This window comes from Leptidea sinapis, chromosome 20 (assembly GCF_905404315.1).
Source record: "Leptidea sinapis chromosome 20, ilLepSina1.1, whole genome shotgun sequence".
Classification (NCBI taxonomy): domain Eukaryota; kingdom Metazoa; phylum Arthropoda; class Insecta; order Lepidoptera; family Pieridae; genus Leptidea; species Leptidea sinapis.
Window position 1 is genome coordinate 8,265,795 of NC_066284.1, and position 144,179 is coordinate 8,409,973.

Here is a 144,179-nt window from a genome sequence, read left to right on the forward strand (position 1 = left end):
TATCAGCTATCAGTAATATCTAATTATAGTCAAAATTGAATTTTTAATAAAAGATTGTCAATACGATTCAGTTAGCAGAAACTACATATCTTATAGTATAACTAAATTAACTTAATTATTTCATATTATTTAAAAAATATTGCAAAAAATTAAATCCTGAAATAACAGAATTCTACTATTTTCTTCAGATTAGTATCATTCCTAAGATAAACAGCTTTTATTCAAGTTCCTACATGATCCTGATTTTAGATTTTGGTCAACTATTTTATTTGACTATTTGACGTTTGAGTATGTTTGTTGCATCACTTTACATAATATTATATTGTAATTGAAATGATTTGTATCACGGTGAAAATGTAAATCTTAAAAAAGTTGCTATGAGTTTCTTGCTAGTTTTTCTCATTAGGGAAATCCTTTACGAAGTAGTAGTAGCAACTTTTTTGACATTCATAAGTGTCATTTCCGTGACCTACATGAATAAAGTGATTTTGATTTGATTTGAATACCTATACAGCGTCGCGATACAATGGCGACATTAGATAAACACACGGGTAGAACTTCTAACGTAATCATAAAAAAAATATTAAAATACATAATTCACTTAAATAAATCATTTTTCCATAGTATCATTTTGGAACATCCTGTAAGTAATATAGTAGCCGTGCGCTAGCGTAGGACACTGACATGTACTTCGTGCCGTCTTATGCGACATGTAAGGTTGATTAAAATTGTATTTACTAAATATTTTTAATTTGTTTGTTTGAAAATTAGAAAATTTCAATTATTTACTTAAAATTTTTGAATTATTTTTTTACGGTTTATGTTGGATACCTCTACCCGTCTGTTTTTTTGTAAGCCCTTCCGAAATCGGCAAGTGCCGTGTGATTTTTTAGATACAAGGAAATCGAAAGTGCCGTACGGCACACTATGCCCTGACCAAGTTTTGACCCTTATTTTGTGTGTCTGGTTTATTGCTGGTCTTATAGCTTTCTGATACATTCACTCAAATAATTCTTATTATAATCAATACACGTAAAATATAAGGCATATAAGGCATACCGCGGCGCGGGGCACTTGCCGATTTCGGAAGAGAATACGGAATGAGTAGAAATAATTTTGGTTAGTTGTCATTCTGTTTTCATAGTCTCGTATTAGTCAGTTATGTAAAAGTGAAAATTTACGTTGTTTTTAAGAGTAGTCAAGCATTTTTTTTATTTCAGTATACATTTTAAATCTAACAGTTTTCGTGGAGTTGCTCGAAATATCGGCTAAAAGCCCATTATAAGCTGATATCGTAAGTACCGTTGCAAACATATCTAATATTAGGTGGGATGTAAAAAGTTCTAAATCATATTATAGTTTACTACTACCCATACTAACACAACAATGCATTTAAATCTATTGAATATTATTTTATTATTGGCATAATTCATTACAGTTAAAATACATTATTTTGAATGATATTAATTTCACGCGCGTAATGTGAAGCTCAAATATTATAAATCACGATTAATGAGTACAATTAGTTTATTGTAATAATATGTAATATAAGTGTCACAGGACAATATAATATCACATACTTATGGAGACAATAACAACAATTATTTAGTTTTCGATGATTTCACGTTCACTAGAATATAATTTACTTATAATAATTCGTATTATAATGTCAATGACGTTCTATACATATAGACAATGCACCTAATACAAAATCAAAGCCGAAATATGGCACATGACACAAATGACACCATAATAACCTTCGACTGCAATGTCTATACATTGCAGATTGCGTCCTTTCATCTGTCCCATTCTGACAAGCGAGTCTTGTCTGGGGACGTCTGAATAATATTGTACCATATTTAATGAAAAAATATTCGTTTTATTAAATTACTTCCAATCAATCTTATATAATAAAATAATCTTACCGATGATAAGTCACTCCATCTTTTTTTTGAGTCGTTAATGTATTATTTAAGCACTTTTTATAGCACACTTAGGCTTGTTGATTGCCACACAGTTGACACACGACTAAGGAGAAAAGTGTGCTTACATGGTCTTTAAGCACACTTTTGCCGTTCCGTTATCAGACTGCGAATGATATGTCCATATGTATAGAACGTCATTGAATAATGTTATTAATATAGAATATGATATCGCCTGAAAGCGTTGGCTTGACATTTTAATGACAACTAACTGATACAGAGATTTTTGCCTGGTGTACTACTTATGCCCGTTCCCAATATACTATCTACAGATAGAGATAAATTACTACCTTCTACTGTCAGTAATTAGCTGTCAATAATCTGAAGCTGTCCCAATATACCCGATAAGTTATTCTTATCGCCTTATATTGGGACGCGTGAATTGCAATTTCCATACAAACTTCTATCGCTGGTAAGCTATACGACCTCCCATTGACAAGTTTATTAGGACAGAAAAGTCAACGATAGTTACGATTTTTATCTGAAGTGATAGACTGAATATTGGGAACGGCCGTTAGTGATAATTATATTCGTGATCATTATAAAGCCTACCGGCTATGGGAACTCTTATTGATTTTTATATTTTATTATTTTTTCGAATAGCAAACATGTTTTAGATTCCTACACTAGACTAAAGTCCAGTTAGTGAGATCTCTAGTGTTTCCCATACTACTATATGGTGCCGAAACATGGACAGTCAAAGAACGAGAGGGACAAAGGATTGACGCACTAGAAATGTGGTGTTGGAGACGAATGCTACGAGTATCTTGGACACAATGCCGCACAAACGTCTCGATACTTGAAGAGCTCAAGGTGAAAGAAAGGCTTTCATCTATATTCAGAGCGCGTATCCTCAGGCACTTCGGACATATCACGCGACGTGGAGAGTATGCCATAGAGAGACTTGTTGTTCCGGGAAGGGTCAACGACAGTAGGTAGGACACTCCCCTGCACTAGACAGACCAGATCCAAGCCCTAACCAATACTCCCCTCAACACATGTGCCAGAGAAGCAACAGCCCAGCACAGCAGAAGAAGCACTAGTTGACTTGATACATATCTAATAACCTAAACACATGATCGGATTTGCTACGCCCGTCTGATGGAGACAGTATTTTAATTGTATTTTATCGGTTTTTGATAATTTGATTTGACTATGTAGGTAATTATGTCTGGTACTGAGAAGTCACTGATAGTTGAAACACAGTTCATAATAGTTTAGCTGTCTTTGCTGCCTGTATTGTATGTAAATAATAAATAATATAATTTTGCAACATATTTTTAACTTTTAATACTATTATATATTGTAATATTTGGGAAATAAAGTTATTATTATTATTATCGGACGCGGTCTGGTAATTCCAGCTAGTTGTCCATCGGACAAAATTATTATTAATACTGTCTGGACCGTACCGAGTACTATGCCGGAACGATTGGTGCTAGACGCCCACCGGACCGTCCAATGGTGTGACCGTACCAAATCCGAACATGTGTTTAGGCCATTAGACAGACCTACGCTTTCTTTGTTAAATTTTATTTTACGGCTCTGATGTTAAGCTCTTTCTAACTTAATAAAACTGTCTTTAGTAAAAGTATTACCCGTTCATTTATACTGTTGCGTCAGTTTTTGACCAACTTGATAGAAATTCATTTTTTTACGCAAATTAAAAAAAAGTACCAAGTAGCTTCATTAAGAGGTAATGTACGTACGTTCAATATAGTTAGGTAGGTATTAAATTTTATATGATAACTGTGCTAGAGGGCGCTACATTTGTATGTTGATCCTCTTTTCTAGAGAATATTTTTAATAAATAGCCCACTATTATATTCTTTTATGCCTTTTTATTATAAAAATAAGGGACGAGACGATGAAGTCGTTCATTTGATGGTAATTGATACGAGTGCCGCTCAGGATTCTTGAAAATCTCATAAATTCTGAGCGGCACTACAATTGCCCTCGTCACCTTGAGACATAAGATGTTAAGTCTCATTTGCCCAGTAATTTAACACATTACCGCTTCACGGGAGAAATAGGCACTGTTGTGGTAATCATAATCTAGCCGGCATCCTGTGCAAAGGAGTCTCCCACTGGAAGAATATATCCAATGGCGGAAACATATTATCGTACGTCTAACAGTTGGGAATCCAAATTTGGATGGTAACAATGACGAGCCATTTTCATCTAACAATGAAATCCAGCGGACCAAATAATCACTCAAGATAAACCCATGCTAAGTCCCTGACTTACAACAGACAGTTTTCAAAATTTATTAAGCCTTTAGATACCACCTACAAGTGTCAATGGAGAGCAGAATTTTATTACCAGATTTAAGTCGTATACTATTTATTAAAGTGGAGGCCAAGAGGCTTGTGGCTAGTTCAAAATAAGCTTGGTAAATTTCAATCCATTGTTTGACAGTTAGAATTGAACTGTATTTTGTAGAAAATACGTTTTATTTTTGTGAGATATCCGAATGCTATTCTTTGATGCATGTAGTTTACTTAGATTATGTTGCCACACGAGATCGTATTTTTACCGAAGATTTTGCTATCTAGGTCTGTGTGAGAATAGTTTTCTTATTTCCTATATTATGGAATATAATAACTTATCTATAGTCATAATTAATATCTAAAGACTGATTATTTGATACTATAGTTATATTTTCTTACGTATATTGATCTAAACATTGATAAATAGAATCACACATATTTTTTTTGTAATTTTTTTATATATCTTACAACATCAGACTAAATGTTCGTAAAATAGATTTCAAACTAAATAAGGTCCCGTGCTCACTGGTTTACGCGTTTTTAGAAAACCGCACTGCATGTCGCATCACAGTTTATTGACTATATTATGGTAAAAATGGCAACGAAATATTCCACAATATCTGTGAGGGACACTATTTTATTATTTGATTATCAAATTATACGATATATTCTTTTATCTTCAATAGATTACAAATTGGTGATGTGCTTAATTAAATACTATTTATGTAATATTGAAATTGCAGCGATATAGAACGCGCGTTAGCCATACCAGTGAGCAAGGACCTTAAGCATTAAAAATAGACTTCTTAAAAGTAGTCAACAGGTAAATATGACTATGACGTGTTTACGTTCAAATAAGTCGCATACAAAACAATACCAGGTATTCTAATAACCGAAAATTACTACAAATTCGTATAAAATGTATAGTTATATAAAAAGGGGACTAAGTTTCAACAAATATAAAGCCATCTAAATATATTATCTGTACGTTCAGTTTACTAAAATTTGATTATTTATTGGAATGTTACTCGGTCATCATAAGGAATCTCGGTTCGTCTCTTGTGAATATCATTGTGTCAATATCAAAGTACGCTATTTAAGACAAGGTCCGCCATTATCTCAAGAGCGACTTGGGTAGCATGTTATACATGTACAAAGATATAATATATAATATGTTAGTGGATAGTAAAACAAATATTAAAAATGAAAGTTAAATTTCATTTTCATTTTTATTCATGCAATTTACAACAACGCCTTATGTTTTCGTTATCGACCAAGAAAACCGGAAACTTTTAATCAAATAGTAATTTATTAAATAAGTTGTTATATTAAAAAAAAATTGCTCAAATTAAAATTGTATTCATCTCTGAAATAAACACATAAATTATACAACAGACGGCAGCTATAAAACAAATTCTGGCAAAGAATCTTGAAAGTTTAATTTGAACGTATTTTCAATTTATCTAAACTATATTGTAAGGAAAGTAATCCTTAACTTTTAACATTTTATCAACCATATTGTCTTCGTCCCTGTACATTACATGCTCTATTCGACGGAAAACGATTTGAAGATTTAGCAGAACCATAGACCACCAACACTTCGTTCGCCACAGGACGGTTACATACATATAACTCAGCTACCCTTCTCTCTAACACTTATTTAGACACGAGAACAGCAGGACAAGATGATAAATAAAAAGTGTGTGTGTAAAAAAAGTTATACTTCTAAGGCCTAACGAAGCAAAAATCATTAAAATGATTTATGCCTCGTGCTATTCTACGTATTTAGAAAGAACAATGTAAAAATCTTGCAAAGATGGCTTTGGCAATGAACCTCCTGTATGCTGCTTGCAATATGGCTACGGCATGAGACCACCGTTTAGTACTCTGTTATTTGTTTAGCACACTAGACATTAATTAATTATTAAGTAATGTATACGGCTGTATGGAATTGAACCCTTTGCCTCCTGTCCTAATAATGAATGAAGAAACCAAAAAAAAAAACGAATGAAGCAAACGTCGGAAAATTTTAGGAACTAACTATACAGTGATCTTAAGAAAAACTCTCATCATTTTTTCATAAGGCGCCTAAAGAAGTATAACTTCAAATAGTTAAATATAAAACCATGCAACATTTTAAAAGTTTTAAATAAGAACTTTACCTTTGTGTTTAAAATTTAGTGTAAACCTAGTAACGATAAGCTATTTCTATAAGATATAATACTTTATTTGGAGATGAAAGTCAGAATAATAATAGATTCTATTCAATTACAACATCAAGCAACACCGTTATAAATATTATCGAAATAGATTATTAAAACACACATACAACAAGAGGCTCTAATTATTATTGTAGAAATATTTTAAAAAGTTTCGACAACCACAGTAGATAATATAATTAAGCACTTAACAGTAACGAAGTAACTTAACTATGAATAATACAATCTAGATCCGATTACAGTAATATTGTCTAAAATTCACTAAATTACATCAGTTAAAATTATAAGTAGTACTTCTAGCGATTATTATGTACAGACACAAATGCTTTCGCACAATGATTTCTATTTTCCGATATGTCAGGCAGTAATTTCTAGGCCACGAAGTTTTAATGACGAAGGTTATATGTGAATGATTGAAAATGTGTTTTAAATAAGAAAAACTTATAGATTTCGCGATAAAAATACGAAGGGCGAGGCGGCGAATATTACTATACTATATAAGTGTATTTATAAAAGCAATTCCTTTTAGCGATAATAGATTGGAAACGTATTGGCTTAAAGTTAGTTACAATAACTATTATAAGCAAATAGTGTTTTTTTTTAGATTTTATCTAGTTTTATTAGTGATTAGTATGTGTTTTAAATTAAGAGAATATAGAATCAAGCTAGATGTACAGCAACATTTAGAATATTTAAAAATAGTAGTAGTCTGAGATAGTAAATTGACAGCGTTTACACTTAGAATAATATTTCTAATAACATTTATAAAAGCTTCCCATACTAATGTGAAGATTTGATGAGTGAAAAAAGCATTAGAAAGGAGAATAAATGAACATGGATTGTTGATGCCACTCCATTTCATTGTTGACTAGTCATTACGAACAAGTTTAAAAAAAATAAACCTTAAGGCTTAGATTGAGGATTGGTCTCTACTACGCTCCAAGTCCAGTCCAGTCTCGAACAATGCGTGACGTTGACGTGCCTGTTTAACTTTGCTAATAATTGAAACTAAAATGCTGGGTTGAGTAGTAAAACTTTGTTGAAATAATACTATAAGAAAGACACTGGGATCTCATATCATCAGTATTTTGTATTTTTTTTAATTTCAACGTAAAATAATACAAAGCGTATGTTACAAAAATTTGAAAGATGCCATTGAGTGTCAGGATGCCACGCACACAAGCATCTAATAGTTGTCATAAGAAAAAAGCTATTGTTGAGACCAATCCTTAATCTAAGCCTTAACGTGATTTTGTTATCTTTAGATGTCCATAACATAACAGGTGAGTTTTAAGTCTGTTATATTTTATTATTCAAGCATCAATTCCGTATTACATATAACAAAATCTTAATTAAATAAAAGCAACACACATATTATTTAGTATACCTACATACCTTAAGAATAGTCAACATATTCTAATTAAGTTTTTATTACGATGAATTGCTTATACGTCAGCATTAATAAGTATCGTTTAAAATAATCTATACTTAAGAAATAATTTAAATCAATTTCTATTCGAACTATACTGATCCTATTTTAAGCAAACTTAAATCTAGCGTAACATTTATGTCTTTTATTTTATCTCCAACAGAATCAACATCACCACTAATTCTCAATTAATTTGAAAATATATTTTGCATGTAAGAAGAAAGTTTAAGTACACCTGGGGATGAACAGTTCCAACTTTTTAATAGTTAATCAAAATAAATCCCTGTGAAACAATAATTTATAATATCATAGAACATTTCTCAGAGTTTGATGTTGTATCATCTGGAAATTACATAATTCACATGTCTTATACACACCTTGGACCCCTGTGCTATATATTTCATTGTCATACTTTTCTAAAACTAAACTATTAAAATAGGTTATCTGTTAACTGTTAACTACATTAGGGCAACAAATATTATTGCTATTATTTTAATAAACGTAATTCCTTTAAAAGGATAACAAGCATTTCAACAATATCCCTTATGTAATGTGTTTACGTTATAACAACTAGCATATTGTGATAATTTTGTGCGGGTTTCGTTGTGCCAATTAAAGCACGTGATTATATTTTATTTATTATCATTCACTAAAAATATTATTAAAAAATATTCTCGATTAGACTAGTGGTACTACAATTGTACTTTGCAATGACATAAAGAGATTTTTGTGCTACGAAAACAGTTTTTTGTATCATTTGTTAAATTGGTATCACTTAAGATATAAGTAATGCCAAAATGTATTTTTTCTGCAATACGCTAGAAGTTCAAAAAATATCCATTACCAGTTTACAAAACAATAATTATATTGCAGTGATATTTTCGTACAATATAAACAGCACAATGTTAAATATTCCCTAAAAATGTTCTCTTTTCGCATTAATAATTAATATTCATTGTAAATAACTAATAACAAGATAGATAACCAGATAATATAGTACTCAAAAACACATACAACAGACACGAGATAACTACTTGAACACTTGTTGAATCACTATTCAGACCTCACCGTACTAAGATGCCACGAACGAGAAATGATACGCGTTTGGGTGAAATCTCATTAACTATGTAAATGCCCGCAACTCTAACCTTTAATAACAAGTATTAGAAACAAAAATTAAATTTGTGAACACAATTTATGAACGATGCGGAACTTAAACACGCAACAAACGAACTTGTTGAAGCCACAAGCCTGAGAGTTGAACAAAACATATCAAGATTTATGAATGATACCTCAGTACGGTTGGCTCAGTGGAAGAACGCTCGCACGAAACCCAAGAGGTAGCGGGTTCGAGTCCCACGTCGCTCATAAATTTTGTTTACAAATTTAATTTGTATAATTAATCCAGAATATGAGGGTTGTCACTTTCAAAAAATAACAAATTGATAAGTATTAGAAAATTAAAAATAATAAAGTTATCACATTTCAAAGGCAATAAATAAAAATCGAACAAGAAAGAAGAAGAAAATTCAAATTCAATGACGGTGCAGCGTCACCCAATCGCACATAACACAACAGTTGAGCATGAAATATTTGGAAGACTTGAGCAAAAAGGAATGATCATAAACCAAAAACGATTCCTTTAACACGTTTAAACTATCTACGAATAACTTAATTTATACTGATATATTAGAAGCTATAGGTATTTTAAATAATGTATAACGTAAATTATGTTCTAAACTCTAAAAATTATTATAATCATTTGGATAAATAGTGAAGAGTCTGTAACAGATATATTTCAAAATAATTTTGCAAAATGTAGCTGTAGAACTATTTATAGGTAGGAGGCAGATAACACCACATTTTGTGTTTTTTCGAATAGAAAAATGATCTGAACATTATATTATGGTTTGCAGCATAACGTTTGTCACTGTCATCGAGCAGATAGCCAATAGAGATGAAACATTTATACATTTTGCTTGAAAAATCTACTAAACCAAACTATAGCGAATATATCAAGTTTTAGATTATGCTGATGACCAGTCTAACTTTTTCCGTAATGTATTCGATGTGGATTGAAAACTTGCATTTTCATTTTTCGTTTCGCTACTTTCCTATTTAAATGTTTTACTATTAAAGTTTTACCATCCTCAATCAGTTGAAGGTTTCTTAGCAGAGGATCACAGCAAGAACTATATGTTATTCAGTAGGATATGCGCTGTATGTAATGATATCATCATATCCTCTTGCGAAATCATTCGAGAAAGTGTTAAGCAATATTAGATAGCTATTAGATTTTTGCCCGATTGTTGTAGTCCCAAAATGTCTCTCTCTTGAGCTGACGAACGCAATCACGCAAAATTTTAAGTATATATATTTTTCCTGAGCGGCTTTACTTTTTTGGAGAAGTATGGAATAATATTAGATTTTATTTGTCTCTTCGCATCTCATCAGAATACCTTGAATATATAGAAATATTTCTAAATGATGCGGATATATACACAATTACATTTAATTTTTTGACTTACTCGTGTAAGACATTGACTATTTGACGTTTGAGTGTGTTTGTTGCATCATTTTACATTTTATATTTAAATTGAAATGATTTGTAAATCTTGATATAAAAGAGTGGCAATGAGTTTCTTGCTAATTCTTCTCATTAGCTCAACCCTTTACGAAGTAGCGGTAGATTGTATAAGATTTTTTTTTGACATTCATAAGTGTCATTTCCGTGACCTACGTGAATAAACTGGTTTTGATTTGATTTGATTTGATTTGAATACTTTACTGGCCATCTACTTGATGATCGTTATATATTTTTGGCGATTTATGTCATTGGAGTTATTGCAAGGTCATTTTGATCTATATCTGTTACATTTGTTAAGTTATATGATATAATTCATGATCTAAGATGAGGATACAGATAATAATATATGTTAGTAGATGAAGGCTGGATGCATTGGAGGCGGGGGTATGCGGGGTTGTTTGTCGAGAGGGGCGCAACACGTTGGCTCGCAGCACGCGGTACTGTACGGTGCTGGCACCAATGTATACTGGGTAGGAGGAGCATAGAGCGCTGGAGCAGCTGTAACCATACACATAAGAATGTTATTTGTTCCGCTATCAAAGTAAACTAATATCTAAATAAAACTAATTATTGCCCCACCTATTGAAATTCTTTTACAAGCATGCCACATGCAGCATTTAATAGCTGTCTTATAACTGATTACCAAACATTAAGGCTGGGGACCAAGCCAACCACCTAGAGGAATCGAGCGGAGCCAGGTTACGTCTCTCGCCCAAGATCAACATAGTTTTAATTCAGGATTAGAAACATTTTTAATTGATTATAAACATAATACAATTTTCTTTACAAAACAATGTCATGTTAAATAGTATTGGTGTACCATTCATAAATTTTCGTACAACTTTTATCTAGATTGAAAGATTAGCATGGCACCAACTGTAAAAGTTAGGGTTATTTTGGGGGCTTTTTCACACTGTCTATAAAAAATTTAAATGTAATGAAACAATTAATTTTCGTGTCATATTGTGTAGACATATACCTAATTATTTTTTGTAAAAATATAAGCCTTTTATAAACCGTCAAGAAATGCGCTATTTGGTGATTTCTTACCGGCCTTAAAACAAACGCCTTTAAAAGTTGCGGTTTCTTATTAAATCTAAGATGAACTTTCAAAATGATTGTTAGGACTATGGTTACCATCCGTGTCTATTCTGGATCTCTAACTTGTCCAGATTTTATTATTAATTAGATGAAATATCATAATATAACTACCTACTTATAATATCAAATAGGTCTTCAATCTTTACAAGAAACGAAATCAAAACGAGATCAACTTAAAAGACCGGACTTCTAACGAAATGCAAGGCCACACAAAATACAAAATTGATGGCATTGACATCCATGACGTTTCATTTCACAATTGCGCGAAGCGAAGTTATATTTGCCATACAATATTCATACTTAATAAATACTATTAAAATAATTATGTGTGATTAATTATAATTAACAATATCAATAATAAATTTAAAGAAATAGCATTATTTTTATAACATATTCATAGGAATTTAAGTCGTTTTATTGATCGTTTATGCGTAGAATGTAACGCAAATGGCTGCCTGAGAAATAGGGAGTCGACGAGAAGGGTTCAGTTACAATTTTTTACATCTTTTGGACTTCCCAAGAATTTGTGCGTTAGACCACCAGCTTCCTCGCTGGGCTTCAAATAGATCATTGTTGATGGATATTACTCAAATCAAAATTAAAAACAAAAATTGGCTTCGAAGATACTGAAATAATAATTAATAGAGAGCTGATCCACATCCTAACGCTTTATGTTGATCAGGTCCGACCATATTTGGCGTATTCCTCTTATCTCTGGTCTTGTGCACCCCATCATCATCTCGAACCATTTAACCGTATGCAATGCAGACCTACTTGAATTGTCGTAGATTCAGTGCTCTATAAACGGCTAAATTAATTTTATTTACCACGGGAGTGTTTCAAAGAGATGTGTGAACCACAGTTTAAACTGATTCCTGCCACCGATTTCCAATTAATTTATAGCTGATGATGACTTTAGTTTATTTTAGCTTTTTTGACTTTTGTCATATCTGAAATAAAAAAAAAAATGGGAAGTTTCAATTAATTTTTGCTTACGCACGTCGGGAGCCCCTATATAATTGCTACTCGGCGGTTGATACGCCCCTGTCTTGTACACTTTCAAAAAAGGATGAATTAAATACATACTCTCATATGGCATCGGATAGATGGCATACGGCGGTGGCAGCTCGCACGGCGCGCAAGTTGTCAGCGGTGCCATCGGGGGACAGATGAGCTGGTAGCACAGAGGTGCTTGGAGAGGACTGGCTTCTGAACTGATCACTGGTAGTTGGCTCAGCTGAAATATTTATTTATTTATTTCATATAGGAAGACCAACAGCGTACAATAGTTTTATATAAAATCTAATAGTGACAAAAAGCCAATTAAAGGTCCTCACGGATAGCGACATATTAGTTTATAATAGTTACGAACACTTCAGTTAATACTGTCAACGATAGTGATAGACATACTTATATAATAAATTACATACTTATACTTATGTTCTTACAATTCAATAAAAGAATTCGTTACTCAACATGTCTCTAGCCGATGCTACGCTTGTGCAGAATAGGTCTAAGCCTACTCGCGTATCGATTTTATTAAAGTTACTGCTCACTCGCCACAAGTAGGAATTTTGCCTGTATTTGGTTTTAACTAATGGTGTATGTATAAGAGGATTGAAACGCAAAAGTCTATCAGGGGTATTAAATTTTATCAAAGTTAATAATTCGGAACAGTCAATTTAATTGGAAGTAATTTTCAAGAGGAAAGATATATCTGCTATTTCTCTACTCATGCAAACGATTTCATATACTCCCTATATGAAATCGTTTGCAAAGATTATAATAGTTTTCTGATTTAAAAGAAATTTTGAGTCGAAAACATAAATACTTAATAAATTTCAATTGTATTATTAATAATAATAAAATATTTTATTAGCAGCTAAAAACTTATAAAAATACAATAATACTTAATTAAAGTTAAATATAAACATAATAAACTAAAACACATTAGCATCAATCAAATCAGCAACATTAACATCGGCTGCAAATAGGCACAAGCTCGGCATATGCTGACACACATATTAAGTATGTCCAGCGCCGATCTTCCGCTTGAGCCACTGTGAGACCTCTTAGCTGTCCCAACACCTATGTGTATTAGTCTATAGCGTATAGACGCTATAGACTAATATACATTTTTATAAATATTATTGTAAAGACTTTTTGATTTGCGACTTTCTCGGTGTAACGTTGCTCGCTCTGTGGTACATCTGAAGCGTTAACTAACTGTCAACTATACAATAAACACTGTCAAACTAAATAGATTTAGGAGACTTCTAGAGCCACTTTAAAGTTTACAATTGTTATCAATTAAATAAGTTAATGAAATAGAAATATTAATTGTTATTTACTTAATTATTTCATACATTATTAAGAGGCAAAATATCTTTTTTTTTCTTTATGATATTAAGGGACGAGACGAGCAGGACGTTCAGCTGATGGTAATTGTTACGCCATGCCCATTACAATGCAGTACCGCTCAGGATTCTCAAAAAACCCAAAAATTCTGAGCGGCACTACAATTGCGCTCGTCACCTTGAGACATAAGATGTTAAGCCTCATTTGCCCAGTAATTTCACTAGCTACGGCGCCCTTCAGACCGAAACACAGTAATGCTAACACATTACTGCTTCACGGCAGAAATAGGCGCCGTTGTGGTACCCATAATCTAGCCGGCTTCCTGTGCAAAGGAGCCTCCCACTGGTAGCACAGATCTGTAAAATCATACAGACTAGTATGGCGAGAACAATTTTGCGTTGTCAATGTTTGCAGTAGCTGGTGGTTTAATATTCAAATACTTAAGGAGCTTATGCCGTGCATGGCTTACTGTTTAGAAATATTCTTCTCCCTCATATGCATTGTTCATCTATACCATGCAGCAGGTAGTATATTGAAGTCTGTGGTATAGTCAAAGCGTACATTCTTAAGTGGCGACTGGCGGTCATATTAACAACCACTACCAGTGGAATGCACCTTTGCACAGGATGCCGGCTAGATTGTGGGTACAACAACGGCGCCTATTTCTGCCGTAAAGCAGTAATGTATTTATTATTACTGGGCAAATGAGACTTAACATCTTATGTCTCAAAGGTGAGGAGCGCAATTGTAGTGCTGCTCAGACTTTTTGGATTTTTCAAGAATCCTGAGCGGCACTGCATTGCAATGTGCAGGGCGTATCAATTACCATCAGCTGAATGTCCTGCTCGTCTCGTCATAAAAAAAATTAATACTATATGAGCGTGCGATTGTTTAGATTTTGTTAACATTCAGAAGTTACTTTTTATAACCATGAGCAATTTGTAAGTGCAACTCCTATCTCACCTTTTAGATACATCTCACCTATAGACACACAGACATAGCAGCACTATGATTTTTTAAGGGATATATATATATATATATATATATACATATAGATATATTTTTTTTTCAGTGCCTACGACTCCCTAAGAGTAGCTAGTATTCCTAGGATTGATTATATCTTGTGCTTTCTTTTTATCTATATATATATTATATTATATACTAGCTACTCTTAGGGGGTCGTAGGCACTGAAAAAGTAAATTTCTCATTTGGTCTCATATTATATGTATTTCGTTTGATCCAATTTCGTGCAACTCAAAATAACTTAAGTTACCGAATATGTAAAGAGCTTTGTCCTGCCTTGGAATCATTCCAAATGTTGACTTTGATTGAACTAAATATATTGGAATACTTTCTACAAACTACATTGAAGAGTTCAAATGTCATCGATGTTCACATATTATACTTTAAATTTAACATTTAAATATAAATAGTGCGTTCTAAGCAGAAAAAAGATCACTGGTTTATTTTATTTAAAAATATCTTTGTGGACTTCATATCGCTATAGGACTGCCTCCATTAAAATATTTTCTACTTTGTGAATACGCCTTGGATTGTTCTCCTCTGCGCTCCAACTAGATACCGCAGACGTAGTCGCAAAGAGCAGCAACTAATACAATGCCCAAGTGGGCGTACTCGTGCCAGTCTCGAACAATGTGTGACGTTGAGCTGCCACATGTTCTGTTAAACTTTGCTAATATTAAAACAGACGGGTTTCGTAGTAAGACTTGGTCATAATAATACTACAAGAAATAAGAATGACGCTGTGATCACATATCATCAGTAAGTATTTTGTATTTTATTAATTTCAACCTAAAATAATACTAATTGTATATTACAAAATTTGAAAGTCTCCATTGAGTGTCCAGATGCCACGTACACAGGCATCTTAACCCTTAAATTTTTTAACCAAGGGTTGTTTCGTTTAAATTTTTTTGTTTATCCTTAGTTGGTTAGTAAGATTAATTTTTTGTTGTTAATAGGTACATATGCTGTTTTTCAATTACCTGTTTTCTTACAGCTTGAGCAACTCGTAGGCGTCCAAGCGGTGAAAACATAACACCACCGCTCTGTAACAGAATAAGATACATTCAGAAATACATCAATGATTTTTTTTTTATTTATTATATCATTTATACCTATAAAGCAAGGGCAGCTTTCTCGAAAAGGCCCAAAATTTCCATTTGGCCTGAAGCAGTAACGTAAGTAGTGGATAACAGGGAAACTTTAATGATTTCAAAAAGAAAGGAATATCAACTAACATTACGCCCAGACGCATGCATTATCATTATTGAAATCTAATATATAAAATTCTCGTGTCATGGTGCTAAACTTTGAACTCCTCCGAAACGGCTTGACCGATTCTCATGAAATTTTGAGTGCATATTGGGTAGGTCTGTGAATCGGACAACATCTATTTTTCATTCCCCTAAATGTTAAGGGTGGTCCACACGAATTTTTTTTTCATTTTTTTGACATTTTTTTTTTAAATTTGTTTGATTATAAGTCAGCATTAAAAAAAATATACAACTTCAAATTTTCACTCATCTACGATCAACAGTTACTTTTGTATCGCGATTTTAATATCGGCAATACAAAGTTTGCTGGGTCAGCTAGTTTTTATATAATTAATAAAAAAACATTAAAAAAGAAAAGAACAATTTTCAATTACATTTTTTTCATTATTTACTATGGATATTAAAATAAACAAGAAAAAGCTAATAATAATAAATTATCAACTTAATTAACAAATGTATAAGCTAGCTAGATCATATGGATTTCATGTGTTTTTGATATTTGTTTTTAAATATATATAATTTTAATAGTTATATGGGAGTCTCGGAGTAAAGTAAAGAAGAAAAACATAGTTGTTTGATAACTTACTTTGTAAGTAATTTAAAATAAAAATAGGTTAAAAAAACACGTTTTGGTTGAAAAGATAATGATTGGAATTTAAAATGAACATAATATTTATTTTCATTTTCCTGCCTTATCGACGATAGATGAGAAAAATATAAAATTTAACAAAAATCTTATTTTTCAAATTGAAAAATGGAATAATTTTATCAAATTAATGTAATGAGAAAATCGTGCCCAAATGAATCGGTTAAAAACAAGCATGCATACAGGTGATGCTATTAAAAAGCGTACAAAATGGGTCAAGTTCCTTTTGATCTTAAATTTAATTTGTGATCTAATTCTTCAAAATACCAAATCAATCGTTTTCATAATAATTTAAGTGAAGATTATTTTTTCATTACTGTAAAATTCGAATTTAGGCCAAGCTCCACATCTATTATAAAAGAGTAATCAAGTGTATAATAAAAAGAACTTTTAAACGAAGGTTGCTAACAATCTCCTCACATAACCTACACAAATAAAGTAATAACTACCTAAGTACCATCAAAGTTGTATTAAACAGTCGTAAAAGGCAGTAAAACGGGTGAAGCTCTCCATAAAGTAGGTATAATAGAATCAATATATCGATACTCTGCGCGCCGGACCTTCAGTCGAGGGTGGAAAGTGGAAACCACTTACGGTTATTGTGCAGGTAAAAGGGTCACTCTATAGCCTTTCCGTTTTGAAATATCCGCTTTTTCATACCTCAAGGTTTTGCTCTGTATTGTGGTCTGAAAATTCTCTAACGAAAGTCATTAAGTATATTAATGTTTTAGGAGATTTTAATGTTTTTCCATGAAATATCTTGGCATATATATAGTAGACCAAGATCTATCTTGGTACCTTCACTTAGAGTAGATTAGTACCAGAATTAGGAATCTAACCTGTATATTTGAAAAACTAAGGCGTGATTCTTGAAAATCTTTGCTTAGTCTAATCTGTACTTCTCTGGCACAGTCAATTTTTAACTGACTTCAAAAAAGGAGGAGGTTCTCAATTCAATCGGTATTTTAATATACCTACACTCGCCACGCGTGACTTTGAGTATGATAGCTGCGTCTAGAACGAAACAACCCAAGTGGACAGACACGCGCGGCCAGATATCTTTAATAACTACAGTAAGTAAGCTGTTTATAATATTAAGTTTTATTTGGCTTAGGGCTTTGCACCGACTTAATAATTTATTGCATTCCTGTCTGGGGCGGTGCCACAAAACCTAAATTCTTAGTTATAAAAAGATCACAGAGAGTCCTTTTAAGAGTTAATTTTTTTAAGCCAAGACTCTATCGTACTAACAAATTATATATCGGTCGGTATTTTTTTTATTTAATAGTTTTGCGTTTTCTATTAAGGCAACAATACCATTACAATCTAAGAAAAGGGTATATCTTATAAATACAATACGTATCTACGGCTAGAAAACACGGTTAATAATATCTTTATTATAAATCTGTTATAAAGAACCTTTACTTTCAAATCAATTCTTACGACGGAGATCACAAACATAAAAAAGAAAAAGTATAATTACAAATTAAAGACTTTTAAGCAACTGTCTCTCTCTCTGTTTGTATGTCATCTTTGTCAATAAAAGAATTAAAAATAGAACATAATATAATATAACACTTAACAAAGAAATGCAGGTAAATAATTGAGCATAGGATTCGAGGCTAACGAAGAGGCACTTTAGAACAATTGTCAGCAAAATGCCGCCAACAGAAGCGGAGTGGTGCCGGGTGCAGCTTGAATGAAGTGGTGCTTCGTGTAATGGAGTTTCCACACAGCGCGAGCGTAAAAAAATATGAGCTAACAATACAAACAAAACAAAACTTTATAGATGACTTGAGATTACAACCTATGCGTCCTAAAATGAAGCCTCCACAACTGGTGAGTTGAATAAACATGGAAGAATTATTTGACGTTATCAGACAGTTGACTAAGCTGCAAGAGCGCTGGGGACGTAACCTCCAGATTCGAATACCGCATCATTCTTAAATTGTGGAAGAAATTGAATCTGTATTCAAAGTAGAACAGAAAAGTACATGAAAATAACAACACATTAACACAATTTTTATACATTTGCTAACAAGTCATGTAATAATCACTAGATTTTTCAATGCATTGATGTGCAAAATATTTCCTTACACTTTTCATTCACTACTTTGAATTCATTTGGTTCTTTATTTTAAAAACTCTAAGTAAGCAATATCCTGCAAATCCCGCTGGTCCCGGATTATTGTTTTACAACAATAGTTATTCTTGCTATAAAAATATATTGCTGTAAGTTTATCTTGCTAAAAAGAAATATTAAATTGCTCTTATTAGTTTGTTTTCATTAGTGGTAAGTTTAGAATGGAAAATGTGATAAAAGTTTAAGAACTAGCTGAAAAATAAAAAAAAACTATGTTGATAGTTTTAAATGGGAGAAGGTTCGCATTTGATTTTGGGTATCCATAATATTGTCCAGGGACGGATAGTGCAATTTAATGATTCCAATTCATAAAATTGTAATGAACATATTTTAATTTGGACTCAACAAAGACTGACAGGTTGACTAATGTTTTTATGGCAGAGTAGGACAAATGGGAATACATGCGAGTGATCTGATGACCGTGGCCCATACTCAAACCAGAAGAAACGTACATATGAATTCGAAAATACAACACTGATACGTGGCGGGCGAGGATCCAGGATGTCAGGACCAGCGTGTCGTGGTGGGAGTAGACGGTTTGTAATTAAATGTAGTTCCTGAAAAACGTTCCAAGCCACAAACATCACATTTTATGGAATTTGTGTTTAAAGTTTAATAAATATTAGTGCATTCCATACATGGGGGTTGGGCCACTAAGTTATCATGTCATTTAAAGAGTGACAGTAGGGCTGCCATTTTTTGTCATGTGACCAGTTTTGTGTTCTTAGTTCAATTTCGACATTGTTGTGGTTTGGAACGTTTTTCTGGAATTACATACGGTTATAACTATATATATTTAACTAGCAATTAACTAAACTTTTGTTAAAATATTCATTAATATCCATTGTTTACTATCAAATGTTAAATAATATAATGTCAATTCCTGTGTGGGAGCACCTTAACCGTTTCACGTCTCAAATGCATTTCATTCGTTAACTGCAGTGCTTTTTGTGTTAACTACAGTTTATGTGTTGCTATTTTCGAAAACAACCAAACTTTCATCTCCTTTATTGGATTGAGTGTATTATTTGATTGCATATTTTAGGGAACATTGAGGTAAAACTTTACAGAAATAATTGCTTTAATCTAGACTTTAGTGATAATGAAAACTTGGGTATAGATAAAGCATAACAATAGATAAGGATAACAGATAAAAAGAGGATGTGAGTTTTGAGTCTATATATATTTAAGAGGTGTATCATTCATACTAGATAGATCTACGGCCGTTTTCAATAACCTATCTATCCTTAGTTTTACTTATTAGAGCTAGACAAATCTATCCCTTTACGCTTGGACATAACTATGGATAGCAATATATCCGTAACTAGAGATATTGAAGTAGAGAGCTATTGAAAACGGTCGCTAGTCCACATGATGTTATTACTAGCTTTACTCGCGTATACGTCATCGTTAAAAGCGTACCGCGGTCCTTTGGTCAATTATTGGTTGTGTGTGAACGATGTGAAATATCTTAACGAATACAAATTTATAATTAAAATAAACCAAAAACCAAAGAAAAAAAAAGAATACATCAAGTATTAAAAGCTCACTGGTACGATTGCCTTGAATAGGTGTACCTTGACACAAAGAGGAAGTAAATACTTCGTATTAAGGGGCGGGACTGCGTGAGTAAAAATTGAAATTTAGATTAGTATGATACGTGCTAGAATTTGACAAAGTTTGGAATAGTTCTAATTACAGTATGGCGATTGGTGAAGAAGTAAATGTAAATAAAGTAATTAATCCGGCTAAATTTGAAAGCGAGCAGTTGCTTTCGTAGTAGATTGCGGCTGTCTCCGTTTTTTATAAGATTATAGCCGTCATCTGTCAACTAATCAATGACTGCACGTTTCATACAATCGAGTGAATCGCTTTTTTTCTTTGACAGGCGGACTGACAGGACAAACACAGATGTCTTATTATAGTTCCGGTTTACTAGGACGCACGAACCCTAATAGGCATACATTTACTACCCGTTAACCTTACCGGTTATATTATCTCCAGACCTGACATCAATGACGTCACATCGTCGCTTTGTTACGGTGTGCAAAACAAGCATCACTAGGATATTATTATTAATAAATAAATTATTTTATCAGTATTTATAGATTGGTGTAAAGGTGTGTTGTAATGTTGATTATTAGTATTAAAATGATGAAAAATCTATAAAAGAATCTGGCTTAAGTAAAGAAGGTATTTATTTTTCTGGCAGTACTATTAAAGCGACACAGAACAATATAAACTACAGAACTATTAACAACAAAAGTCAAAACGTAACAGTTAAAACTTCAAAAACAAAGCAGTGAAAACAAGAAAATATCATCACATGTACCTAAGAGTAATGACACTGCTAACCATATCGCATACTACGAGCGCGAGGGGTGAAAAGGGAACGGGAGGGCTTCACGTTCTAGCGAGGTCCAGAGATTAAATGGCCGTGTTATATATGTATGTATATATATAATATTTTTTATGGAATAGCAGGACAAACGAGCGTACGGGTCATCTGGTGTAAAGTGATGACCGCCGCCCACATCCTCTTGGAACACCAGAGGAATCACAAGAGTGTTGCCGGCCTTTAAGGAAGGTGTACGCGCTTTTTTTGAAGGTACCCATGTCGTATCGTCCCGGAAACACCGCACAAGGAAGCTCATTCCTCAGCTTTGTAGTACGTGGAAGAAAACTCCTTGAAAACAGCACTGTGGAGGACCGCCACACATCCAGATGGTGGGGATGATATCCTAACTTGTGGCGTGTCGTGCGAAGGTGGAATATATGATGCATATAAGGTTAAAAATGTCAATAAAAAACTTTCCATTTTGTCCAAATCATTAGGAACCACGGCGGCCATTTTTGATTTTAAAAATGATTCCAAATTCGTAATCTACTTAATTGAGAATGTTGGAAACGATATTCCTGTTTATGAAATCAATGTTACGGGCGGCGGCCATCTTATATCACACACCATATAATCCCAATTTCGTTTTACGCCATTCCGAGAACCTTGGAAGTGATTCTCTTTCTTTTCATCTAACAATTCTATAAAATATATCATAATTGTTCAAATCGATCAATTAATAATAGGGAAATGGCTTGTAAACTGTCGCGTCTGTCGTCACATAGATTCTTCAAGGGAATCGCAATTATTGCGACCAATACTCCATCTTGTTAATTTTTATTAGTATACGGATATTCAATGAATTTCCCCCGTGTGAATGTTACATGAAAATAAATTATCTGCCTTTGGATAAATTAAGCCTCTAAGTTAAATAGTTGTTTTAAAATTCCTTTTCAATGTTATTTTCGCTACTCTGAAAATATCCATAAAGTATTTTTTTTTTATCCCTCACAACGGGACCCCAACGTCTAAGACTCAATTATGCGTTAATCGGTCTGACTGTCAGTGGGCTTGATTTCCACCAATTCTTATTTTTTAAAAAGGTATTTAAAGAGTTTATAATAGGTATTATCATATGTGGTGCGGAACCCTTCGTGTGCGACTTCCACTCGCAACTGACCAGTTACTACAAACGCTATGAATTTTTTTACAAAGTGTATTTAATATAGAGACACAGACCAAAAACAAAACGTCTCAACATATACGTCACTACTAATTTTTTAAGTACCTACTTTAATAAAACCAGAGTTAGCTATTAAAGAAAAACATATTAAGGTATGTAAAATATGTCAAGAGGAGATACATATAATATTATAATGTTGTGCTAAATTAATTCAATAAGAGCGTAATTATAACAAGATGGCCGCTCGAAACTTCGAGAACACTCCACCTGGCTCCATTTTGGCTCACTCCGCTGACACACTTTCCGGATACTTCACAACTCGACAACTTCACAAATAGATGGCTCTAGTTTTTTTATCGTGTATATATTTATTGTTCCTTGTCGACTAGAATCTTCAAAACATATTATTGTCATTAGTTTTCACCATAGACAAGTGTCTTTCTTAATTTTTATTAAACATGGCAAATGGAATAGAATTTTGCTCAGAATTTGATGAACAAAAATATTCAATAATAGATTCTCTAAAAAAAATGTACGCTATGTGCTAATGATAGGTAATCTTATTATAATAGGTAATTTTAAAGTTTCAAGTAAGCTGAAAAAAGAAAGTCTAATGCACAAAGAGACAAAAATTTTACAAAACATCTAGAATAATGCTGGGTTGACCTGACTTGTATACATAATCAAATGCTGTTATTTTGGTATTACTAAAAGACTGATGATTTTATATACGCTAAGTATGTTGGAAAGTTGGAAATACAAAAAGATGAATAAAAAAAATTAACCAAGCAGATGGATGAGTGAAGGAACATAATATCCATAGAAAAAACTGAAATGCCTTTTCTTAAATTATTTTAGACCCGTTAGCTTAATAATTTTATGTCAAAAGTTATTTTCTAACTAATTATTCAGTTATATGTATTTTTAAAAATAAAAAGGTTAAGATACGGCGCGACTTGTATACTTTAGTTACTTCCATAGTATTATGTCCTATGGTATATTGCTGTGGGGTAGCGCTGCCGATATTAATACAATATTGGTGCTGCAGAAGTGGGCTATTCGCGCTATTTATGACCTAGGCCCTAAGGAATCATTGAGAGCAAAATTCAAAGAAATTAACATCTTGACAGTTGCTTCTATCCTATCTCTTAAGTTGGACCATATTCTTGATAATGTAATCTATGTTCATAGGCACATAAGTGAATTTGCCAGAAACTGTCATAACCATAATGTTAACACCAGGAACAGACATAAGCTTATAATGCCTACTACTCGACTAAGTCGAGTTAACAAGTCTTTTGTGGGGCGATGTATATGCTTTTACAACAGGATCCCAGAAAATGTTCAAAACAAAAGTATTACGTTATTCAAAAGAATTGTTAAAAAACGTTTGTGTGGTAAAGGTTACTATAACATAAATGACTTTCTTAATGATACCACAGATTGGGAATGGAGCGACCGCTTATTAAATAATTAGTTTAATTGTACAATGTTACTTTGTAAATGTTACTTTAATTGTAAAACATATTTTTGATGAAAAAAAAACAGCCCGCTGTGTTTGTTGCGCCCATTCTTCTCAGGCCTGAGGCATTCATTTTGGAATGGGTGGTAGTTATTTGACTTTCAATAAGTGATTTCACATCCTATTTTAAATAAAAATATTTGAATTTGAATTTGAAAGAATGACTATAAACTTTATTTTAGCGATTAAACTGTCAGTATAGCGAAATACAATATGTATTTATAAGTTTAATATAAACATACGTTCGTAAAACAATAACCTCAATTTTTATACTTTTCAATAAGCAAAAAGGAACGGATCAATCATTTATACATTCCACAGAGCATTATAGCGATATATATAGATATGTCCTGTCATTGTATGTCTTGTATCGCATCTATCACGGGAGTGTTTCGAAGAGTTTAAGTGTCATTACTTTTGGTGGCTTCATTCCCTTCTCAAAGATCCCTTCACTAAAATATGAATCTATAAGCCGTAGTTGATCCATGCGTTAAGCTCGTGAACGGGCGCTGCTAGTGGTGGCTGTACGAGTTATATTTTGTTGGTCAGTTTAAATTATATACCTTCACATTTTAATTAAATGTTAAAACTTATACCTAACCTCTAGTAATCTTAATATATATAAATTACGTGACACGTTGTTTGTCCGCGATGGACTCCTAAACTAATCAACGGATTTTAATGGGGATTACTTCATAGAGTGCAGTTGAGTCCAACTTGAGAGATAGGATACTTTTTATTTCGATTTGGGACCTATAATTATTTTTATTTCCAATATTTGTTTTGTATAGACACATTTTCTGTGAGAGAATTTATTGACGCACGGTTTTACACTTCTGCTGTGGAAATCATCCCCTAAGGCGATGAAATGGGGGTGTGGAGGTTTGTATGGCGCTACAATATTTAAACGAGACCCACGCGGACGGAGTCGCAGACAGAAGCTAAATAGGGGTGCAAAGTGTGTATGGGGAAACTCTTTTTTTGAAAATAGGGGGTTCAATAGTTTTTTTTTGAAATTTGGTTACATGTATGGTATGGAGTGCCCACCTCAATTTTTTTAGGTTTCTGTACCCAAAAGGTAAAAACGGGACGGTATTACTAAGGCTCCGCTGTCCGTATAAAACTGTGAACGGTATCCTCCATCCAACATTTCAATTAGCGTGTAACACCCATGGACTGCTAGAAGACGATAAACATTGGAACACAACTTTATAATAAGCTGCATTGTGCGATTCTCCTTTCAAGCTGTGCGAAATGTTCACAATAATGATAGGTGTTTGTCAACTTATTGATCCCTTAAGCCTTTGGGAAAAATATAGGGACAGTTTTTCGGACGACATTAAACGGCAATTTGAAAGAGAATTGCAAAATGGTGCGGAGTTATTCATGAATGAGGTGTTTAACAGATGCTTGATATTGATCGAGGATGTAGTTTTAGCACAAGCTGGAAAACATTTGGATCAATTCGGTTTACCTAAACCAAAAAGATCCGCAGTAATCGCGAATATGACAAATTATGACCCTTGCGCCCTGGGAGAGGTAGTATCGCATCACGAGGAATTATTGACAGACGAACAGGCAAATGTTTATCAACAAATTCTAGCCAGCATTGAAAGAGAGATTGGGGACATTTTTTTCTTAGATGCTCCTGGTGCCACTGGAAAACCTTTTCTTATAAATTTAATATTAGCAAAAGTAAGAAATAACCGGGGTATCGCTTTGGCTGTCGCGTCATCAGGAATCGGAAGGAACTACTGGAAGGAAGGCAAAACTGCTCACACGGCTTTCAGGCTGCCTCTTGAATTATTTTCTTTACTTACAGACTTATTAAATATTAATCTTAAGTCGAAAGCACTATGTCGCACAAGGGGGCCTTTGAAGCGTTAAATAGAACCCTAAAAGACATCCGAGGGAACAACTTCACGATGGGAGGGGTCACAGTTTAATTAGCTGGAGACTTTCGTCAGACTCTGCCCGTTGTGCCGAGGGGAACTCGAGCTGACGTAGTCAAAGCATGCATTAAGGCGTCAAATATTTGGCCCTTTATTAAAAAACTAAACATTACAATAAACTTGCGAGTGCATCTTAAGGGCGACGTGTGTGCCGGGGAATTCTCCGATCTGAATTAAAATAGGGAATGGAGAATATCCGATAACTGAGGGCAAAATTGGAATTCCACCAGAACTTGCGTCAGTTGTGGACACCGTTCAAGACCTAATAGCCCGAATTTACCCAGATGTCCAAAACCTGCCCAATAAACCCATGGAGTGGTTGTGTGAACGTGGTATTCTGAGTCCTAAGAACGACAAAGCTTCTGTCATTAATGACATTTTATCGAAGGCATTCGAAGGCGTAGAACTTCAATACAACTCTGTGGACTCTGTAGTAAATACGGATGATGCTGTTCAGTATCCTGTGGAATTCTTGAATGCACTCAACCCACCTGGACTACCAACTCATAAATTGTACTTAAAGTGCTCCAGTAATGTTAGTGCGTAATCTGAACCCTCCCAAGTTGTACAACGGGACCAGGTTGCGTATAAAAGCGTTACATAAAAATGTGGTAGAGGCCACTGTCATTACTGGTTGTACTAGAGGTGAATCCATGTATATACCACGCATACTTCTAATACCATCTGACTATCCGTTTGAAATTAAAAGGTTGCAGTTCCCCCTTAAGGTCTGAATTGCATGACCATTATTAAATCACAGGGTCAGTCGTTAAAACGGCAGGGATTGACCTAAGAGGGGACTGCTTCTCACACGGGCAGCTTTACGTGGCTTGTTTATGTATTTAAAGATTGATTTAAAAGAGTGGCAATGAATTTCTTAGCATATTACAAAATGTATTTTGTGCTGTAGTATTCAAAACTTGTTGGGTGTTATATTATCAGTAGATGTCTCAGGCTTGCTTTTCTGATTCTTTAAACGGTTTTTAAAGGGAAAAAATCCTTTAAAATAACTGCATGCTTATCGAAAAATGTTGTGACAGCAAAGTTTTGTACTAGATTTCTTGCACAGGACGCCCGCTAGATAATGGGTACCACAACGGCGCTTATTTCTGCCGTGAAGCAGTAATGTGAAAACAGTATTGTGTTTCGTTCTGAAGGGCGCCGAAGCTAGTGAAATTACTGGGCAAATGAGATTTAACATCTTATGTCTCAAAGTGACAAGCGCAATTGTAGTGCCGCTCAGAACTTTTGGATTTTTCAAGAATCCTGAGTGCCACTGCATTGTAATGGGCAGGGCGTTTCAATTACCAACCGCTAAACGTCCTGCTCAGCTAGTCCCTTACTTTAAAAAAATAATAAAAATAAAAACTTGATGTACTCACAATATTTAATATTTATATTACTACCCCTGTTGTTATATTATATCTCTCTATGGAAATGCTAAAGTAGCAGTATTTTCCATTATTTCAAAGATTGCAGCGTTATTGCAGTCGTAAATAAAAGTTTACAACTCGTAAGAATAGGCTAAGTAAATGACAGAGACCCAATAATATACAATACGATGCAGAATCTAAGATAATACGGACTAGCTAAATACAGCCTCGTACTGACTTAGATCAATATTGTTTTAATATAGGAGTTACTTCTATGTATCAAATCCTCATCTTCCCTTTGCCTTATGAGGAAGCACATTGTCTCTCAGGGGCAATGGAAAGGGCTCGGAGTGTTCCCTGTGAGATTGAATCAGAAATCAGGAGATCCGTAGGAGCACCAAGCGAAACTGAAATGGCGGTGGGCAAGGCACATAGCTCGACAGACAGATGCCCCAATGTAGTAAAGTCCTCGAATGGCAATCATGTACCGGAAGACATGGTGGTAGTAGGCCCCCCACAATATGGACCAACGATCTGGTCAACATTGCCGGAGTAGGTTGGATGAGAGAAGCACAGGACCGATCGTTATGGTGATCTTTGGGGGAGGCCTTTGTTAAGTCTCATTTGCCCAGTAATTTAACTAGCTAAGCGCCCTTGAGACGGAAACGGTAATGCTTACATATTACTGCTTCATGGCAAAAAATAGGCGCCGTTGTGGTAACCAATTTACATCCACTTTGGATCACTGAGCGAGTGTACCTACCATGTGAGAGAATATGTGATTAATTAACTTAGGACTATTGGAGAGAATATTACGTAATTTCCACCACTTAAATTCTTAAAAATTTCGGGATTCAATATACCCTATGTATTTCTGTACCCAAAGTGTGTGCAAAAATATAACTTTGAACTCTTATTCATTTACTCATATAAGAACCAGCCTATGCTCAATAACAAAAAAGACAGCCTATAATAATTCCGAGATCTTTGAAAATAAGAAATTTTTAATTAATATGGCATTTAATTCGAAATGTGTACAATTCAAAAGGGACCAAATCTTTCCATTGTACGCATAGTAGATTTCAACGCTATTCACGCTCTTATACATTGCACAAATAACTTTTGTGGGCTTTCGACTTCTACATTAAAATACAGAGAAAAGTTGTTGAAGATTCAAGATGTAGATTGGTTGCGGTCGGTCATTATAACATGAAAATATAAGCGTTTTACCTTATTTCAATATGCTCTGTTTTAAAGTAAATACTTGATTTTGTGTGCAGTTAATCCACGCCTGTATAGTCTTAATCCATTTTAAAATAAACGGCCAAAATATAATAATTCCCAGTGGTTAGTGACCCTGCCTACTGAGCTAGAGGTGCCGGGTTCAAATCCCGGTAGGTGCAAACATTTGTATGACGAATATGAATGTTTGTTTCCGAGTCATGGATGTTTATAAGTATTTAAGGATGTTGAAGTAAGTATATTTTATACATCGTTGTCTTGTCAATCCTATTACTCCACAGTATCTAAGTGATATGGCAGCCAGGGCCTTGATTATTTTATAGCGATAGAAATGTCTGTACAATATTGTAATTTTTTATTGAAAAGGGCGCAAAAAAAAGAATGCTGGGAGAGTTTCTTGCGCCGCTTTTTCTCTCTCAGAGTGCCATTTGTTTCCGAAGCGGTAATAGTATCTAGTATATTAGAAATGACATCAAAAATAATTCTAAAGGAATAAATTTTGAGAAAATAAATGCCTTTTATGCCTTGTACCCATAGTACAGGCTATGCCTAGTTTGGCACAAAATAATTTGCGTAAAAGTGTATCAATATCGTTATAACATATAAAAACAAATGCTTAGATCCAATTTATAATTTGTAAATTCTGCAGATATTCCGAAATATACCACCAAAGCCCTTGAATGTTTTTCCACGATATAATTATGCTCACTCTCAGCGTAAAGATTTCTACTTGGGTAGCCAGCCTCAGGCACACGATAGACATCAACAAAGGGAAAATACATAACAAGACTGTGCCACAGTATACAAAATTACAGTTAAAAATTGAAATATCTGTTAGTAAAACATGTATATTTCTATTTATACATGTATTCATCTATACATATTATTTAAAACTTTATCCTGACTGACTGATTCATTATTATAATGTAAAAGTTTCTTTTGGAAGTATCGAAGGGTTTAGGTACACAAATAAAACTTGAAATCAATATTTTATGGACGATGCGGGACTCGAACCTACGACCTCTCGCGTTCCGTGCGAGTGCTTCTTCAACTGAGCTGAATAATTTTATTATGTTTTTAAAAACTTAACAAAATTGTTTATATTTGCAAAAGCGACATCTCAAGTCAATTTGCGAATATGCAAATACTGGGGTTGAGCAGGTTATCAACTGTAAAGTAGATCCTGTAGATGAAGCCACAACCTGACAGTTGAATAAAGCATACAAGATTTAATGACTCATACAAGATTTAATGAGTCACTCGAACGGTTGGTTCAGTTGGAACAGCACTCGCTCGGAACGCGAGTGGTCGTGAGTTCGAGTACCGCATCGTTCATAAAATTTTGTTTCCAAATTGTATTTGTGTATTAATCCTAGAAGTGAGGGTTATCACTTTAAAAAGATAACAAATTGTTTAGGGCTTAGCTACTTGTATACAGTGAGTACCTTTACCTAACTTATCAGGAAACATACAAATATGAAAATTTTAAAATTACAGACATAACAGCTTTTCACAAGCCCATGCAAATGTTATAATGAAGTAAACAATGAATATGTCCTTGACCTATTTAACACAACACCATCTGAATTTCGACGGCAATTATACAAAAAGTTTAACTTGTAATTGTATTCTATTTATTATTTGAACTTTACTCATTAGGTACCTAATATTATCTATTTTTGTCAAGTTTTCACAAATTCCGTTTTTATAGAAATTTTATATGTTTTCGTACATGACAGTAAGGGACAAGACGAGCAGGACGTTCAACTGATGGTAATTAATACGCACTGCCCATTATTAGCAGTTTTGCTCAGGACTCTTGAGAATCCCAAAAATTTCTGAGCGGCACTAAAATTGCGGTCGTCACCTTATGACATAAGATGTTAAGTCTCATTGGCCCAGTAATTACACTATCTACGGCATCCTTCAGACTTATGTATATAACAATATGTATTATCATCATCATCATCATCAGCCGGAAGACGTCCACTGCTGGACAAAGGCCTCTTCCAAAGATTTCCACGACGATCGGTCCTGCGCTGCCCTCATCCAACGTATTCCGGCGATCTTGACCAGATCGTCAGTCCATCTAGTGGGGGGCCTACCAACACTGTGTCTTCCGGCAGTACTAGTAGAATTCAAATATGTTGCTTATTAACCGCTACGTCGAAAGCAATCGAAGATCAAGACATTATTTGTGCAAACTCATATAAGTTCTATACATGTGTAATTAATATTGTATTTGTAAGAAAGTTATAATTATAAATTGGAACAAATAAATAATTAAAGACTGTTTATCTGCAATCTGTGGCGCTCTCACAAATAATCATTTCTATAGAGCGGTGGAGTACTGCTTTGTGCTGATTTCTAGATTTATAAAGCGACCGAAAACTTTTGTATCGCTTTGTATTTAAGTGAGTATTCACTATTTGCGATATTTGAGAAAAAATTCAGTAATGAAAAATTTTTATGACGTATATAATGCATATGTAGTCTGATGCCCGTATTTTACTTTATAGCATAAGCCCTCGTGGAGTTCATTTAATTTTAAGATGAAATATGATTATTATATTTGCAGATGAAAGATTAAATACACTCTCTTGATTTTGTGCTCTCTTTTATTATCCATTTCGTATCATTCTCAAATTTATTTTCTCAAAATTGATTCTTTTTGATTTCATTTCTAATATACTAGAAAATACTACCGATTCGTAAGGAAGTGGCGCTCTGAGAGAAAAGAAGTGGCGCGATGAAATATACAATATTGTTCTGTCATTGCTATTGCTATAAAATTATCATAATATAGTCCCAGGCAGTCGGATCACTTAGATATTCAGCTGTGGAGTAGTAGGATTTACGACAGAGTTATTTTTAATAAAACATTTAAATTTATTCATATATAATGCCTGAAAAGTGGCTGGGACTTTATTATAAAAGTGTATACATTTACCCTTAAAGCTATTATGTATCTAATGAAGCCTACTAAAATTAGTTACAAGCAATCCCTTATTTCAAATGTTGCAATAAAGAAAAAAACTGTTAAGAGCAAAAAGGTGACGATATTTGTGAACGTATATTAAATTTTCATAAATGTAGTGACAATGAACAGTCACAATAAAGGCCGGAAACCACACAAAGAAGTTCATGCTGTTGTTTGCTTGTACATATTACGTGGAAGAAAGGTTCTTGAAAATCGCAGTGGTGAAGATCATTACAGATAGAGATGATGATAATATAGTTTATGCCTTATAATGGTGGTATACAGCGGCAGGAACCAGGATGAACAGCACTTGGGGCCACTACCTCTGATAAATGTCATGAGTTTCCTGAATCAAAACAAGTTATGGATTTTTGTTGGCGTCATGTCGTCGTTGGTCGTCTCCTACCGTCAAATATGTGCGAAGGAAATGATGGCAGGTCCATGCGTCAACTCGTAAGCGGTAGCTGCGTTGTTGCCAGGTTATAGTAAATGAATCATTGTGTTTGTTGAATGCAATTACTAATTGTGACAGTAATCACGACCATCATGTTCACGAAGCATCCTTACACAAACAATGAAGTTAAGCTCTAATGTATCCAATATACGATAATTTATATTTATACATTTACTTCCTTATTACTTTTCATGAAATAATTTATTATACACGATACATATATTGGATGCAGCACCTCATAAACTTATTGTTATGTTATTTTTTATGTTGCTTAGGTTTATTTTACAGCCAATGTAAAATACTCTACTTCATTGAAAAGAGTAGCCGTTGAGTTTCTTATATGTTCTTCTCACGAACCCAACTTTTTATAAACATTTGGTGAATCCAGTAATTTAAAAGTTATATTCATAGTGATAATTTTAGTTTAAGCCTATTTGAATAAAGTTTATTTGAATTTGACTTTGAGCTTAAAGTTTTATTACACAGGACGACTCATCTCTTACACTTCTGATACTACACACCAATATTAAAAGTTTATTGGTTTTATTCATTAAATATTAAATACAAGCACTGACTGGCAAATGTAGTTTTGCCAAATAATTTAAGTGCCTCGTGCCTGCTTACTGTATGAATTGTTATATGTAATGAAAATATGTCATTGACTGAAATATTTGTATTGCGAATATAAAGATATTTCTATGTCAAACAGATATAAGCGTTGCGTAGATTCCGGATAAGTAATCAAAAACAAAAAATATATTTAAACCTTCTCCGAAACACGCTGCATCTTATGGTATAATACCGATCAGTTGAGAAGTTCTCGCAATGTAACCGAAGGAAAAGACTGGCTCACCAGTATGTTTGATTTAGTCAAATCTTGCAAGCTGAATTGGCTTTTTTTTTCCTTCTATAAAGTTGAATTTTGTGTGCTTAATAAGGCAAAACAGTACTGAACTTCAAACCACCGCTTGCAATAATTGCTAATGAATTCAATTATGTATAGCGCAAATTCGGCCACACATGGAGCACTGTACTCACCTCTGGTCGGGTTCTCCCCAGATTCAACTTCTTCCATTTCACCGTAATCAACGAAGAGTGGCTTGAATCATCGACAGTCAAGTTATCTTTTGTTTGTAAAACTCTCTGCTGTATTCCCGAACCGATACAAAATAGGGTTTTCAAGTTTGGAGCATACCTACTCCCATACTGCTTATGTCCATTAGCGCTTGTTTTAATCATCAAGTAAGCCACTTGCCCGTTTATCACTCTTACATAAATATCATACTGGTTCGACTTCCAGGCGTCGCTACAGAGAAACGTACTCTTGAATCATGATATTTTGTAAAGGTGCCCCATGCCATCACCATGATGTGGCTACTGCACTGATGGTTGGATTATAATGACTTCTAAAATATGGTAGAGCTTCAAAAGGTTCACATTATTAATAAATAAAGTTATTATGTGAACACGATAGTGGATTAAAAAGAAACGTTGAACAAATAGCTGAATAAGACGGAACTGGCAATGTTTCGTCCGATACCTAACAATAACTCTCCAACAAGCAAAAATCCATTGTAACAAATGGAGCGAGTCTAGACAATATATTTGGGATGTCTCCCTGCTCAGTCATTAGGTGAATATTTCATTCCGAGCCACGACCTCGATATCAAGTGATCCTCCAACCAACGTCCTATAATAAAATCACGCCTCATTTCAGATAGAGTCTGTATATATCTTATATGACTTCATTCAAACTGGGAATGTGCTTGTTTAAGGTATAACAGAGAAATAAAATTAAAAGACTATTGAGTAGGATTGAGTTACAATATAATATATATAACTTAGCCTATGGAATTTGTTATATATATACATAGACTACCATCTTTTGTACTGTGGGTTGGTCATAATGTGTTGTAACAAAAAAAAATCTTAGCTTAGTAGATAGTGACACTATACCGTAGCTGTAGAAATTATGGCACTTGTGATAAAAAAAACGCGACAGGTAGTTCTGGCAGTCTCTCTTCATGTTTTCGACACGACATTTGTACTTTTCAAGTTCCTACTCGTCGTACTAATTATGGCCAGAACAGTGTTCTCACTCGTTGCACAAATGTATATAATAAATCCATCAAAGATATAGATCCATTCTACGGTTCTAGGTTGACATTTAAAAACCACACCATAAAAAGTATTGTAGAGAAATCTCATTTGTTACAAATATCTTTATTTATTTATTAATATATGTACTATTAAATGTATGTATTGTACTATTCAATCTGTAAATCTGTGTATGTATCATGTTTTTCACTTATGTATATTCATTTTTCAAGCTTATACCATATTTATCCTTATGTTATGTTACCATAATATCCATTATGCAACCAACGTAGGCACTTTTAAATACTTTTTTTTTTAATTTCTCTGATCGTGTGTTATTCATTGTTAATTTTTTTCTTCCTTATTGTAAACACTGCTGTTGCTTCTATTAGGTAAACTGTGGTAGACTATAATTGGCTATGTTTTTGTATTTAACTATAAGTGATTATTTTGTATTAAGCTGTTGTCAACCCCAATAAATGTTAAGGAAGACGCATGGACAGGACTCAGGACTATATTATGGCGAATGCATTAATGGATGGATGGCGTCCAACTATCGAGCTTATTTGTGTGTCTAGCTTTTTTAAATTTGGGTCACAACTGCTTTGTGATCAATCGACATTTCTTCAGCTATATTGTAACTACTTATATGCCGATCATGCTAGGCTTTTTCAAAAGTGGTGTCCATATAAATAATAGCCACATAGGGCGACCAGAGCGAGTTTTGACATCTGAAATTTCAGGGAAGGAACCAACTTTGTGATACTCTTACTGACAGTGACTGTACTTAATACTTTTACTTAAATTACTATCTTAGCTCCATAAATGAAAAAAAATTTTTTTTTCGTTTTTTGCTATAAAATATTCAAATTTCTTCATTAGATTGACTTATTTTGGCACTAAGTCATACTACACCGATAATTATTTCCTTTTTTGAATTTTAAAATGTTCCAGCAACCAGGTACAAATAGCACAGTTTAAGAGATTTTATTACAAGCTTATACTATTTGTGGAAAGAATTTTACACAATTTGTAGTAGACAAATTTGGAATCCGAAAACACATTCGTACCTGTGTATCAACGGTTCTACTTATTGCACGACTAACGCTTTTTAAGCAATATGCAAAATATTTAATTTCAGAATACACAAATAAAATTTGAAAAACAAAACTTTATGAACGTTGCGGGTTTCGAACCCACGACCTTCGGCGTTCCGTGCCGGTGCTCTAACCAACTGAGCTAACCGTGACCGAGTACCGCCTCGTTATAAAATTCTGTTTGCTTTGCTTAACTCTCAGGTTGTGGCTTCATCTACAGGATCTACTTTACAGTTGATAACCTGCTCAACCCCAATATTTGCATATTAGGAAATTGACTTCAGATGTCGCTCTTGTAAATCTAAACATATGTATGTTTTTAAAGTGATAACCCTCACTTCTAGGATTAATACACAAATAAAATTTGAAAAACAAAACTTTAAGAACGATGCGGGATTCAAACCCACGACCTCCGGCGTTCCGTGCCGGTGCTCTAACCAACTGAGCTAACCGTTCGAGTACCGCCACGTTATAAAATTCTGTTTGCTTTGTTCAACTCTAATTTCAGAATATTTAACGTATAAAAACGTAGTAAAATTGTAAAGTAAAAGTAGTAAAATTTGGGCACATCTTATTTTAACTCATAATTTCCAAAGTAGGGGTTAGGTTATGTTCCCTTGTCTGTCAATCTCTACATGTTAATAAACAAAAAAATTAAATCATCTTCGAAAAACTTATTAAAAAAATTCTGCGGATAATTATAATACATTTTATATAATAAATAGCTGACCCTACAGACGTGGTTCTGTACGTAATAATAAACAAAATATTGTTTTTTATGAATTTGTCAATAATTTTTCACAACATCAAGAATTTTTTCGTAGCGTATGCTCCTTGTTGATATAATGAAATTGTTTCACAGCAGGACTGTCAAACCGTGCTACAATAAATAGTCTCACAGAAAATATGTCCATACAAAACAAATACTGGAAATAAAAATAATTTTGGGTCCCAAATCGAAATAAAAACTATCCTATCTCTCAAGTTGGACTAAACTGCACTCCATGAAGTAATCCCCATTGAAATCCGATCATTAGTTTAGGAGTCCATCGCGGACAAACAACGTGTCACGTAATTTATATATATTAAGATTATCTCTCGCGTTTGTACTTTAACTCCACAATACAACTGTGACATTTCATTCATTTGCAATGTCATCCAAAACTAGCTGCTAAGTAACCCAAATTTTTATTTGACGTAAGAAATACCAAGATTACTGCATTGAAAGCCTTCTTACATAATATATAAATGTATATAGTTTGCGCACAGATGTCAAGAGTTTACAAGAAGCTTGCTATTTAAATGTCAGTTTAATGTGTCGTTCATTTGAAAAGCTTTTGCATTTTGAATAGGAAATGCTAGAATAGATTCGCGACTTATTTAAGTTGATACTAAATTTGGATTTGAGATGGACAAAATTTTTGGTTTAATGCAGACTGTTTCGTACTGCACTGTCTTAATTTAATAGGGTTATTTACCCATTACGCTTTCACCAATTCTTCTAACTTGGTGTAATACTTGATCCCTGTACGTAGCTGAAAGATGTCACTTCATTGTGTCTACCAGTAGGAGGCTCCTTTGCCGGCTAGATTATGAGTACGTCAAGGGCGCCGTATTTCTGCCGTGAAGCAGTAATGTGTAAGTATTACTATGTTTCGGCCTGAAGGGCGCCGTTTCTAGTGAAATTACTGGGCAAATGAGACTTAACATCTTATGTCTCAAGATGACAAGCGCAGTTGTAGTGCCCAGAATTTTTGAGTTTTTCAAGAATCCTGAGCGGCACGGTAACAGGAGTGTATCAACTACCATCAGCTGAACGTCCTGCCCGTCTCGTCCGTTATTGTCATAAAAATGTACATATCATTATACGTATATGTACATATCAGTACATATATTATACGAGTCATGGTAAGAAAAAGATCAAAATGCAATATCAGCATAGAGTGACCTAGTTATCGATGCGTCGGGATCGACTTCAGGAAATGTCCAAAAACATTATTCCAGTTGAAAAACTTTCAATAAGCTCTCGTTTTGCTGAGAAAGTTGCAGGTTGCAATAAAGTTTCAAGACTCTCAAATATTCGAGTTATCTAATAAAAGCCATGTTTATTCGCATAACGTTTTAAATAGTATAGGTATTTTCTTTAATTAACGCGAGTGTTACACATTTAAATAAAACACTTCTAAAGGGTTAAGTCGCGTATAATTGTCACTGTGTTTTTACATTTGATTTTTGCGTAAAAGTTATTTAGGGTTTCAATTGGGATCCAATAATCTCTTAATTGAATCCCACAACTACACACACCAAAAAAGAAGAGGACACTGAGTGAATTTTGCCAAATACCTTCTGTCTACAGCAAATACCACCTCCGAGGCAATAAATGGCGCTAAACTTCATAATGACAACTTGACAAGTCTTGAAACGTCGGGTTAACGTTAAAGTAATTTATTCAAACAAAACAAAACTTATATCTATATTTACAATACTATGACTACATAAAACTAAAACTATCATTACGTGGAAGCGTAACTAAAATACTGGCAGCATTTCCGCGTTGGATAGCTAGGCTGATCCGTTGACCGAGATAGCTGCCTGCGCTTGGGTTTCCAGTAGCCTTATTGAGGCGCGAAGATAGTATTTCGAACATTCTCGGCGCCTCTGGGCCCCACGGGCCAAGTGTCTCGATACCAAAGGGCACAAAGATGTATGACTCACTGAGACCAATATATTTGCGACGCTTGCCGTCTTCGACAGTCGAAGCAGCAGCCCCAGCACCAACTGACGTAACTTGGACATGAGAAGGAGCCAGAGTGTCGACGCAAGTCGCGTCCCACACCAGCGCCCTTCCCCGTGCCCAAGCCACCAGCGTCATTCCATCAGGACGCTTGCCATCGCGGCGGATAATACCATTTGGCTCTAAAACAGCTGGTATATTAAGAGCGGCAAATGCCCTGCGGATGGCTTCATTAATGCTGGCGTGACGACTGATCCATCCTGCCGATTTTAGGCAGGATAACCCGTGGCGCCCAAGAGCATCTACCTGAACGCCACATCTACATTGATGTGGTTCATTCAATTTTAACCCTAGCCGAAATCGGGTTAACTTAAATAAAAATGTAACTTTTACACAAAAATCTAATGTAAAAACACGGTTACAATTACACGCGTTTTAATCCTTTAAAAGAGTTATATTTAAATAGTTTAGTACCTTTTTGAATTATATAGTCCATCCGTTTCACTTTTTCCTCAGTAACTAAAGTTTGATCATTAAATAGTTTTTAGTACCTATTATTATTAGCTTTTCATTGGAATAAATTGCAGGTCTCATATTTAATATAATTTTATAGACGACCCATATCATAGTTGAATGGTTAGTGACCCTAACTACTAGGCTAGAGATCCCGAGTTCGAATCTCGGTAGGTGCAATCATTTATATGATGAATATGGGTGTTTGTTTCCGAGTCATGGATATTTATAGGTTTTTATGTATTTTTTAAGTAAGTATATTGTATTTAATATATCGTTGTCTTGTACGCTTAGTACAGGCTATGCCTAGTTTGGGGCAGTTAAATCTTGATATAAAAGAGTGGCAATGAGTTTCTTGCTAGTTCTTCTCATTAGCTCAACCCTTTACGAAGTAGCGGTAAATTCAATAAGAAAAAAAATATTTTTTTTTGACATTCATAAGTGTCATTTCCGTGACCTACGTGAATAAACTGATTTTGATTTGATTTGATTTGATAGTTTGTGTAAAAGTGGGTCAATATTATTATTATTATATTAATGGAAGATATCGGACATCTCTTTTAGACAAGCGGATGGGTGAACCGTGACAGAATGACCATGTGATTGTAAGATACCCTAAAACCTGGATTCAAGTACAGTTTGTGCAAATTCCGACAAAAGATAGACTGACTTTAGGGTCAATTTAGAATAAGTAAGATGATGTTAAACAAACACGGCCTTACAAATAAAATTGGCATAAATTTATAACTAAGCATAAACCAAGAATATGTAAAATGTTTACAAATAGACATTTTGTTTACGAATGGTTTGTTCGGACGTATAACGTTTCCCGCGTTCATTTGCAAGGCAGCTTGTCATTCGGAAAACTTCAGAATTATCATTGTATTGACAGTGTTGTCAACGATATTGTAAACAATTTGCATTTTCTTTGTTTATCGTCAGTTATAATTTTATACCAAGTTTATTTGTAAGGCCGTTAGTGTCGAATAAAATACATGGTTAGACATAAGCCTTAGATGGAGATAATCTCGTTTGTTAAATGTAGCAAAAATTTGAACGCGATGTTCATGTAAAAGGTAAAGACTTAAATGTAGAAGAGTTTGCAAAATCGATAAATAGTCTGTAACAACAGATTTCAAGATCCAGAAGAGGCATCCAATTGAAATAAACATTCAAATTCAAATTTAAAAATTCAAATATTTTTAATCAAAATAGGATTTAAAATCACTTATTCAACGTACGTCAAATTATTAGCATTAAATGCTAACTGTCGCTCGATCCCTTTAAGTTATAAATCTAACTGCAAGCTATCGATTCATATTATATTCTTTCTCTATCCAAAATATATGATCCGAGATTGGAATTGTTATCCATTTCCTGGATTTTGCTTTCAATAAATTGATTTAGTTTTGTTATTATGATTTTTTCAATATATCCATGGAAGAATATAGTAGTATTTTTAGATTGGTATTTTGTATAAATTTGCAAGGCTAACCTTTTGTATATTATTTGGATTTAGAAATTAAGTTTGACATTATGGAAGGCAGATTTAAGACCGATTGAGGTATTATAAAAATATTGATTAAAATGCTGCTTAATTTAATGCAATCAAAAGATATGGTGATTTAAGTATGGTATTTTAACATTTCGCATGTAAATTCAAAACAAAAGGGTAAATAAATGTCGGTACTTAGCCCCATGCAATAGAAGTTACAACTGCATCGATACGAATACAATTATTTTATTTTCATAGACTGTACTATGTAACTGTTATACTTGGTGAACTCTATACGAGGCATCTTCAGGAGCTGTTGAATCGCCAGAAGCTACAGCGAGAGTTAACTCACGTTCAAACTAGATATAGACATGACAGACTGACTCATTATTAAACACTAGCGTTATTAAGCACCACTGATCTGCATAAATACCACTGGACAGGCTGTTAGGCAGGCCATATGAATGACAGCAAAATTTTTGTGCTTATTTGAAGCGCCACTCGCGAGCGTCCAGAGGACTAATTTTGACGTATAATACAAATGGCTAAAAGATAACATTCAATACTCTGAAGTATTTTTGCATTTTAATTTCGTTCGTTTTCCGTGTTATTTATACTTCAAGAATCAACGTAATAAAGTACACAATTTTTTTTGTAAATAGTTTCCCACCATCTATCGATGTTTGCTGAGGTTATCTTCAGTAGTTTTAGTACCACAGACTCTCGCTACACGGCTAACAGCGCCAAAATGGCGAATATGAAACAGGCACAAAAACACTTTGACAGCCGCCAGTCCAGTGGTACATTGTAGAGATCAGTGTTAAGCACCCAAAAAATATTGTACTCAGGACGCTTAAAAAAGTTTTCATTCCATAAACAAAATGTGATAGCTTTTCTAACTTAAATAAATACAGTAAAGTAATTCAAAGAGTAGCTGACTCTAAGAGATAATTCAAAAATCTGATAGCATGAGATTGAGAGTTATTAAAGTTAAATTCAAAACTCAATTATAAATTTTGTTCAAAATGTGGTGAGCGATGATAAGCTAAATTGATTGAAATGTAAATATTAGCGTTATGTTAAGAATACTTAATTTAGTTATCTGTTTTATAACATAGGTTAGAGAAAAGGTTTCATCGCATTTAATCACTCAAGTTTTTTAGGTTTATTTATAATTTCTTACAGTTTATGTATGCTATTTTGCTGGAAAATTTTGGATTTTCTGATAAAAATGCGACATGAGTTTTGGCAGTATTCTCTTGAAGATTACCTGACACTGCCTAAACAAGTGTAAAAAGACAAAAACAGGTAGAAATTTGAAGGTCAGGGCTATATGGGGGATGCCCTAACACCTCACATCCAAACACTATTTTTGCAATGTAAATATAAAGACCATACGTGGTCGCTTAGTATGGGCCTTATGAGGAAGATCAGTCGCTGAGAGGGCAATGGAGAGGGGGTTTGTCCGGAGTTGCCTTGCAAGAGCGAATAAGAAATAAGATCCGTAGGAGAACCAAAGTCACTGACATAGCCCAGATGATTGCGAAAATGAAGAGGCAGTGGGCACATATACACATACATAGTTCGTACATAGCTCGACGGACAGACGGCCGATGGCTAAGTAAATTCTTCGAATGGCTACCACGTACCGGAAGACGCAGTGCTGGTCGGCCCGCCACAAGATGGACCGATAATCTGGCCAAGATGGCTGGAATAGGTTGAATGAGGGCAGCGCAGGACCGATCGTCGTGGAGATCTTTGGAGAAGGTATTTGTCCAACAGTGGAAGTCTTCCGGGTGAAATTATGATGTTGATGATCATTTATGAAATATACAGATATTGTGTAGTCTAACAATAGTTTGATGAATATAACGTATAACTAATGGGGAGATCACACCCTTTTTACTCCGGCATTTCTTATTCAGTTCTGCTCGGCAGTAACACCTCATTTTTCACAATGCCCTTCCAAACCACTATACACACATAGCCATATATATATATAGCATAGCCTTATAGCAAGTTTAACCGGGTTTTGCCACAGTCTGTGCAACCTTTTTCGGACTTTTGACCACAATATTTTTCAGACGTTCGTGCCGTACATATTTTTTTAAGACCATAAGGAACCAGGTGATCAGGACGTTCAACTGATTACGATAACTGCTCATTACGATACAGTGCCGCTCAGGATTCTTGAAAAACCCAAAAATTCTGAGCCGCACTGGAATTGCGCTCGTCACCTTGAGACAAGATGTTAAGTGTCATTTGCCCAGTAACTTCACTAGCTACGGCGCCCTTCACACTGATACACAGTAATGCTTACACATTACTGGAGAAATAGTCGCCGTTGTGGTACCCATAATCTAGCCGGCACCCTGTGCAAAGGAGCTCCTCAATGGTCCTCCTTTCATCACCAGTCATTAGTCTCTTCAATTCTTCTTCCCCGACCTATTATTAACATAATTTCTCATTCAGTTATTATTGCCTAAGAGTTTTGTAAGATATGTCTCTCTATTGTATAAGGTTTGTTTGCACTGAGAACGGAGATAGAATTTATCATTTGAAGGGGCAGGTTATCGAGTCGTGAATCTTAGAACTTCGCAGTTTTTGTACCGAATTGTACATTTTTGTAGAAAAAACTTCTTAAGGTACGACGACCCATATAGCCGAATGGTTAGTGACCTTGACTACTAAACTAGAGGTCCCGGGTTCGATAGGTGCAATCATTAATATAATGAATATGGATGTTTGTTTCCGAGCCATGGATGTTTATATGTATTTAAGTATGTTCAAGTAAGTATTAAATATATCGTTGTCTTGTATCCATAGTACAGGCTATGCCTAGATTAAGGCAAGATAATTTGTGTAAAAGTGTGTCATTATTATTATATTATTTCGTCTGTATTGAAAGAGATCCGCTATGTAACGCTCGAGTATAGTCGGCTCGATTCCGACATAGACTTACAGAACACTAGCGTATAGTAAAAAATGCGTGCTTCAGACGAACATCCTAACGGAGATACAGAAAGATAGAAAAGGTAATAATATATTAAACTGTAACCGATTTTGATTTAAAAGTCGTAAACAGTCAACGATGCTTGAAATGTCAATGTTGTAAGTATTCTACAAACATCTTTCCTATCTTGGTGTACGTCCGTGCAGAATAGGATGTCGCTATGCCAACTTAATGGCTGACAGGCTTGCCCTGTATGTTTCAATATGACAACTCTCATGATTATTCTCATATTAAATATTTTTTTGGTATAAGACCTTTAGTTACGAATGCAACGGGAAACTACTAGTTTGAAAAAAAAAACCCCACTGAGTTTGTTACGCCCGTTCTTCTCAGGTCTGAGCCATTCGTTTTGGAATGGGTGATAGTTTTGACTTTCAATAAGTGATGTCACATCCTTTTTTGAATAAAAATATTTGAATTTGAATATAAAACTAGCTGATTGCGCCTAAGAGAGCGCGAATCTTGGCTAAAATATGTCTCACTCTATTGTATACCCTTAGCTCTTTCGAAAAATATGTTATTGGTATGGAATGATGTCATGAAATTGTTAAATCAAGCATGTCAGCTTTAGAATACAATTTTAATATAACACAATACTGCTTCGGTTGGTGCTTGGGCTGGTGCTTCGACTGCCGAAGACAATAACCGTAGAAAATATGTCGGTCTCATTGAGTCTTACATCTTTGTGCCGTTTGGTGTCGAGGGTAAAGAAAAATGTATCTACGCGCCTCAATATGGCTACTGGAAACCCAAGCGCTGGCAACTATTTCGGTCAACGGATCGGCCTAGCTATCCAGCGCGGAAATGCTGCCAGTATTCTTGGTACACTAACCCGTAATAATAGTTTTAATTTAATATTACATTAAATTACATAATAAACGATTTGTTTTGTTTGAATAAATATGAGACTATAGTTAATATAGTTATAGACATTCTTTTGTTTAGAATAAATATTATCAGTTTTCATTCTTAATGACAAAAGTTTATGTATCTATTTGCTGCATCTATAAGAGCAAAATAATTTTTATGGAAAGCGCATAAATGACCTTATAATAATAATAATAATATTGATAACACCTTAACACAAATCATTCTGCCCCAAATTAATCATATAGCCTGTGTTATGGAATACAATACAACGATATATTTAATACAATGTACTTACTTAAATATATATAAATACATATATACATACACATAAACATACATAAATACATATAAACATCCATGACTCGGAAACAAACATCAATATTCCTCATATTATTGCTTGCACCTACCGGGATTCGAACCCGGGACCTCTAGCTTAGTAGGTAGGCAGTACCTAAAAGAGTCTCTGTCAATTCATGACAAAAAAACGCCGTTATTACACAATATACCCGACTATTCCAGACAAAGAAGTATTAGATATTGTTTGATAGGCTAACGGCCGTTATCAATAACCTATTTATCCTTAGTTTAACTTTTAGTAAGACGTAGAAAAATATATCCTTTTACACTTACTTACATTTCAAGAACCTATTGCCAGATTGCATTGGACTATAACTGTATTCGACATAACTATGGATAGATAAGATCATGTCATTAAACGGTGACAGCAATATATCCGTAAGGTAAACTAAGGGTAGATAGATTATTGAAAACAGCCGTAAATGCACTTCTTAGTAAGGAACTGATGTTATTTTTCTATGTTACAGGGAAGTTTCCAGCTTTAACTAAATAACCTCAATTTAAACGATGCGTAAAGAATTCTACACGGCTGTAGCGAGAATTTCACATTTTCTCGAGAGGTAATTACTTTTGCTTGAAGTGTTTTAAATTAGAGGCTTAAGCTTTGAAGAGGCTTGTTACATGTTCGGTGAAGATACAATATTCTATATTTAACGATTTTAAAGATTCCGTATCTTAAGGCCGCTATCTCGAGAAATCGCCAAAACAGCGCATAAATGACGACCCATATAGCCGAATGTTTAGTGACCATGACTACTAAGCTAGGGGTCCCGGGTTGGTGCAATCATATATATGATGAATATGGATGTTTGTTTCCGAGTCATGGATGTTTATATGTATTTATGTGTGTTTGAGTAAGTATATTGTATTAAATATATTATAATTTTAAAAAAATATAACTATTTTTGACTTTGACTTTGACTAAATATATCGTTGTCTTGTACCCATAGTACGTTGGCTATGTCTAGTTTGAGGCAAGATAATTTGTGTAAAAGTGTGTCAATATTATAAAAAAAAAATTATATTATAATAAAATTTAAACCATTTTATAACGGTTTATATAAATCTTATATTTCTACAAAAAGTAATTATATATCTACAGAATATTAGAAGAAAATTCATTTTTTCTTTATATTTATATTTTTATAGACCAATATACACCTTTTATGTAACTAATATAGCTTTTACATTCGGAGCCATGCTAATCATTCAATCTAGATAAAAATTGTACAAATTTTTTTAATTGTACCTACACCAATACTATGGCGAAGAGTAAGCAGAAAACACGCAAACAAGGTGTTTTCAGACAAGTTTTGTTGTGAAATATAGCATTTGGAGCTATGAACACTACTTTATCCTGTTACACTTACCCTTAAGTCTTAATTGTAGGTTGCTAATGCTTGCTGTTAGTTAAACTTAACACTCCAGAGCTATTATGAATTACCAGTTTTGTTTGCAGTTAAACAAGTTTTTTCTCGGCATGATGCATTTGTTTAGTATACTGCTCTCATAAAAGTTGTTCTTATAGCTTTTACTTTTTTGTGTAGGTACATTTATTAAGATTAGTCATAAATAATGAGGATTGTAAGCAATTAAACTGTTTGCGCCTGTTAAAATGTTAAATTTTATGACGCAAGAATTTTGTACAGAAAATTGTTTTATGTTTGTAATAAATTAAAAATGCTTTTAATTCTGAATTAAAACTATGGTGATCTTGTGCGACAGAGGTAATCTAGCTCCACTCGATTCCTCAAGACCGTTGGTTCGGTCCCCAGCCTTAACGAAAAAGGAACCTTTATATCTCAGAGATTGCACGAGGGCATTTTACTTAGTACATATTATGTTATAGTAGAAATTGTGAAACCATTGAATTGTCCACAAGACAGTAAACTTATCAAACCTCACCAATCTCACAGAGTACAGATAGTGTATCTCTTATCAGAGACAACACAGCGATTGCAATCAGTCACTCTTATCTCGACTTGACAGATTTCGTTGTACGTTGTTCTCTTAGATGCTTAGTAGTATTCTTATAAAACAAGCTAGTTTTAAGTCCGTACCTTTATTTATAAATCTTTCACATAAAGTATACCGACTGCAAGGTTCTAGAGTCAAAGTACAACCGTGGGCCCAGATACTGGGGCAGATAATATTATATGATTTTAAAATAAAATCACATTTAATCAGTTAGTTCTTATGTTTTGAAAAAAAGATATTTATTTAATTCAGAGAGATCTCCATATATATTAGTAACAATATTTCTTATGAACTATGTTAGTATTATTAGTAAAATATATTCATAAACCTAGAGCTAAATGTATCCAGTGTTTATGGAAGGAACAGTCAGCTCTGGTAGCAATCATCTTTAGGATGCTGTTACTGCTTACACGTAGACGCTGCAATATGGAGACCGCTTTTTTGCGCATTATGACATGCAAACCATACACAGATGCATCAGCAAACATTCCAGAAGCACTACAACGCCACAGTAGCACCAACAACCTCCTAAACGCATTATTATACTTGGCACGTAGAACGCTATATGAGTAAAGACTGGCAGAATGCTTTGAAATAATCTATCTATATATATATAAATTAATTGCTGTTCGTTAATCTCGCTAAAACTCGCTAAAAGTCCAGAGAAGGTTTAAAAGGTGAATAAATAGGAAAATACTGTTAAATTAAATGAAAACAAAAAATTTGTTTTTCTTTTGATGTGTCCATACATAATTTCTATGAGAGAATTTATTGACGCACGGTTTGACAGTTCTGGTGTGAAACAATTTCATTGCGACAACACATTTTTGATGTTATGATATATTATTGACAAATTAATGTAAAAACATTATTTTATTTATTATATACAGTACAACGTCTGTCGGGTCAGCTAGTTAATCTATAATAATACTAGCTGACCAGACAGACGTTGTTCTGTACATAATAAATAAAATACCGTTTTTGATGAATTTGTCAATAATTTTTCATTGCAACATAATAATATGCTCCTTGTTGTTATAATGAAATTGTTTCACAGCAGAACTGTCAAACCGCGCGTCAAAAATACTCTCACAGAAAATATGTCCAAACAAAACAAATATTGGAAATAAAAATAATTATGGGTCCCAAATCGAAATAAAAACTATCCTATCTCTTAAGTTGGACTAAACTGCACTCCATGAAGTAATCCCCATTGAAATCCGTTCATTAGTTTAGGAGTGAATTGAGGACAAACATTGTGACATGACATGAGATTTATATATATTAAGATGAAACAAAACATACATAGTACAAGTTAGTAAAAGACCACGTATGTATGGAATTTCATTTTAAGTTTTGAACAATAAATCTTTGTGTATTATCTATACCTTTAGATATATATTATCAATTACAAGTGTTCTTTTTCCAACAAAAAAAAACCCGGACTTTTTAAGTAATTGGACAAGAAAGGAGATAACCTACAAATTATATTTAACTTACTAGCAACTTATATTACTCTTAATTGCAAATTATTTATTCGTATTGACTTATCCCATGTCTTATATAAATAAGCTAGCTATCGAATATAAAGGAACGATATACAAATATGAACAGACAGACTTCTTATAGGTATAAAGGTCGGACGTATTTAACATATAAAATCAGCAGAAATGTCAATTTGTTAGGTACCAGCACCTCTACTATATACCATTGGACTGGCGGCTGTCAAAATGCTTTTGTGCCTGTTTGATATTCGCCATTTTGGCGCTGTTGGCCATGAAGCGAGAGTCTGCGGTACTAAAACTAGTGATGACAACCTCAGCAAACATCGATAGAATCGTGGGAAACTATTTATAAATAAAATTGTGTACTTTATTACGTTGATTCTTGAAGTATAAATAGTTCAGAGTATTGTACGTTCCTTCGCAGCCATTTGTATTATACTTCAAAATTAGTCTGGACGCTCGTGAGTGGCGCTTCAAATAGGTACAAAAAATTGTGTAAACAGTCTCAAGAATCATACTATCGCCATAACAAAGAGTGCAATTACAGCCCATAGTTCTTTTCCCAAACAGCAGATGTCATAGACGCACCTGTCGACGCGTTAAACCATAAACTAGTTAGTATACTAGCGTAATAGACAAACACTCTCCTCATTACGGCGAGACTAAATTTAAAATGTTCATGTGTGCTAGTTTTACAGATGTGTTAGTGAGTTAGTGAAGATGTGTAGTATTTTGCTTTTGGTCTCTATGACAAATATTGATAAACAGCGTCATATTCACGTATACATTTTTATTAAGTAACTGACACATTTTTTTATTGAAATTTATATAATCTTTAGAAAATGGAGTGCTTATTGCGTATTTAAAATGTAATTCAAAATATTTTGTCACTAATATGTTCTACAAAAATAATTACCACGAAAGTAGTATTGAAGAATGAGTATTTACTTGTGAAATATTTATTTATTTGGATTGTTGCTGTATATTAACAATCTAATATAGAATACGACAATATCCGTTAAAACACAGTAAAATTACGATAAAAACACTAAAATTAAAACGCCGTCCAATTTGACAGGAGACTAATGGACACTAAATTGTATAAAAACGGTTTAACGGTCCATCTATTCCGTCTCTTTCTCGCACTTAGGTTTTTATGTAAGGAAAGTTATCTCACTCTCACACAGGGTTCACCTATTACGCTAGTACTTATACTAAGTTTGTGGGTCAAACGGAACACAAAAATAAATATTATTGTTACTGGCTATTAGCTGGTAGGAACGGGGGATTCATCCATTTTAAAATAAAACCCAGATCTAAGCATCATTTGTTGCATTAATCGCCTCAACATTAAAGCGCAGGTCCGGCCACACATGGAGTATTATTGTCATCTCTGGTCTGGCGCACCCCAGTATCTGCTCGATCCATTTGACCGCGTGCAACGTAGAGCAGCTCAAATTGTCGGGGACTCAGTGCTCTGTGAACGGCTGGATCTCTTGGCGTTGCGTAGAGACGTCGCTTCATTGTGTGTCTTCTACCGCATTTATCACGGAGAGTGTTCCGAAGAGCTGTTTAACCTGATTCCTGCCGAATTCCACCTTCGCACGACACGCCACAAGTTAGGATATCATCCCCACCGTCTTCATGTGTGGCGGTCCTCCACAGTGCGGTTTTCAAGGAGCTTCCTCCCTCGTACTACAAAGCTGTGGAATGAGCTTCCTTGTGCGGTGTTTCCGGGACGATACGACATGGGTACCTTAAAAAAAAGCGCGTACACCTTCCTTAAAGGCCGGCAACGCTCTTGTGATTCCTCTGATGTTGCAAGAGAATGTGGGCGGCGGTGATCACTTAACACCAGGTGACACGTACGCTCGTTTGTCCTCCTATTCCATAAAAATTAATAAAAAAATTTACAATATTTTATAATTACTACACATAAACTAAGTAATAAAATCCCATTCACAATATATAAAAAAATATCAAATACATCTGAAAGTCCGTGAAACGCTTTAAAATGAAAACTGTGGCCACACATTATACCATTATTTTTTACGAACGTAATATCCTACCCAGGACATTAACTAAATGACAAATATTTCGAAGTCTGGGCAAAATTTTATGATGTCCATTACGATAATAACGGAACATTTAGATAGGTTCATCTGCTGCTAGATTATTATTATTAAATGAAAATATAATTGTATATCCAGAATATATTATCTAAACTAATATTACAATGAGAATATTTGATACTTAACTAATTCAAAACATTGGATATGATGAGATATGAGATACAAAATACCGTAATCCCGCATGGTATCCGAAGCGAAGTCGATGTGCGACCACAAGTATTATATGAAAATATAATGCTTACATAGTCTAGCTCTGTATTTATGAACGCGTTTACTTCTAAGAAACTATCAGAGCTTTAATGTAGTGAAGCATCATACTGAGGAAAGCAAGTGTAAAGTTCATCAATATTTGTGTAATTTGGCTGCACGGTGATGATTGTTGATGATGTCAATATCTTCAAAGAAGACGAATACGTAAAACGGGCGAAAACATTACACACAGAAACCGGACATCAAAATGCGAAATCCACATGCATTTGTTGACGTCTGGAATTATATAACCGCACGATTTGCAAGGAACTTTTTGCCTCCCACAGCCACTTTATGGAATCAACTAGGTGTTCCCGCCCGCTTCGCTGGGTGAATTTCAAAAGGAAATAAATTAATGAAGGAACGCTCGATAAATAAACCATCTAGGATAAATTTCGCATCGATTGGTGGTAGTTTCATGTCGATACGATCAGTGGTTTAGGCGTGATTGAGCCTCAAACAAAGACCATTTTCATTATAATATATTTATGGAATCAATTACCGGATGCAACTTTCCTGAACCGATACGACTTAGGGACCTTCAAGCATAGAGCATACTCCCAACTTTAAAGCTGGCAACGATGTCTTGTGCAACGATAAAAAAATCGAATAATTCATATTCAAATTAAAATATTATTTTAAAGAAGGTAGCTCTAACGTCTTCAGAAGACTTACGCGACAAAAAGAGTCAACTTCTAAGTGAATATAACTGTAGGTTATAAGCGCTGTGCTGTCTGAATTGCACTAAATTGTAACGTAGCAAACCCCTATTACTATAATTATTGATTTGCAGAGATAATTTTCTGTACCTATATAATTCTTACGTTCGTAAATCGTACTATCGATAGATGACCAACAGATCCTCTGTCGGCCATAAAAGATCGGGGTGGCCGCGCACTGTAGAACTAAAAAGGCTGTTAATGCTATTAAAGCCAGAATTCGCCGAAACTGTATTGTACATGAACCCGCATCAACCCCTAATCTGACTGACATGCCGTGACGTATGACGTCACCACGCGACGCCGACAATAAAGCCTTTATGAAAAGCCTCACGCGATCTGATGCACGATCCATATCAGGTTTTGATTTGCCTTTTTCCACAAGAAATCCATAATAATACATATTATTCCCAAATGTATTTACGTCATTTTCTTTTTGGAAAAGGAAATGACATACTTCGTACTAAATTATGAATCTTATATACTTTTGTTTGTTTTTTATGCGAAGCACACTTTTATTCGCAGAGCCGCTTTGTGGAATCACTCAGGGAGCTTCAAGAATATATCATCTCTTATTTAATAAATACATAAGCAGCAATTATAAGTGTGTACTTACTTTCTGAAGTCCATTCACAATGGAATAGTGCGGCCTGAATTACCAAATCAACAGTCAAGTACGAGACGAACTCACACACGAAGTATGCAGTGCCGCTCAGGATTTTTGAAAGACCCAAAAACTCTGAGCGGCACTGCAACTGCGCTCGCCACCTTCAGACATAAGTTGTTAAATCTCATTTCCCCAGTAATTTCACTAGCTACGGCGCCCTTCAGATCAAACTCAGTATTGCTTACACATTACTGCTTCACAGCGGAAATAGGCGCCGTTGTGGTACTCATAATCTAGCCGGCATCCTGTGCAAAGGAGCCTCCTACTGGTATACGGGTTACCTGATGGTATGTGATCAATTTGGTTACTTATGGCTTACTCACTACTTACGCGATCACTCTCTTGTCTCCAGATTATTCACTTGACAGTGGCCAACCTCATAAAGCGTTCAATAAACATTCATATTCATTCAAAAGTCGAAATCACAGTGGTATATGGTAGAACAGGTGGCGGCGAGAATCGAATCGATAGCACCGTGGTGGGAGTGAACGTTCTCCGACAATTCGAGCTGCTCTACGTTGCTGCTTGGAAAATGCTGGATGAGACACAATAGTTACTAAACAAGTTTTACTAGATAATATTCTGTTTAACCCTGAAATATGAATAATATAAAAGACTAACTGCAATTACTACCCGAACTTCGGCCGAAGTTCGTATTCGGTTCAAACCTCATTTGGCCCATTACTAATTGTAAATAAAACAATTTACAAACGATGATACTGTAAATATTCATTTAAAAGACTGGCAATAAGTGTTTTGTTACATTTTCTAATTAAAGCTCAAATGATTCTAAAGTGGCTATAAATGGTAGAATTTATAACTTTTGTTATTTAAAAGTATTATTTCTTTGCCTTCAATTAATAAAGTAATTTTTTAATTGATTAGTTAGGTTTTGAACTATAATTTTCAAATTATTAAAAGTGTACTTATCAAATAGCAGCAAATTTAATTTGAACCAAAGTTACCGAGCGCTTACCAAGCGTCCGAGTGTCCCATCGACCGTAAGTCTTGATAGGTCTTGTTCGACTCTCAGGTTGTATTCGTATATTTAATCCCAGAAGTGATTAATATCACATAAAAATAACAAAACGTTTAAATGTGTATATTGTTCAATTACTTTTCTGTGTGGTTTTATTTAAAGTCTTTGTTTTTTTTATTAATTCATTAGTGTCAGTTGACCAGGTTTTAATTTTTCCATTAGTGCATAAATGAGACCGCTGATTGCCGTGAGACTATTGAAACGGGCGTATTATTGACGTTTTGAAGGCTTCAGTGTCCTTGGCCCGCTGGCCCGGTTGCGATTCATTAGTGGGTTGTGGCCGCAGATGTGATGATGCGTTCACTTTGTAGCCTCGAACGATTGTTTTGGTCACAATTTGTATTTATGTGACTATAGTAATAGGCCAGCTACGCCTCTTTTAGAATGATTTTTCAGTGGCTGATTCAGATTTAAGGATATCAATAATACTTTCTAACTTTCTAACAAAAGAAGATGATTAAAGATTTGATCCTAATCTAAGTAAAATAGTGGAATATACAGAGATTGGCGAATAAATCAAGCAGCAGTTGAACACCGCCAAACAGTGATGCAGCTTTAAACTGTAGCTGCATCACTGCTATCTAAAGCATCACCTTGCAGTATAGTTAAGTTAGTTAGTTACTCATCTGCTAAGTGCTTTGGTTATTTCTGTGGTAGTGGTTTTTGGTTATTTTAGGCACAGCATAGAATAGGATTTAAAATAATAACATGTTCTTATAGAATAAAAATCAAATATATTTTTATTTGTTTATTGAAATTACAAATCAATTTAATTTTTCATCGATTTGAATATTACGTTATCCATATATACTTTGATACAAAAGTATATATAGAATCATTTTTTACACTTCACAAGTTGTAATATTTCACAAGTAAGGGTTGTAAAGCTCATTACTATTATATTTTCTGGGATATGGAAAGAAGATTCAAGTAAAATATTATTGTCAGTTTCAGATGTAAAGTTAGTGAAGCATCACGATATGAGATGAAACGCGGACATTCGCAAGCTGAAGCTACTGAATGCAAATATTAAAAAAAAAAAAAAAATTGAAGTCGGTTTTTTGAGAAAAACATAATAGACAAGGGCTTGCCACTCTATTGTAACCGCTGCCACGTGCCCATAAGTATTGTAACTATTCTCTTATTTAAGTATTCTAATATTGATGATAATTATTCGTGAACATGGACCTGAAAAGACTGTCGAAGATAGTTAGTACCATAGGTAATACGTGGGCTATTAACGGTTTTGAAATGGCCCTGTAGATCACTTCCACATAATCTGATAAACATAGTTTTTAGGTTCGTGGCTTATATTTAGTACAATAATACTGTATTTTTCTTTTGCGACTAGTTAATTTTACTTAGTATGTGATATGTTTTTTTTTATGAAAATAAAGACGTTCAGCTAATGGAAATTTGACACGCCTTGTCCATTACAATGCAGTTCCGCTCAGGATACTTGAAAAACCCAAAAATTCAGAGCGGCACTACACTTGCGCTCGTCACCTTGAGACATAAAATGTTATGTCTCATTTGCCCAGTTGTTTCACTAGCAACGGCACCCTTCAGACTTATACACAATAATGCTTACACATTACTATGTCACGGCAGAAATAGGCACCGTTGTGGTACCCATAATCTAGCCGGCATCCTGTGCAAAGAAGCTTCCCACTGGTAAAGGTTGTACATATTATAATAAATCTAAAACAGACCAGGGATCTATTGAATAATTAAATTGTCAGAGGTAGGAATCTAGTAAATAGCACTTCAGAGAATCAATTCAAATCCGAAGCAAAGCCAAGGAATTTTAAAATATTCAGCAAAATGCTTTATAAAATTCTAGCAGAGGCCTGAGACACAATAGTAACTAAAAAAGGTTTTCTAGATACCTATACTATCACATTAAAAAAACCTTGACTGAAAAACCTGGCCGAAGAGTACTTTAAACACCAAATACCGAACGCGAAGAGCACTGCAAACTCAAAGGCGTTTCTCAAATACTTCGACTGGAATATGCGAGAAACAAAGCGAAGTGGCTTTTTTGAATGGCTCACCTATTGTTGCTGGCAATTGTTCCACTTGCGAGCCTCACGCTTCGAGTTTTTTGTTCGAATCGTGTGTTGTGTCGGGACTTAGAGATTGGCATACTTATTGTAGATCTTTATAAGTTTGCTGGTCTTTGATCGACCGATTTGAATCCATTCATTGATTATAATATAAAAATGATAAGACTACTGTAATTTTAGATAGATAACGAAATTGAACCTACAGAGTAATGAGTAGGTGTGGACGTGATCTATAGAACGCCCAAAAATGAAACTGTAACCGAATTATGTCTCTATTTAAGGCTTACAAGAAAGTATAATATAAGTGAGAATGCGTATGTTGTCGGTAAGCACAGCTACTTAACCGCAAACAATTCAACTTTACCCATTTTCGACAACACGCTCCGACAAACTAAATCACAAATACATCCATTTAAAGAAAGAACTAAAATTATTATGTTTTAATCTTATCAATATTCTGGCTTTGCCAACCAGTATTTACTTATTGAAGTAAAAACTTCTTTAGCAGCGTTGATCACTTTTCTTGGAATCGGACTAAAATGTTTAACTCGCGTCACGACACGTGCCCTGATCGAAAATTCGTAAGACGTTCGTTGAAATTATGGATGAAATATGCATCTAACTAATTATAGTTCGGCTATTACAAATTAATGATCATACGATGACAGGATTTATTTTATTTTATTTATTTGGAAAACCAACAATTAGTGGTAGAGTAGAAAAATTTAACTGACAACGTAAGCATATGCAATTCGAAAATGACAATTTGCATGATCATTAAAGTTAGTGTAACAACTTAAGTATATGCAGGGTTATTAGTAAAGAATTTCTTCGCTAAGGCACACTTTATCCTCCATATAATGATTCAACCAATGAGCTTTGTAAGCTCTCAACGTTTTCGTATCGAGTTTTGTAAAGTTCGTTCTTGACGTAACGATTTTACACCACATGAAATAATCAAGTGGTGTAAGAACTTGCCGGTCATCTCACCGGACCATCTATATATAACATCCCCAAAATTTTCGGTCAGAATCTCTCTTACAACACGGCTGTTATGAGTTGGGGCCCCGTCTAAGTGGATGTACAGGTTCCGTATACCAGCTAATGGCAAATTCTCCATTTCTTCAAACACGTCATTTCATATTTTGACATACTTACTGGGGATGTCCATCATGCGTTCGCAATGATTTCTTTTGATACTAATAATGTCTATTTTTCCGATTGTACATGCCGTAATTTGAGATATTTAAGTTAGATTAGGCTTCGTCGGAAAATAAGATGTTAAACAAAAATTTTCGATGCCTATCCATTTCTTTCCTAAGCCAGTGGCAAAACCCCAGTCGCCTTTCTTTATCAGCTGGATGAAAGTTTTGAGCTCTCGTCCATACAATAGCACTTGTATTTTTGTTTTTTTAACAGTACAAAGATTGTGCTCCGAGAAATTTTGAGGTTCGTTTCTGCTTCACGAGTTGAAGCACTCGGATATGCTTCGAAAAACGTTAATATTGTCATTTCTAAACACTTTCTACTCACCATAGTTCTAAATGTGTTTTGTTGTTGTGGATATTTCTTTGTACCAACTAAGTGCGCGAACTATGCTTCTACTACTTCAAAAATAGGCTTCCAGTGAAGATTTTCTATTCTAAGAAAGTTCTTTCAATGTACCACCAACACAAGAAACTCAATACTAATGACGGATGATCACCTATACGAAAAAATATGAATGGAATTCCGCTTTAAAATTTGTAATATATTTTCCTCTTTTTTTTTATTTGTATCACCACAGTATTTCGATACTAAGATTTCTAACACACAGTTTGAATAGGAGGTGAGTTTTCTTCCGTGTAAATATAAAAAATTTGGTATTTCCTTTAATTTTTTAGTAATAGGTACATTTCTTTACAACGATTGATCCTTAACAACAACAGAGTCCATTGGTTTAATAATACAGGTTGTATTGTTTTGAAAATTTAATTTAAGAAATTAAATATAACTAAATATGCAGTTATTGGTTTCTTATAAATCGAGGGCATGACTCGTTTCACGACTTTTCTCTAAGTCTCGTAGTTTCCAACTTGGCCATCACCGCCCTTCACAAAAAACCACCTGTATTTCTGCTTGCCTCCTTTATATTAAATTTATAAGATGAAAGTTTGAAATTTAAGAAGTTTTAAAGAGAAACAGTTCAGCTGTTCATCATAATCGTTCAACTAAATTGTTTACGAAGCTCTTTTGAGTCGCTGATTTTTTCGACTTTGTTAAAAAATATCACAATAACGTAAGACTAACTTAGAAGATTAAAGAATTTAGCAAGTAGTTAGCCACACCCGCAAAATTTTAAATTAAATTTTTATAATGTGAAAAACAATACCTTCGTCATCAAAAGCAACCCACTCCATTTTGGGTGCTGGTTTTGCACCCAATGAAGCAACAACAAATCAACCCTAAAAGAGGTTTATAGTTTGTAGGTGGTTTTATATATAGATTTATTGTTAGATAAGTCTTAATACGTAAGTATCCAACCCTACTCTGTGGTGGGACTGATAGCACTTAAATATTAAATTAATAATAGTTAGAAAAAAAACTAAAAAACCTGCTTTTATAGATAACCAAATTAACAAGTGGAAAATTATTCTTAAGAAGTAACTTTAACTTCTAAACTTAACCACTAACTTAACAAAAATAAAACAAAAAATTTAACTTTTACGCAAAAATCTCATGTTAAAAGTAAAGTGTTTTATTTAATTGTTAACTATTATTTAGTTTTCCTTCTTGCGTCTTAAAACGATGATAATGTTATAATGACGAATTAGAACGCTCCTTAAAGTCGAAAAGTCTTTGGCACAAATACACTAACGGGTATTAGACTTAAAAAAACCCTTATCCTAAAGATCCCGAGAAGAAAAATGGGACAGGCTATATTAATAATTAAATTGAAACCAACCCTTGACCAGTGTTCAAACTTTCAAATTAATTCCAGGTTTTGAAAGGGTCGAAAACCAAGTTCAAAGATTCCATTCCATACAAACAGACATACATACCAAGCTAATCGAAGTAGAACGGACAGTTAAAATGATTGTATTGTCTTCGGTCCTTGATAAGTGTCCAAAGTTTCAATTCAATACGATATTTTAAAGCGGGTGAAAATCGTGTCCAAAATCCGTTTACATACTACATATGCTATCATCATCATATCAGAAGGAAGACATCCACTGCTAGACAAAGGCGTCCAACGTATTCCGGCAATCATGACCAGAAAATCAATCCATCTTATAGGGGCCTACCAACACTTCACCTTCCGGTTCAAGGTCGCCATCCGAGGACTTTATAGCCCCACAGGCCATCAATTGCGCTATGTCAGTGACTTTGGTTCTTCTATGGATCTCCTCATTTCCGACTCGATCCAGGAAACTCCGTGCATAGCCCTCTCCATTGCTCTCTGAGAGACCATGAGCTTTCTCATACTAACATACGTATTGAGCTAATAAAAGTGTTAAACAATATGTTATGTTTTTAAAGTGATAACCCTCACTTCTAGGATTGATACACAAATAAAATTTGAAAAACAAAATTTTATGAACGATGCGGGATTCGAACCCACGACCTCGAGCATTCCGTGCCGGTGCTCTAACCAACTCAGCTAACCGTTCGAGTACCACCTCGTTATAAAATTCTGTTTGCTTTGTTCAACTCTCAGGTTGTGGCTTCATCTACAGGATCTACTTTACAGTTGATAACCTGCTCAACCCCAATATTTGCATATTAGGAAATTGACTTGAGATGTCGCTCTTGCAAATCTAAAAACAATATGTTATGTTTTTAAAATGATAACCCTCACTTCTAGGATTAATACACAAATTTTTGAAAATAATAATATATAAAATAATAATAAAAGCGTGTCAAAAATAGTAATCTAATAACGAATATAAGCTGGAGGTTTTGGTGGGTTTTCGTGTTTAAACCCCAAATATATCAAAAAGTACCATGACGTGCTGTTTGAGTACTTCAGGTATATCTAGTCTCAGTGTCAAGATAGAAGTTGGTAGAATGATATAGGTATCTGGGATTATAGTTCAGCAACTGCGGGTACAAATTTATCTGGAAACTAGTTTTTTATAATTAATTAGGTGTGTGACTCCGTTCAAAGTGTTCATCAACTCCATCCACCATTGGTGGAACTGTTTGTTTAGTATCAAGTTAAAAGTTAGGACTGTAGGGTTATTTTTTTATAGTTTCATTAATGGATAATAATTAATTAATAGGACATATAGGAAATCTAGTTGAGAAGGCGCAAAAAGGGTTGAAATGTCTAGAGGCTACGTCACAGTCATTGCAAGTTCTTCGATGTGCGATCATCTGCAAACTCATCGTAAGTAACCTAATAAAACCTTACACAATTTTTTTTCAAAAAAGATTGACTTGCATAACTCCTTGATTAACGTAAAGTGTAGTGACAGCGGAAACGTTACAAGAACTGTTATTTATTACAATGCTTAAATTTATTTAAAGATAATGCTAGAATATTATTTGAGATTTTTTGATAAAATTTATGCTAGTATTGTTTATATGAAGCATACTAAAACTGGCAACATTTTCTCTTATAAGTATTTTATATAAATCTAGAACTTTTAAAAATCATAATTCGATGATATAATAATATAAATTACTTTGCTCGCTATTGCTAATGTCTCAATATTATGAATATCGGTGAATATCTCAAAATACATCAATTTTAAAAAAGCAGAATACATAACTCCTTATAACTATTTACGACTTTTACCTTTTGTAAGCTGTTTGTCCTTCCATTTCATATTCCTACCAAATAGATATTGCTCGAATGAATATACTGCGAAAATAGACATTTCAGGGTATTGAGGACAAAAGAGTTTCGGGTCACACGATGTTCTAAACTACAAGATCGTTATTAACTTTCTAGGTCCAAAAATCACTGTTCAAAGAAGAATATTCCACATTTTGGATGAAAGTGGAAGAAAATTCTTTGAATATCGGAGTGTGTAGGAAACCCATTCATTCAGGTAATAAATTTTGTGTCGGTTGTAAGCACTTACCCACCGTTTTGACATAAAACCCTTATACTGTAAAATTACAAGATTTAATATTGCAGCCGAAACATAAACGGGAATGGAATCGGTCCCGATTATTAACCAATAAGTGAATTTGTGAGCAAGCATCGATTTTATGCTACGAATATAGCGATTTTAATACTAAACAATCTACTAACATGACCTACTAAATAACAACAGAAGTAATAATGACTGTAATGTAAATGAACAAATTATACATTCATTTCAGTAAAGAGACGAAAAGAAGAGTACAGAGTTCTTTGTTCAATCATATAATAAGCGAGAATCTATTGTTTTACGGCCTTATTTCGTCAAAGAAAGTAGTTACTTGAGTTGTGACAAAGGGTGCCCATGTTTTGAAAATCAATGAAACTGAACAAACAAAAATATTTTATTAAACAGTTGTATAGCTTATTATTTCCGTACATGAAACTGAAGTGATATATTCATTCAAAATCACTGAATTTTACAAAAATAAAAGTTAAATTACACACAAAAATATTCAACTTACCTGTTTGACAATAAGTCTCGCAACTCTTGGACTAGCGAAGGTCACGAACCCATAGCACTTGGAAACACCAGCTCTGTCATAGATCACTCGAGCGGCAGTCACCGTCGCGAATCCCGAGAAGAACTTCCACAAGTCCTCATCTGTCGCAGTCAAGGAGAACCCTCCCACAAATATTCTGTTATGAATGACAGTGCCGAATTTCGGAGCGTCTGACGGAGGTAAGCTGTCATCTGTGTCATCTTCTGGTGAATTAAGCAGAGCCTTTAACTTCTCATGAGGATCAGAGGATTTCCTAATCGCCGTCTCCTCGACCATGTGAGCGCAGCTAGCTGAATCGCTCCTTATATATTTCTTCGAACCTTCCATTGCTTATAAATCTTAATACATGTTCCCTTGTTTACTAAACTACGTAACGCCAGCAGAACTTGGTCGGGCACGAGACACGAACTGTGAGATAGGCGCGTACTATCGATTCGAGGGTTCAGAAGAGTCGTGTAGATAGATAGGTAGGCTCCGTGCGCGGGACGGTGCGCGGCAACAGTGGCCTGTGCGCGAACAGTTCAAACAATATGTTGATACTGAGATAAGAATGTTAAGATTTTAACGTTACCAAACTATAAATAGTAATTGAGCTATTGTCGTTGGCTATTTTTACAGTTAGCGGGAAGTAGGTCGAATGTTAAATGTTGACTTGTTAACGTTAATTGTTTATTACGTGTAGATGGCGCTAGTGGCTCCTCACACTTTTAGCGACATGATGTGAATTATTTCATAGCATTACCAGTGGGAGGCTCCTTCGCACAGGGTGCCGGCTAGATTATGGGTACCACAATAGCGCCTATTCCTGCCGTGAAGCAGTTATGTGTTCTAGTGAAATTAATGGGCAAATGAGACTTAACATCATGAGCGCAAGTGTAGTGACGCTAAGAATTTTTGGGTTTTTCTAGAATTCTGGGCGGCACTGCATTGTAATGGGCAGGGCGTATCAATTACCATCAGCAGAACGTTCTGCTCTTCTCGTACCTAATATAAAAAGACAAGACAACATTTTCTTAAAATTGATATCTTATTTTTGATAATTATTTTTGATGTCATTTCTAATATACTAGACACTACTACCGCTTCGAAAACAAATGGTGCTCTGAGAGAGAAGAAGCGGCGCAAGAAACTCTCAACAAGGGAGCCGGTTATCATTTGGAGACCAGTAGTTAACTTGGCTTGTTTGAAATTGGATAATTTCTTCTGCATTTTTCTATTTTAATCATTACCAACCGAAAAGCCATAAAACAAAGCGCAACGCTTTTGAAGACAAAATATATTAGTATTTATTTGAATCAATGGCACATTGATTCGCAACCAAAAAACAACAAAATCAACGGTATAAATAATTGTCATACTAGAACGAACAAATCAATAATGGGTTTTATAACGACATGGTGACATCCCGTTGCGAATTGTAGCACACTAGTTACATATTATTTTATACCATTGCCACACCTTGAGAATAGCGATGGACCCCAGGCCAATTAATAAATTTAATTGATATGTAATTTATTATAAGGGAATCGCTAGGTTTCCTGTGACCGTTCTTCACATGTGTGGTGATTTTGACTTAAACTATAGGTAATAATTTGCCTTTTCTTGATTAATTATTTTAGTTTTTAAAATTTACTTTACCAAACCTCAACAACATGTATACAAAATTGCCGCCTGTTTAACCCTGTTTAACCAAATACTTATAAAAAATAAATTTAAACTCGGTGCAATCTTGCTATCTGTTACAACTGGTTGTAACTTGGATCTCCCTTAAAGTATATACTTGCTGATCCGTTGACCGAAATAGCTTTCAGCGCTTGGGTTTCCCGTAGCCCTATTAAAGACGCGTAGATAGTACTTTGTACATTCTCCGATCCTGTGGGCCAAGTGAACTGGACATAGCTTGGATATAGAATTGTTGTTAAATTATTAAAACTATAAACATGTTAATGTTTCAAAATATATGTATAATTTAAAAGGTCGTAAATTGACAGATTCCGTATTCAGGGTATGTTGCGATATACACTGCGAGCACTGCTAAGTGCACTGTAAAAAAAATCGTTCCGTTATGGACTGCCAATATACTGCCGCAGTACCCTAGGGAAATATAAGACGTCATTTATCGCCGCCATATTCTACTCTCTACTGTGAGCACTGGCGTTTTCGAGGAAAGGTACTCGCAGTACTTTGATCACGTGACCAGTCAAAACTACTCGAGTGCCTAACGTTTTATAAACAATACATACAGTTTAATTCCAAATATTTTTAATTTAACAGAACTCCAACAACAGTTATTTTTAATGAACTAGAAAACTTTAATACACTCATTTGAATGCTGCGTCAAAAAATGGCGCTGACAGTATACGGGATTGCGTTCCGTTTTATATAGTGACCAGTATCACAAACTATAAAGAACGGCTTCACAGTATACTAAATTGACGTCACACTGTACAGTGGTCGCAGTGCATATCGGAACATACCCCTAAGCATAACCACGATATTGTCAATCTTGAATTCGATCATTGTAAAGCTAGAAATGTCATTCATCACTATCATACTCTGTGTGCCATTGACGTTGACAACTCAATTTTGACAGCTGATTTAAAATAATTTTGTGACAAATTTATTTCCCGCAATAACATTAAATTATAATTTCTATCCTTCATACTTTCTACGCTTCTATTAGGCATATATTACCACTTACATTCACACCTTTCTCCCTTAAACTTAGATAAGATACTAACAAGTTGTTTATTACTAACCGTACTAACTCTTATTGCCTATTCTTCAGTTCACAAAAAAATATTAAATTGATTATTACATGCTAATTTACTTATATTTTAAAAATAAAGTAAGAATAACAAAGACTACGACTTACAAAATCTTCTTCGGGCAACACAGAAAGTACCGTCACTTGTCAGTTGTCAGTCATGAGTTGAGGCCTCAGTAAAAATAGAAGAAAACAAAACAAACAGCATTATAATATTTGTACTATGTGTAATTGTTTTCCTGTTAGATTTATTTTATAACTTACTAATTAGGTTGTTGTGTTTGATGATCTAAAAACTTGACATTGTGAGTCTTAAGAGACATTTTTGTGTTTGTAATTGAAAATGCAATATATTGCAAAAGTTCTGAATTTAGTGTTCGTTAAACCGTAAGTAATTTGTGTTCATTATTTCACAACATCCTCATCGGTTTTCTATCGTGTAACACGTTACAAAATACGTAATATTACTTTAACTCAATGAAGGTAGTATTTTATATTGAAATTTTCATTTGAATGTTTCTGCTATTTACCGAATGTAAACATGAATTTTTAAATTTAATTACTACTAAATAAATTAAAATTTGCTGTAATATCAAGCTTGTAGTTAGATTATAAGAAGTTAATAAGCTTAAATAAATATAATGTTTCGACAAAGTCCTAGAAAATCCGATATCCTTAAAACACTGAAAATCATAACAACATTAAAATTAAGATACCCACATAATAATGTAGGATTATGGGTAACTGCCCATTTTGGTGGAGATAATTAATATATTAATTTACAATCTGGTGATTTGGGATTAGTATTTATCTATTTCTTATTTTTATTTTTGTTATTTATTTTTTAATTAAGTATTCATCTTTGTAAGATATTGGCATTTCAAGTTTTGTATTTCTATGAATATGACGACAGATTTGAGCTTTTTCTGTAGTATACAGATTTGGAAATTAAGATTGACCTTGTGAAATACAGATTAGAATCAATTTACAGATGACATATAAGTTGGTAATCAGAATAGTCTTGCAGATTGGATATTGAACTACCTTCAATTAGGGTACAACTCTAAATACTTGGCCACTTTAAAAATTAAGATGGGTATTTTGTAGCTCTAATTTATTGATTAGTTATGCTTTATTAGAACAGTTGTTTGACTCTTGTTGGAATTTGTACTGACCAAGCTATATCTTCTTTTAGTTGTCCAATTATGCTTTACACACATCCAGAAGCTAGCATAACTCTGAGCTTTTGAAAATGACGTTGTAAAAAAATATGTATTTTATTATTATTATTTAGTATCATATATCTAGGATGCTATGACATATTTATGTAGGCACTCACTCTTTATGGAGGATGAGGACAAAGGTTAAATGATCACCTTCACCCACATTTAGCATTGCAGGTATTTTAGAAAGTATACAATATGATTTTTTAGTGGAACCCATGTTGTATCATCCTAGAAGTACTGTGTAAGAAAGCATTACATTGTTTTGTTGTATGTAGCTTATAAGGTATCCAAGTTTGTGGTGTGGCATGTGAGGGGACATTCCTTGTGATAAATGTTCATGATGGATGACCACTTGATTGCTATTTGAGTCTTTTTTTTTTTTTTTTTTTTATTAGGAAAAGCAAACAACTACAACTTACAAAGTAGATACATAAAGAAATAACAATTAAGTCTAATAAAATTGTAGTCAGATACGCTATCCACATCTTACTATGAAAAACTTAGAGGTATTCAATGTTAGGTACAAAAATAAATGTTTATACAATACTAATTGAAACTAAAGAGAAATACACAATGTTCTTAATATTATGGCTAGTTGGAGTAAATTAAATTTATAGAAATCAAACAATTAATAAACACAAAAAGGAAAACAAAAGAAATAATTATCTACACAAATCTACACTAAATTATGACTATATATACAATGATATTAACCTAAAGTACTTATGATGATCAGTAGGTATTTAAAAGAATGTATGTAAATAAATCAAATATTATCCAGTATTTTTTTTTTAATTTGGCACTTGAACTGGCTCTCGGATAAATGGAAAATGTCAACACTAATGAATTCTTTGTTGTAATTGTCAACTAATTGATGCAGAGGTGATCTTATTCCTGCATTAGTACGAAATTTACCTGTTGCAAAAAGTTTACAATTACACAGTCCTCGGATATGGGCTGTTCTAGGAATAACATAATTTAATTTGTTGGTCAATTCTGTACAATCAAATTTGCTATGTATAATGCCGTGCAGAAACATACATTGAAGAAGTTTGCGCCTTGATTGAAGGGATAGTAGTTTATACTTATCTATCAAATCTGCGTACGACATATTGTAATTGTCATAGCATCTGTAACTCATGGATCTTAAGAATTTACGTTGGACATTTTCTATCATTTCGTAATACTTTTTATAAAAAGGGTGCCAAATAGGAACGGCATATTCCAATTGGGAACGTACAAGGGATTTATATAAATGTAAAAAAGTATAGGGCTTCTTAAAGTCAATGGATGTTCTCATGATAAATCCATACATTTTGAAAGCAGTGTTAACAATTTTGTCAATATGTCTGAGTCTTCATGCTTATTTCAAAGTACTTGTCAGTTTTGTATGTTATTTAATGTTATGGATTTAAATATTATGAATTAATATCTGTAGTGTTAATTCTGCTAAGTTTTGTTAGACTACATGCATATGAGCTCAGAAAATCAGACCCAATAATGAATTTAAATAGTGAATTTGAGGATTATCACGCAAACAATCAACCCTAGGTGCATTTATTGGCATTGAAGGCGCCTTTGACAAAACCTCGTTTACTAGCATAGACCGAGCGCTAGCCAAACATGATGTTATCCTACACAAGGGGTACTTTGAACATATGTAGAACCTTGTTGTGATGAGCTCAGTGCAGAGCTAAACAAAAAGGAACTATACACAGTAGGCTATGCAATGATCTCTCCATTATAATAACAGGTCTATTTGAAAATATTTGCCTTTTAAGTTATTCATTGTACAATCTAACGCGCCGCATCAACTAACCTTAAGTCTGTCAAAGAAGGAACGATTACTTTTTACCAACAAACACAGCTTTGGTAATATTACATTGCCAAAGTCATTCAATACCGAGCTAAGAACCTGGGGATTAAACTAGACATAAGCTAGAAAAAACATCTATAATGTTTTGGCAGTGCAGAAGACTCATAGGGAATACCTGGGGTTTGATTCATGAGCCAGACTCTAACAGACAAGCTTTTGTTACTTTTTATTATTATTATTACTCCACAATACCTAATCTATCTCAGTAAAAAAATTTACTCAAATATGACTTGATATTTTCAACAAAAATACACACAAGAAGCTAAAGATCGGTAATATTGGTATGAAATTGAATAGCATTTGTTGCTGCCATTTTAATAATGAATTTATCTAAAAAGGTCTATATGATTTTGATCAATTTTTACACTATAATAGATTAGTGTTTTGTCAAGTTTTGGCATTACAAAAGCTAAGCCAGTTCAGTGTGCACTTTGTAAATACGCATCTGGATGTGTGGCAGTCCTCCACAGTACAGTTTTCAAGGAACTTTTTTCTACATACAACAAAACTGTGGAATGAGCTTCTTTATGTGGTGTTTCCGGGTTGATACGACATGGGTAACTTCAAGAAAATCGCGTAATCCTTAATGGCCGGCAACGCTCCTGTGATTCCTCTGGTGTTGCAAGAGATTGTGGGCGGCGGTGATCACTTAAAACCAGGTGACGTATACTCGCTTTCCATAAAAAAATCTGCAGCACAGCGATAGAATTAATATTGGCTGTAGGTACAGCGATATTAGTTCAAGCTCCCCATAACAATATACCATAGGATGTAATAATGCGAAAGTAACTAAAGAAAACTACGCGCAACATATCTATGTCACTTAAATGTCTAATCTTTTTAACCTCATATTATGCCACATAACTAAGTTAAATTACCAATTCTTCAGTATATATCTGCCACATAGTAATTTTGAAAAAAAAAACAACCTACTTCAAAAACAAAAGATATAATATGCACTAAAAAGTATAAAAATAATTGCGTATTTTATACAATCTAAATAATAAATCTTATTCTAGTTAGAATTATTGTTATTTTTGGAATCTGTGTCCTTCTACCGCAACCCGCTCTCGCCTCTCGCCTCCTCACGACTCAAGCACATCTCACCTATAACTACGTATGTAGTTACAAACCTATCTTGGATGACATTTATGGTTTTCTCATGGATGCCATTGTCAGATCTGGACCAAATTACAACGGGACCACAAGAGAAGCACCAGCTTTCAATTAAAAATTAATAGAATTATCAAAATCGGTTCACCCAATTAAAAGTTTTGAGGTAACAAACATAAAAAAAAAAACATACACCAACGAATTGAGAACCTCCTCCTTTTTTGAAGTCTGTTAAAAATAAGATTAATTCTATAAAATTAAGCTGATTGTACCACATTTCCGTTTAACAAAACACCTGGCACCTTGCTGAATTTTAAAGAAGAGAAAAATTATAAGAAGCTCTACCTATCAAAATAGTAAAATTATTATCATCAAAGAAAAATAACTCAAAATAAAATTTACACAGTTAATAAAATTAGTTATCGCATAGTTAAATAATTACTTTCATAACAATTTCTAAATAAATAGTATTGGCCCACACACACTTATCTCCAATCGCTATAATTAAGTTCCGTTTATAGAAGGGTACTGTCCTATAGGTTATCAGTGTAACCTTGTTGCTGCAGTGTGATCTTTGATATTTCTCCATATACTATGCAGTCCTGGCGATCTGTATTAAATCACCGAAGATGTAAAAGTCATTTATGCAGGTTGAACTGTGATGTTAAAATGGAGAATTGTTAATAAACTGAAAAGTAAATGGTATAATAGTGGGGTAAATTACTCGAATTGTGGCCTTTTGCATGTGTTATGGATGACCAACTACTGGAACCTTCTTCAAGCGACATTGGTGTTCAATGGATCTGTGTCTATTCTTTCCACCTGAGAATAAGTTTCTTCCTGAATTAGACATATTTTCGACGATATGTTTGGTTTGCTAGTTTGATAATTTACTTGTGTTCGAAAGTAAAAAATATATGTTCTTATTCACATTATTTAAAAAAAATACAAGTCATGTTAATCAGTACTAGTTTGAAATGTAGATAATTGTGTTTAAGATTTTTATCTTGTTGAAAATTTACGAAAATATTAGTTATCTAAAATAATTCCGTGTTAAAACGTGTTATCGCTGCAGTTTACATAAGGATATGCTAATTATAAATGGCGGTACATGTACTAATTAACTAATTACTTGTTTGATACTATAGACGAATAGTTGCAGTGTCGAAAAATTGAGTCAGCAGGTTCACTTGATGGCAGCTAATACGATTACTTACTGCGTAGTTGTACAAACTGACCGGAAAAAGCAATATGGACTTAACTGACTTAGTGTTTGTTTGTTTTAAGGCTTGTAGAGGATTCTATAGGTAGTGGTATTTGTGGATTGCCGGGATTTAACTTTATCAAACGAAGTCCTCAAGATTTTGCGTTTGACGAAGCGTCTTAAACGGCACCGCATTGTAATGGGCATAGCACGTGCATAGCAATGCGGTTCGTTAACTTACTTCACTTCTTAACATTAAAAATATCTTCATAATATTACGCAGGTACACCCAGTAGTTAAGTTTTATACCAGTTTAAGCTGGAATCGTCACTGCTAGAATTGACTCTTCTGTCAGTTTGTGGTCAACAAACAAGTCCTAGGCCAGCATGATAAAACATTCATGGTCGAATAAAAATATGTAGGTACCTAACCTTGTAGTGTAGTGCAGAGAGATACAAAAGTTTTTCCAGTGCGATATAAGTGGTGGTAATTCTGTAGTACCTTTATTAGATGACAATAGTGTATTCAATTCTGTATCAGCGTGAGTCACTTTGTCAGGGATTCCCGCTCAGCCAGCGATGGACCATGCTATTTTCAAACGACCTTGTTACTGTCCTTAAAGTGGACTACATCAAATTTTGATACTGACACTTAGCAGTTCATAATATCTAATAGTTACATAATTCGCTATGGCTTTGGTATAGTTACAAAATTACAGAATCACAAATAAGTGCAGTACTTGCAAATGCTCCTGGATTTTGAAGTTTTGCACTATTTCTGTTGTAAAGTACTTATAGGTAACAGCTAATATTAGTATTTCGCATAGGTATAACATTGCAGCGAATGCCTTAGCATCGTCGACGATAGAGGGTGTTAAAAGTTTTCCTAATAATTGTGAATGACTGAATAAGTATCCAAGAATATTTTAGTTTTTACATCGTCTCATGTACTTATAACTTGGTCCTTGTAAGGAGGTGCTTTAAATATGTCTTATTATCTTCGTACCATCACATCTACGTACATCTAAGAACTATTTTTTTAGAATGACACTATAAGCTTCATGTGAACTACTAAATTCATCAAATAAACGTTTTAATATTTATATAACACTAGTTGACCCAGCAAACGTTGTATTGACGACATTAAAATCGCGATACAAAAGTTGAAGTTGTATGTATTTTTTAGTGCTGACTCATAATCAAACAAATTTAAAAAAAAAATGTTAAAAAAATAAAAATAAAAAATTTGGCGTGGACCACCCTTAACATTTAGGGGGATGAAAAATAGATGTTGTCCGATTCTCAAACTTTCCCAATATGCACTCAAAATTTCATGAGAATCGGTCGTTTAACTACAAACACCGCGACATGAGAATTTTATATATTAAGATTACTCATTATTATGTCTAGACCGTTCCTTCACCGAAAAACTTTTTTTCCTTGTTTGGTACGTGTTGGTAGCACTATCCTTTAGGGTTAATATATGAAAAGACTCAACAGACTGTTGGGTAAATCGCTGTTGAATTGTGACCACGAACGGTGTATTGCAGGAATTAAAGCAGCCAGTTGGCGTATGGCTAATGGCTGGAGGCGCTTGGCGGCGCAGCGCAACCCGGGTGCGGACGTTGCGTGTACTGGTCCGGGATACAAGCAAGGCGCTAGGCGAGGTCCAGGATAACGTGCTGCCGCCGGGTAACAAGCTCAAATTCCACTAGTTCCACTTCAAATAAATTTGAACTTTATCTCCACTATATAAGAACATCATCATCCGGAAGACGTCCATTTGCTGGACAAAGGCCTCCCCCAAAGATTTCCACGACGATCGGTCCTGCGCTGCCCTCATCCAACGTATTCCAGCGATCTTGACCAAATCGTTGGTCCATCTTGTCCTACCAACACTGCGTCTTCCGGGCGTGGTCGCCATTCGAAAACTTTACTGCCCCACCGGCCATCAGCTGTCCTTCGAACTATGCGCCCTGCCCACTGCCACTTCAGTTTCGCAATCATTTGGACTATGTCGGTAACTTTGGTTCTCCTACGGATCTCCTCATTTCTGATTCGGTCTCGCAAGGAAACTTCGATCATGGAGAGGGCTCTCTATAGCCATAGCCGACCATGAACTTTCTCATAAAGCCCATAGTTAACGACCACGAACTTTCTCATAAAGCCCATAGTTAACGATCACGTCTGCGTACCGTAAGTCATCACTGGCCACACACACTGGTTGAAAACCTTCATCTTCAGACACTGGTAGGTTGGGACGAGAAGATTTTATGGAGCTTTCCGAACGTGGCCATCCGAGTTAATTTAATAAATATAAGAACGGTTGGCATCAGTAGTTTCTTGGGAACATCCATCCCTATGTGCAAACATGAGAAAAATAATTAAGTTTTGCGCAAAATAATGCGGGGACTTTGTCCGTGTGCAATTCTGTAATATCATATCTCAGACTGTTCAACGGCATTCGCATTTTTAAAATATTAGTTAGGAAGTAGATTCCAGTAGCTATCGGCGAGTCGTTGCTGTCTCTCTAGTCTAGATCCTACTGACCAATGACCATTGCCATTTCTGTTACTTTGACTTTTCATCCATCCCGGTTGACGGATCTCTCGTGTGTTGACGCCGATATGTATGAAACAATATGGCCATACACTTAGTCGACGGGTATCCAGAACTGCACCCGGCAATCGGCTGTGAAGTCATCTACGGGACGCCTTGTCTCAATCAGGCATTGGTTGAACCTGTGGGGATCATAGGCATATAACCCCTTACGCTTAACCTTTTCTTTCTCTATTTCAGATGAGAATTTACTGTCAAAAATTGAAGAGATCGGACGCCAGGCATCCCGACCAACAGCGCTGGTCATCTTCGGAAACTCCCCGTCCGCTAAAGCTCGTCTCTTGCATTGCATCCTCGGCAGGAGATTGCTACCTGATGCACTGCCGCGAGGATGTAGATGGGTGAATTTGAACTTTTTTTATATGTTTATTATCATTTATCACGGCGAGTGCTCAGAGGAGCTGTTCGGGTTGATTCTAGCGGCCGAATTGCACCACCGGACATTACGTCAAAATGAAAAATATCACCCGCATCGCGTTGACGTCTGGCATTCCACAACCGCGTGTCTTGAATGAAATTTCTTGCCTTGCACAGCCACTTTGTGGAATCAATTACCAGATGCTGTTTTCCCGAACCGATACGACTTTACGGGACAAGACCTTAAAAAAGAGCATACTCTCATCCTAAAGGCGGCCAACGCATCTCTTGACACCTGTTGTTGCAAATATCATGGGCGGTTGCCTCACCACTCCCCATCCCGTAAGCCTCTTGCCCGTTTGCTCCCTCTTATATATAAATAAAAAAAAGGATGAGCAAACTTTGGTTCTCCCACGGACCTCCTCATTTCCGATTCGATCTCGCAAGGAAACTCCGAGCATAGCCCTGTAAGCTCTAAGCGACCATGAACTTTCTCATAAAACCCATAGTTAACGACCACGTCTGCGTACCGTAAGTCATCACTGGCCACACACACTGGCTGAAAACCTGCGTCTTCAAACACTGTTGTATTTGGGACGTAAAGATTTTACGGAGCTTTCCGAACGAAACTAGCGAACGGGTTACCTAATGGTAAGTTATCATTGCCGCCTGTGCTTCATTGCAGGTTTCAATTGCATTACAGGAGCATTGCTGGCTTCTTAGGTGTGTGCTCTGATGAAACGAAATTTATATTAGAGCCGTGTGAACAAATAACAATCAGGTAAGAAATTGTCTAACACACGAGGAAATGGTTGATACACACGTCCAAAGAATGGTGGGCTTTATCTTTGAACGGCAACTGCCGGAACTGATTGGTTCCGAAGCCAGGGCCGTCGCTAACTCGTGAAGGTGGCGTGATCTTGTGCAGGCCTTCTGTACCAACTCGTTGGCATAAATATATAATACTAGAAAGCAAGTTTTTCGCATAAAATTCGTATCGCCTTGCCTCGGGAACTAAATTTTCCCTATATCCTTTTCTGTACATCTGATATCTTTGCTCTAAATGCCATGATTTTCGGATAACTGATAACGTGTGAAATAGCAAACAATCTCCAAATTCACATTTCAAAGATTAGTGAGAAAGATAGGATTGCAGCACTTTAATGATTACTTCTGTTACCAGCTACGCATTCAGTATGGCTCCAGCACGCAAACCCAGGTGACGCTAGGCACCTCCGAGTTTGAGCTGGTGGAAGAGCTGGAGTGCAACAAGCAGCCGTGGGAGACTCTGCCCGTACAGGTTATATAACAACACATCGGTTTGCTTACCAAATCTTAAGTCGCGGTCATACCTCAATATCCACAAAAATTGGTTTCTTAGGGAGTCGATTACAACATAACGCAATGAAAATATTTCGACGCAAAAATACAGTGCACAAAGAAGGATCTAAAGAAAATTCTTAACCGAATAGAATAGTTTTTTGTCTAGTGCCTATAAATCACTACCCCTCATCACTCTCAATTTTAGACTACTTCGCCATTTCGTGATTTAAAGTCAGCACTCGCAGCAAAAAATAACTTTGCTCACTTGTTGAACAAATAACTATTTTTATATATTATTATGGTATTAGGAGGCTACTCGTCGAGGCAGACCTGTCACCTGATTAAATTTTTATGAACGATGCGGGACCAACTGAGCCAAGATTTGAAAAGGACATACTAAGATTTACGAACCCTGCGTCACTACAACGGTAGGCTCTGTTGTAAGAACGCTCGGACGGAACCCGAGAGGTCGTGGGTTCGAGTCCCGCATCGTTCATAAATTTAATTTAATTAATCCCAGAAGTGAGGGATATCACTTTAAAAATAACAAACTGTCACCTGATGCTATTTAAATTCAAGTTAATTTTTTTATAACCTACATTCACACACACACCTAAATTCTCGAAGTTCTGGACTTACTGTGAAAAAAAAAAAATCCATTAAAATCTCAAAAGAGTTCTACAGAGCGTATCAAGCACAAACTGTTTATAGAGATAGAAATATATTTATATCTTTATATATATTTCTTGTGTGCGTGTGTATGTCACTGAACTCCTCCTAGACGGCTGGACCGATTTTGATTAAATTTTTTGTGTGAGTTCAAGGGGATTTGAGGATAGTTTAGATTCACAATTCAACTACCTCCTAAACGGCTGGACCGATTATGATGATATTTTTGTGTGTTCCAGTGAATTTGAGATTGGTGTGTGTCTTCAGGTGGATTCGAGAATGGTTTAGATTCACAATAAAACTACCTTCTAAACGGCTGGACCGATTTTGATGATTTTTTTGATTGTTTCAGTGAATTTGTTATTGGTTTAGATTCTCAATTCCGTCCATATAATATATATAATTCTCCTGCTCATGTGTATGTTAGTGAACTACTCCTAACGGCTGGACCGATTTTTCAAATTTAAGACGTGTGTACAGGACAACGTCTGTTGGGTGCACTAGTCTTTATATATATTTCTTGTGTGCGTGTGTATGTCACTGAACTCCTCCTAGACGGCTGGACCGATTTTGATGAAATTTTTTGTGTGAGTTCAAGGGGATTCGAGGATGGTTAAGATTCAGAATTGAACTACCTCCTAAACGGCTGGACCGATATTGATGATATTTTTGTGTGTTCCCGTGAATTTGAGATTGGTTTCGATTCTCAATTCCGTCCATATAATATAATTCTCCTGCTCATGTGTATGTCAGTGAACTCCTCCTAACGGCTGGACCGATTTTTCAAATTTAAGACGTGTGTACAGGACAACGTCTGTTGGGTTCACTAGTACAATATATTTATAATACATACTATGATATTGTCACTCCCTACGGTATATTAATATATTTCTATTCTATTATTTCCTAATTAAAAATTGTATGACACCTTTAGAGCTTGAATTTTCATTGCTCTCTACAGGGTGGTTTTTGAGAAGGGCGGTGATGGCCAAGTCAGAAACTACGAGACGTAGAGGAAAGTCGTAAAAAGAGTCATGCCCTCGATTTATAAAAAACAAATAAATTTTTTGAACTTTTGACCAAAATTGACCCGAATGTTTTTTTAAAAAAAAATGACAGCCTGTATTATTGCACCAATGGACTCAGTTGCTGATAAATATCAATCTTTGCAATGAAATGTATTAACTTAATGGTTTCTTAAATGTTTTGAAATAAAGGTTTGATAAAAACGGTTTCTTATAAATCGAGGGTTCATACCCTCATAGTCGTGAAAGAAGTCATCTTCTTTCACGACTTTTCTCTAAGTCTCATAGTTTCCGACTTGGCCATCACCGCCCTTCTCAAAAAACCACCCTGTATATTAAAATTGTTATTTCTCCCACTTAGGACCTCATCAGACAAGACCCAGCTGATCTTACAACCATTCTAGAAATAGAACTCAACAACTCGTTCTTGAAGGATGGCCTCAGGATCATCATACCTCCAGATATATCGCCAAGTTGCCATGACAACGAAATTTGTGTAAATCTGAACAAACTTCACGCCGATTTCTATAGTAAACGAGAATCTATACTGAGGAATTTCACTCCAGTGTATTTATACGCGTTGGATAGATACGGCGATTGTGTTTTTAGTGAAAATATTGTGAATAGTAGTTACTGGACCGCTGATTGTGATGGCAAAGAGGATTACGTCATCAGTGATAATGGGGTACCGGCCGTATTTAATGCAGAGGTGAGTTATTTTCAATCTATGTAATAAATTGTCAGGGAAACAGGCATGAGAAGTTCATAGCTCAGTACAATTTAGATTCATATTATTATTAGTATCTAGGTGTGTGTTTATTACATACCAACAAAGTATATTTCATAAAAGGGCTTTGTCATGGGGAGAAGAACTAATAAGAAACTTCCCGCCCATCTTTTAAATTATTATAGACTTACAAAATAGCTATATATTGAAAAAGATCTTAAAAGATTTCTGTGTTTGGTAATCTCAATGGCCTTCTAGTCTTGGTAAATGGGCAAATGAGGCTTAACAGCTTATGTCTCAAGGTGACGAGCGCAATAATTGTAGTGCCGCTCAGAATGTTTGGGTTTTTTGAGAATCCTGAGCGGCACTGCATTGTAATGGGCATGACGTATCAATTACCATCAGCTGAACGTCCTGCTCGTCTCGTCCCTTATTATTATAAAAAAAAAATATTTTCATCAGTCAACCGTTGTAATAATATTGATTGTAAAGTCAATGAAATGTCAAAAATAATGTAATTTTGACATTTTATGGTTAAATTTAGCAATAATTACACAAGTTTCAATCATATTTATTTTTATTTTATTTATAGCTTTATTTCCTTACATCTATACATTAAGATATTTACTTATTAATTGTATTTGTTAGTATTTCACTATTTTAAATAAAAAATATACATTTTGTTAGTATAATTAGTTATTAATTTCGACATAAGGACCGCCTTTAGCGGTAAAAGCCTCCTCCATTGATTTCCACTCGTTCCTGTCTCTTGCAATTCTTGTCCACATCTTTCCTGCTGTTTCTACTATGTCATCGCTCCATCTCTTATTAGGCCTGCCTCGGATTCGTTTCCTATTTATAGGGTACCAATTCGTTACTACTTTGGACCATCTTTTGTCGAGCCCATTTCCATTTTAAACGTAGAACAGATAAGGCTACATCTTTTGTTTTGGTTTTATTTCTTATTGTGACATTTTTAATTTTGTCTCTTATTCTTAGCCCCATGTAACTTCTCTCAATTCCTCTCTGACAATCTTTAATTTTTTCTAAGTTTCTATATGTTAGAGGCCATGTCTGACAAGCGTAAGTGAGGCATGGCATTAAACAGGTCTCCATAGCTTTTGTTTTAAGCTTCGTTGGCAAATTTGATTTGAAAATTTCCTTCATCGACCAGTATTTATTCCAAGTGCTTTTAGTTCTACGTTCTATTTCTTTCTCATTGCAAGATTTGAAGGATATTACATGCCCTAGGTAAATGTAATCGTCGACATATTCAATTCAGTCATTATTTTTGTCTTGTTTTGATTTATTTCAAGGCCCACTTTCTTACTTTCTTGGCAGAGTGAGTTTATCATGAATTGTATTTCTATTGGATCTTCTGAGAATAATACAATATCATCTGCATACCTGAGGTGTGAGAGAACTTTGCCGTGAAGTTGGAGCCCTTTTATCTTCCCAGTTTAGTGCTCTGAAGACTTCCTCTAAAACAGACGTAAAAAGCTTCGGTGATAGCGGGTCTCCTTGTTTTACTCCTCTTCCTATTTTGAATGATGGTCCTGGAGTATTAGTATAGTAGTTTCAATTATATATACCACAATTAAAAGTAGTTTATTTAAATGTTTCCAGAACTGCCTCGACCTGCGCCAGATAAAGCACGTGAGCCCCAACGCGCAAGTTTTGTTCGTGCTGTTCGCAGACAGTGCGTGCGCGCACGCCACGGGCGGGCTCGAGCGCACTGAGGCTACGGAGTCGGCGAGGACAAACTGCAGCGAGGAACTGACCGAGTACGAGAGAGATCTGAGACAGGATGTGAGGTCAGTTTGACTGAAAACCCTCAATATGTGTATTGAACTCCTTCGGGAACTAACTTTCCAGGATTTAACTAACAAAAAATTCTTATTCAAACCATTAAAAGGACCTGCGAAAAATCTTGCATTGCAAAGACGCAAAGAATCTAATGAGCATTCATAACATTAATCAAAATGCAAAGGCTTACAGGATTTTTATAACTGAGACCGCTTTGGCCAATGGTTAGTGACTGAATAATAAGCTAGAGGTACCGGATACAAAAGTTTTTATGATATACAATTATGCATGTTTGTTTCATAGTTGATAAAAATAAATGTTTCAGTTGCAAAAAGTTTGAGGCTGCATAAATTGTGTGAATCTTTGTAATTTGTTTTTTAAAGGCGTGAGAAACGCCGCGTTATTTTTGATGCACAGTATTATTTTATTAGTCTTAAGTTTTTCCAATACGAGATCTCCAATAGTTAAATTTATATAATTTAATGTTTATTATAGAAAGGCAAAGGAGTGTGTCGAACACAATACCTCAACGGTGCGAGTCGAAGAGAAGAGAATCGCGTTTATGAACGATCTTTTGGACCAGTGGGAAGTATGTGGTATGTTGTCGTCACATAATATATATATATATATATATATAATACCTCTACCATGATTCTCACATAAATATAGGAAAATATTACATTAATTTATAAAAAAAATTTTTTTCATATTTAGCGAATTATTTCTACTGTTGCTGGGTTAAGGCAAAAAACTTTTTACTTATATGAAAAATTGCTTGCCCAGACGTGTCGCGACTACACAAGACTTCGCCTTATCGCGAAAATGTGGCCGCAGCATAAAAAGTTAAAACTATTGAATATAAACCTTTGTAGAACTCGGAAGTCTGGTTACCGTAGTTACCTGTTATGTTGTATCATTGTTGCATCCTAATTAAATATCTTGAATACGTTACAATTAAATTTATTAAATTAAATAATAATTAAAACTTAAATAAATTGAATCGCCCTCAGGCTATTGAATTAAATTATTTTTAGCGTGAGGGCGGTCGTTCCATTCTCAATCTCTGTTATCATTTAGAAAGTCATTTAAGATACAATACCTTTACCACATAAACAGTTATTTTGAATTTCGTAACAATTTTTTTTTGTCCATTGTCTGGGATTATGTTGTAAACGTATATACATTTACTTACTCAACTTAACCGAGTAGTAGGCATAACGATGCCTAAATTAGAATACCTAGCCACAGATTTAAGATGGTCTATCGATGGCTATTAAATGAAAAACTATCATATTAACAACTACCCGTGAAATACATATAATACAGAAGTCCTGGAGGTCTACTCGCAAAATCGACAACGATACATTCGAAACGATACGATAATACTCCGAATATATCGCAACTACCCTACTCTAACAAATGTTCGTATTCCTTATCGTTTATCGTAACCATAGACTAATATTTTGATTTTTTTACGATGTTAGGGTGAATGAAATATGTTCAAACCTAAACATTATCTGTGCTATGTCGCTGTTAAGTGTCAAAAGTCAAAACATAGTTTAGGCGCTAAGGACCATGCCAGACTCTGCACCGCCAATTTGGTATCATTTACACATAATGTAAATGTTAAAAAAATATGTAATGAATATAATATTACCATTTAAAATTGAATAAATAATACAAAACTTGCGGATAATAAAATGTAAAAAAGAGTAACTCAACCCTTCTCGTCGACTTCCTATTTCTCAGGCGGCCATTTGCATTATTTCTACGCATAAACGATCAACAAAATGACTTAAATGACTTAGTAGTTAAAAATCCTGTTGAATAGTAAATCACATATAATTATTTCAATAATATTTTTTAAGTACATACTTTCTTATATTTATACTCCATGCCTGAAGTACAATATACATATATTGTATATATCTATACAACTTGAAACGATAATAGCATCGACAGCCTAGAAGGTGTCGTTGAGATTATCGTAAAAGTGACGTTTGATTATTTGTGAAATTCGAATATTCGTCTCTGACATTTTCAACTAAGAGTAGGGTTAGGACCGATAATATCGAATAATGTTTCGTTCGTTCAATCGTTTCGTCATTGATTACGATGTAACTAAGAGTAGGATTCGACACGACTAATGCGACGATTTATCGAATATCGATTTTAGGAGTAGGCCCCCTGGTATTTGTGGTATTATCCTATCATAATTTGTTAACCAGCTAGTCCAGCTCAGAAGCACCATGTTAAGTCGCAGTGGCTGATTCTCGACGACGATGAGATCTCCAAGAGTATGGACAAGGCAAATTTGGACCTCGCCAGGAAGAAAAAGGACACGGCAGCTAGAACTGTGAGGAGCAGGTAGGATATTACGTACACTAACTCTGTTTGATGGGCTATGTTGAAATTGAAATTTTATTCAATATACTTTTTTCACTTGAAAGGAAGAACTATCACAAGAAACTCAAGCGAACATTTATAAACAGCTATATTATAGATTTTTTGCAATATTTCGCGTGCTTTACAACGCTGCATGGTCAGGAATGACTCGCGACCTAAATGAATTAAAAATTATAAGTTAGTAAATAAAAGCGTTTTAATTATTTTTTAAGCATTTTATTCAGATAGTAGAATTTGTAACAGTTTTCAAATTGGCGAATCGAATCGAATATAAAACATTAGAAGTTGTTTCTAAATACTTCTAGAAACTTCTGCAAATAGCAAACAATCTGTCTTTCTGGACGTGATAAACACTGCGATAAACTTAAACATTACCAAACGGATTTTCATGCGGTATACACCCACCGATATTTGGCGTAATTGTCGAAAAAGGTTTTATTTACTAATAATATTATATTAAAAGAAAATAAAAAAAAAAAGAACTAAAATCTGAATAATTTGTTATGTTTTAAAGTGATAACCCTCACTTCTGGGATTAATTACACAAATAAAACTGAAAACAAAATTTTATGAACAATGAAGCCATAACCTGAGAGTTTAACAAAGCATACAAGATTTTATCAATGGCGCATTGAACAAATTATCGTCATGTCTGAACTTGTGCGGAGTGCGAGTGGGCGCGCACATTTCACGGCGCATTCTACTAGCGGATACGCTCATCAATACGGCGTATTTTGTTTTTTACTCACGGATAGTGAAGTAAAATGTCGCACATTAACGACTTACCTGCTGAAGATTATGAACACTACCTAACATGTTATGATGTTTATTTTTTGAACTCTTATATTTTACCCTAATAAAAAAGTAACCTCAAAGTTAGAACAATTTTTCAGAAGGACGTATTAATTCTCTGTGATAATTTGTTTCTAAAAAAATGTTGTTCAATATCTTTTAATCTAAAATTTCTCCGGAAATCGTCTTAATTCTTCATATAGCGTTTTAGTTACAAATTTCGTGATTTCTATCTTTTAAAAAAAATATATATCATCGGTAAATAACTGCTTCTTTCTAAATATTGTAAATATTTAAGTTTCGATATCGACGTTATTAAGATCAAAGTAAAATAAATACAACACATGCGCGTACGCATCAAGTTTTCCGCGTGCACTGAGGACACGTATCGACTTGTAAATCCGCTCTGCAATCCGCCGTACGCGGTGCGCCGTGACTCAGGGCGCACCCTAATAGTGCTTGCGAGAATATAGTTGACGGCAGAAATAGGCACCGCAGTGGTACTCATGTAGATAAATCCTATACAACTGAGCCTCCTACTATGATAACTCGTTGAACCATAAATGGACGGATTCTGTGCTGGCTGACTGTAATGAAAAAATATTAATTTTATATATTTTAGGAGTTTGCTACTGAACAACATTCTGAAGTTCGCCACGGAGAGCTCTCAGAGCTATCTACTGGACCACTCCATCGCACTCAGTGAGGTTTGTATTTTTTTTTTTGATATATTTAGGCTGTGTCGTTGTGGGGGTCGTTTCTAAAATATGGCAAGGGGTATGATGGTCAGTTTTGTAATCGTTTTCATTGTTATTTAAATTCTTAACTTTGTTTTTTAAATAATTGCTGCGTCGTGGTCGCACAATTTCTTTTATAGTTTGTTGGTTGATGATTATAATAATAAGTCTTGAGTTGAGGGTAATGGCACTAATGGTAATGAGGGTAATGTTTTAATCTTAATCCGTAAATAAAATACTTTTAACATTTATTTAACTCAACTCTCTGATCCAGTAATTAAAAAACGATGGTGAAATATTGTTCGTCAGTTGATTAGGTGTTGCACCAGCTTGCAGCCGTTCCCGTTCCCTTCGCTGGGCGAATTTTAAAAGGAAATTAATTTAAATAATAAAAAAATAAGTAGCCTTAAACCATCTACGGTAAATTTTTCATCGAATGGTGGTAGTTTCATGTCGGTACGATCAGTGTTTTAGGCGTGAAAGAGCTTCAAAAACCATTTTAAATATATATAGACAATGTCTTTCTTGTAATCTCCTGATTATAACTATTTTTTTTTACATGTATATTATAAAATATGTAATATCGATACATACGTAATCTATCTACAGAAACATTCATTAATATTATTCATTCGATTTAAAAAAAAATAATTCGCTGAAAAGGAGGTCTATACTTTTACAACACCGGAAGAATCACACGAGTGTTGCTGCTTTGTTAGATGATATACACTTTGAAACACCCCAAGGAGGTTCGTTCACAGTTTGGTTGAGAAACGCTTAGGACGGCCACAGAGCAAATCTTTATCCTCCAATCTTTTCGATTCCTGCCTACTAGCTAGCTACTCTACTGGGGCTGTTCCTGCAACCCATATTATATCGTCATCTAACTTACTCTGTGGTCTGGCTCTTCTTTTTTTTAACTCTAGTTTTTAGTATTCTATTCTTCTGTGGTTCTCTTTTACTGTGGTTTCTGTGGAAGTACCACAATTTAGCCAATGGCACTTTAAAGTAGACTACCAAGCTTTAAGTATATGTTTAGTGTTAGTAAAACAGCAAAGAGGTTTTAATAGATAACTGTCAAGTGTCAATTTATTCCAGACCAAGATCAACAATGGTTTACCTTAATTAATATGTAGGTTGATAGATGAACAATAAAATTACTTAATTATTGGACACAACACCTGCAGTTTATTTTGGTATCTTTATATTTGACAGTGTTTCTCTAGGTATAAGATAAGAATCACTTCGGAATGGGGCGTCCATTATTCTAAGGTGGTAACTTGATGACATATTTTTGTTTAAATAGTATCTATCCATAATATATGTAATGTTTTGGCGGCAGTCACGGCTTATAAGGACCAAAAGTTCGCATGTTAAATATACATAAAATATATCCAGATCCACGTGGGGTTGGTGCAACAGTTGATCCTGTCATCATTCGAGCTGGCGCGGGAGCTGCAGGTCTTACCCGTCAGGATTCAGTACGTGGCCAACACTGAGCGGCAGCTGTACGAGGTGAGTAAGGAGTCAGATAACTGCATCATATTATCATACTGTTATAACATGCTAGAAACGGATCAGTTTTTTTTATAATAAAAAAATAAGGGACGACACGAGCAGTACGTTCAGCTGTTGGTAATTAATACGCCCTGTCAATTACAATACAGTGCCGCTCAGGATGATTGAAAAATCGAAGAATTCAGAGCGGCTATAAAACTGCGCTCGTTATCTTGAGACGGCGCCCTTCAGACTGAAACAGAATACTTCACGGCAGAAATAGGCGCCGTTGTGGTACCCATAATCTAGCCGGCATCCGGTGCAAAGGAGCCTCCCACTGGTTAACACAGTATGGAATAGTAAGACAATCCGCCATTGGGCACGCTGATGCGCACCATGCACGATGCGTAAACAATAAATAGGTCAGTTTGGTCTATCAAAATTAAATTACGAAATGTTATGCATATTTTTTTTATTTTGTTAAGGGATAGGGCTGACAACTGTTGTATCTACTTCTGATATACTGAGTTATTGTATGCTGACAGACGATCAATGAAAAGTTCATGGAGGGAGAAACGAAACAGGAACTGGTGCAGATGATGCAGGATGTGCTACAGGAGATGAAGCAGGAGATCAGCCTTATGGACTGGAGCGTTGACGGTAATTATTTTAAGACACGAGATCTCTTACTCCTCCGAAACCTGAAGAATAAGAGCGTCATCGGGCAATAAAAATTAGAGAGTTGTCATCGGTACAATAGACTCACTCTCTCTCTCTCTCTTTCTCTTTGCATTTTCCACCGCAAATAACGGGGAGTTTTCGGAGTTATTAGTCAGGATATTAAACCATTAACCGTATTTCACCATCAAAATGAGGAATTCCACCCGAGCCATATTCATGTTTCGGATTCCAAATCCATTTCCAACGTGGTTTAGAGGCAGTAGAATAGTTTTAGGGTCCATTATTAGAGTAAACTAATAAAAGAACCAATGGGTTATTTTTTCCCCTTGAATATGTTCACGGAAAACGACTGGCCATTAACAATTTTTTTTTATAACAGTTAGGGACGAGACGAGCAGGACGTTCAGCTTGTATTCATTATTGTATCTGGCCGTGTAAATTTTTAGTTTTGTTTAATAGACTGTCATTAGACATTTGAATTTATTTTGAAGTTCTACTTCTTTAGGCGCGTTATGAAAAAAATATGAGAGTGAAATATTAAGATGCGCGCGCATCACTGTAACACAAAATTAACAGGTTATAGTTGGTTCCTAAAATTTTCTGACGTTTGCGTCATTCGTAATTTTTTTTTGGTTTCTTCGTCCATTATTAGAACCGGCAAGGGGTTCAAGCCCATACAGCCGTATTCATAATTAAATAATTATAAATAATTGTCAAAGCAATCTTTGCTAGTTTTTTACAAAATTTTTCTTTCTAAAAACGTAGAATAAATCATTTTAATGATTTTTGCTTCGTTAGGCCAAAGAAGTATAATTTCTTGCGTGCATACATAAGTGCACACACACTTTTTCTTATTAATAAAGCACTTTATATCACTCGAGAGGAATTGTTATCCCGCTACTCGATGACATTCTCTTGGTGAACAATGTACTATTTTAATAACAGATCTGCCATGTCACCAAGACAAGCGTTACCGAGTATCAAACTCCATATTCTACTCGTCGTACACGCCCAGTGTGTCGCTCCAAATGTCAGAGCTGAGCGCACGACACGACCACGACCCGGACGCGGCACGGAGCCCGTCCGACGGCGAGGAGGCGTTGTCGTACGACAGCTTCAACATCGACGAGTACGACATCATAACCTCCAACGACTGTAGCTACAACGAGAGCTCCATTGGAAGGGTGAGTCGGCTACAATTTCTATATTTTGTATAAGAAACTGCCTTCTTTATTGCGTATAACAAATATCGTGGAAATAAAAGGCTAACTTCTATGCTAAAGGGAAATAAAATCCTTCTGTCATGATTTGCTAGACAATCGATTTTATCACCAGCTATCGATACTGCCCATATAATTTATATAGAAACTGTGAAAAAGACTGCACATATTATATCTTTGCCTTTTATTCTGGAAGTTGACATTTGCAATATTTTGCTAAAATTATAATACCTGCTTGTTTTTTCTTCTCTTGTAGTATAAGCATGATGTATCAGGAGTATGTTGAGGCCTTCGGCTTCGCTCCTTATAAATCACGAAGGTATCTTACAATATTGAGGATATTTGAAGATATCGGCCATGTCATATCGACCTCGAAACACCGAGCGCGTTTAATGGGCTACAAGTAATGTATATTTTATCTGTACATTCTTTTTGAAGCGAAAACTTCTTTAGACCCTGTGAGCATTTTATTTTGTTGATATTGATGAGACTTAGTACCAGGTGGATATAAGTGAAGAAGAGGTCCACCTACGATACTTTATATCCTCATGCTCATGAATGCCGATTTCTACTATACTTCGTTGGTACCAGGTATTCATAAAATTTATTGTGGTGACAGTGTCTGATAATATCGATGGACTTCAAATTTAGTTCAGAGGCCTTTGTGCCAAGTCATTCCCCTTATAACCTATATATAACTGGTGTATATATACCCATATATATACACACCAGTTACATAAAGCACACAACACAATAATAATCATCTCTTATACTCTTGATAGTGTATAAAGTGTCAGAAGACAACAGGTTTTCAACCAGTGCGTGTTGCTAACTAGTCGCTAACTATAAGCCTGATGAGAAAGGTAATGGTCGCTCAGAGGGCAATGGAGAGGGTATACTCCGAGTTTCCCTGCGAGATCGAATCAGAAATGACGAGATCAGTAGGAGAACCATAGCCCAAATTATTGCGAAACTGAAGTGGCAATGGGTAGGACACATAGTTCGACAGACAGATGGCCGGTGGGACAGAAAAGTCCTCAAATGGCGACCACGTAGCGGAAGACGCAGCGTTGGTAGGCCCCGCGCAAGATAGACCGATGATCTGGTCAAGATCGCCGAAATACGCTGGATAAAGGCAGCGTAGGACCGATCGTCGTGGCAAACTTGGGGCCTTCCTTTGTCCAGCAGTAGAGGTCTTCCGGCTGATGATAATGATATGCTTGATAGGTATGTTAATAGCAACCCACCAATTAAAGAAATAAATATGGAAGATGGATTAGAGTTGAGGCGGAAAGTCTAATATACAGTTATATTTGATATATTTTTTATTAGTTTAAAAACATATAAGTAATTTATGAAGCGTCTTGTTTGTCAGAGTGATGCGGAGGTCATTCCTGTTGAGAGGGAGAGTGGAATGCTGTCTCTGTCCAACCCGTGGAGAGCGACAGAGAGCATGACGTGCAGCACCGCATCGCTCGCGTTGTCAAGCAAGCGTGCATCACTTGACGTTCAGACTACGGGTGAGTGTTGTTATAGACTATTATTATTATTTATTTATTCACTTTACTTTTCATACATTTTGGAGTCATGATACGATATAGATATATACTAGACCAGGTGAAAATGGTAAAACTTTTTCAACTTAACCCTGCATTGTTTTTTTTTGCAAGAATGTTCTATGCTCTCGGGCAACTATAGAGAAAACCTAAGGCGCTACCTCCAAGAACGATTGCATCGTGACGAGTGTGCACTTCTCCCGTCGGCTAATTTCCACGAGACCACATTTTCGGTCAGCGTATCGACGCGACGAATAGCGAAAGTCTTATTTGCTCAGTCATTTCACTGGCTTCAGACCGACACAATAATTCTTACACATTACTACATGGCAGAAGCTAGCCAGCATTCTGGTAAATGCCCTTAGCCACCTTCTCTATTTTTGGAACGAAGTTCCTTACGGCAGGCTTGGAGGAGATAGGGTTTTTGCTGCGGGACCGAACTGAAAAAAATGTGATAGTAAAATCGTAAGAAAAAGTCCGTGGAGTAACACCGTTAAATGAGACGTGCGCAGGCGCGACAGTCGTATACACAAGCGAGTAGTGTATATTTTGTAATTATTATTTCCTGTACTTAAATAAAAACTAATCTGCAAACTTTAAGAGAAAAATCAAGAAAACCTACATAAAATTGAATACGATTTTTTTTTACAATTTGTGTCGATTCTACATTAGCCGAAGGAACTTCGTTCCTACCTGGTGTCCCACGACACCACATCTTTTTTTTAAACCCCAGGGAAGCATAGTTGCTCTATGCATAGGCGCGTTATCGCGACCGCTGGATACGGAATAAGCGCATGACCCCGACAACTCGCTAAGGAATCCCAGACTACTTCTGATTATCGACAGTGCATAGAAACACGTTGCACGACGATAAGATTACTCGCTCGTGGAAGCTGCACCTAAGAATTTGAACCTTAGGTGCCACCAGAAACCTTGAATATGTATGGTAAAATGTGCCATACATCTACCTGAAATCACTGCGAAAGGAAGTTCTTTCCAAACTTTCCTTGCGCGATGTTTCCATAATGACATGGGTTTTCTTAGTGACATTTTTACCTTATCATAAAATATCATATTATAATTACTTCATATTAGTTTAAATATTATTATTATTTATTTATGTCTGGGAACCAAAACAGTATTTAAATTATTTACAAAAATACATAAAAGGTTGTACACATACCAATAAAGTTTCCACTACTATACATATTGTGATATGTGAGAAGTCTATGAAATAGATTATGACAGCTGTGAAAATGTCGCAAAAAATTTAGCTTAGAGTTACCCTCTATTTTGAGCAATGCACGCACACTAACACTGTATTAAGCTAAATATTTGCATGCTAGGAATAAGGAGGAAAACATATAAGCTCATTATTATAATATGTTAAAACCATTGTAATTTTTCAGTGTTGTCCAGTCTGAGTCGAAAGATAAGCTTGAAGTTAGCAAACTTCGTGGACAATTTGAAGGACAGCTATTTCGGAACATTGGAGAGGTAAGTGATCTTGTGATCTGCTAAATGATCTCATCATTTGTTTCCGAAGCGGTAGTAGTAGGTATCTAGTATAATAGAAATGACATCAAAAATAATTCTAAAGGAATCAATTTTGAGAAAATAAATGCCTTTATGCCTTTCATGAGATCGGTGACATTGAAGACCATAGAGTATGGCGAATCCGACGCGTTCCAGAGTTTAAGTAGTGCATTAATGAAGTATTCTTAAATGGACGAAGTTCCTTAAACCAAAAATGCAAGTTGTTTACACACACGTTTACACGCAAAAAACGTGAGTGTTGCGGGTGCGGCAATGAATAACGCAATGACCGTTTTTTGACCTAGTTATACTACGTGTCGCATAAAATATTTTATTTTTTCTACGACTTGACAATTTAATTTATTAATAAACAAACAATACCACAAGTTTTCGACTTGCAGCTTAACTGGGCGGCAAATGTATTGTATACTAGGTGCAAACTTATCTCTGGTGCGTGTTTTTATTTTTTTATTCATGGAATGGCAAAGGTACACCCATACAGCCAACGCGTGAAAATTACAGAATATACCTTGCAGTATCTTGGCAAATTATACTAACAAGTATTTTTTTTCTAAATTTGACATTAAAATGTTTAGTCCAATGACTTAAACATGAAAATAGTACGCATGTAATATAGTATGTACTACGTATTACCTAATATTTCTATGTACATATACCATAACCTAACATAGATTTAGTTGTTTGTGGCACCACAAAACTATTCTTTTTTGGCGATATTAAAGTACCGTACCGATATTACAATACAGTAAACAATGCTTTTTTAGGCCATATATTATAGACTTTTTCAAGGTTTCAATAAAGTATGTACATATATCATTGATCGTGGCTGTATAAATGAAAGATATAAGTAGAGGAGTAGAAAAGTCTTTGACCAGTGACAAGCTCCTTTGCACAGGATGCCGGCTAGATTATGGGTACCACAACAGCGCCTATTTCTGCCGTGAAGCAGTAATGTGTAAGCATTACTGTGTTGCGGTCTGAAGGGCGCCGTAGCTAGTAAAATTACTGGGCAATTGTAGTGCCGCTCAGAATTTTTGGGGTTTTACAAGAATCCTGAGCGGCACTGCATAGTGATGGGTAGGTCGTATCAATTACCATCAGCTGAACGTCCTGCTCGTCTCTTCCCTTATTTTTGTGTTTGTGTTTAATTTAAATGTTTTTGCAGATGTTTAGACAGCCTTGAGTCGTGCTGCCTATCTGAGCTGGGTGGGCGTCCAGCGAGCGAGGCGATGCGGCAACTGGTGTCTGTGGCCAGGCAGGTGGATCTTCAACCCTACGCCTCCTTCTCCTTCCTGACCACGCTGCTCGACTCGATCAGAAGACTGTTCCACCGGTAGGTTATGCGACCACATTCCTATACTTATGCAGACATATAATCACGCCAGTCTAAAATACCAGCGTAAGCAGAACTCCACTGGTGTCATCGTATTCGCTCCAAACTAGTGATCGCGAAATGTACTCGATTAGGTCGCAAAATTTTCCTCTTTTTTAATACCTAGGAGAGCGGTGAGTTTAGCTTTATCATTTTATGGTGAATACTCGATATGATATGGCACATTTCTTTTTGTAACTCGCCCACGTTCTCGTATCGTTTTTTGTATCGCATATCTTTCACATATCCCCAAAAGAAGAAATCTAATGGTGTAAGGTCCGGGGATCTGGCCGGCCATCTAATCGGTCTATTCGTACCAATCCAAGTAGGGAAACATTCATTTTACGTTGTTCCTTTCCTTTAAAATACTATTTTAATTAAGAAGAGTTATTAGTTTTTGGTCGTTCTTTCGATTGGCATTATAAAAGTAGAGGCTTTTTTTTACATTTCAGTCGGTTCGATTCCCAGACGAGGCAAGTATTATTTTTTGAAAATCTGAATGCAGAAGTACTAACTTTTAAAAATAATATAAAGTCTTCTTTCAGTAAAATAGCCTATCTTCGATATTTAAGGTACTTTCCCTTTATGTCCCATAACTTTGGGACAGCCTGTATACTTACTACATAATATTTTGTTTTAGTAAAACAGAGTTACAGCAAGTTAATTCCCAAGCATTGTTATCATCTAAGTAATCCCTTATTTTATAGTAAGCTTTTTTATAAAATTTTCGTTTAATTGAATTTTTAAATTTGTTTACTGGCAGATTAAGCATATCACTTGGAAGTTTGTAATAAAAGTGTATACATTGCACCTTTAAATGATTCATCAACTTTATGGAGCTTGGTAGTGGTAACAGCGAGCTTATCTTTATTCCTAGTATTAAACTTATGACTATCGCTATTCTTCTTAAACAAGTCGTCGTGGAGATCTTTGAGGGGGGCCTTTGTCCAGCAGTGGACGTCTTCCGGCTGATGATGTGATGCTTTTGAGCTTAGTTTGGTGTGAATTCTTATCCCTGTCGTATTAGTACATATCTGCCAGTACATGTACGATTCTTCGGAAACCATTATGGCTCAAATTCACCCATCCAACTTATTTCAAAATTATATAACAGTAAATTCCATAGTAATAGTAGTATAGGTATAAATTTCAATACATTTGGCAATTTTAAATAAATATGCTTTTGAACCCTTATAATTTGGATGTAAACATACATATTGCAGTAGTATTACTAAACTTACAGTAATAAATGAAGGCAACGCTGTGCATACCTATAAGTTAGATATATAAGTATTAAAAAAAAAATGGCTCTGTCGTAAATCCTATTACTCCACTGCTGAATATCTAGATGATCGGACAGCCTGGGACTAGATTGTGATTATTTTATAGGGATAGAAATGACTGTACAATGTTGTATATTTTTATTGAAAAGAGCGCAAAAAAAGAATGCTGGGAGAGTTTCTTGCGCCGCTTCTTCTCTCTCAGAGCGCCATTTGTTTCCGAAGCGGTAGTAGTATCTAGTTGTATAAGAAATGACATCAAAAATAATTCTAAAGGAGTCAATTTTGAGAAAATAAATGCCTTTTATGCCTTTTTATGCCTTTTATTAAATATAAGAAATGTTACATTATAAGTAGTGATAATATTTATTGTATGTCTTGTTGGTAAGCCTTTTCTAATAAATAAATAAATTAATTTAGATTGCGTCTATCAGGCAGCGATGAAGATGAATGGTGCGAAGAGGAGCACGCCTGCTGTGTGTTGAGCCCAGCCTGGCGTCGTCGCACCGCTCTTCGTACTCTACACACGCTCACCGCTCGCCGGCTTGCTCGCGCCATATCCGCTCAGGTAACACACACACACTAAATCTCGACCACTAAATTTCACATTCACACGTCAATAATTTAAATCTCATCAAACTGGTGGAGGAAGATAATTATCTTCCTCGCACGGTGTCCTACACGAGTACTGCAAAGAAAGGTACACCTATTTATAAACGCAGCGGCGGTGACGCAAGTACGCACTTTCATTTGACAGATGCCTTATTACGACAGAGACGGATCCTTGGGATATTAACGATTGCGATATATCAGCAGGCATTTAATGGTACTTAGGATTCTTGATTTTAAAGTGTCTATACAAATGATTTCAGTTTCTTTTTGTGTTAATTCCGCCAATATTTGTCTTTAAACAATTCGACACGTGTTTCGTCTCTATACGAGGCATCCTCCCGTACAACATAAACTAGCAGACTTCCGCTGTTATGTTCACAGATTAATGTCAGTCCCACTGTCCCGTGACAACTTCGAAAGAACTGTTTCCAACAGCTATACAAAAAAACAGTTAGTGAACAAACTAATTAAAAATAAACAAAAACATTTAATTAATTCAGAACTTTATCTCGTCCCAGATTTTGGCGAGACAATACGTCCTGAGGATGCCTCGTATAGAGGCAAAACAGGTGTCGAATTGTTTAAAGACAAATATTTTTTGTCTGCTTGGACCCGACTTAAGTATGACGTCATTAAGATGGCGGCCGGGCTCATTCTCAAAGCGAAGCGACTATATGATTTTTATTTAAAATTAATTGATTTAGTTTATCTCGATGTATAAGTAACGTTAATTTATTTCGGAATAAACGTCCAGAGTAGCTTACACGCATTTAAAAAATGGGAGGTTATTTTGTTTTAGTTATGGGAGTCAAGTGTGTCGCAACAGATGCCGCATATTTTTTTAGATCGTTGTTCGGCGTAAACAGATAGAACTGTTGCCTCTCATTCAGGCGGCCTCGATTCAATTGTGTGTTGACGAATTTACACTGGGACAGCGTGGCCATTTTAAAATGTAAAGTCGCACAAGTCCATAGATGAATATTTTTTTTATGAATATAAGGGACGAGACGTGCAGGATGTTCAGCTGGTCGTAATTGATACCCCTTGCCCATTCCAATGCAGTGCTGCTCAGGATTCTTGCAAAATCCAAAAATTCTGAGCCACACTACGATTGCGCTCGTCACCCTGAGACATAAGATGTTAAGTCTCATTTAGCCAGTAATTTCACTAGCTACGACACCTACAGACCGAAACACAGTAATGTTTACACATTACTGCTTCACCCATAAACTAGCCGGCATCCCGTGTAAAGTAAACTTCCACTGCTTAATGTTTGTTAATGTATGTTATGTGTGATACGCTCATGTGATTCCTCTGGCGGTGATCATTTAACATCAGGTGACCCGTACGCTCGTCTGTCCATAAACAATGTATGTGTGTGTGTGTGTGTACGCAGATCATCGAGCGTGTGAGTGCAGCGCATGAGCGCTACCAGGCGGCGCTGTCGTCGCTAGAGACTGCGCTCACCAACCGTCTACATCACACCGAGGACGTGAAGCTTACTATCAGGAAGAAGTACGTTACCTTTAAAGCATAAAAAGATGATGTTTTTTTTTTAAATTATGATACTTATTGTTAAGGTTCTTTAACTACGTTTCGAGTCAACAGCGCTGTAACGAAAATCAAAAATTTATTCTCGTTACACTGTTTGATGAGTCCATAGCTCCTGAAGATGAGGCATCTTCAAAAATCTTTTAAAGGTGAAACACATGTCAAGGAGATTTTATAAAACTTATCGGAATAAATACTAAATATCGTAATTAACGTAATATAACATTTTAAATAGCAATTACTTCGATTCTAAAATAAAAAAATATGTTATGTGATTGTGTGGTGCTGTTCGCAGATACGCGCCGCTGTTCGCCCGACTATGTCTGGAGAGTACGTCAATGTGTGATCTGCTCATGTACGGAATGCCCGAGCTTGGCCGGGAGATCGGTGCGTAACTATTACTACAAGTATTATATTATCTAGATTCGTTTAGGAGACTTGGAAGTATGAAACTTATCGTAGTGAATGCCTGCCGGGTTAGGGTGAGCAACGCGAGAGACAAAAGTTGTCGACATCGGTTAATTTCACCTTTACCCTAACATGCACACTACTAGTGACAAAATTCTCGTCGTGACTTGGCCTTGTCGCATAGACAAACCGATGTTGCCGTTTAACAAGAATGAATGAAGAACAAATGGTATTCTTACGTTACGACACTGATTTCATTCTTCGTTCATTCAATTTTTTATCTTTAACTATAATAATGACATTTGTTACTAAATTTTAGTAACTCTAACCACAGAGTACTTTTACTTCCGTGCCGGCAGCTGTCAATTATGGCTTGTTATCATAACAAAGCAATAGTGAAACATTTTCTTGAATTTATAGTGAAATTACTAGTTCTTCATTGAAGAGGAGTGTTTTTTTTTTAATTAAAAAACCTTGGCTAATATCGATAAAATATGAGAAAAAAAACGTCTTTTAAATTACTTTTATCTCTATTTTTGACGTAACGATACGAAATAAATTTGCAACCATGTTAGCTTCAATAGACATGTCGAGATAAGACGAGAAAATGCATAGAGATAATTTATTCGTGCTGCGCACCCCGGCCCGGCAGGACACTAACTAGGGGACCTGAATCACAATACAGTAATGGAACAGTACTTTTACATTATGCTAGAGCGCCCCAAGCGACGTACGCACACAAACACACGATTTACACGATCGCTAAGCAATCTTGGGATGGCAAAACTATTGAGTATCACCGCCACAACATATCACTGTCCGAGTTAAATTGAGTAGAGAGTAGAAACGAGAGCTCAAACAAAAATTAAAAAAGCGGCCAAGTGCGAGTCGGACTCGCCCATGAAGGGTTCCGTAGCAGCAAGTAACATAATATAAAAGTGCTTTAATGATAATAATAATAGTTGAGTTGATTGAATGACAGGTAAATTGCTGTTTACGATTTATGACGTATTAAAAAAAAACTACTTGCTCGATCTGGTTCAAACCAATTGTCGGTAGAAGTTTTCCTGGTAATGTAAATCATATTTTGTTTTTAGTTTTATAGAGTTTCAGTTCCAAGTATACCCCTAAAAATTCCCGTTTTTTTTTATATTTTTTTATGAAAATCTTAATGCAGTTCACAGAATATACCTACTTACCAAGTTTATTCTCAAATTCACTAGAACACACAAAAAACAATATCGAAATCAGTCCAGCCAAGTTTAGGAGGAAGTTCAATTGTGAATCTAAACTATCCTCGAATCCACTTGAACACGCAAAAACATTCATTCAGATCGGTCCACCCGTTTAGGAGGAGTTCACTGTCAACACACGTACAGTAGAATTATATGTATATACTAGCTGACCCAGCAAACGTTGTATTGCCGATATTAAAATCGCGATACAAAAGTAACTGTTGAAGTTATATGTATTTTTTAATGCTGACTCATAATCAAACAAATTAAAAAAAAAATGTCAAAAAAAATCATGTGGGCCACCCATTGGCCAGTGGCCATTTAGGGGGATGAAAAATAGATGTTGTCCGATTCTCAGACCTACCCAATATGCACTCAAAATTTCATGAGAATCGGTCAAGCCGTTTCGGAGGAGTTCAATGTTTAACACCATGACACGAGAATTTTATATATTAGATATTAAGATATACAATATAATAACAATGTAATATAAAAGCACTTGGGTTATGTACAGGTCGAGGGCAGTATGGCGTGGTATACTCCGTGCGCGGCTCATGGGGTGGTCATTCTCCGGCCGCGGTCAAGTCCGTGTTGCCCTCCGATGACCGTTACTACAACGAGCTCGCCATGGAGTTCTTCTATACTAGGTGTAAAAATATACCATCTAGACCCAATCTCAAAATATATAAACTAATTTTTGATTTCGATATTAATTCGAAACATAGCAAGTATTCTATAAAAAGCCTGTAAAGTTTTATTTTGTTACGAGTTTATTTTATTGTTAAATAACTAGTAAGAGTGCTTATAGAAATAGATATATGTTAATTACCATAGGGAGTGACAATAATATAACATATTGCATAGCAAAGAAAGTTGGTAAACGTTATGAAGATGCATCAGTTCGTAATGAGGCTATGACATGGGAAGAAGAACTAAAGAGAAACTCCCAGCCCATTTTTTAAATCATATATAACAACTTAGCCAATTTAATATTAGTTATTTATGCAACTGTTGTGTAATAAGGGGTATTAAAACACGAATGTGGATTTATCTCACGAGGCGAAGCCGAGTGTGATAATAGTATCACATGAGTGTTTTAATACCTAATTATCAACAGTTGAATACAAGACTTTATCTACACCCATAATATGAATCCTCTCAAAGAATCTGAAACAGTTAGCTTACTGCTAACACCAAAACACCAGTCCTAGTAGTAACCTAATATCATTCATTACTGATTATATATATATAAACTAAGTATTGAAACAATTATTTATTTTAGTAGTAATTTACATTTTGTATAGAGCAATAATTAAAATTCACTTGAATATTCTATCTTTTGTAGCGTTTAAAATGAATCGCTCATTTTTTGTAAACAAAACAATAAAAATATTGAAGAAAAATGGCGGGGATTCGAATAACCTACTTTTTTTTACGGCGTGCGAAGTTCTGGTAGTGTGGAACGCGCGTAAACGAAAATGTTCTTTTTTTGAAATTCATACAGATACCACGCATCGAGCAATAAGAATGTGGCTGTCTGTTGAAACCCTTTGCGCATGAAGGGATCGAAAAAAAAACATAGGAGTGTTGTTATGAAATTCAGTACAGCATTACAACACTCGTTTGGATGATGTAATGGTTATTAGAACATTGGGTGTTTTAATGTTGGCAATAAGCTAACTGTTTCAGAATCTTTAATAGAGGATTTAAAGCATGGGTGTAGATAAAATATTATACAATTTTAGATGGCCTGCGCACAACCAGACAATAACCATTAATGCATCATTATCCTTTATATAATCTACTATACTGTATAAAGCCTTCATTGTCAAGGAAGCTTAATTATATTTCTTGAATTTGTGCTCAGCGAGTTCTAGTATACTTTTTTATTTTATGTATTTATGAAAGTAAGGGACGAGACGAGCAGGAGGTTCAGCTGATGGTAATTGATTCTGAGCAGCACTATCATTGCGCTCGTCACATTGAGATATATTTTTAAGATGTTAAGTCTCATTTGCCCAGTAATTTCATTAGCTACGGCGCCCTTCAGGACGAAACACAATGCTTACACATTACTGCTTTACGGCAGAATAGGCGCCGTTGTGGTACCCATAAACTAGCCGGCATCCTGTGCAAAGGAGCCTCCCGCCTGTGAACTCTAGTATTTTATTGAAAAATTTAATACCAATACCTATATACAAAGTTATGTAACAATAAGTCGATATATTGTCCAAACAGGAGCATACCGGAGCACCCTCGTATCGTGCGACTACTCGGGTCGCTGGTGCAGCGCAGCGATGGCGGAGTCCCAGGCGTGCTGCTCGTGTGCGCACGGTTCACCCGCGACCTGCACGCGGCCGTGCGCGCTGGACTCACGTTCGCCGTGCGCATGCGCATCGCCTGCCACATCGTCGAGGGTGAGACCCGCTGTATACACCTAGCATAAAGCTCTGTTACAAATATTGATTTATTTATGAAAATAAGGGACGAGACGAGCATGACGTTGAGCTGATGGTAATTGATACGCCCTGCCCATTACAATGCAATGCCGCTCAGGAATATTGTACCCCAAAAATTCTGAGCGGCACTATAATTGCGCTCTTCACCTAGAGACATAAGATGTTAAGTCTCATTTGCAAAGTAGTTTCACTAGCTACGGCGCAAACCAACTTACACATTACTGCTTGTCTATCCGGCATCCTGTGCAAAGGAGCCTCCCACTGGTTAATACATAGCGTGTCAATAAACAACTAGACTCATAATCACACTCAAAAATTGTCTGAAGCAAAACTCTGTCTATGTGTCTATTAGGCAGAGTTTTAAATTGTGTATTGACCGCGCTTTAAACGCAACGCCACGCATTTTCAAAGTGTTCAGTTAAAACAGTCCAAATAACAGCATGTCCAAACTTAGAGTCGAATTTCAGGTAAATTAACAAAATTGTGGAACTTGACGTTTTTAGTCATTTTGCTAAATAATTACATTTCAATTGTTAAAACAAAATACGTAGACACAACGTCACCGAGACATTTGTATTAGGCAATTGTGTTTAGACGACCTTTTAATAGGGGTTTAATAGAATCTAGTTGTTTATTGTACGTCAATGGTTACGAGTAAAAACGCATTTATTGAATTGATGAAACGGGTATACGGTTAAGCTAATCGTCTCAAATCTTGGCATATATTTTTATTTGCCTCGACGTATACTGAGTGGGCCTGCGATTGGCAACGCTAAAGTGATTGCACTGCTCCTCAATGTTATTGTTTTCATATTCCTTTTTAAATTCCACTCGGTCTGTTTCAATTATTATTTTTTATTATTGTGACATATTATGTTGAAATCACTTATTTTGTTAAAGTTTCCTTTTTAATGGTATAAATTTCGACCTAATTTGTAATGTATACCTAATTATGTTGCTAATAAAGTTTATTATTATTATTGTCATTATATTTTATTATTTTTCGAATGCTTAGTCCAGACTGTCTACAGTATACAGTCCACAGTTGATAGATTACTCAACCCAATAATTGTATTATTATGTAATTGACTTGAGAAGTTTCCATGTCAAATGTAAAGGGCGTCATCATACATACCGCATCAACGATGATCACGGCTTCTGTGCTTGATGATCAATGATTTTAAGCGCGTTTGATCTAATCAACTAACTTTGCAGTCCCATTGCTTCTTCTTCTTCGCGTGCCTCGCCGACTAGCGAAGGTTGACGGTCAGCTTTGTAGTTTCAATTGTTTGTCCTTCGCGAGGCGAAATAGTTCTGCCGCACTCGCGATGCCAGTCCACTCCCGGATGGTGCTTGTTCTTCCGGCAACTTTTCCCATCATGATGAGTTGTAGGAGTTTGTACCTCTCGTGCCTAAGCACGTGCCCCAAATATGCGACTTTCCTCTTCTTGATAGTTTGCATGAGTTCGCGTTTTTCATTGACGCGGCGCTTCCATTGAACTTCCACATTTCTGACCAACATACGTCTATATGCCCACATTTCAATATGTTTTCTGAGGTCTTCTTTTATAGTCCACGCCTCACATCCATATAGAAGTATGGGCCAGATGTAACACATGCAGTAAACGAGTGCGCAAGGAAATCTTAAGACCACGGTTGCACCCAGTGCCATTGCATTGCAGCTGTATTATTAATAGGAAAACGTTCAGTCTACCCACAATACGCACAGATTATGGTCAACATTCTAGGTGATTCTGATTCTGAGTTTGTATCGCATTTGATCTCTGTATAATGCAGACTGTCAGGAGGTAGACATAATCAATCCGTAAGTCCCTAGGTTCAGAAGACTTCTGCTAGAAATAGCGGATGGTTGGCTTGGGGACGGTGGGGTTGAACTGTGTTCATCTATACCATTGGTTCTCGACGTGGGCGATAACGCCCTCTTGTGGGCGTTTGAGACTTTCGGGGGCGCAGTAGAAGACCCAGAGAAAATTAGGGGGCATTGAGATGGGGCGTGGGTAGATTAAAAAATATAGTTTAAAAAGGCAGAAAAGACACGCTAATCACGTACTAATGTAAAACAAAAAAACATATTCTCAAAGTGGGCGGTGAGCAAAATAAGGTTGAGAAACTATGATCTATACGTTAAATTTTATTGTTTTTTTTTTTAATACTGACACACTTATTACACAATTTATCTTGCTCCAAATTAAGCATATATAGCCTATGTTATGGGTTGCAAGACAACGATATATTTCATACAATATACTTACTTAAACATACATACATACATATAAACATACATAAATACATTTAAACATCCATGACATGGAAACAATCATCGATATTCACCATATAAATGCTTGCGCCTACCGGGATTCGAACCCGGGACCTCTAGCTTAGTATATCGCTACCCACTCGTCTGTACAGGTCGTTTTAATTTTATATAAAATCTAGAACACATTTGAGGGCATGCCGTGTTCAATTCCAGGAGGAGGCACACCACCCTACATGTTAACGTATATTTCTGTTTTTTACAGATGTTCACTTTATAACTCGCAAGCAAGCCACTCGTAAACTTAAAATTTTTCCAATACCGCACTTTTACTACAATGTCACACATAGTAATCCGCTTCATCGTATGTGCCAATTATATAACGAGTTAAGTGGTAATAAAAATTGTGAAATTGACATATATAGTCAAAGTTTGTATAATTTTAAGATAACAATTAAGAAACTCTGTAACATAGAACTCGAGCATTACTTTTACTAACATATTTTCAATGTGATTGTAAATAATATGACGCTGTGTACAATAGTTAGATTTACAATTTTAAAGTTCTTCATTTTCATTTATCATTTCATTCATATTCATATTCATTGCACGTAGTGCGAAAGCGCTCTAAGGCAACACTAAAAGTTCATGTCACTGTAAATGATACGACTCGATCAGAGATTCGTTATGTCTTTAAAAGTATCATATCGGTCTTGAAAGATATTGGAAGGAGCTAGTTTTACAGTTTACTTCTGTGATAACGAAGTTACTTGTAAAGGACTCATTGGATGAATACCACACTTAGATTAAGAATTGCTTTCCGCTGCACTCTAACTAGATACCGCAGGCATAGTCGCAAAGTGCGAATAGTATACGCCCGTAAGTAGGCGTACTCGAGCCGTCTCGAACAATGTGTGACGTTGACGTTCCACATGATTTGTCGAACTTAGCTATCAAACTAAAATGCCGAGTTGCGTAGTAAAACTTTGTAAAAATAATACTGCAAGAAATAAGAAACTCCATCTTCTTACTTTGTAATCGTTTTTGTACGTTAATTAAATAAATGCAATAATTTGAGTGTATCAAATTAGAGTGTATCGGATTAGTGAACCAAATAAAAAAAATCTATAAAAATGTTGCAGGTATCCGCTATTTGCACTCGCTTGGACTGGTGCATCGAGACATCAAGCTGAAGAATGTGTTGCTGGATGCACAGGACAACGGTGCGTTATCCGATCTGGGTTTCTGCACGTCTGAGGCACTGGTGTCAGGCTCGCTGGTGGGTACGCCGGTACATATGGCACCAGAGCTGATCGAAGGACGCTATCAGAGCACCATTGATGTTTACGCCTTCGGGATTCTGTTCTGGTAAGCTAATAATATCTGGACGACCGAGCCTTGCTCGGATTTTTAATAATATACAAAACTTGAACAAAAAAAACTAATTGGACATCTGGATTCGAAGCGGGGTTTCTACTTTTCGGATCACCCAATGTCCCTATTATAATCTAGTATATAGTGGCGAAATTTACCTTTGTGTTCTAATGTTATTGTAGCTTGTGCGGTATTTCCGGGACTATACGACATGGGTAACTTCAAAAAAAAGCGCGTACACCTTCCTTAAAGGCCGGCAACGCTCTTGTGATTCCTCTGGTGTTGCAAGAGAGTGTGGGCGGCGGTGATCACTTAACACCAGGTGACCCGTACGCTCGTTTGTCATCCTATTCCATAAAAAAAGCTGTTTCACATCAAACCATGGATAAAACTACATTTTTTTTAATTTAAACTTAGCTAGATCGATTTCTCGCCCCCGAAACTACCTGTATACTAAATTTTATTAAAATTGTTGGAGCTGTTTCCGAGATTCGGATTATATATATTCAAGAATAGCTCGTTTAAAGATATACAAAGTAATGAGTCGCTAGTTACAATTTTCATTGTAAAGTCAACGATGCGGCGGGGTGAATAAATAATGTAAATTTTAATTAGGGTATATTTATATACCCTTGTATAATTTTAAGATATTATGAAATTCTTTAAGAAGTTTTTCATTTAAAAGTGTAGCACTCGCGGTATTTTAATAATTGCATATGTGTAAGCAAGTGTGATGAAAAATATGAAATTTCAGGTACTTGTGCGCGGGTGACGTCACAATTCCTGCCAACTTCGGGAACTTCCAGAACAAGGAGCAGCTTTGGCACAGAGTTAAGAAAGGTATCATGTAATGCACCATTTTATCGCCTTACTATAGAAATGGTATATTACTTAAACATACCTGAAAACGTCTTCATTTAATAAGTGTGATGATAGATTTTGAATTCCACTGGGAGGCTACTTTTTATGGGTACCACAACAGCGAGTATTTCAGCCGTAAAGCAGTAATGTGTAAGCATTATTGTGTTCCGGTCTGAAGGGCGCCTTAGCTAGTGAAATAACTGGGCAAATGAGACTTAACATCTTATGTCTCAATGTGACGAGCGCAGTTGTAGTGCCGCTCAGAATTTTTGGGCTTTCACAATAATCCTGAGCGGGATCGCAGTGTAATGGGCAGGGCTTTCCAATAGCCATCAGCAGAACGTACTGCTCGTTACGTTCCTTATTTTCTTTAAAAAAGATAATAGTCTGAATAATAATAATTATTTATTTATTATTAACATATTGAGTGTTGATTGGTCGTGTAGGTCGGCGTCCCGAGCGGCTGCCCCAGTTCTCTGACGAGTGCTGGGACATAATGCAGAGCTGCTGGCATCCAGAACCTTCTGAGCGCGCGCTGCTCGGAGACGTACAGCGACGTCTGGAAGCAGTGCGGCTCACGGCCCTCGCTGAACATGACGCCGTGTCACCGCGCTGGCACACCCACCACAGCGACCACGACGACCTGGATATGTCGAACGATCTACACTGACACACCACTGCAATTAAGAGTATCAATTGAAGATTGGTACTGCGCTGCCCTTTTCCAACGTATCCCGGCGATCTTGATCAGATCGTCGGTTCATCTTGCGGGGGGCCTACCAACTGCGTCTTCCTATACGTGGTCATCATTCGAGGACTATACTGCCCCACCGGCCATGTATCCGTTGAACTATGTATCCTACCCACTGCCACTTCAGTTTCGCAATAATTTGGGCTATGGTTTTCCTACGGATCTCCTCATTTCTAATTCGATCTCGCAGAGAAACTCGGAGCATAGCCCTCTCCATTGCCCTCTGAGCGACCGTGACCTTTCTCATCAGGCTTATAGTTATCGACTGGCAACACACACTGGCTGAACACCTTCGTCTTCAGACACTTCTTACAGTATCAAGCCATTAGTCCACCGAGCTATGTGCCCTGCCCAATGCCACTTCAGCTTCGCAACCACCTGGGCTGCGAATGACGACAACGACGATCGACTACTTTCCAATAAAGTTGAATTTCACATGGCTTTTATTGATGTCGGTATTACTAAATTGTAACTCTGCGTTCTAAGAGAGTTATCAGTGCTTTAGTGCTGAAAGAGAATTACTGCAAAGAGAGAGAGGAAAATGAAAAGAAGAAACAAGATCGCATCGTGAAGGAGAAATTCCATTTGTTGGTCGCTTGATCACTTTGAACTGTGAATAAAATTAATTTTGTTATTATGTTAGATTGTGTGGCTTTAACTGACGCCGGTGTTAGTTAATAGAATCACGTCACAAACAAGATGGCGTCGTAAAATGAATGTCAAGTTATTAATCTAATTATTCCTGACCGGAGCTCTGTCAAATTATCACTGTTAGGCACAATATGACACCCTTTATCTATTCCGTTACATTAACTTATCCTTTCTAGTTCATTCGATATAACTATACTAATTATAACTGGACTGGCAAGGCATTTCTAAAATTAAAATGTCGATAAGCCAGACTTTCTTACGTGCAAATAAAAATATGTCATTATTTTCTTCTGATTCCTATGATTTCGAAAGGTCGTAACATCGAAAACGAATATTATTTAGCATCAGGTCCTACAGTCTGATCAATAAATATTAGCTTCTTGTTCCATTATAATATATTATATTAAGCTTAGATAGTTTATACGTCTAGATAGAGGTCCTTGCTGCTGGATGAAAACAGGCCAGGCTTAATACTTTAGTGTGCGTGACAAGCTACGTCTTATACTCGAGGTTTGTGTTGGTGTGCGTGCATTGCTTATACTATTATAATTTAACAACATTTATAAAAGATTAACTGTGAACCTCAATTTTTTTCGACGTTTTCACAGCTGTCACAGTCTATATAGGCGTATAAATGATCTCATATATAAACCACTTTTAAGGTTTTGTTTTAATTACCGAAAAAAATTCGGGCAATGTAGAATAGGTAAATTAATAGAATAGAGATCGTAACTTTGTAGTCTTTTTTGTACTTTTTTTTAAATTATGAATATAATACCTACTCATAATTAACAGCATATTGGTTATAAGAGACAAAAGCGTAAACTAAAGGGGCCGAACTAATTTTGACGTATAATACAAATGGCTGCGAAGGAACGTGTAATACTCTGAAGTATTTTTGCATTTTAAATTAATTTCATTCGTTTTCCGTGTTATTTATTCTTCAAGAATCAACGTAATAAAGTACACATTTTTTTTTCTAAATAGTTTCACACCATATATCGACGTTTTCTGAGGTTTGCATCACTAGTTTTAGCACCGCAGACTCTCGCTACATGGCCAACAGTGCCAAAAAAGGTGAATATCAAACAGGCACAAAAGCAATATGACAGCTTCCAGTCCAGTGGTATATAGTAGAGGTCAGTGGGGGCCCCGGTTATATTGTGAATTGTGAATACTTCGTTCTGTTTTGTGTGTACATCACAAATTTAAAGTCATTCTTTACTCTTCATAAATATGGTGTAAATATACAAGATTGTGCATTAAAATAAAATAAATTTTATCATATGGGCGAAGTAGCCTTTGTTGCATGTTTGTAAATTATTTAAATTCAAGGTTAGAGGCGTCATCGATTTGTTTTTTATTTCGCTTCTTATATGTAATGGACCTTAAGTTGACGTGATAGGCTAAAGCCTTAATGGACTTTTGGTAAATAAGGCTTGTTGTTGCTTAATGTAGTATTTATTTTATTAAGTACATAATAATATCCAGAAATTATCTAGTTAACTTTCCGAACAACGTCATAATATTTTATTATGCTTCTTATTTAAATAATATTTTGATTGTGATATGAGTGATACATGTATTTTATATGATTTGGATATATTTTCAAATGCTTCTCGTTTTTAATGACGGACACGAAAATTAAATAAAAAACAAGGACAAAAGTAGTCGTAGATAGATAATCTCAACGATATATGTAAGTATGAATAATGTAAGTATGAATAAAAACCTTTAAATAATAAAACTAAATATACAAATTTAATTTGTTCCAAAATATTTGACGATGCAGCAGGAACCTTCGGGTTCCGTCCGAGCGCTCTTACCAACTGAGCCAACCGTCCGAGTAAGAATTAATCATTATACGGCTTGACACTGAATTTGTGTTATTAGTATGAACTGTATGACTTAATGTTGTTTTTTGAGTATTGTGGTGTGTAAGGCACCCTGAAATCGCCAAGAGAGAAGTGTAAGGTGCGTGTTTAGATATTGATCAATGGAATTGCTTGGTGTCTCCATTTCTATTTCATTTACTTTCTTTTCATTTATTATATATGTCGCAGATTCATTTGTATTAAGATCGGGCGTCACGTTGTTGGTATCCATCGTGTTGTTTGAAGTCGACTGCGGCTTCTAAATGAGCGCTCTACTGATGGACAATAATAACTAACTTCACGTCACCGACAATGACGTACGCACTAGCGCCGCTAACGGATGTGACAGTGATAGATTCAAACTGTATTATGCTAGACTAGCTGTTCCGCTTCGCTGGGCGAATTTTAAAAGGAAATAAATTAAATTATATTTATCTTATTATAAATCCAATAAAAAAAATAAGTAGCCATAAACCAACTAGGATAAATTTCGCATCCAATGGTGGTAGTTTCATATCGATACGATCAGTGGTTTAGGCTTGAAAGAGCCTCGAACAAAGACCATTTTCATTATATATAAATAGAGATATAGGCGGCCATATTTGCCCGCCTGTTCGTGCCCGAGTCGTTAGGTAGTAACGGCACCGCCGCCGATATCGCCTTCATGTTTGAATTGGTCCATCAGTTCGATATTGAGTTGCAGGCCCTTGGCAAGGGCTCAGGGCTGTTCTTGACGACCCTCACTCACTTCTTATAATGATACCCCTTAGATAATATATACACCTAGATAGTCTCTTGCTGTTTAGTCCATTGAAATGTTACAATTTAAGGACCGAATATTGCATTTTTTTTGATCGGATTCTCATGAGCATTGACTAATACCCGGTCGACTTTGGAGCACTGTAACAGCGTTTTAAATGAAGGAAATTAATAAAAAATATACATAAAAATTTTCCTTAAAAGATCATCTACAAGATTGTTTTAAGATATTTTTTTTGTAAAATGTATAAAAAAAGTTATAGAACAAAAAAGAAAATTTTTTATAGAAATTTTCTCATCTTTTTTTGTTTACAACTTTTTTAATTTTAAGTTAAGGGCTAACAATTATTAAGTAGTAGTAGTAGGCAAAGCGATTTGCTACAAATTATATCTATGCGAATTTTCTGTAGGATGCTTAGTTTCCGAGATATCGCGAAGAAGATGTTTGCACCCCTTTTTCCAAGATGGCTGCCGGGGGATAAGGGCTGCACCCCGCAAACTTGGGGTTACGCTTCTATTGACCCCCACACGTCCCAAAAATAAAATTGTGTCCTCTAAAAAATGCAAAACTCATGTAACATTTCTATGGATTAGTTAGACAACCGATAAACCGTCTATCTAGACGTATAAATTATCTATGCATGTATATTGTATATAATACGTTTAGTTTATTATTTTTTTTTTATAATGATCTCCATTTTAAAAAGGGCATATATTTTTCATTTATGAAATGATAAATTAATGCTGTTTTATTCCAAAATTTTTTCTCTATTTCAGATTGTTATTTAATTATTTTTGCTTAGATTTATTGCTGTTAATTTAGTTGCACTAAAGATCTGTTACGTATCTAGTATGTATTATGTGGAAAGTTATTAAAAATTGCTTAAATGATTAAAAGGTGTGATATCGTATAAAATATATTATGATATTTTAGTAAGTCTTAGACTGTTATAATTTGCAGTAATAATATGTTCATGATATCATTAATATAATGAAATAATATTAATTTAATATTTTTTAAACACTTTGTATTGTAAGCCTCTGCCACGTGTCTTATATTAATAATCCACTAAGAGTCACATGCGGGCAGCAAGTGTCTGATATTAATATACGAGGTGTACTTTTGAGATGTAATTTTACTACCAAATCCGAAACAATATGTGAAAAAGACAAATTAAATAACTATTACGTAGTTATTATTGAAGCAAACATTAAAAAAACTAAATAAGATTAAAAATAACATTTTTTTTAAATAAAGACAACCCCTTGCTAGATTTTGATATGTTTTTTAGCTTAAAATTTAATTGTACAAACTCTCCTTAGAAAACAAAAATGTGTAAAGTCTATTTTTTACATGCCCTTAATAATATGGCGTTCAGGTTACCAGAGATAAATAATAGAGATGGGAAACCATCGAACTAATTAACGACTGATCTTAATTATTTTATACAGTAAAAAAAATACCGACAAATTGAGAACCTCCTCCTTTTTTGAAGTAGGTTAAAAATAATAGTATTGGGTAGAAATGATATGACAAGTTATTTAAATAATTTTATTACTCGGATACCGATGATGATTCATCGACTCTTCTGAAACATGTGTTTTATTACTTTATTCTACAGAAGAGGCTACAATTTAAAACCTAATAAAAGTTTAAAAAAAAATTTTTGAAGATATTGTAATTTTTTAAAAACTTCAGTTTTCATTCTTAATAATTAATTTATTCCAACATATCTAAGTATGCAACAAATATTGTTTCGATATTTTTTTCTCATTAATACCGATTAACCTACCGACCTAGAAGAATTATTAGTCGTGCTAAGATTGACGCTAAGGCCAGAGAACGCCTGAATGAAACCTAATAAATTGAACTTACTGGAAATCTTCCAAACGTTTTCAATTTTTACATTTTCACAAAACCACTTTTAGACCTAGAAAGGTATTATATAGGTGTGCGGCGTCGATCACGAGAAGTTTAGACGCTCTAACACGCATGGCGTGTTTAACAGCACAGTTGTGTTGTACATTGAAACACGTTGTGTTTTAACGGTTGAAGTGTTTAACACCTAATATAAGTAAACCTATTCAATTGTCTGCAACACAAAGATATATTTTTTTAAAGTAAGTGCCTACTATGCTAGTTTTATAAAATAAAGTGTTATACTATTAAAGTTTATTTTTATTTCTTTCCGCTTAATATCGAAATCCTCTAGAAAATATTCTCCCACAACGAACCACGTCACATATTTGTCCATATGCTGTGTACCTATATTTCCACCAGTGGAGAAATTTCTCTACCATCCAACAAGTCTTCCTTTACTTTGGCTGTGCCCACGAAATTGGATTTAAATGTCTTGATTTTAAAGTAAATTCATTTGGTAGTGCATGATTGGTATTACCCAGCTGTCTATTTGATTTCCCGGTCTCTTTCTAGGGTAAACTAAAATTAAACTAGGGTTCCTAGTTGATGCAAAATGTAGTGTGTAATGTGTAAACTGATAAGTGACAAGGTAATCTAATCGTGGATTTTTTTAGATATATGCTTTATTTAAGATATTATGCTTCCAGAAAAAGGAAGTAGTTTTTAAAATTTTTTGTTAGGCTCGTGTTGACGATACTATTTTAACTACACCTCCCTTTGAACGGATTGATACACAAATACATACCTAGCTTAAATCACGCCTGGCGCTCGTAGTGGTAAGCAAAGGTAACAGACAACCATTTGCAAATGGGAGCGTCTTCTCATTGGATATTTCCAACGATAGACGCTCCTCAGAATGTATGTTTGCCTAGGTTGACCTATCTCAATGGCTTACAGCCGTTCCCAATATTCAGTCTATCTCTTATTTGATATAAAAATCGTAATCATCGTTGTCTTTTCTGTCCCAATAAACTTATCGACGGTAACTCACCTTATCCGATCACGCTGTCTGTCAAGGAGACGCATCAAGCTTACCAGCGATAGAAGTTTGTATGGAAATTTCAATTCACGCCTCCCCATATAAGGTGATAAGAATGACTAATCGGGTATATTGGGACAGCTTCAGATTATTGACAGCTAATTACTGACAGTAGATAGTACACAAACGAGAACTACTAAATAATAGGCTCTTGGGTTTAGTTTATTGTATGTATGAATGTCTTGTACTGCTTCAATACATACTTCATTAGTGTTCCGAAGATCTTTTCGCCAGCAACTTGAACTATTCGCCACAAACTTCGCACAGTCTAATATATAATTCAAAAGCCAAGCAAACATTATTCAAAAAATTTGAATCTGTGGTGTAATGAGCTTCCTTGGCCAGTGTTGCCTGAGCATTACGATAAAAAGTGCGTACCTTCGCCAAAAGGTTGGGGACACTCTTTGGTGCTTCAAGAAAGTATGGGCGGCAGTGATCAATTACCATCAGCTGGCAAAGGCGCTCTTTGGTCAAACAAGTAGTAAAACTACATTTATATCTTTTTTGTTGTTCCATCTAATATCTAATGAATGAATGAAGCCTTTATTGCAAGCAAACTAAAAAATGTACATTTTTTCACCTACTATATACCATATCATATGTTAATATTTGCTCGCTTTTCCGACGACAAGGGGCTCCTCCAGATCTTTCCACATTTTTTTGTCGTACCTAATGTCTAATCGATATCAATAAGTACCATTTCACACCATGTGAATAATGTAGATATGAAAACTAAAAATAAAATACTTTATATCATTAGAGAGCCCTCTATAAGTCTTATGTTAAATAAACCTCAAAGGCAAAAGAAAATAAATATTATTTTGAAGTAGGCAGTCACTTAGATCCCTTAATTCCGGGGAATTCCCGTTTCATACAGAATATAAAATCAGAGATTCGCTTAAGGGCCCGGCGATTTACATAATATTCGCGTTTGGATTCGTACACACGACCGCCGAACTAAATAATGCATGCAGATTATGTACCTCCAGATATACGGATACTTTAATGAAAACCCTCCTATTCTACTTCAAATATCTACAGAAGATAAGCGTTCACTCTTGCTCCAGTATAATATTTTTACTTCGCTAAATTACCGACTGAAAGGAAATATTATAGACAGAGCAAATACTAGAGAATCCTTTGAACATAATATTGTAACATCATGTTAATAATGCTTTGTTGCCTTTTATAGCCAAACAAACCAGATTTCAAGTTGATTATTTTCACAAAACAAATCTGATGAAAAAATGTAGACATTTTCTATATGCAGAAATTGTGTGAATTTTTTCAATTTAATATTGCGGAATTGGCTGTCTTCAGATTCAAATATTGTTATTATAAATATTGTATGTTTTTAAATTGATCCGATTAAGTATAAAAAAAGCCTCTTTAAACTTATCAGAACGTTTTTGGTATTTCAATATCAAATCAAACATATTTTATTTATGGAAAGTATCATTTAGGAAAATGGAAGTTCTGATAAAGATGACCAAAAATGGTCATCACAACTTTTCGAAGATAAGTTTAACAACTTCTAATAAAATATTACCAAAAACATTTTGAGGTTGATATTAGAGCGTAAGATTAATTTAATCAGTGTTTATGAAAGAATATCTTATTTAAAAGTAATGTAGGTTGACCGTTGAAACAAAGAATATGTAATAGTTCAAGTTGAAGTAAAAATTACACGTTTCTACCTCAGTAGGTAGGTAGAACTATGCGATAGGTTCCCAGTAAGTGAGATCTATCTACGCGTTGCAATTTTTTGTACAAAACAGAAGTGTATTTACAAAAACTCCAACGCTGATCAAACCAAATCAGAAAAACGCAAATAGAATTACGCAAAGGTCGGCTGTGCAAATATTTTTGAGATCCCGTCTAATTTCGCGGAGTGCGTTTGTTTTTCTTTTGTTAAATTCATTTGGAGTTGTTGGTTTTAGGATTTGCGATGAAGCACAACGCAAACACCTAGAGACTGATTATGTTTGAGTTTCGCATTTTATATTTCGTTCATTTTTTATACAGGCATAATAAAGCCTTGCTTTGCCTGTTTATAGTAAATAACTGATATTTTTCTAATATTATTCACCAGTGGGAGGTTCCTTTGCACAGGATGCCGGCTAGATTATGGCTACCAAAACGACACCTATTTCTGCCGTGAAGCAGTTATGTGTAAACATTATTGTTTCGGGCTGAAGGCCGCCGTAGCTAGTGAAATTACTGGGCCAATGGTCAATCTTGTCTCAAGGTGACGAGCGCATTTGTAGTACCGCACAGAATATTTGGATTTTTCAAGAATCCTGAGTGGCACTGCATTATAGTTACCAGCTCATCTCGTCCCTTATTTTCATAAAAAAATATCCTAATATAAGCACGGTAGAGATTTGCAATAAGCCTAGCCTAGGTATACATACTTACAATGCGAAAATGCATGGTGCAAAAGTATGATTTTTACGGACTGTACTTAAGTAGTAAATGGTAAAATCTTTCAGTCAATAATATATCATAACATCAAAAATTACTTCGTAAAATATGCACCCTGCTGTCGTAATGAAATTGTTTCACAGCAGAACCATCAAACCGTGCGTCAATAAATTCTCTAATAGAAATTATGTAAGGACACATCAAAGGACAACCAAATTTGTTGTTTTTATTTAATTTAGCAGCATTTTCCTATTTATTCACCTTTTAAACCTTTTCTGGACTTCCACAAATAATTCAAGACCTAAATTTGCCAAATCGGTCCAGCCGTTCTCGAGTTTTAGCGAGACTAACGAACAGCAATTCATTTTTATATATATAGATGTATAGGTACATCTATTAATATAAGCCGTTTGTAATAGAATCTTTAAATACGATATTCACTCACCTGGCGTTGCGTAGAGACGTCTCTTTATTGTGTCTTCTGTCGCATTTATCATGGGGATTGTTACATAGAGCTGTTTCACCTGATTCCTGCCACCAAATTCCATCTTCGCACAACATGTCATAAATTAGGATATCATCCCCACTATGTAGATGTGTGTCGTTCCTCCACAATGAGGTTTTCAAGAAACTTTCTTCCACGTACAACAAAGCTGTGCAATGAGCTTCCTTGTGCGGTGTTTCTGGGATGATACGACATGGGTACCTTCAAAAATAGTGCGTACACCTTCCTTAAAGGCCGACAACGCTCCTGTCATTCCTCTGGTGTTGCAAGAGAATGTGGGCGGCGGTGATCACTTAACACCACGTACGCTCGTTTGTCCTCCTTTTCCATAAAAATAAGACTTCGTATGATATCTCTTTAACGTGTATAGAACGTCATTGTACATATTATATAACAATAAAAAAAAGAAACCTTCCTTAAAGGCCGGCAACGCTCCTGTGCTTCCTCTGGTGTTGCAAGAAAATGTGGGAGGCAGTGACCACTGAACACCAGGTGACAGGAGGTAGGCTCTCCTTTTCCATTCCATCCAAAGTCACTAAGACCTCCATCTACTAAGTGGACTACATAACAATCTCATCTACATAAATATAAAATTTACATACAATGATATCAATATTAGTGACACTAAAATAGTATTTTCAATACCTATTTTGGCCTTGTACCCTAACCTAATGACACAAACAATTTCACAGGAAATCAATCCAATCTAACATTAAGTACCTAGGTACTTTGATTTGTACTCAAAATGGAAAAAATATATGAAAGAAAAGAATGAAATAATGTATGAATCGTGTTCAATATCAAATATTTCATAAATGCATCAACCTTTAGAGCTTGAATTCATTGTTTGTATAAGAATGCTTCGTGGACGTGATGGTCGTGATTACACAATTTGTAATCGCATCAAATAAATACAAAATAGGTTGACTAGGCGCACAAGTAGCACCACGAGTACACGTGTTGACGCATGGACCAACCATCGTTCCCATCGCACACATTTGAGGATACGACCCGGCTTACGAGGCTGCTGCATGCAATGCCAAGCAAATTGATATTAAATCCACTGAGATTTTTGTAATTATAATGAGTCAATGAATTTTATTTTGCTACAGAACGAACCATCCATATCTAAGAATGAAATGAATTTCTAATTTATAAGGCGCCTTTTTTTCGTTTTTAAGCTATGATTTTTACTTGGACATTATGGTCAGAAATAGAGACATTGTGTTGTAGACAGTGTCTGTTACGAAGGAAATAAAGCTCGTTCGTGTCATGTCGCGTCGGTCAGGCTCCGTCCTAATCAGATCACCATTTTAGTGCAAGAGATGTCTACCATTTGAAATTAGTCATTTATTTATAAATAATTAACTAAGATATCAATATTCTAATAATTAACGCACTGTCGCACCATTTGCCCAAACTAGGAGCAGCTTTTGCTGAGTGCCAGATTACGATAGAAGGATGTATTTAAAAATGAAATCCACAAAATGTCAATAGATGGGTTACTTTTGAGCCTAAAGTTCGCTAAAATATTAAACAAAATACAGATTTTGTTACAAAAATATATGGATGTAGTTTAAATTATAGTAGAGGTTAGATGTTACCATCATCAATTGTCTAATATTTTCAACTAATATATTTATTATTATAATACTTAAAGATTTTTTGCCTCTCAAACGAATCAAAAAATCCAATTACTAAGTACCTGGATTTTTTGATTCGTTTGAGAGGTAACTACCTACTGCCTACCATAGGAATCTAATAGATAATCAGTATTTTGGACGTTTGAAATTTTCAATATTTGGATGTAGAAAGTTGTTTTGAAAATGTGACTGACGTGGATGGAAATTAATATTTACTAATAATAATTAATATTGCCTAATAGCAAAAGGCTCTATATAGACGTATAAACACATGACAACAGGCCAGACTTATTATTTTAGTGTGCGTGACAGCTATGTCTTAAACTCTCGATATGTATGCCACTTTATATTGTGTGCGTGCGTTACTAAGAGTAAAAGCTACCAGTTTGCCGCTTTTCTTTCGACGTGTTCAAAGCTGTCAGTCAATCTAAACGTTTAAGTTATCTATGAATTCTACCACAAGTTCCCGACTTGTAGAATGACTTGACTGGTAGAATTCGAATAGATCCAATAGTAATATACAATTATAGAAAACGTCCTAAATAAAACCAATTTAAATTATAGGTCTACAAAATAAAAACGCGTTTGTTTTATTGTTTTGTTTATTGTTGCTTACCTACCTATATATTCAAACTAATTTTATTTATGCCCGTATTCATATTTTCTATGTTGGCTCTTAGTCTATCAGCGTGGCAAGTAAATTAGATCAATGTTCATCCGAGCCTTAGTTACGGATGTGTGACAGGTTCATTCAATTATCACGTTACTGATTAATACGCAGAATATGGCATCAATTAGAATACTTTTACCTAGCTCTCATTAGTTTAGGGGGATGTACCACTCTTTACCTTCAAGTTTGTGGGATGTGGGCTTTTGGACAACTTTTCATTAATTGAAGAGTTGGAAATAGTTGTGGCAAAATAAATAACCATTTCGACAAACCTTCTTCTCACCTCAATTTTTGAACATTTTTTCACTGTAAATATTACCTCAACAGGGAGCAATATTGCTTAAATTAATTAAATAATATGCTAACTCGATACACGCTTAATTATTTAATTTTATTAAATTTTTTACTAATTTACGTTAAAATTTTTTAATTTTTTGTTTACCTCCGTCCTTAAAATTGGTTTAACGGTAAATTCCTGTTTGCAAGCTAGTTGTTTGTTTTTTAGTGGGAGAGTCACGCTGCTGTCTTATGACGTCAGCACAATCGCGCCAGACTCGTCCGGGTTACTTACCACACTCGCACAGAATACCGGCGTGTAGTAGCGGCCTAGTGCCGCTATGTTTCGCATAGGTTAGTGTCGAGGACCGGAGGCCATTCCCCCCCGTTCTTCCCCCCCCCCCCCAACAAAATATGAGAGCGGTCCTAAAAAATAAATTACCCCAGGAGGGTACCGGCTCTTGTAGAGTCGGAGAATCCCTCCCCGAGCATTCGCGCTCGGGCTGCCCCTCGTATTCTGGGGAGGGCACAGTACCGCGTATGTCACAGGACAAACAGGGCAGCAACACCACGGCACCCCGCTCCACGCTTAAAGTGGACTTTTGTAACATCCGGAGAATTCACTCCAACTTAAACGCCGTCCACCACCACCTTGAGACGGCGCAGCCGGCCTTGTGTTTCCTTACGGAGACGCAGATATCTCGACCTAGCGATACGTCATATTTAACGTACCCCGGGTACAAAATTGAGCATAATTTCATGCCTCATGCCGGGGTATGTGTGTACGTTAGGGAGGATATCTGCTGTCGCCGTCTCGGCAATTTTGAGGGTAGGGGCCTGTCTACTCTCTGGCTCCGCGTAGATTTAGAGGACCGCATCCGCATCTATGCGTATGTCTACAGGTCCCATAGTGGTAACGCAGAAACGGATCACCTCATGGGCTGCGTTCAAGCGGCATTTGATGACGTGCTTGCTCAGATCCCCTCCGCTGAAATCGTAGTCTTGGGTGATTTCAACGGGCACAATGCCGAATGGCTTGGATCACGTACCACAGACTACGCAGGGCGATCTGTGCATAATTTTGCATTGGCGTATGGTCTGTCCCAATTGGTTGAGTCGCCGACGCGGCTCCCGGATGTGGATAGCCACATGCCGTCCTTATTAGATCTTCTGCTGACTACACATCCCGATGGTTACCAGGTCTCTGTCGACGCCCCTCTCGGAACGTCCGACCATTGCCTGGTCAGGAGTGTAGTGCCTATCCGACGCCAACGTCGCAGACCACCAGCGACCCGCCGCGTTTGGCACTACAAGTCAGCAGATTGGGATAGGATGCGTTCCTTTTTTGCATCCTACCCTTGGGGCAGGGTTTGTTTCCTTTCGGATGATCCTAGTGCCTGCGCCGTTGCAATAGCCGATGTCATACTGCAGGGCATGGATATTTTTATACCAAGCTCTGTAGTACCGATCGGTGGCAGATCACAGCCCTGGTTGGATGCGTCAGTTAAAGCAGCATCTGACTGCAAAAAACAGGCGTATCGAACTTGGGTTGCGGCGCTGGGCTCAAAGGATCCGAACTGCAAAGTTCTGAAGAGGAAATATAACCGTGCCTCCAGATTTTTTAAGCGGCAAATCGCCCGTGCGAAATCGAAGCACGTCGTCAAAATTGGCGAGCAGCTTTCCAGTTACCCGACCGGAACACGCAAATTCTGGTCGTTGTCGAAAGCTGCTCTTGGTAACTTCAACCAGCCGTCAATGCCGCCGTTGCACATGAGGAATGACACCCTGGCCCATACGGCAAAAGAGAAAGCCGATCTCCTGTGCACTCTTTTTTCCTCCAACTCGACTCTTGACGACAACGGAAAAACACCGCCGACCATCCCGCGGTGTCAGAGCTCCATGCCTGAAGTACAGTTCCGACAGAAAACTGTTAGGCGAGCTCTGTTTTCGTTGGACGTCAGGAAGTCGAGCGGGCCGGATGGCATTTCTCCAATCGTGCTTAGAACGTGTGCCCCTGAGTTGACGCCGGTGCTAACGCGTTTATTCCGGCACTCTTATTCAAAAGGCGTAGTCCCTGATTCATGGAAGTCAGCCCTTGTCCATCCGATCCCAAAAAAAGGAGACAGTTCGGATCCGGCAAACTACAGGCCTATTGCTATTACCTCCCTACTCTCCAAAATTATGGAGAGCATAATTAACCGCCAGCTCTTGGTATACCTTGAGGGTCACCAGTTGATCAACGACCGGCAGTACGGCTTTCGCCATGGTCGGTCGACTGGCGATCTTCTGGTATACCTAACACACAGATGGGCGGCGGCTATTGAAAGCAAGGGGGAAGGCCTGGCAGTTGGTCTGGATATAGCGAAGGCCTTTGATCGTGTATGGCACAAGGCGCTCCTCGCAAAACTTCCATCATTTGGGCTTCCCGAGAGCTTATGCAAGTGGACCTCCAGCTTCCTCACTGGGCGCAGCATACAGGTCGTTATCGACGGTTATTGCTCGAATCCCAAGCCCGTGAACGCTGGAGTGCCCCAAGGCTGTGTGCTATCTCCCACGCCGCCAACATGCATTGCTATGCAGACGACAGCACTGGTGATGCCGTATACACGGGCCATGCAGGTCTCTCTCGGGAAAACGTCGACCAGTGCCGGGTGAAACTTGTGTCTTCTATCGAGTCCTCTCTCGAGAAGGTCGCGGAATGGGGTAAGTTGAACCTTGTCCAATTTAACCCCCAGAAGACTCAAGTTTGCGCGTTTACCACTAAAAAAACCCCATTTGCCGTATCACCGCTCTTCGAGAACACTTCCCTTAAAGCCTCGCCTAGTATCGGAATACTGGGTCTCGAAATCTCGAGCAATTGCCAATTCCGTGGCCATCTGGAGGGCAAAGCCAAACTGGCTTCAAAGAAACTGGACGTCATAAATAGAGCACGGCAATACTTCAAGCCGGCCCACATTCTAGCGCTCTACAAAGCGCTGGTCCGGCCTCACATGGAGTATTGCTGTCATCTCTGGTCTGGCGCACCCCAGTATCAGCTCGATCCATTTGACCGCGTGCAACGCAGAGCAGCTCGAATTGTCGGGGACCCAGTACTCTGTGAACGGCTGGATCACTTGGCGTTGCGTAGAGACGTCGCTTCATTGTGTGTCTTCTACCGCATTTATCACGGGGAGTGTTCCGAAAAGCTGTTTAACCTGATTCCTGCCGCCGAATTTCACCTTCGCACGACACGCCACAAGTTACGATATCATCCCCACCATCTGGATGTGTGGCGGTCCTCCACAGTGCGGTTTTCAAGGAGCTTTCTTCCTCGTACCACGAAGCTGTGGAATGAGCTTCCTTGTGCGGTGTTTCCGGGACGATACGACATGGGTACCTTCAAGAAAAGCGCGTACACCTTCCTTAAAGGCCGGCAACGCTCTTGTGATTCCTCTGGTGTTGCAGGAGAGTGTGGGCGGCGGTGATCACTTAACACCAGGTGACCCGTACGCTCGTTTGTCCTCCTATTCCATAAAAAAAAAAAAAAAAGCTAAAAAATGGCGCTTCGGATGCAAATAAAAGTGTCCACCATCTCTTAGACTATATAAACAAGAGCTAAAGCACAATTATTGTGCTAATTAGATTAACAATCATCGAGTCCTCTACACACGGCCTTAATTACGTCACACTGGGTACTCATCACACGTTGCTGCAGACATATCTGGTTAGTATCTGATGGGCTTATACCCGATATCTGTATTAGTATTTCAATGGACCTCCGTTTCCGTGTTAATTGGTACGAAATATTTATTTTTACAACATATTAAGCTAGCCATATTGAATGGAGTGTCTGGATCATACAGCAAGCCCATGCGTTGCGAGTTCGATCCCGCCGGGTACATTGGATGCTGCATTTTTTTGGGGTTAATGTGTATTTATTAAATTGGGTGAAATGTATTTGCCATCTGATTTTGGGATGAAGTGTGAGTTATTGTGAAAAGTAATTTCTTTAGGAGACAAATTACCTTTGCACAGAATGCCGGCTGGATAGTGGGTACCACAACGGCAACTATTTCTGCCGTGAAGCAATAATCTGAAGGGCGCCGTAGCCAGTGAAATTACTGCGCAAATGAGACTTAACATCTTATGTCTCAATGTGACGAGCGCAGTTGTAGTGCCGCTCAGAATTTTTGGGTTTTTCAAGAATCCTAAAGTGGCACTGCATTGATTACAATGCCCTGCCCATTAGGACAGGACGTATCAATTACCATCAGCTGAACCTCGTCTAGCCCCTTGTTATCATAAAAACAAAGTAGCGGATCGTCAAACGATCTTCAACATAACTAATCCTCGATAATGATAGACCTCAAACCTCGAACGGGTCAATAAACCGTTTTAACTCGTTTTTTTTAATGTAGAGCCGATGTGTGATCACTACCGCCCACTTTATCTTGCAACACCAGAAACAAAAAGAAAAAACAAAACAACTCTTTAAAATATTTAGAATCCCTCTGAAATTCTCCGTACTTGTCAGGCGTGACCAAAACGAACTACCGTAGTAGCCGCGATTCGGTCAGTTTTAAATGTTACTTAGGAGCCACCTCTACTGGTGTACGATGTTGTGCCACCTGTTGTTCTATATGTGTTGTTCTATACATTCTTATAGAATATGCATGCGGTCATTTTCAGCGTAGATTGGACGACTGTTAGACGTGATAGTTAAATGTATTACAACCTAACTTAATATCTTACTTAAATTTCTCCTTTCCAAGATGTTTAACAAGACAACCTATTAATAAAATATTTTCAAATAGTTACTCTAGAACGAATGTGAAACAATACGGTCTCTTAGAATATCTATAACATTTAACGATATCAACGATCATGGCTTTGACATTTTTCACAACACGTTTGGGTCATATAGAAAAAATGTTTAAGAAAAAATCACGACCGTGATAGATAATAGTTTGTATTAGATTGTTAACTACTTATTAATTCTTATTAATTAGAATTATGATTAAAATTACTTATTTTTTTCATTTTTTTTTAAATGTTGAATGTACCTAATTAATATAATAATAATATTAAATAATCAACCTAAAACTAGTATGTAAGTACAAATCAACTGTTTTTTTTATGGAAAAGGAGGACAAACGAGCGTATGGGTCACCTGGTGTTAGTGATCACCGCCGTTTTTAATTTTCACCACAATTGCCACATTCTAATGCGCCGGCCTTTAAGGAAGGTGTCCGCGCTTTTTGTGAAAGTACCCTTGTCGTATCGTCCCGGAAACACCGCACAAGGGAGCTCATTCCACAGCTTTGTAGTATGTGGAAGAAAGCTCCTTGAAAACCGCACTGTGGAGGACCGCCACACATCCAGATGTCAATCTAAACTTGTTAATGTTAAGTTGAGTTATTGTTGGTACATCTGATAAAATAAATTAAAATAACAAACTCGTGTAGGTATTCGTTGTGGCACATTACACTCTAGATTATAACTTGTTATTAAAGATTTTTTTTTAACTGAATAGCAACGTAGACCTCGCGTAGACTCTGTATCACGAAAAATACTTAATTTAAGTTCTTCTGCGTTGAATACTGGTACAGATGACAAATTTCTTCAACTATATATTCTGCGGTGCTTCAAAGAGCTGCTTCAGTTAGTTCCTCTCTTCCATTTTGTATTCTTTTGTCAAGGTTAAATTTAAATAAACTTTATTCAATTAGACTCAAACTAAGCGCTTTTGACTCGTCACTATAAATATTTCTTTTAAAATAACTGAATCTACCATATGTTTAGAAAGAGTAAAGCTCGTGAGAAGAACATACAGCAAACTCAACGGCAACTCGTTTCCTCTTCTTAGAGGAACGATATGTTGTATGAAAACTAGGGAAGGAGATAAGTGAAGAACAAAGAAATACATATAGAATAACATAATAGAATGTTTAGCCTTAAAATATACAACTCGTGTGGATAAAATATTAATATACAACATTGCTTCTACACTGAGATAATTCAAAAGTAACTCTCGAAATATGAGCACTTCAGGTAAGTAAACAGCCGCGGGCCATAGAAACGTTGAGACCAAAGATGTAGATGTAGAAACATTACGACAGAGCATTATCATTCTATGTTAAGTTTGTTCTTATGAAATATTATAATGATTTCGGAAACAATAATGCACATTATTTGCTACACGACAGACGACAGCTTCACTGTACTCTACGCACTTAACAATATGACCATAAGGTTATTATAATATAGTCTCCTATATTAGTCTCCTGCAAGATTGTACCTCGCTCTGTAGACCGCTGTCTCACGGTAACGAATGCCAATAGTCAAGAAAAAGGAACATCGATTTTATAAGTATGTCAATGTAATCTTGAAAATCCCAAAAATTCTGATCGGCACCAACATTGCGCTCGTCTCCTTGCAACATAAAATGTTAACTCTCGTTTTCCCAGTAATTTCACTGACTGCGGCGCCCTTCAGATCGAAACACAATAATGTTTACACATAAGTGCTTCACGGCAGAAATAGGTGCCGTTGTGGTACCCATACTCTAGCCGGCATACTGTGCAAATATATATGACAGTGATGTCAAATTGAGATCGAGAAAAACGTGTCATAGTCATGTTTAATGATCTTACTCGTTCTTGTTTTTTTTTGCGCCCAGACAAAGGAGAAAGGGCTACCCTTAAGGATATCGATGGGAGGGAGGTGGTGAAGGAGGCGGTGCCCATGCATACCAACGTAGCCGTCTGAGTTGGTTATGTAGGACTCACAAGAGCTTAAGTGCCTCCTCACTAAACACTATCTGAGGTTGGCTTTGGGCAAGTGCCCGCTAAGCCTGCATCGAAGGCGTCATCTCTTGGGGAGAGAGACGCGCAATGTTGTTGGTGTGAAACAGTAATAATTATACCTTCAGAATCCATCCCTACTCTATGATTTTAGTTAGATCAGGCGAAGATAACAACATCTATTGGCATGTATTTGATTAAGTGAGCTATGTTCTCGTTGTAAGACACCAAACCCCATCTGTGTCATTAAATTTGGAATAACTTTACATTGCGTATATTATTAAGACATTTTATAACTTTGTATGTCAAACGATATAAATTCTCTCGAGTGCTCTGTCAGTTTAGGTATTGAATAATCATATGCTATATTTTGGGGTATGTGTGTTATGATGGGAGTATGGTATGTTGGGATCCAATACATCCACTATAATAGGGCAATATATTGGAGGTTAATGTGGTGTCGTCGTCGTAGAAAAAAAGAGACTTGGGTTTTACGAAATCCTTTTGCTGCACTTTACTAAAACAACATCAGGCTTCCTCTAGAGATTCTTATATCTGAGCGTAAACCGAGCCTAAACTGTATCATTTTAATTCAACCTTCTTCTGTCGAGAACCACCCGAGAGAATGATTGTAATTAATTCGCGACTTCACATCCCGAGGGTCGTTAGTACGTTCCGTTTCTTGTTGTCAAAACATTGAGGACTTTATAATATGAGGTGTTTCTTTTTTAATTTATAAAAAGGCAATTTGCAATCGATTCATCGGGCAAAAGTCATATTGCTCAAAGTAGTTATTTATTATTAACTTTATCAATTTTGTAATTCTGTCGTATGGCCTTATGATACAGTTATTCTTTTTTTCAAAAAGAAATGTGTTTTACACAACTTACACAAATGGTGGTTATTTTATAGTGTATTTGTTACTTGAATTCAGGCTTCTAAGCATTCTACTAGCATAGCACTATAGATTGGCAGTCAAATGAATTTTTTAGGCGACACCTAATTTAATTTACTGATTAAAACCTCACCTATTCTGGTAACAGCAATACGTGGGCCGCGGAGGCCGCAATTACTGTGCAACAACAGTCGCGGGGCGTCTCTTAAGGAGAGTCGAACCTAGGACCGGTATGTGCTTGTGAACAGGAGACAAGATATACAAGATACTTACGATCTAACATATTAGATATATTAGATATATATGACTAAGATCACCTTGGAGTACGCGTCGTGAAGACCATAAGGTTTGAGACTGGTTACAAATTAGGGCCGACGGGAGGTTTTTACTCGATAATAAGTCGAGTTAGTAAGTCTTTATTGGGCGATGTCTATACTTTTACAATATGATCCCAGAAAATGTTAAAAAAATGTGTTACGAAATTTAAATGTTAAAAATATTTAATTGTTAAAACATGTTTGTGTGGGAAAGCTTATTAAAAAAATATAAATGATTTTCCTAATGATACCACAGGATGGGAACGAAGCGGACACCCTCAGGCTCTTTAATTATGAATGTTTATTGTAATATATTACATTATACTCCATATTTTTATTAATAAAAAATCCGTTGAGTTTCCTGCGCCTGTTCTCAGGTCTGAGGTAGTCTATTTTGAATGGGTGGTAGTTTTTGACGTTCAATAAGTGATTATGAATCCCATTTTGAATAAAAATATTTGATTTTTTTAATTTCATCAAACCGCGACCCAATGGGCTAGTAGCACCATTTATTGAGAGCATCCATACCGTGTCCTGTTGCTCGGACCTCTCGGTAGCCAGGTTCGTCCCAATCTTGTTATAGAAAATAGGTAACTGTTATTTTACTATATTCAATGTCGCTAACAGGTAAGTTATAATTTCATAACTGTGGACTTACCGTTACTCATCCTATTATATATTTAGCACCTACTTCATCATTAACTTTAAAGCAGTAATCAAAAAATATATTACCGTACACACAATATTTTTTCTGCTTTTTTTTATGAAATCAAGGGAGGAGACGAGCAGGACGTTCGGCTGAATCGGTAATTTATACGCCCAGTCCATTACTATACAGTGCCGCTCAGGATTCTTGAAATACCCAAAAAATTCTGAGCGGCACTACAATTGCGGCACCCTAAGATATAAGGTATTAAGTCACATTTGCCCAGTGAATTCACTAGCTACGACGCCCTTTAGATCGAAACACAATGTTTACACATTACTGCTTCATGGCAAAAAAGACGTCGTTATGGTGCGCATAATCTAGACAGTATCCTGTGTAAAGGAGCCTGTGTACTGTTTAATTTTATTAGCGCATATAATATTTTTTTTATTTTTTTATATGTTTCTATGCAGAAGAGGTAAAATGTCTAGAGTCTAACTTGATGAGTAGTTTTGAGACAACCTCCCATGGACATCCGCAACACAATGGGTCAAGATATGATTTGCCGGCCTCGGGAGTATGTTCTATTTGTGAAGGTCCCTAAGACTTATTGGTTCGGGAAAACAGCAGCCGGTAAATGATTCGACAAAATGTCTGTGCAATATAATCGTGCGTATAATATAATTCGATAACTATAGAAAATTTAGAAAATTTAATTGTATTTCATTGTTTATTCATACTTTTGTTGTCAGCAGTTAGCCGTGTCTTTCTCAGGGACATTTTAAATAGCTCTGTTGAAAGCATACTCAGTTAATGACAATTTAAATTGACATTTTATAAGTTTCGATTCATTGGTCCATCCAATGCTTGTAAAATTTGTCGCATATTTGAAAACGTGTTAATTTACTCGTGTTACTAGCAATTTTTATATGCAATAACTTCGAAAATGTTGACACATAACAGGAAAATTTCGCAAGCTTGAATGAAATATATTTTTTAGAGAGTTTGATTTTTAATTTATTTATTTAAAAAAATAACATAATATTATAGACATCAAAATTCTTGTACATGCATAAATTCATTCGAGTTTTACCGTGTACAAAAGGTCGTCGGAATACATATAATATTATTTAAATTTATAGTTTAATACTTAATTAATTGTAAAAGAATAACGAAATAACTTAAAACTACACACAAATATTAATTATACAGAAAAAGAAAACAAAACAAAAGCATAAACATTTAGTTGCTAAGAAATTACATGAACAACATTACAAACTAAATAATTTACAAATACCAAATACAAATTAATGTTATTATATTATGTGGCCAAGTCTGTAACAGGTCGTGTCAGTTTTGATTTAAATTACTAACGGCCGATTCCAATATACTATCTACAGATAGAGATAAATTACCACCTTCTACTGTCAGTAATTAGCTGTCAATAATCTGAAGCTGTCCCAATATACCCGATAAGTCATTCTTATCGCTATATATTGGGACACGTGAATTGCAATTTCCATACAAACTTCTATCTCTGGTAAGCTATACGTCGTCCCATTGACAGACAGCGTGTACGGATAAGGTGAGTTACCATTGATAAGTTTATTGGGACAGAAAAGGCAACGATAGTTACGATTTATATCTCAATCCCTCAAACAGGTAGAGTTCGCATACAGTTTTCGAAGTAGTGTAAGCAAATCTACAAATAAGACACATTGTATTCAATTATTATTATTTAAATAAAATAAGATAAATTTGAGATATCTCCATAATTGTTAATATTATAATTGTAATAAATATATTCGCATAATACCTTCATTTATATTTTACAGTGTGTGTAGATTGTACTGTACTCAATAACCCTTGCGGTTTATTTTAATAAACATACAGTTTTAGCAATAACTTGTGTATGTCATTATGTTTGAGTATTTTTATTCTATAGATTAAAATTCAAATAATTCCATAGATTATAAATAATTTTGATTTAAAATGAGTTCCTTGCCACGTCAAATCCGATTGTTGAGTTCAGTTGAGTGGACAACTCGTGAGTTGAACAAACATCTACAAAGATTTATGGATCATGTATCCCTTGGATGGTTGGCGACTCCCGAAGGCGCGGGTTCGAGTCCCGCATCGACCATTGGAACAAATATTGCACAGATTAAATTTGTGTATATATTATGTAATTCCAGGACTAAAGTGGTCAAGGAATTTGCTTTATTTACCCGCAAATACATTGAGCATTTCTGTGTTGCAGTGCCTATAGGTTAAGAAGATTCTATGGGATTTAACGAAAACTTATATATTATTTAAAACTTCCAACAAAAAAGTAGTTCTATGAAGTACTTCATAATTTGAGCCAGAAGACGTCCACTCCTGGTCAAAGGCCTCCCCCAAATATCGCCATGACGATTGGTCCTGCGCTGCCCTCATCCAACCTATAGGTATATCTATGAAGTACCTACTTAATATGAATTTTTTTTTTTTATTATATCTTATCATAGTTTTATATTATTATTCAAACAAAACAAATCTTATAACTATATATATTTACAATACTACGACTACATAAAATTAAAACTATCATTACGTGGAAGCGTACCAAGAATACTGGCAGCATTACCGCGTTGGATAGCAAGGCTGATCCGTTGACCGAAATAGCTGCCAGCGCTTGGGTTTCCAGTAGCCTTATCGAGGCGCGAAGATAGTATTTTGATAATTCTTCGCGCCTCTGGGCCCCACGGGCCAAGTGTCTCGACACCAAACGGCACAAAGATATATGACTCACTGAGACCAACATATTTGCGACGCTTGCTGTCTTCGGCAGTCGAAGCAGCAGCCCCAGCACCAACTGACGTAACTTGGACATGAGAAGGAGCCAGAGTATCGACGCAAGTAGCGTCCCACACCAACGCCCTTCCCCGTGCCCAAGCCACCAGCGTCATTCCATCAGGACGCTTGCCATCGCGGCGGATAAAACCATTGGGCTCTGAAACAGCTGGTATATTAAGAGTGGATTTATTATTGTATAAAACAGTTCTGTTCGTGACCATGCTTTAATTTCTTATGTCGAGCTAGACATACTATAAAAAAATAAACGTCATTGTATTGGGAATTTAAATCTCTAGACACTTATTAAAAAAAAAAGTAAATTCTTATTTTCGCCTGGAAATGAAATTATATTTTTGTTTTGTCATATGAACCCTCTAAAGTTCAGGTTTCAGAAACTTTATTTATCTCAAAAAGTATTACAAAAGGTAATACTATTCCAGTAACAGACCAAAAAAACATAAATGATACATAAATTAAAATAATAACAAAAATAACATCAACTATCTAAGATTGTGTGTACCTACCAAAAGGGACCCACATATCTCATAATTTCGGCACGAATTCCGACGAGCAGAAGCTAGTCTTTCAACAAAACTAAAACCCTTTTCGTTTGTTAATTATGCATTCCTAAAGAAGGTCATGAATTGCAATTAAAATATCTTCCATAACAAAAGGGGCTCCCAAGAGGATGACGTCATAAGATTTATTAAAGTCAAGTTTTGTGACGGCGGCTGGAGACATCATTACTGGGTATATCAACCCTCGGGCAGACAATAGGACTTTAACGAGAATTATTTAATACTGCGCGGGTAAAAAGTACATGTCATGCTTTTAGGACCGCTGTGGGTGTATTTTACATTAATTTGGAGACGGAGTAAATTAAGCGTCGTGTTTTATCCTGAGCACCTTCGTAATTAATTTATGGGTAGTCCCTTTGAACGGCTAATAATAAACTTTCTGGTCATTTTGAATTTTTCTGTTAAGTATTACGTTGATAGACACCTTTGCGTAGTCCTCACCAGTGGGAGGCTCCTTTGCACAGGACTCCGGCTAGATTATGGGTACCACAACGGCGCCTATTTATTTATATTTCTGCCGTGAAGAAGAAATGTGTAAGCATTATTGTGTTTCGGTCTGAAGGGCGCCGTAGCTAGTGAAATTACTGGGCACACCTTATGTCTCAAAGTGTCGTGTGAAATTATATTGCCGCTCAGAAGTTTTGAGTTTTATCAAGAATCCTTAGCGGCACTACATTGTAATAGGCAGGGTATATCAATTACCATCAGCTGAACGTCCTGCTCGTCTCGTCCCTTACTGTTATAAAAATCTTCATAGAAATTACCGTAATTATTGTTCTTGAAAAGCGGAAATGTATAAATAAATATAAATTAACAAAGAGTGAATACAAGGTTTAAAGCTTGAGAGTTTATGTAAATGTCGTGATAAATGTTAAAATTAGTATACCATCAAAGAAACACAATAATTCATGCTATGTTACTATATTATATATCTAATATAACTATAACATATCGACCTGGCACCACAAGCAGCACTCGTAGACACGTGGATTAGCCCTAGTTCCTGTCAGACATATTTGAGTGAGGAAGAAGCCTCGGCACACGACACCGCCTCAAGACATACTATTTTAACAAACATAACAAGCCATGTTATAGAATATTCAATGTATTAACATAACGTAATAAAGAAAATAGTGAATTCTGAATGAACAACATAATTTTGAGAAGGTGAAGAAAAACTTCGGGCCTGTGAAGAACGGAGGAATTTTATTTTGGTAAACAGTAGAATGTGTATACATCAGATATACAGTAGAAACTCGGTTATCCGGCCCTCAGTTATACGGACTCACAATTATCCGGACCAACTACCACCCACGACCAATAACATAATATCAAGTCGTATTTATGAGAGTATTAACGTGTCGGAACTGGCATCACCTAAACCGATGTGAATGTGAAACGATGATGAACCATCTCATGATTGATCACTTAATAGCTCTCAAGTGTTTGAAAACCAAACATACTTTGAGCTTAATACAGCTGAAATGTGTCTTACGTCAAATGACAATTATCAAATAGAGTTAGTGAGATTAGACATTTACTTCATTTCATAATTACCAAATGTAATTTATAAGTATATACTCTAACAGGGGCGTGCATTAGTTTCCCTGCAAGGTAGGCACTGTGTATCTAAATAGTCATTGTTGCGTTTTAGTCCGACAGTACGACATTAGTTGTTCGTCGCTGCTTGCTCAGTATATGTAATCTGTAGACTGCCTAGCGTAGGTAGTAAATTAACTTTAACACTAGTGCTATATTTATTCTAGGCAGTAGGCCAACCTTCTTATGAGGTTCATAGATATGTTCAGAGATATGTTAAAGACAGTAGTGGTTCCTGTGCCGAAAAACAAGACGGGTGACATGTCCAATATAGCTAACTATAGGCCTATTTCACTAGGGACAATTGCTGGTAAGGTACTTGAGCGGTTGTTGCAGCCTGAACTGATGAAGAATATACGGATTAATGATTCTCAGTTTGGTTTTCGTCCCGGTCTCTCTACAGACTCGGCAATTCTGTCTCTAAAGCATGCCGTGAATTATTATAAAAGTCGTGAAACATCAATCTATGCGTGTTTCCTGGATCTGAGTCGCGCATTTGATCTTGTTAATTATAATATATTATGGAGAAAAATGCGTGACTCAAACGTCCACAGTGGTATTGTCGTGCTGATGAGATATTGGTACGAGAATCAAACGAACATTGTGCGTTGGGGCGACACAGCCTCTAGTGAGTTTAGATTAGAGTGTGGTGTACGTCAGGGGGGGCTAACCTCTCCAGACCTGTTTAATCTTTACGTTAATGACCTTATTGGGGAGCTGAGTGGTACTGGCATCGGTTGTCATATTGACGGAGTTTGTTTTAACAACTTAAGCTACGCTGATGACATGGTGCTACTTAGCCCCTCAATAAACGGTCTTCGTAAATTAGTATCGATTTGCGAATGTTACGCCTTAAGACATGGATTAAAATACAATGTACGCAAATCAGAAATGTTGGTCTTTAGAGCTGGTAAAGGTCCGGAGAGGATACCACCAGTTTTATTAGATGGGACACCAGTTCGGGTTGTGCAACAGTTCAGGTATCTCGGACACATGTTGACGGGGTCCCTCAGCGACGACCTTGACATAGAGCGAGAGCGAAGGTCACTGGCAATAAGGTGCAACATGATCGCTCGCCGATTTTCTCGGTGCACTGAGGATGTTAAAGTTACGTTGTTTAATGCGTACTGTATGAGTTTTTATACTTCACAATTATGGATCAACTACACCAAAAGATCCTTTAACATCCTCAGGGTTCAATATAATGATGCCCTTCGCATTTTATTAAAAATGCCGAGGTATTGTAGCGCGTCGGGCATGTTCGCCGACGCTGGAGTCCCGGACTACTACGCTGTTATACGGAATAGAATAGCGGGTTTCTGGGAAACCGTCCGTTATTCTAATAATAAGATGATTAAGGTTGTCGCTGAGGCATCCATTGACAATGTGTTTTACAAACACTGGCTAAGGGTACACCAGATCCCTAACGTAAAATGACTATTTATTTTTATTTATTTTGAAGTGACTTTAATTTTTTATTAATTAATTAATTAATTATCTTCATACATATTCTATTTATAATTTTAAAATATTTTGACTACCTACTTATATGTAAACATGTTTTCTATGGGTCCCTGACCTGCAATAAAATGATTTTATTTATTTATTTATTATAAGGAGGTATGCACTGCCTAATTGCCTTTATGATATGAATGCAGGGGATTCAGGCTACGTCTAGTTTAGGGCAAGATATTTTATGTAAGTGATAAGTTTTCAAGTTTGAGTTCCTTTCATACTAGCATAGACTGGCTGAGTTGGTATCAAAAGACTAGTGCTATATTTATTTAGGTACGTAGCGAGGTAGGCACTGCCTAATTGCCTATATGTTATGCACGCCCCTGGGCAAAGGTTTCAAGCCATACAGCCGTATTCATTATTGTATAATTAATTGTCAAAGCCATTATGTAAGATTTTCACAAAATTATTCGTTCTAAAAACGTAGAATAGCACGAGGAATAAATAATTTTAATGGTTTCTGCTTCGTAAGGCCAAAGAAGTATAACTTCTTGCGTGCATACATACGGTAGACGCACACTTTTTTTTGATTAAGGCTGTATGCATATATGAATGTAATCTAAGAATGTATGAATCGGATGTTGGAAAATGTATCTCTAAATAATTGCTTAATAAACATTGACTTTCATTGTATTTGTTGATTTTAATAGGCACAACATACACTAACTAACTAACATACACTGGCCTTCAAAAGTAAGTATCACACTTTTAAAATTGGGATAACGTTTTAAGTTCACAAGATATACTTTCGAAATAAAAAGTACTCCAAAGAGAATTTAATTTTGTACATAAAAACTTTATGGTCGGTAACCTTCTTTTAAGAATTGGCTGAAAAAAAAACTTCAAAAACAAAACCATTCCTTTTTCAAAGTGGACGTTTCCGAATTACAATTTTACCATTCACATTTTTCTTTCTGTTTTAATTTTTTTTCAAGATCGATGGGTCTTGTTTTAAAAATTTATGCTAAAAAGCATAAAACATTTATTTATCATGCCTCTTTCAGTTGAAGAATGTGCTAGGATCATGGCTTTTCTGGAACTAGGCATCAGTATGCGTCGCACTGCAAGAATGGTGGGTGTGACGGTACGAACGGTCCAGAAGGTAAAGCGAAGGTACGAAGAGACTGGACACCATCTGAGGAGACCTTGTAATGGCAGACCCAGGTGTACCAGTGTCCGAGAAGATCGTTATATTATTTCCACTGTGTTAAAAAATCGCCACCAAAATGCAGTTGAAGTCCAGCAACAGCTACTTCAGACCCGGAGGGACTACATTAGTGACAGTATAGTGAGAAGAAGACTTGCTGAAGCAAATTTGAAACCCCGAAGACCAGCGAGTGGCCCAAAACTCGAGAGACAGCATCTAGTAGCGAGACTGCGATACGCCCGTGAACACATGCAGTTGGATGAAGAAGAATGGTCAAGAATTTTGTTTGCAGATGAGTCTCGATTCTCCCTTTACACTTCTGATGGAAGGCGAAGTGTTTACAGGCGACCTGGTGAGCGATACCTTCAAGCCTGCATCTCAGAAAGAGTCCAATACGGTGGAAGCAGTGTACATGTATGGGCTGGCATATCTTCAGAAGGTCGTACAGAGCTAGTAGCCATATAAAATGGCACCCTCACTGGGCAAAGATATGCTCAAGAGATTCTCAATGAGTATGCAGGGCCGTATTTAGCAAATATGGGTGATGGATCGATGCTGATGCATGATAATGCCCGGCCACACACGGCTCATATCGTATAAGATTATATTCAGGAGGTCGGTATCAGCGTGATGGCTTGGCCATCAAGAAGTCCTGATCTCAACCCGTTTGAACACGCCTGGGATGAGCTTGGGAGGCTAGTCAGAAATCGCAAACCACCACCTACTACCCTCAGGGCACTAAAGCAGGCCCTGGTAGAAGAATGGGAGAATATTCCCCAACATCGGCTCCGAAACCTAGTGTTCAGTATGCCAAACCGGCTCGAAGCTGTAATCAGAGCTCGAGGAGGCAATACCAGTTATTAAAAATTAAACAACATGTAATATATTTTAGTTGATTTTTTTTACACTAAACTAAAAATGTCTATTTTCATTATTTTATCTTTTTTAAGTTAAAAATGTTACTAGTGTATAATATTAGTTTCTAAGAATTGAAGCCTATAAAATTTGCAACAAAACGTTTTTTATCTTAAATCTCTACCTTCTATAGTTAAGAAAAAAAAATAATTTGAAAAGTGTGATACTTACTTTTGCAGGCCAGTGTATTATGCACAAAACCCACTTTTCTTCATACATTCGATTATCCGGATTTTCGTTCATCCAAATGCCTCACAACAACCATTACTATGGTTAATCGAGTTTCTACTACAATTATAAAAATGAATGATGGTGGTAAAAAACAGTTCAGAATAAACGCGTATTAAAATCCTATCCACTTTTGACACTGTATCTACAGTTCTAAGGAGCAAAACAATGCTTACTTTTAATTTATACTTAAGTAACTTTTTGCAGAATGACAATAGCGTTATAATGAACGCCTTTCTTCCCGCTAACGAGGAGGCCATCACTTCGGTCTCAGAGGCCGGAACGAGACTATTAATATTTTGACAGTTGCTGGCTATTTGCTAATGTATAGCCCCCTGGCGTTGGAACACGGATAAAGTAGGCTTAAAGTATCTTTTGATGTGTGTAAAATGTATGACGTGACGTCTTGGACCTGACGTCACTAAGATGGCGGCTTGTAAGTATTACAACGCGCGGGGACTATGCAATTATTGAATTCTATTACTCCACAGATGAATATCTAAGTGACATCTCAGCGGATACTCCACAGGGAGTGCCGCTTGCGACTCTCTCTCCCCAAGAGAAGGTCGCCTCCGATGAAGGCTTAGAGGGCACCTGCCCAAAGCAAACTGCAGGTGGTGTTTAGTGGGTAGGCACCAAGGTTTTCACGTGAGTCCCACATAACCAACGCAGACTTAGGCTGCGTTGGTATGCATGAGCATTCACCACCTCCCTCCCGTCGTAATCCCGGAAAGGGCTACCCTCTTTCCCTTTGTTTGGGCGCAAAAAAAAATCTAAGTGATCCGACAGCCTAGATTATGATTTTTTTTAGCAAAAGCAATGACAATATAATATTGTATATTTAATTAAAAAGTAAGTTATAAATGCCTTTTATACTTTTTATTGTCGCAGAAATACTGCAAAATAATGTAATAGAGAGACATCTTATTCAACCTAATTTTAAGATAATATCAAGAGAAAAGTGAAGTGCGCGTCTGACTAGCTCACCGCTGACTGCTGGTAAAATAACTGAATTTTGAATATTATAATCATAGAAAAATGTAAATAAAACAGTATAATATACTTAATATACTATTGACTTAAGTATGAAAATTGTTTGCGTGTAAAAGATCTTTAATGTCATAATCCAATAAGGACAAACAGCATATTGTAATACAAGGGTGGAATCAGGTTATTACAAACTGTCATTAGCAAGCCCAAGCAGAAGGTGAGGATTTCTAACGTCATGAGTTTTCTTAACCTTCTCATCCGTGTATCCGACGACGTTTTCAATACAATTGTGGGATATAGTAAAAACAAACTAAAGAAATTAATATGTTTATTCCAACACATTTTTGCAACTGGACTTTTTTTACAACTTGACAAAGATCGTACGTATATACTTACCTATATGTACCTACGGCCTGTTAATGTTTTGACAAATTAAATGTACCCACACTGCAGTTTTCAAAGAACCTTCTATTGCGTACTATCGAATTTAAGAAAGAATTCCAAAGCAAAAGATAAAGCCTTATCTAGTCTAAGTTTAAAGTGCAAATGGGCTGGACAAAGAACAAAAGACAAAAGATGAGTAATAGTAGTAACGAACTGGTACCCTATAAATAAAAACCGAAGTTGAGGTAGGCCTAAAAAGAGATCGAGCGATGACATAGTAGAAACAGCAGGAAAGTTGTGGGAAGAATTGCAAGAGGTAGGAACGAGTGGAAATAATGAAGGAGGCTTTTACCTCTAAAGGCGATTATATTGAACATAACCACACACACATAACAATATACTTTTATTTAAAAGAGTGAAACATTAACACAAACTCATAAATACGATTTATAAGTAAATAACTGTATGTATATAACTGCAAATTAGCGGTCCTGTGATTTCCGTGGATATCGTAAGAGACTAAAAATAAAATATTGTAAATGACATTAATAATTGGCCACTCAAAAGTATTATTCACAATCTTACATTCAACATTAAATAATGAGGTGGAAGTCTTTAAGACCATCTTATAATTCTGGGTTAATGCTGAAAATTTAAAGGCGACTTATACTCATAACCGCCTTGACAGTTTCATAGCAATATAAAACTCTTTAATTAATATTTTTATACAGAAATGGGGACAACGTTCCTTTCTCAAGCAATCCAAGTGTAATTGCTTCATTAAAATTGAAAATAGTTATTTCGCCGAGAAAATTGGTCTTATTGTTCGTAGTCGAGAAAAGGTGGAAACTTTTGATGTTTTATTATTTCAGGCATATAATTCTGTGTCTTTTGAAACGTTCTTAATAGGGTTAAGCTTAAAATGTTTATGACAAAGAGGACTATATACATTTTGCAGAAAATTTGAGGATCTCTTAACTTGAATGTTATTATTTCAATTTCAAATGAAGCTATAGTCATAGAAATTATTAAGAGAATGGATTTAACTACGGTTGGTTTTTTTTGTTCTTTTTTCTTATCTGTAGGAGGCGATGTAAAGCAGGTAATATGTAACCATTATTGTGATTCAGTTTGCAATGCGTCGTATCTAATGAAGTTACTAGGCTAATGAATGAGTCTTTACAACTTTACATCTTTAAATGTCTGAAAGTGGCTCAGTATTTGGGTTTTTCAAGAATTCTATGCGGAACTGCATTGTAACAGCAGGGCGTATCACTTGTCGAGTTACTGATCACCTCGTCTCGTCACTTTTTCTCATAAAAACCTCCTTAAAGAGTTGTTTGGTCCTCATCTTTAATACAAAATTGTAGCAACGTTCACCTGTGAACACTTGAAATTCTGAACAGCACTTCGATGGATCTCGCTGTAAAAATCAGATATTTAGCCCAATAATTTTACTGGATATGGCGCCCTTCAAACGAAAACCCAAATAGGTCATGAGTTATGTAACGTCATGAGTTTGCATAACCTTCACATCCGTGTATCGGACGACATTTGTGCAGTTGTGGGAAATAGTAAAAACAAAGTAAAGAATTTAATATCTTTATTTCAACACATAGATACACACATTTGCTCTCGCTGTAAAAAAATCAGCCTTATTAGTCCAGTAATTTTACTAAATACGGCGCCCTTAAAACCGAAACCCAAGTAATCCTTGCACATTACTGCTTATGTTTATGGTTTGTAAAGAGGTTTTAGAACAGTTCAGTATAGCCCTGTTTTATTGCGACCAATATGATCTATTGTGATAGCCACTGAAACTATAGATCACTGCTGAGATTGATTCTAGTCAAACTCAAATAAACTTTATTCAATAAGGCTAAAACTAAGCGGTTTTGAATTTTCACTACAAATATTTCTTATAAATTACTGAATTTACCATATGTTCGTAAAAGTTTGAGCTCGTGAGAAGAACATATCTATTGCACCGGTCCTAAAAAAAACAATGGATTCAATAAAATTTACTTGATTGACTATCAATAGTACGATAGTAAAGATAGGCATAGAGTTTGAAAATCTTTACCTCCTGTGCAAGGAATCTCACTCCACACAAAATAAAGTCATTATTGAGCGCATTCCATTACTGTCTGGTTTGACCGCACAATAGAACAAAGCAGACCGATTTTATTTTAAGTCCAGTATTAAACGTAACCAAGATTTTGCAGTATATGTTTTTTTATAGAAAAGGAAGACAAACGAGCGTACCTGGTATTAAGTGATCACCGACACCCATATTCTCTTGCAACACCAAAGGAATCACAGGAGCTTTGCCGGCCGTTAAGGAAGTTGTACGCACTTTTTTTGAAATTACCCATATCGTATCGTCACGGAAACATCGCACAAGCAAGCTCATTCCACAGCTTTGTAGTACATGAACGAAAGCTCCTTGAAAACCGCACTGTGGAGGACCGCCATACAACCAGATGGTTGATGGGATGAAATACTAATTTGTGGCATGTCGTGCGAAGTTGGAATTCGGCGGCAGTGAAAACCGTACTGTCGGCCGTTACTATCTGGTGATAGTTAGTGCCTCTGTTAATAGTTAGTAAATAATAGTAAAAAAATAATAGATAAAAATAGATAGATATTTTATTTGTATATAATTTTCCGTTCGTTCATATTCGAATTTTAATTAACAAAAATTAGCAACTCTCAACAAACATGAAATATAGTTTTATCACTAATGAGAACTTCTTTACGGATGATAAGTTTGTAAAAAAAATGGTATGAGGAAATCTTATAATAAATTTAAGATTATGTACATTATCAAAATGGGATAAATTCTCAAGGTATCAAAAGAATCGGTGAAATACATATAGTTGATAAATAATACACAAAGATTTTATTACGTCCCAAGGCATTAGGTACGCAGATAACAAAATAACATTTATTATTATTAAAGTGATTTGTTTACGTATATTTAAAGGTAATACGCAATAAGTATTACATTGGTTTTAATCCATTGTTTTTTCATCTCAGAATAGTTTAAATAGTAAAGAACTGTCATTTAAATTTATCCTCGAAATGTTTTGACCCGCCAAAATCTGGCACGAGACTGAATCAAATGAGCCGGAAACCGCTCTTTTATCCCCTCATCCTATAAAATGACGCGTTATTATTGGTCGGCTGTAGTGACGTATTACCCCCGGAAGAGATGCGTAACACTGGTGAAGGGACCCAATTTGTTTGTTCATTCAACAATGTAAAGATGTTATTTTTGTGTTTTATTATTTCTAATTGCTCTAACACATTCAAGCAAAATCCTTTGTCACATGTATGTAAAATAAAATATATATTTTTTTTAATTTCTAAATTAATACTGTTTTAAGTACTTTTTAATAAGATATTGATAGACATGTCTGGTAAGATACATACTTTTAAAAAAATTCCAATTATGATGAGATGATTATCTAATAGAAACAATTAACGTGCAAACTTAAATATATGGTTGGAAAAAAATTTAGATAAGATTATTATTTCTATTTTATTATTCCTTTAGTTTCAGATTTAAGCAGAATATTTATTTGTAAAACATAATGCAACACTAATAGTCGAAGTAACGGTTAGTTGAAATTTTTCTTTACTAATTTAAAATGTACTTAAATCATACAACAAATGGCACTCATAGGATCTGGTGAACCCCAGTACCCCTTAGTCGTTACCCCTCAGCTCAAACCATTTGACCGCGTGCAGGGCAGAACTGCTAGAACTATTGGGGATCCAGGTCTCTGTGAATGGTTAGATCATTTGGCATTGCTTAGACATGTTGCTTCTTTCCGAGTCTTTTACCTTATTTATTACGGGAAGTGTTCTGAAGAGCTGTTTGATCTGATTCCTGCCCTCAAACCCCAACACTGGTGTCGCAAGAGCATGTGGGTGGCAATTACTTAAAATCAGGTGTCCCATTCGCCCGTTTGTCGTCCCCATCCGTAATTCATCCATTCTTCTCATCAAATAGACCTTGAGTACTCAATACAGTGGGTTTAGCAACCTACACAAACTGTAAATAAATAAAGGAGTTATGTGAACAAATGTAACAGTATCTGAAATAAAATTAACGAGAATGGAATTTCACGTGATGATGGTAAGAGGTCTGATGGCATGACGTTGATTCCTTGGAATCGTGGAAAGCCATTGGTGTGGGATGCGACTTGTGTGAACACGCTAGCTCCCTCTCATATTGAACATTCATCTAGAGCGGGAGGTGCAGCGGCGGAAACTGCCGAAAACCTAAAGCGGAGGAAATATGCATCACTCGGTGATGGATACATATTTGTTCCCTTTGGGTCGGAGACGATGGGTCCTTGGGGTTCATCAGCACAAAAACTCATAAAAGAGCTATCCGGGCATCTAACCGATTTAACAGGTGATCCAAGATCTGGTACGTACCTCTGTCAAAGGATAAGTTTGGCTATATAAAGAGGTAACGTTGCCAGCTTCATGGGCACCTTACCTGCCGATAGCGATCTTAATGTTTTTATTATTTGTAATTAATTAATTTTATTAGATTATTTAAGTTATATTTTATTATTTTTTATATAAATAGCGTTATTCATTATTAAGTTATATTATTATTAATATAATATTATTTTTTAATAATTAACTTATAAATAAAGAGTTAAATAAAGTAGAATTTTTATTACTAGCCATACAAGTCATTTATCAACTCGTCTTAACTTTATTTTACTCTTCTACGGAAATCAATGTATGATAATATGTTATACCTATTTTTGGACCTTTCCAAGTAACCATCAAGTAAATAAATGTAATGTTCTAATGACGTTTGAACCAAAATAAAAAAATTGCAAAAGTTGAAAATCACTCAAACCGAATCGTTCGAACAAACGGAAACAGTACTCGATTTCCATAACATTATGATAGTTTTTCGACATTTTGTCCCCCGCTATTGAAATCGTTCGCAGTTTACGACAGTCCCCTGACAAAACGGCTCTTATCTTAACAACGAGCAGATATCGGACGGCTTCCAACTCTATACTTTATTTTACTGCTTTCTGACGGCGCGATACGAAATTGATTCCTGATTCTAAGGCGGCGTTTTTCCTGCATAAGCGGCGCGGTCGCCTGAACAAAAGATGATTCTTGTATCTATAAATACGTCATCAACTGCTAATATTAAAAAATATTCTAATCCAAGAATCGACGAACTTCAACCCATCGAACAATCAGGATATCGTTCTGGTTTCTCAACCACAGATCATTAACAATACTAGCTTTTTTTTTTTATGGAATAGGAGGACAAACGAGCGTACGGGTCACCTGGTGTTAAGTGATCACCGCCGCCCACACTCTCCCGCAACACCAGAGGAATCACAAGAGCGTTGCCGGCCTTTAAGGAAGGTGTACGCGCTTTTCTTGAAGGTACCCATGTCGAATCGTCCCGGAAACACCGCACAAGGAAGCTCATTCCACAGCTTCGTGGTACGAGGAAGAAAGCTCCTTGAAAACCGCACTGTGGAGGACCGCCACACATCCAGATGGTGGGGATGATATCGTAACTTGTGGCGTGTCGTGCGAAGGTGAAATTCGGCGGCAGGAATCAGGTTGAACAGCTCTTCGGAACACTCCCCGTGATAAATGCGGTAGAAGACACACAATGAAGCGACGTCTCTACACAACGCCAAGTGATCCAGCCGTTCACAGAGTACTGGGTCCCCGACAATTCGAGCTGCTCTGCGTTGCACGCGGTCAAATGGATCGAGCTGATACTGGGGTGCGCCAGACCAGAGATGACAGCAATACTCCATGTGAGGCCGGACCTGCGCTTTGTAGAGCGCTAGAATGTGGGCCGGCTTGAAGTATTGCCGTGCTCTATTTATGACGCCCAGTTTCTTTGAAGCCAGTTTGGCTTTGCCCTCCAGATGGCCACGGAATTGGCAATTGCTCGAGATTCCGAGACCCAGTATTCCGATACTAGGCGAGGCTTTAAGGGAAGTGTTCTCGAAGAGCGGTGATACGGCAAATGGGGTTTTTTTAGTGGTAAGCGTGCAAACTTGAGTCTTCTGGGGGTTAAATTGGACAAGGTTCAATTTACCCCATTCCGCGACCTTCTCGAGAGAGGACTCGATAGAAGACACAAGTTTCACCCGGCACTGGTCGACGTTTTCCCGAGAGAGACCTGCATGGCCCGTGTATACGGCATCACCAGTGCTGTCGTCTGCATATGTTGGCGGTGTCCAACATATCATTGATATGCAGAAGAAACAGCGTGGGAGATAGCACACAGCCTTGGGGCACTCCAGCGTTCACGGGCTTGGGATTCGAGCAATAACCGTCGATAACGACCTGTATGCTGCGCCCAGTGAGGAAGCTGGAGGTCCACTTGCATAAGCTCTCGGGAAGCCCAAATGATGGAAGTTTTGCGAGGAGCGCCTTGTGCCATACACGATCAAAGGCCTTCGCTATATCCAGACCAACTGCCAGGCCTTCCTCCTTGCTTTCAATAGCCGCCGCCCATCTGTGCGTTAGGTATACCAGAAGATCGCCAGTCGACCGACCATGGCGAAAGCCGTACTGCCGGTCGTTGATCAACTGGTGACCCTCAAGGTATACCAAGAGCTGGCGGTTAATTATGCTTTCCATAATTTTGGAGAGTAGGGAGGTAATAGCAATAGGCCTGTAGTTTGCCGGATCCGAACTGTCTCCTTTTTTGGGAACGGATGGACAAGGGCTGACTTCCATGAATCAGGGACTACGCCTTTTGAATAAGAGTGCCGGAATAAACGCGTTAGCAACGGCGTCAACTCAGGGGCACACGTTCTAAGCACGATTGGAGAAATACCATCCGGCCCGCTCGACTTCCTGACGTCCAACGAAAACAGAGCTCGCCTAACAGTTTTCTGTCGGAACTGTACTTCAGGCATGGAGCTCTGACACCGCGGGATGGTCGGCGGTGTTTTTCCGTTGTCGTCAAGAGTCGAGTTGGAGGAAAAAAGAGTGCACAGGAGATCAGCTTTCTCTTTTGCCGTATGGGCCAGGGTGTCATTCCTCATGTGCAACGGCGGCATGGACGGCTGGTTGAAGTTACCAAGAGCAGCTTTCGACAACGACCAGAACTTGCGTGTTCCGGTCGGGTAACTGGAAAGCTGCTCGCCAATTTTGACGACGTGCTTCGATTTCGCACGGGCGATTTGCCGCTTAAAAAATCTGGAGGCACGGTTATATTTCCTCTTCAGAACTTTGCAGTTCGGATCCTTTGAGCCCAGCGCCGCAACCCAAGTTCGATACGCCTGTTTTTTGCAGTCAGATGCTGCTTTAACTGACGCATCGAACCAGGGCTGTGATCTGCCACCGATCGGTACTACAGAGCTTGGTATAAAAATATCCATGCCCTGCAGTATCACATCGGCTACTGCAACGGCGCAGGCACTAGGATCATCCGAAGGGAAACAAACCCTGCCCCAAGGGTAGAATGCAAAAAAGGAACGCATCCTATCTCAATCTGCTGACTTGTAGTGCCAAACGCGGCGGGTCGCTGGTGGTCTGCGACGTTGGCGTCGGATAGGCACTACACTCCTGACCACGCAATGGTCGGACGTTCCGAGAGGGGCGTCGACAGAGACCTGGTAACCATCGGGATGTGTAGTCAGCAGAAGATCTAATAAGGACGGCATGTGGCTATCCACATCCGGGAGCCGCGTCGGCGACTCAACCAATTGGGACAGACCATACGCCAATGCAAAATTATGCACAGATCGCCCTGCGTAGTCTGTGGTACGTGATCCAAGCCATTCGGCATTGTGCCCGTTGAAATCACCCAAGACTACGATTTCAGCGGAGGGGATCTGAGCAAGCACGTCATCAAATGCCGCTTGAACGCAGCCCATGAGGTGATCCGTTTCTGCGTTACCACTATGGGACCTGTAGACACACGCATAGATGCGGACGCGGTCCTCTAAATCTACGCGGAGCCAGAGAGTAGACAGGCCCCTACCCTCAAAATTGCCGAGACGGCGACAGCAGATATCCTCCCTAACGTACACACATACCCCGGCATGAGGCATGAAATTATGCTCAATTTTGTACCCGGGGTACGTTAAATATGACGTATCGCTAGGTCGAGATATCTGCGTCTCCGTAAGGAAACACAAGGCCGGCTGCGCCGTCTCAAGGTGGTGGTGGACGGCGTTTAAGTTGGAGTGAATTCCCCGGATGTTACAAAAGTCCACATTAAGCGTGGAGCGGGGTGCCGTGGTGTTGCTGCCCTGTTTGTCCTGTGACATACGCGGTACTGTGCCCTCCCCAGAATACGAGGGGCAGCCCGAGCGCGAATGCTCGGGGAGGGATTCTCCGGCTCTACAAGAGCCGGTACCCTCCTGGGGTAATTTATTTTTTAGGACAGCTCTCATATTTTGTTGGGGGGGGGGGGGGGAAAGGCGGGGGGGGAAGGGCCTCCGGTCCTCGACACTAACCTATGCGAAACATAGCGGCACTAGGCCGCTACTTGTAAGTGACCCGGACGAGTCTGGCCCGATTGTGCTGACGTCATAAGACAGCAGCGTGACTCTCCCACTTTCAAAAAGCCCGTAGTCACCTCTTACGACATCCTTGGACCTGGGACTACCCTATTCTTTTTACGCCCCGAGGCAGCACAGGGCAAATTTAGCTGACCCAGCAAACGTTGCAATGCCATATAAATTAATAAAAAAATAAATAAAAAAATTTGGTAACAAACACCGCGACATGGGAATTTGATGTATTAGATGCTATGCAACAAGTCACAGAAAAATATAAGAAGTTCAATAGACCTCTAGATACATACATTTTATTGACTATGCTAAAGCATTTGATACAATTTCACATGATTCTGGGAAGATCTAGAGATATGTCATGTTCATGAAAAATTTATAAAATAACAAAAAAACATCTATAACGGAACTATCAAGGGGTAGACTAACGAGAGTAACCGGGGGCACATACAAATCTGCCGAGAAGTGAGATGTCACCTTGGTTTTTAATCGTGGTAGTACAACTCACTTTCGATAGCTGGCGTACGGAAGTATCATAAATAAAGAATAACTTCCGTACCCGAGATTCGCTGATGATATCATCTTGTTTGCTGGAGCAAATAAAAAACTAGAAAAAAATATAAATTCCTTAGTTGTACAGAGTGAGAAGGTAATAAAATGAATCCTGATAAACCAAGGTAATAACAAAAGGCAAAAACAATAAATCAGTATACCTGGAAAACCATTGGAATATACAGCTATTTAGCTCCATTTACCTCGGAAGATTTTTATCATTAGGAGACAATAGCGAGGAGGAAAAAATCGAACGCAGGGTGGATATGAGCTGAAAAAAATCTGGAGTTTGAAAGAAATTTAAAAGGAGTTTTCCTTTTGCATTTGATAACATTGTAAAGACCTGTTTTCTACCGACTATTGTGATAGTGATAGTACTGATACTCGTAGCTGTATGTGATACAGCAGAAAGCGATGAAACGGAGTCTGTGAAAATAAGAAAAATTCAAAAGATTAGAAAATAAAACATGAGAAAAGGACAAAACTAATAGATGCTCTTAAATATGCTCTAACATAAAAGCGGCGATGGGCAGGTCATGTTGCGAAATTCATGTCCAAAAGAGAAAGTGGCCGCCCAAGGAACAGATTGGTTGATGAAATAATAAGAACGGTAGGAAATGAATGGAGAGACGAACCACAAAAGTATTGTATTACCCAGAGAGGTGTTATATTTGCATTTAATAAATCTCTAAATTAAAAAAAAACGTCAATCAAAATAAGTCAAAAAAATATTTCTTTAGTTAAGATTTTAATAAAAAAATTAGCTGCTTTCATTACCTTTAATTTCAATATTTTATATCAGTATAGAATATAACAGATTAAAATTTAAAAATTGAACGAGACCTTGGAGAATTATTGGGGAAAAGAAACAAATATTTCCCTTAGTGTATTCAGGCTAATGGACATAATTTTGATTGCGCTTTATATTTGTATATGTTGTATATATTCATGTAAAAAATAACGGACACCTCAACAATTAATATTTTTTGCAATACAAAAATAGCACGACCAACTCAGGTGACTCCTAATTTTATGCATTATATTTTAATTATTACTAATAAGGTTCTTTAATTTAAAAGATCCTAGTTAAACCACAAACTAATAAGAAGATAGCTATTTATAAAAAAAAAACTTTATTATACTTACTTATAATGAGATCAATAAATATAATTTTAGAACTGAACGATTTTGGTCACACTTATACAGCTCTGCTTCTATCAGCCGCGTACGGAACTTTAAATCACGTCTGCACTCTTTAATCTTTGCGTGCATAATGATTACGTCAAATCAATGCAGGAACAATACAGGTCGCAACTTGTTGACAAGGAGTCGCGAACCATCCCTGTAAAGAGCTGTTCCGCCGCATTCGACGGCGAACAGCGCTGTACGCGGCGGAACAGCGCCGAACGCTCTCTATAGCATTCGCATAATAAAAACACATTTATCCTCATTTTATGCTGGTTTGCCGCAAAAGCCGAATGGATGCGGAAAGCTGAATCAATGCGTACACGTCTCCATACAAAACTGTTGTTTTCTATGGACAAAAGCTGTAAAGAGCTGAATAAGTGCGCGTAGTCCCTTACTCACCCGCTAAGCTTATGCATATAACACCACTATTCTTTCCAAGAACACTGGAGCCACTCATACATGCCGCGTGTTTTCTCCGATGTTGTTTCAAGGGTTACTAATTTATGAGTCTGATTCTTTTGTTTTATCTAGTTATGACGTTACAATTTATATTATTACGTTGCAGTAGAAACTAGTTGTCACAAAAATAAATGGCGTTGTTAGAGCCTGTATTGGGGCATAAAAATGAACAAATCATTTATAATAATTATTTATTATTGGTATTAATAAATTTACTAACAAAAATACTTTTGTTCTTCGCAAATCTTTAATTCCCATTGTTTTAATCTAGAAGGACCGTAACATGTATGAGCATCAGAAGCGTTCATAGTATTTTATTTTATGACCCTTGTTTTACTTCAGGTAGAGATCATTGATGAAAATACGACAACTTTCATGATAAAAAATGAAACATGTAAGCCATGATCACTTCCAACAGATATCACAGTTGATTTGACATTTCGCAAGATTACTGTAATATATGTATACACGTAATGAGAATGTTACAATTGATGGTACGTGAAACAAGTGACGGAGCGTATATATATCTAGAAACCTATTCAATAAATTGAATAAAATATCTATGGACCGTACCAAAGACTCAACTAAGCCTATTTAATGAAAAGTATTGAAAGGAAAACTTCAAGCGCACCTACTAATTATTATGTGGGTATACAATGAGATTCAACTGCCTTGTATGGCAAACTGAAACAAAAATCTTTCTTAATTAAATAGAAGCCAGGCATGAAGGATACAGTGAGAATAATCCCACTTCTGACACCAACTGTTACACTGTTTATGCTTATTTATTGCGTTATTATTTTCCGCTTCTCTATTATTAGAAGAGGTACACTAATGACTATACATAACTGCACTGAGTTATAAGAGTGGCTTGGAATGACATAAATAGGCGTATATTACTTATTGCTAATTACTAAGCTGATCGACAAAAATTTTATTTTTCAACAATGCATGTTGTTGCTACGGTATTTAATATGTTTATGTAACAACTAGTTCGGGTAGTGAGGACTCGAATCCTCTTAAGGATTTCTCCACCGGACATTACATCAAAATGCAAAATTCGACTCGCATCATATTGATATCTGGCATTCTCCAACTGCGTGAATTGCCAGAAACTTCTAGCCCCGAATAGCAATTGCGTGGAATCATTTGCCCGCTGTAGTGTTTCAGAACTGATACGGCTCAGAAACCTTCCAGCTTAAAGCATACCTTCAAGCATGGTTGGTTTTTCCACTTCACATCACGTGAGCCTAATATTAAGAAAA

At 36.1% G+C, this 144,179-nt stretch overlaps 2 protein-coding genes across 3 annotated transcripts; one reads left to right on the forward strand and one right to left on the reverse strand.

Moving 5' to 3' along the window:
* Positions 1-4,621: 4,621 nt before the first annotated feature.
* Positions 4,622-60,779, reverse strand: LOC126970189 (protein boule). Its single transcript, XM_050815971.1, has 4 exons — positions 60,203-60,779; positions 15,954-16,016; positions 12,675-12,825; positions 4,622-10,985 (listed from the first exon to the last, which is right to left on the reverse strand). Exons 1-4 carry the CDS (start codon positions 60,566-60,568, stop codon positions 10,837-10,839), a joined length of 729 nt encoding a protein of 242 aa, XP_050671928.1. The 5' UTR covers positions 60,569-60,779; the 3' UTR covers positions 4,622-10,836.
* A 2,440-nt stretch (positions 60,780-63,219) lies between these two features.
* On the forward strand, positions 63,220-102,764 carry LOC126970131 (dual serine/threonine and tyrosine protein kinase-like). Of its 2 annotated transcripts, XM_050815863.1 has the most exons (23): positions 63,220-63,395; positions 69,977-70,118; positions 71,226-71,386; positions 72,586-72,702; positions 74,781-75,128; positions 76,773-76,960; positions 77,448-77,548; positions 79,181-79,319; positions 80,773-80,857; positions 82,286-82,402; positions 82,930-83,044; positions 84,011-84,249; positions 85,661-85,805; positions 87,251-87,338; positions 88,564-88,731; positions 90,471-90,618; positions 92,059-92,177; positions 92,509-92,600; positions 94,371-94,503; positions 96,095-96,273; positions 99,733-99,958; positions 100,719-100,804; positions 101,272-102,764. In XM_050815863.1, exons 2-23 carry the CDS (start codon positions 70,007-70,009, stop codon positions 101,493-101,495), a joined length of 3,330 nt encoding a protein of 1,109 aa, XP_050671820.1. In that variant the 5' UTR covers positions 63,220-63,395; positions 69,977-70,006; the 3' UTR covers positions 101,496-102,764. The 2 variants fall into 2 exon arrangements, with proteins under 2 accessions (XP_050671820.1, XP_050671821.1); XM_050815864.1 differs by lacking the exons at positions 94,371-94,503; positions 100,719-100,804; positions 101,272-102,764 and having other exon boundaries at positions 99,733-99,931.
* Positions 102,765-144,179: the final 41,415 nt, after the last annotated feature.

Excerpts from the sequence above, each read along its gene's own strand:
- LOC126970189 (XM_050815971.1), bottom strand. The coding sequence starts at position 60,568 with ATGGAAGGTTCGAAGAAATATATAAGGAGCGATTCAGCTAGCTGCGCT. Across the intron at positions 16,017-60,202 it reads CGAGACTTATTGTCAAACAG|AGCGGTGGTGTTATGTTTTC; the intron begins GTAAGTTGAATA and ends ATTCTGTTACAG. Across the intron at positions 12,826-15,953 it reads CTCAAGCTGTAAGAAAACAG|CTGAGCCAACTACCAGTGAT; the intron begins GTAATTGAAAAA and ends TAAATATTTCAG.
- LOC126970131 (XM_050815863.1), top strand. The coding sequence starts at position 70,007 with ATGGCTGGAGGCGCTTGGCGGCGCAGCGCAACCCGGGTGCGGACGTTG. Across the intron at positions 85,806-87,250 it reads ACTTGACGTTCAGACTACGG|TGTTGTCCAGTCTGAGTCGA; the intron begins GTGAGTGTTGTT and ends GTAATTTTTCAG. Across the intron at positions 99,959-100,718 it reads GCCTTCGGGATTCTGTTCTG|GTACTTGTGCGCGGGTGACG; the intron begins GTAAGCTAATAA and ends ATGAAATTTCAG.